This window comes from Silurus meridionalis, chromosome 25 (genome assembly GCF_014805685.1).
Source record: "Silurus meridionalis isolate SWU-2019-XX chromosome 25, ASM1480568v1, whole genome shotgun sequence".
Lineage (NCBI taxonomy): Eukaryota > Metazoa > Chordata > Actinopteri > Siluriformes > Siluridae > Silurus > Silurus meridionalis.
In genome coordinates, this window is record NC_060908.1 from 15892501 (window position 1) to 16000000 (window position 107500).

At 40.7% G+C, this 107500-nt stretch overlaps 8 protein-coding genes and 1 long non-coding RNA gene across 19 annotated transcripts; 3 read left to right on the top strand and 6 right to left on the bottom strand.

The window, feature by feature from the left end:
* The first annotated feature begins 15780 nt into the window (after window positions 1-15780).
* Window positions 15781-19116, top strand: h3f3c (H3 histone, family 3C). 2 transcript variants are annotated; one of them, XM_046839541.1, is made up of 4 exons: window positions 15781-15930; window positions 17081-17222; window positions 17331-17484; window positions 17717-19116. In XM_046839541.1, the coding sequence occupies exons 2-4, from the start codon at window positions 17095-17097 to the stop codon at window positions 17843-17845; spliced, it is 411 nt and encodes a 136-aa protein (XP_046695497.1). In that variant the 5' UTR covers window positions 15781-15930; window positions 17081-17094; the 3' UTR covers window positions 17846-19116. The 2 variants fall into 2 exon arrangements, with proteins under 2 accessions (XP_046695497.1, XP_046695498.1); XM_046839542.1 differs by having other exon boundaries at window positions 15801-15930; window positions 17084-17222.
* Window positions 19117-20959: 1843 nt separating this feature from the next.
* LOC124379288 lies at window positions 20960-22339 on the bottom strand. The gene is made up of 2 exons (XR_006924395.1): window positions 21804-22339; window positions 20960-21264 (listed from the first exon to the last, which is right to left on the bottom strand). It is a non-coding gene; the product is annotated as an uncharacterized LOC124379288 (long non-coding RNA).
* Window positions 22340-29695: 7356 nt separating this feature from the next.
* Window positions 29696-33479, bottom strand: crx (cone-rod homeobox). The gene is made up of 3 exons (XM_046839506.1): window positions 33172-33479; window positions 31211-31362; window positions 29696-30671 (listed from the first exon to the last, which is right to left on the bottom strand). Exons 1-3 carry the CDS (start codon window positions 33257-33259, stop codon window positions 30117-30119), a joined length of 795 nt encoding a protein of 264 aa, XP_046695462.1. The 5' UTR covers window positions 33260-33479; the 3' UTR covers window positions 29696-30116.
* A 4767-nt stretch (window positions 33480-38246) lies between these two features.
* kptn (kaptin (actin binding protein)) lies at window positions 38247-43556 on the top strand. 2 transcript variants are annotated; one of them, XM_046839482.1, is made up of 12 exons: window positions 38247-38900; window positions 39630-39712; window positions 40435-40519; window positions 40878-40932; window positions 41069-41147; window positions 41409-41482; window positions 41737-41843; window positions 42006-42101; window positions 42235-42304; window positions 42405-42540; window positions 42629-42802; window positions 42928-43556. In XM_046839482.1, the coding sequence occupies exons 1-12, from the start codon at window positions 38687-38689 to the stop codon at window positions 43036-43038; spliced, it is 1284 nt and encodes a 427-aa protein (XP_046695438.1). In that variant the 5' UTR covers window positions 38247-38686; the 3' UTR covers window positions 43039-43556. The 2 variants fall into 2 exon arrangements, with proteins under 2 accessions (XP_046695438.1, XP_046695437.1); XM_046839481.1 differs by having other exon boundaries at window positions 38254-38900; window positions 42923-43556.
* Window positions 43557-45023: 1467 nt separating this feature from the next.
* On the top strand, window positions 45024-53807 carry hnrnpl (heterogeneous nuclear ribonucleoprotein L). Of its 4 annotated transcripts, none has more exons than XM_046839462.1 (14): window positions 45024-45188; window positions 45934-46052; window positions 46134-46371; window positions 46456-46541; window positions 46938-47034; window positions 47120-47192; window positions 50401-50436; window positions 50740-50808; window positions 51816-52078; window positions 52169-52290; window positions 52612-52813; window positions 52923-52980; window positions 53319-53414; window positions 53525-53807. In XM_046839462.1, the coding sequence occupies exons 1-14, from the start codon at window positions 45105-45107 to the stop codon at window positions 53581-53583; spliced, it is 1602 nt and encodes a 533-aa protein (XP_046695418.1). In that variant the 5' UTR covers window positions 45024-45104; the 3' UTR covers window positions 53584-53807. The 4 variants fall into 4 exon arrangements, with proteins under 4 accessions (XP_046695418.1, XP_046695420.1, XP_046695417.1 ...); XM_046839461.1 differs by having other exon boundaries at window positions 45025-45188; window positions 53310-53414; XM_046839464.1 differs by lacking the exon at window positions 50401-50436.
* A 3302-nt stretch (window positions 53808-57109) lies between these two features.
* On the bottom strand, window positions 57110-62537 carry srsf7a (serine and arginine rich splicing factor 7a). 2 transcript variants are annotated; one of them, XM_046839507.1, is made up of 8 exons: window positions 62396-62537; window positions 60006-60230; window positions 59722-59901; window positions 59575-59637; window positions 59445-59483; window positions 59254-59367; window positions 58425-58523; window positions 57110-58125 (listed from the first exon to the last, which is right to left on the bottom strand). In XM_046839507.1, exons 2-8 carry the CDS (start codon window positions 60212-60214, stop codon window positions 58074-58076), a joined length of 756 nt encoding a protein of 251 aa, XP_046695463.1. In that variant the 5' UTR covers window positions 60215-60230; window positions 62396-62537; the 3' UTR covers window positions 57110-58073. The 2 variants fall into 2 exon arrangements, with proteins under 2 accessions (XP_046695463.1, XP_046695464.1); XM_046839508.1 differs by having other exon boundaries at window positions 60006-60283; window positions 62396-62527.
* A 1473-nt stretch (window positions 62538-64010) lies between these two features.
* slc8a2a (solute carrier family 8 member 2a) lies at window positions 64011-89163 on the bottom strand. 2 transcript variants are annotated; one of them, XM_046839423.1, is made up of 14 exons: window positions 88917-89163; window positions 74811-75118; window positions 74404-74541; window positions 73020-73247; window positions 71618-71899; window positions 70797-71243; window positions 70088-70434; window positions 67777-67880; window positions 67502-67519; window positions 67091-67203; window positions 66811-66909; window positions 66269-66368; window positions 65848-66120; window positions 64011-65511 (listed from the first exon to the last, which is right to left on the bottom strand). In XM_046839423.1, exons 2-14 carry the CDS (start codon window positions 75084-75086, stop codon window positions 65135-65137), a joined length of 2802 nt encoding a protein of 933 aa, XP_046695379.1. In that variant the 5' UTR covers window positions 75087-75118; window positions 88917-89163; the 3' UTR covers window positions 64011-65134. The 2 variants fall into 2 exon arrangements, with proteins under 2 accessions (XP_046695379.1, XP_046695380.1); XM_046839424.1 differs by lacking the exon at window positions 67502-67519.
* Window positions 89164-89930: 767 nt separating this feature from the next.
* Window positions 89931-93454, bottom strand: nccrp1 (P1, F-box associated domain containing). Its single transcript, XM_046839505.1, has 6 exons — window positions 93165-93454; window positions 92573-92659; window positions 91894-91990; window positions 91219-91314; window positions 90890-91028; window positions 89931-90712 (listed from the first exon to the last, which is right to left on the bottom strand). The coding sequence occupies exons 1-6, from the start codon at window positions 93406-93408 to the stop codon at window positions 90566-90568; spliced, it is 810 nt and encodes a 269-aa protein (XP_046695461.1). The 5' UTR covers window positions 93409-93454; the 3' UTR covers window positions 89931-90565.
* A 4054-nt stretch (window positions 93455-97508) lies between these two features.
* Window positions 97509-104717, bottom strand: LOC124379258 (immunoglobulin lambda-1 light chain-like). 4 transcript variants are annotated; one of them, XM_046839500.1, is made up of 5 exons: window positions 104692-104717; window positions 104466-104590; window positions 104048-104373; window positions 98428-98461; window positions 97509-98012 (listed from the first exon to the last, which is right to left on the bottom strand). In XM_046839500.1, the coding sequence occupies exons 1-5, from the start codon at window positions 104712-104714 to the stop codon at window positions 97690-97692; spliced, it is 831 nt and encodes a 276-aa protein (XP_046695456.1). In that variant the 5' UTR covers window positions 104715-104717; the 3' UTR covers window positions 97509-97689. The 4 variants fall into 4 exon arrangements, with proteins under 4 accessions (XP_046695456.1, XP_046695459.1, XP_046695455.1 ...); XM_046839503.1 differs by lacking the exons at window positions 104466-104590; window positions 104692-104717 and adding exons at window positions 101939-102264; window positions 102357-102481 and having other exon boundaries at window positions 104131-104245; XM_046839499.1 differs by lacking the exons at window positions 104048-104373; window positions 104466-104590; window positions 104692-104717 and adding exons at window positions 101939-102264; window positions 102357-102481; window positions 102583-102608.
* Window positions 104718-107500: the final 2783 nt, after the last annotated feature.

The window sequence follows — 107500 nt, forward strand, 5'->3', positions numbered from 1 at the left end:
ACAAGAAAACTTTATTTTTAAACCCAGATAACTGGCATCTTTGTCTCCACAGCCCACACACGTCCTACCAGAAAGTTCCAAACCAACTCCCGCAAACATCTGGATCCGGTGATTTTCTTGTATTTTCTACAATTAAATTGTTAACAATTTAAAAACTCCTGTTGACATACACTACACATAGATTGTGAACACCTGACTATAATATTGTTATACTCCTTTTGGACATAACATTCCACATTTCACCCGTATTTGCTCTTCTGGGAAGAGGTTCCACTAGCTTTTTGAGTGTGCTTGTGGAGATTTGTGGAGCTTCATTCAGCCACAAGGGTGTAGGTAAAGTCAGGAACTGATGTAGGTGGGGAAATGTGGAGGGTGCAATCAGCATTCATATTCATCTCAGTGTTGTTCAGTAGGGTTGAGGTCAGTGCTCTATAACAGGCCACTTAAGATCTTCCACACACTTCCAACCCATGTAATGCAGATCTTCATGTAGCTGGCTTTGTGCACAGGGGCATCATCATGCTGGAATAGGTTTGGGTCTTCTACTTCAAGTTTGATTCATCACAATCTAAACAATTGTTGCTTGTGGTGGTTTAGTGCTAAAGGCTTTGAGTTACGAATGAAAGTCATGTCATCAAATCTCAGCACTGAAAAACTTTGATGGTTGAGCAAATCCTTGAGTACAACCCTCAACCTTCAGCTCAGCTCATATCATTATTAAGCAACATCAATTCTTTAAATCAAAGCGATAACGAGGTCAGAAATGACTCACATGTTTACATTCATAAGCTGCTTACAAGAGGAAAGATCACATTTCATAGTTCAAAGGATTCTAATGAAATTCTGGTATTTTCCATCAAGAAATTATTTAAACTGAAACCTAACCTACTAGTTTACCTGTGAACTGTCTAAATAAGCAAAATACCCATTTTTCCTTCGTGGAAATACTTCGGCCAAATTTATTAATTTTTTTAATCTAATAATATTTTATATAATATATATTTCATTAAATTCATATTTTATTTTATTTGTAATTCTTTTATTTTATATACATTTTTACATTTAAAATGATTTATTTTCTATTGCATTACTATTCCTTTGCACTCGTCCTGCCAGTACACATCCACAATTACATGTCGTACCAATAAATATCACATATGTGAAACTTCATCAAATTCTGTAAACTGCTGAATATTTTATTTACATTTAAATTTCCCACGTCAGCGTTATTTGGGAAACTCAGTTCGAACATCCATTAAGCTGAAATTAAATTCACTGTCTTATAACACAGATCACAGATTTCTAAAGGACTCTCAATGGGTTTGTGGGAATTTATCACAGACCACAAGGTAACCAACTTCTCTGCGAAAGTTCTAAATAAAGAACACGCTAATTTCCTTGATGGATTTGCTGGAAAGTGTCTCCATATCTGAATTGAGATCACGCTATCAATGAGGAAATGATGGTGATCTTTTTCTCACTTCATTCAGCACCAGAATTTACACAGACAACTGACAAGGATCAGAAATACATCATTCGTTCTTTCAGGGTTTTTCTTTCAAGCCTGGTGTTAAGCAAGAAATAAAAGAGTAACAAATAAAGTGCATTTCTAATATTTAGAATTTTACTGATGATCGTTATGGAATTTGGGAATATTTTATAGAAATGAAGGCGAAATTATGGAAAATTTCTTTTGATAGAAAGAAATTGCTTTTGATAGAAATTATTAGGAAGAACCTATGAAGAGGAAGTGCCTTCCACTCAAGTTTAACTCTTGTAACCAAAACAAAGAATCTTAATACATCAGTCGAAACCTTTGTTAAAATGTGCATATATTGAGAGGCAAAATGGTTCCTGAAAGTAGCTGAACATGCTGGAAATTTCTGGAGGTTTAGTACTTTGACTTTTAGAGGGCACTCAGTGTTTAGTGAAAATGTTTTTTTGTGGAAAAAAAGTGAGTAAGAAAGTGGGCAATGTAAAGTTACTGACAGAAATCAAAAGAGAATTAAAAATTCCAAACAACACAGAGGCATAGCAATCAATCCACACCTTGTAAAAAAAAAAAATTTACAAAGTGCATGCTTGGTTTACTTTCTCTTTCTCTGTGTAATAGAAATAAAATACAAATTAAAAAAAAACGTCTGCACTGACTGGAGGACAACAGAATATTTAATCTAAGGTGAAATATTGTCCAAATGTGTGTACCTTGTTCTGGAATTGTAGAAGACCCCATTCATCCCTCGCACAAACAACTCACCCTGCTGCTGATTGGTCTAAAAGGAACCAAAGCTTCCAAGCATTCAAAACCAGACTGTGCAACAAACCCACAACTTCTCAAGACCCTCAAACACCAACACACACTCTTAATGAACACCACATCAACTTCTTTTAAACCTTTTGCATGTTCCATCGAAAACTGCTACTAAAGACTAACAAAAGCCTGTCAGGTTTTACACGGACAGCATTAACTCTAAAAATTTTACTAGTTTGGAGTAAAGAATTTACAGGAACAGTGCATTACTGTAAGCTTTAGTAAATTTATTACCCTTTTTATAGCAAATTTATAGATTAACTTTATGGGTCTGAATGAAACAATGCTATAAAGTGTTTGAAATGTATTCCGATTAATACGTAACCTACTTTACCTGCCACATGTCTAAATAAACAAGGTGTTTGTTTTCCTGCTGGACTGGCTTTCACATATCTGTTTGATATTTTTTGTTTCATTTCATTTTATTTCTCCTGGTTTTGCATTTCCCTTTCTTTCTGCTTGCTTCTGAAATTATATTAATATCATATAATAATATTCTAATAATAAATTATTAATAATAATAATAATGTTTTCACCCTTGGAAAATATGAGCAAAGAAGGCTGTGACAAAATTATCATTTTTGTTGAATCTTTTGGTTTTTTTGTACCAAAAATTCACAAAAAAATTCTCTTCTCTTGTGGATATCAAACAGCTCAAAATCTTCTCCTGTTATGAGCCTGATAAGGTTAAAGGATACAAAGCAAAGGATCAATACAATTTACTACCTAATTTAAATACTTTACATTAAAGCTACAATGAATGAATTTGAATACTCATATTTCCATTGTTATAGCTGCTCAACAGATCACAAGTTCTTGTTTGCACAACCGTTTGGTCTCAGTACGAGTCTATTTGGATGTTGCTGCCATAATTAGAGCAAAAATCAATTACATTTCATAGTTCTGAATGATCCTGATGAATGGTGTTTGCGGTTAAAAAATTATTGAGAGTAATATGTAACCTACTCGTTCACTTCACCTGTGAAATTTTTTTATAAATGCTATGTTAGTTTTCTGGACTCACTGGAACGCTTTTACATATCTGGCTATTTTTATGTCATTTTATTTTATTCTGTTTTTGCATTAATCTTTATTGCACTTCCTTTGGCAATACACATGTATCATAACTAATCATTAATTCAATTTGATTCAAATGAATTGAAATAAAAACTCAAATGAATTTAGAAATGAATTCCCACCAAAGTGGATGTAAGTAAGTATAAAACAGATTTTAATGAACAAAGAACCCACCAGGCATTTCTTTATACAGGCAAGTCTGGTGTTAAAGAGGTCTGTGCAGGATATTTGAGGATCTTCTAGTCCAACCTACAACCATGTGTTCATGGATCTGGCTTTGTACACAGTAGCATTGTCTTGCTGGAACGGTGATTGGGTTTCTTAGTTCCAGTGAATGGAATTAAAGTTTATGGGCTAATCATACACTGAATAGACAGAAATATCAGGTCTGCTTTCCATGAGTTGGACTGGAAGATACTGAGTGGCCTGCTGTAGAGCTCCAACTCTATTGAACACCTTTGGGATGAATCTAAATGCTGACTGCACCCCAGGCCCCCTCACCTCACCTTCATCAGGACCTGACTTTACTAACACCCTTCTTTATGGCTGAATGAATAGCCACAAATTTCCACAAAAATCCACAAAAAAAAAAAGAGTTACAAAAGTTATTATAAGAGTAAATGGGAACTAAATGTGGAATGGGGTGTTCAAAAGAAGCGCATACTAATCTTACGATCAGGTGTCCACTAACGTTCATCCATATCATGTAGCCAACAAATACAGTCTACCCCAAATACCTACAGTAGACCAAATACAAATCAGAAATCGCAGCACGAGCAGGAACGTGGAGCGTTCTGTCAGGTGGTCCGTTAAATACCAGAACACGGAAGGTATCACAGGTCATCTGCAGATTTCTGTATAGATAGCGCATAAGGAATCCAAAAAATGAAGAAAAGCATATAACCTCCAGGCACAGAATGCACACCAAGAATGCGGATACATAGAAATAGCATAAATCACAAGGTGTGAAGCCTAACAATAAAACTGTTGCGGTTTTGAATTAAAAGGAATCGATTTGGGACAGGTCCAGGTACAAAAAAAAAAAGTAGGTCTGTGGATTTGGGACAGTTTTAGTCATAAAGGAAAAAGAATTAGGTCTGTAGATTTGGGGCAGGTTCAGTCCTGGCAGTGCCTTTGTACTATTTCATTTTTTTTTTCTATCTGATTCTGATTCTGTTTAAAAAAAATTACATAAAAAAAATCGCATTACATAAGAGGAGGAAATCTAAAGACAAGGACATGCATTCTAGAAAAAACAAGTCCCCCCCAACCCTGCACAAACCCGTGTAAATTCCTGTGTCCTGTGGGTTGTATATAAAAAGCTACATCACCAAAACTGCGTTCATTCACGTTCATTCGTTAGCTGATGACCAAAAGGCTGAATTCAACTTGTTAAAGATGTGCCTCAAAGTTCAGGTGTTATCCTTGTTCTTGGTGGTGTTGGTAACGATGACCAGCTCGGTTAGTCCACTCTCATTTTGTCCTTTCGTCACGTGTCCAGAGCAGGACTGTCAGGGCGGTAAAGTTCTCGGTCAGTACGGTTGCTGCTACTTGTGCGCTAAGCAACAGGGGGAGCTCTGTGGAGGTCTGTACGGTTTAATTGGAACGTGCGACGAGGGGCTCCGGTGCGTCCTGCCACCTCAGGAGGTCAATGAGACAGTTACAATTATTCATCATGTAGGAGTTTGTCAAGGTGTGTATTTAAGAGAATCTTTTTTAGCAAAAGAATGTTTTCGGTATAGTTTCCAACGTTTGCTGTCTTTTGCTTTATTAATTATTAATGTACATGTTTTATAGATCATGTTCGTTTTTCTAATCCAACGTTTGTGGCTCACTATATATAATATTAGAGCTAAAGTAAACTCGAGCATTCAGACAGATCATAATGAAATTATTTTACAATGTTCAATATCTTTAGAATTAAGTTGCATAATAATATGCAGGGTTTGGACGAATTCCAACATACACACATATTTGTTACGATATTAACATGAGATTAAAGTGTGATTTAAACGTATATTTAGTTCATTATGCAATTCCTAAAAATGATTTATTAACAAATATATTAAACGATTACAGTGAAACCCACGGAAAGTGCAGATTCGACGACACTACGAGGTGAGGATTTATTATTACTACATCATATACTATTTATACATTTAGGTGGGAAGTGGTAGCACAGTGGGTAAGATGTTGGATTTATGATTGGAAGGTCATGAGTTCAAATCCCAGCACCACCTCCTGGACCCTTCAGCAAGGCCCTCAAACCCATAAAAATGAGATAATTGTAAGTTTTTCTGGATAAGGGCATGTGCTAAATGCCGTAAATGTATTGTAATTATTGCCTAACAACCGTTTACATGTAAAGAAATAGTGCATGTGGATTGTTCAATCTATTTTTACTGTGTTTACTGGACAGATAATGGCTATGTAGACATTGCAGCAGCAGCAGCAACAACATCAGCACAAGGAAACCAAGTAGAAGTGGGTAAGTTTTGAGTTTTGAGTCAGTCCAAATGTATTCAGAGAAGTCCTGCATTCAGAAAAGTAAACTAATGCGGATTTAATACTGAAATCGCTTCAGGCATCCAGTAGCTTTGGTCACTTTTTTGGGCAAAATTAAAGTTTGAGAAAAATCAACAGTCCTGCACACATGATTTCTGCAATTTTCATTAAGTTTCTTTAGGTTTCATTGGGTTGTAACAGTATGGGCTGTGCAGGATCAAGTGCTATTTTGCGAAAAAATGAGTGTTACTCCGAATACAAGGAATTTTCCCTGTGAATTGAACAAATAGGGATTATGCAAGAATATAATGAATAAACAACACACAAATATTTATGGCAAGGTGGTGTTAATGTAGGGAATGAGCATCTATTGCTTCCTCGATCATTATGAAACCTGTTACATTTGAACATTAAATCTTTTTGGCTCATAGTTTCATGTGGGTAATTTATAGGATATGTACATTTTGTAAATGTTTATTAATAACGCTTTTTTACTGCACTTTATAGCTCAAGTTCTGCACGAATCTTTCTATGATGAAATCCTTTTACACTTGAGTCATTCAATCATGTTTACCCACTTTTATTATTACAGCAACAACCACGGCAGGAAAAGAATCAGCGCCACAATCAGGTAACAACTGCATTATGTCCCAGAGTTGTAAAATACACTATATACTATAAAATAGTATATATAAAATATATACCACATATAAATATGTATATTCTTTTTTATTTTTTTGTAATTATTATAGAAAATCCAACCCAGAGAAATCCCACACCAGCACAACAAGGTAAAATGTTTTAGAGTTTTATTCAATAATCTTCTAGTGATCAGTTACGCAATACAATTATATCAGTTATGCAAATCAGAGATAATCCATGACTAGGTGTTCCATACATTTTTAATAATTTAATAATTATTAATAATAATAATAATAACCACTCTGCATGAAGAAAAATGTATAAAATAAAGGTTCTGTTTAGCTGTTCAACATATATATGGGTAGTTAAATCTTAAATTCTGCCCTGATTTGTACTGGAAGTTCTGTATTTTATTGTAGCTCTGTACTTCCTTACAGACAAAACCTCATTGAGAAACAACGACTTACCAGCACAACCAGGTAAAGTTTTGTCAAATTTAGTTAAAAAATGTCAAACTGCTTATTTGACTCAACATCTAAATAAATACACATTTTTTATAAGATTCTTTTTGCTTGAGTTGTTATGAAATGCAGCTGCGTTTTCACTTTACAGCAGAAGCCACGGCAAGACATAATCCCACAGCAGCACCAGGTGAGGTTTTTATTATGTTTCAGCATTGTTCCGTAATCTAGCCGTGATGTTTCAAATGTTCAGGAATTTCACTAGATTTATCAAGCTGTATATGTTTTTGTTCTGTGCAGGTGGTGCTCTAATATCCAATACCACACTGAGTTCTAACACTGCAGCAGTACCACAAGGTAAAGCTTTATTCAAACCTCTCTTCTGAATGTAATGCAACACAAAAAGGTTTCTAACTCTGGATTTTTGAAGGATTTATCTAATCAAAAACATATAAGCAGTTTGTTGTTAAACTATTGATAGGTTGTCAGTTCACAGCTCCTGGTTTTACTGTATGTGCAGACTTCTATGTGATTTCTCATGTAGGGTCCATACAGTTTCTAAGATTTGCACCGACCTTCCTTAAAAAACTCCTGAAAATGTAGAGGCTGCTCACCAAAATAGTTCATTCATTGATTTGTTCAGCACCTCATCAGTACAAGATGGTTTTGAAAAACAGAGGTCATGAACAAGGACACAAATGTAATTAAAAAATGCATTTGTACGACGGTGCTTTTTAGCTTTTAACCTTCAGTATATTCACAGTAAGTGATTCCTGAGGGAATTAGTGAGGGAATGGGGGGAGCTTAGTGGTTAGATTTAGATGTTAGACTTCTGATCAGAAGATTGTAAGTTTCATTATCTGTATTAAATAAATATTAAGCCGCACTGGGTAATGGTGTCCCCCAAATGCTGTAAATGTACATTAATGTGGGATTAGAACCAGCACAAGCATTAATAAGAACAAAAGATCTTGCTCTTGATGGGTGATTTGTCAGGAGTCATAAATGTGTCAAAAGAACAGATAGCATGAATTGAAATGGTTCCTGGGACAGAGGGTCCCAGGATCATGATGAATAGGTTCCACTATTGTTTTATTTAAGTGCACTTTATGTGACTCAGACAACTTATTTTAGTCCTTAGCTCTGTGTTCTGTAGCTGTGTTTTGTTTTATGTAGCACCAACTGTATTAATCTTGTGTGTGTGTGTGTGTGTGTGTGTGTGTGTGTGTGTGTGTGTGTGTGTGTGTGTGTGTGTGTGTATTTTCTGTTTGTACAGTTTCTTCTTTTTCCAACACCAGCACAACCCAAGATACAAAGCTAGAAAATGGTGTTTCTTCGTTCCTCCGAACAAAAGGAATTGATGTTTTGTGCCTCGTTGTGGTACTTTGTGTTTCGTCACATTTGAAAGGTTTCGTGATTTAAGAGACCAAGTAATAGGAAACCACTAACAGTGGTCTGTATGTGTGTGTTTGTGTGTGTGTATGTGTGTGTGTGTGTGTGTGTGTGTGTGTGTGTGTGTGTGTGTGTGTGTGTGTGTGTGTGTGTGTGTGTGATATAAGCCTGTATATATTCTTGTTGCTGATTGCCATTAGGTGTGTTTCATTATAATTAAACATTATAGTGTTTAATGTTTAATTCTATAAAATATAATGTTAAAATCGTTAACTATAATGGCTATTTTTCCAAAAAACTAATTTTGTATATATTTTTCTTAAGTGCTTCTAGTGTTGTTTAAAGGCTCTGGCATGGAGAAGCTGGTGTTGGATCTGTGATGATCGCAAATGTTGAGCTATTTTATGATATGCTTAGTAGCTTCTAGTTTTATAACCATATAGACTGTATAAGACTGTAGAAAGAACATCACTCATAATCACACACTCCAGTAATCATGTTAGTTCTCACTCTCCAGTGTTCTGTATTGTATAAAGACTATAATCAAACTCTTGATGTCACCCAAATGAGGATGAGGTTCCCCTTTTGAGTCTGGTTCCTCTCATGGTTTCTTCCTCATAACATCTAAGGAAGTTTTTGCTTGCCACAGTCACCACGGCTGCTCATCAGGGACAAACACACACCATTCACCTTCACTGTTGATTTCTGTAAAGCTGCTTTGAGACAATGTCTGTTGTGAAAAGCGCAATAGAAATAAACTTGACTTGACTTGTTGTTTATGTGCGTTTCTGCATGTGTTTGTATGTGTGCGTTTCCAAATTATACCTTACAATACTCTTATTGAGTTCCTAAAATCAGATTACTGCAATATATTTCTCCTTCTTGACTCAGTTTCAGTGAAATAAATGTTCAGGACTACCTAAAACTATCACATGGCTATGCAAGCTAACACCCGGTTTGCTACAAACAAACACAACATTTTGAAACCAAATCATTATAATAGCCTCCATTTTTCTGGGATTGATGTTCCACAAGATTTTTCTGGAGATTTGTGTGGAGATTTATTTAGCCACAAGTTTGTTACTAAAGTCAGACGATGTGAGAAGGCTTGGGTGAAAAAGTCATACCACAGTTGTTCATCAGGGTTGGAGCTTTATAGCAGGAGATCTTTCACACACTTCCAAACCATGGAAAGCAGTTCTCAATGGAGCTGGCTTTGTGCACAGGGGCAGTGTCATGCTGGTGCAGGTTTGGGTATCCAAGTTGAAGTGAGAGGAACATTTCATGCTAGCACATCCAAAGACAACAATACAGTTATGTGCCTCCAAGTTCGTGCTAGCACTGGGGAAGAACCATATATGAACCACAGAGAAAAGTCATTACTTTTGTCCATACAGCGTATCGTTAGCACCAGCGATGCAAACAGTGACTCGTGGATCTCATGCTGCGATACATTTTTCCGTTCTTCCCTCCATCTGTGGCCACAAAATACAAATTAAAAATAAAACAGGGTGTGGCACGAAATAAATAATTCAAGCTGTCACTCTGTGGCTAGGGGCCTATTTGCTACCTCGTGGTGACACCTGGCTGACCTTTAGCACTGGCACTGGATCTGAGGAAGACACAGGAGCACAATCTATCAAGCACAGGTAGAAATATCTCCAAAAATAAAACACATTGGAGGTCTGTGCGTGCGCTAACACCTGTTTCTTTGCATATCAATGTCAGGTCTGTGATGTTTCCTACAAAACAGTCACATTTGTGTACAATTCTAGCTGAGAGTAAGTGAAATATTTGATTGTTTACTGAAAACCACAGGTAAATTGGTGATTGAATTCAAACTCACTCTGAATACAGAATTGTGTTAAAAGAAATTACATTGGTTGGTTGGTAACTGTGGATTTGATTGATTCTAGACCTGTGATTGGTCGAGGCGTTTTTGAGGAATTGCCTGATTATCGTACGTCTGCCGTAAAAATCAAAGAGCAACTGCTTACTGCTAGCATTTAATACAAACTTTATATCCCTAAATATTTTTTTTATTTACTATAAAACTGTGAAATGGATTTCTGATCATGATGGGTTCTTTTTCGTAAGTCAGGCTATTTTTGTATTGCTAACATCCAATTTGAAATCAAGCCTCGTGGATGAAATGCAGAAACTTTTCTCGCTGGATGAACACCAAGCCTGTGATTGGCCGTTGAAATAAGGCGTGTCCAGACTGATTAATTCCGAAATTGCAGACTTTAAAGAGTTGCAAGCTTTTTCAAGTCGTGGATATTTTCAAAGTGCCTCCTGCACAAATCACTCTAAATGTTTTGTACACAGTATGTAGCACAATATGTACCTTGAATCCCATACGCTAACCAACCACTTACCCCAATCCTTCCCCTATGAACATCTAATCCTTACCTCAGTCTTAAACCCTAAACCCTAGTTAGATTTACAAACCACAAATGCAACATTTTCCTACATTCTGATTACTTCTCAAATTTTCTTCTATTCCTATAAAGAAAATAAAAACGTCTAGGTTTCACTTTTCATACTGAGAAATATCCAATGAAGATAAAGCGATTTCTCCTGCAGTGACTGAAAGGATAAGAGGCATTATCAAGTAAAACAAAGGTCCTAAGGTTAAAGCCTTTCGACTTTGATTATCCATTACAGGCTTTGAAAGCCCGAAGGTCACGCACTGCATAAATAAATCTATAGCGTTGACCTGTTCATGCTAATAGGGTGATTTTTCAGGGTTGAGGTAGAAACTGCATTGGTTTGACTAAAAATATACACACAATGCATTTTATTATTATAAATTTTTTTTTTTTTTTTTTAAGTTACTGCTTATAGAGGCATGAACACGGATTATAACACGGAATTGCTACTGCTCTGAATCCGAGTCGTGATTTGCTGAAAAACAGATTGACCTTTTTGAACGTTACATCTCACAGAATATATAGATGTATAGACGGAAGGTTAGCAAGGGTGATCCTTATAACAGTGAATCATGTCTCCACCTTGTGAAAATAAAGACACAAGACTGATCGACAAATGAAAAACTTGTAAGCACACAGTCTGAGAAAGAAAGAGGGAGCGAGAGAGAGAGAGAGAGAGAGAGATAGAGAGAGAGAGAGGAGAGAGAGAGAGAGAGATTCAGTCACTTACTACCGATATATTACTTTTTGCAAAAGAACACAGTGCCCCCTGTATTACTTAGTTATGTACTGCACTTAAATTTGAAGCATGTGGTGAAGGTGTGGAGAAATTGATGAAGGTCAAACACACAATATGCTCAATAATATTCTGTCGGCACAAAACCAGGTGAACTCTGAGCTGAATCTCTATGAAAACAAGGCAGTCATGTAGAAAGTTGGAGTCGGGTGATGTCCAGTTAAATGTCCAGAGAGCCAACCAACTAGTGGTTAGATTTGATCCCAAATGTATGTATGTTATCCTAAATGTAAATTTTATTCCTTCTGCTTCCTCCTACATAATTTACGATGTCCCCTGCCTGGCTACTGTCCCCAGGTCAAGGACTGAAGGCCTTGCAATAAACCCATTACACAAAAAAAAATGTTTGTGCCTATACATATATTGCACATCTTTCACACAGCAAAATCATCAGGGAGCTCCTTATGCTAAAATATCCTTATAGGTTCAGTTTCCACTGATTGAATTGGACCAGAATCCGCATTTATGTTTACATAAAAAGATATTTACGTAAATTATATTATATTATATTATAACCCGGGTCTGATCTGGAGAAAAAAAGACTTGGTTTGTCCTTTTTCCCCTGCAGCAGATTGAGGAAGCATGGCCCATAAGTCTACAGGAGGCAAAGCTCCTGGTAAGCCAGCTGGCATGTAAGAGTGCGCCCTCTACTGGAAGAGTGAAGAAACGTCACCGATACAGGTGCCACACCGACTTTACCTGGAGATTCAATTCGAAATTTTCTTCATTGATCCCAAAGCATTTATAATTTAAGTGTATGACATTTTTGCCTTTACGACTACATGTTTGAAAAAAATTCTTCACAGAAAGAATCTGATCTGTGTGCCAGCAATCTGCTGAGCACAGAACTTCCCTGAGGTTGAAAGAACGCTGCCCAGAGCACTTTTTTGTGCTGATATGGATCGGTTGTTTCTGATTGTGTTCGATCGTACTGGATAGATTTTTCATCAACACACATTAACCATGGCGTGACGAAAAATGCTCTTTTTAATACTTGGTATTTGATGTGCATTCTTTCTAACAACCAACTCACTACAGAAACCTGTCAGGTGTCTGAGCAGCGTCTGTCTATTTATTTTTTATAATTGGTCATCTAAAAAAAAAACTCATGTATGCAAGAGATTTGTCAGTACCACAAGTCTGAAATGCTGCTGATCAGTAAGCTGTCATTGCGCTGGCTGGTGAGAGATCACTCAGGACTTCAGAATGGATATGCACTTTCAGATTGCTGCCATCAGAGATATGCGTATCAGTATGGTCTCTATAGTTTCCAAAGTTTTCTAACCATCAGAAGAAAAAAACATGGACCACCACAATCCAAGCAACTACATAAAAAGATGTGTCTTTATATCGGCCATATTATGATAATGCCAGCATAAAGACCACTCATCAGATGCTCCGAACAGGTTCTGAAGCATTTTTACCCTGACCAGCAGAAACATCTCTGTTTTACAAGACACTTTTGAGCAAACCAACTGGCATATGTTCAAAGAAGCTGCAATTGGCAGTAACAGGTTACATCTGCAAGTACATCGATGACATCTGCAAGTAAATCAACTTCCTCAATTTACACTCCAACTACACGCCACATGTGGTAGAGCAAGCCATCATCCAAGCTAACAGTCTCAGTTTGAAAAACAGAACGCCATGGCAACAAGATAGACCACCCCTCCTCCTAATGACTTGGTGCTGTGTTTTACCATGAGAAAAACTCAACCCTTTGCAAAGTCAATCCATGGAAAGCTGCCAAATAAGGTAAAATTCCTGACAGAGTGCTCAGAGGGAGTGCAGAACAGCTGGACATTGTTCTCCCCAATCACCATGAAGTGTTTCAAAAGCCTACCTGAATGGGAGACATCTGTCTGGATCAGGAAAAGCATCTTCAACACTACCACACTGAGAACTTTGGCCCCCAGGACTCTGTTCAAATCTGTACAGCAATACACAGCTCAAAACAAAGGATATGTTTGCTAATGGGATGACCATGGTGGGTCTCATCAGCAAGAATGATGAGTCGGCATACTGAGAGGAAGTGCAGAGTTAACAAACTGATGGAGAGCCAACAACCTTTATAGCTGCTACAATGCAAGTTATACAGTAGGTACTTGGTCCAAGAGGACAGTCTTCAAAATCACTGACTGCAGAGTGGATCTTTTTTATTCAGTGCATTTATTACAAAATAAGAGATATTGCAACATATTGTGTTCTAATACATGGGTGTGTATGAATGCTGGAGGCCAGCTAAATGGATCCAGTGGGTATTTTTGAGGACTCCATCCTGTGTTACATCCATGCATACCATAATGCACAAAGACATCCAGCTGGCACGGCGTTTCCAGAGAACACTTCACCCTACTCCTTCCATTCTTTCTGTCTTTATACTATGTCTCTCCATTCATCATCCATTCTTTCTTGGTAGAGATTAGAATATCTGTGACGTGGAGGCCAATGTGTTTCCGTCTACTAGTGCTGTCTCACTGAAGTATAGGGTACCTGTATTTGCACAGATGCTCGAGACCACCTTCACCTACACCCTTATCCACCCCAAAAACAACTCACAACTAAAGTGATTTAGAAACTTACATTTATATGTAATGTTTATGATAAATTTACATAGTAATGGTGAGTTCTTTGGGATCTAAATACTGACGTAGATATTGATATAATATGAATGAAACAAAAAAGTTTGTAAAAAAAAAAAAAAAAAAAGTAATATATACTGTATATGTACATAACTACAAAGGAATACAAAGTTTGATATCTCATTATTTACTAAATCAAATTAAACACTTTGCTGCTGTATAAATGCTGTTTATATTAAGTGATAAACTTCAACTTTTGCATTAGCCTTATCTATCGAAGTTTTTTTAAATAAATGGTTAAGTGCTACACAAAGCTATACAGCAAATAATATAGATCCTTATATATGCAGTCGTATTTGCCTCGAAAATAAATTCTGACATTAATTATCATACAAGAATTGTTTTTATATACACGAATGACAAAAGAAAGTCAACGACAACCTTTGTTAACATTTTATGGAAGGAGTCTCCAGTGTCAGTGCTTGGGAATGGTCAAAGGGAAAGCTGTAAATTTAAGTTTATAGAATAGAAATGTCAGTTTATGTACTACAAGCAAAAAGAAAAGCATTTTGTGAGGAAAACCAAGGAAAAGAAAAGAGGTTTGTAGGGGAAACCAAAAGAAAGAAAAAGAAGTTTGTAAAGAAAAACCAAGAAAACGGTTTGTGGTGAAAACAAAGAAAAAAAGAAAAAGGTTTGTGGTAAATACAAAGAAAAAAAGAAAAAGGTTTGTGGTAAATACAAAGAAAAAGAAAAAAAGGTTTGTGGTGAAAACAAAGAAAAAGAATAATAGTTTTTGAGGGAAAATAAGAAAACGAAAAGAGGATCGTGAGGAAACTACTGTTGATAGCTACTATAACATGGGTGATCATGGGCACGAAATTATTTAATGAACATTTGCAACACAAACATAGTGGATTACGAAAAAACTTATATTGTTTAATTAGTCAAAAATTAATAATTGTCTCACGTTTTGATAAAAGATAAATAAAACACAGAAAATGAGCAACTTCGCCTGTACGTCAGGCCGTCGTTACACATCGCCGTCGACGATTAGCTTCCTATTTTGAATATTTTATTCATTATTAAAGAGTAAATTTGGATTATATTATTGGATTTTGGATCATTATTTATTATTATATTATAAATATTGAATATTTAGTACTTTGAATATAAAAAAAAAACCACAGTATATTGGGAAGAACAAAATGACTTTAATGATGAATTTAGACACTTTTACTAGCGACTTCGTGTTGGAACACTAAAAAATCACTTCTTTAGATTTGTGTGATAAATTACGATAAACATTGTGCTCAAAAATAGTTTTAACATTTTATACACAATTGAAGTCGATCAGAAAGCGGGAAAGAAGATTAGCTTAGCATTATTACATATTGTGCTGACAGGAAATGTAAAAGAAAAGTAATGGCGAGGTTTTTAAAGCGTTAAAATATGTGACACCAAACGTTATAGATATGTTTTAGGTCTGATTCATGTGGAAGTAAAAGTGGATATTTTGGATATTTGTTGTTAAAATGTGGTAAAAATGTCGGCTAGCTCGGCTAAGCTCGGCAGTGGAATGAGGTGCATTGTGGGAAAGTGAGGTGTGATTGACGTGGCGGCCATTTTGCCGCTGGCCGCTCGGTTCCCATTGTGTGCGATAGTAAACAGTGCGAGTGCCAGGCAAAGCTCTGTACACATTTTCACTGCGCCGAATTCAACACGTTCGCCCGAGGTAAGTGCTCGGACTGCTCACTAAACTGCTCCCGAAGCACTTTTTCACGGTTTCGTCGAACTTTTGGGCGAAATTGTTTTGATTTTGAGCGAGAAAAAAGAGCGAAAAGAGAAGAAGGAAAAGCGCTGAGAGGAAACCAGGTCTCTCTCTCTCCTTTTCCGTGTCGTCGGAGGGAAGAAGAAAAAAAAAAACCCGCTTTTCTAAAACGCGCCCGTCTTTACTTCGCTTATTCGCCCCGAAATAGTGCCGGGAAGCTCGGTTTAACCGGCCACCGTGCTGCGCGGGGGTGTCTAGTCACCGTCCGCGAGGTGTTTGAGTCGGTTCGCGGCGCAGATTCGGTGTTTTTCCCTGCCGAAAGTTGCGCGCGGTGCTCGGCTGCGCTTCGACTCGGGCTCCCCGCTTACAGCTGCTATTCGAATCGCGGCCATAATCTTGCGGTAGTGGGCGGGGACCAGCAGACGACGAACTGCCCCCGCAACATCCCAGCGCGCACGCTGATTGGTTGGATCACCGAGCTCGTAAGGTTTCATTGGCTCGGAGGACCCTGATAGAATGCACAGCTTTCCGATTGGCTTACGGGCGCGTCCGGGCCGCGCTGATTGGTTCGTTCTGGTTTGTTGCTTTTTTTTGTTTGGTTTGGTTTTGTTTTGTTTTTCTGCAGTCGTAAACTTCTGCGCTTGCGACAGGAAGTTGCCTAAAAATAGAGGATGGGACCGGAAACCGTGCGCACGTGAACTTACATATTGAATAATTTAAATAATATGATAATATTGTTTAATTGTTTATAATTCTATCATCTACATTATAGAATATTAGTTAATTTATTTGTAGTAGTATAAATTATATATATATATAAAACTAATATAATAACGATTTTTTTTATTATTATCATTATATGTAGTGTATAAACTAATCTAAATATATTCTGTAACAATAATTTTTGTTTTATTATATTATTATATATAATTTACAATAAAACAATACTCTATATATTTTCGTATATGTTTATCGTATATCGATATTTGAATCATTTTTATTAGTATTTATTATTGATTTTATTGCTTTGTAAATGCTCAGGTGTTTTAATGGAGTATTTATTCACACTTTGTTCTGCTCGGTATCGACTCGGCTTGTTCTTTTTTCCCTGCAGCAGATTGAGGAAGCATGGCCCGTACCAAGCAAACCGCCCGTAAGTCTACAGGAGGCAAAGCTCCTCGCAAGCAGCTGGCCACTAAAGCAGCTCGAAAGAGTGCGCCCTCTACTGGAGGAGTGAAGAAACCTCACCGATACAGGTGTCACACCGACTTTCCCTCGGGATTCAATTAAATAATGTTCTTCTTAATTGATCTTAAAGCACTGTGTTTAAAAAAAATTATAAATAAAACCCTGTGTGTGTCCAGGCCCGGTACTGTGGCTCTGCGTGAGATCCGTCGGTACCAGAAGTCCACCGAGCTGCTGATCCGTAAGCTGCCCTTCCAGCGTCTGGTGAGAGAGATCGCTCAGGACTTCAAAACGGATCTGCGCTTCCAGAGTGCCGCCATCGGAGCCCTGCAGGTGTGTGTGTGTGTTTAGGAAATATAAGATGATTTTAGTCAATGTGTCTCTTTCAGTATTAAATGAATAAATATTTATTTACTCATGGTTCTGGAAATCTTTCTGGGGTTTTTGGGGGTATTTTGAAGAGAAGGATGAAGATAAAGGAACCATATATACAATTGGAATATCGGCGATGTCACCACATTATGTTCTGATCCACGTGTGTGTGTGTGTGTGTGTGTGAATGCAGGAGGCCAGCGAGGCGTACCTGGTGGGTCTTTTCGAGGACACCAACCTGTGTGCCATCCACGCCAAGCGTGTCACCATCATGCCCAAAGACATCCAGCTGGCGCGCCGTATCCGCGGAGAGCGCGCCTAGACACCCGTTGTCCTGCTCCTTCCATCCTTTCTGTCTTTTTTCCTCTCTCTCTCTCTCTTTGTCTATCTCTCTGTTTCTCCACTCGTCTCTCCCCTTCTTTCTTGGTAGAGTTTAGAATATCTGCGACGGGGAGGCCAATGTGTTTCAGTCTGCTAGTGCTGTCTCACTGACGCGTAGGGTACCTGTATGTGCATGTAACAGACGCTTCTGATCACACACACACACACACACACACACACACACACACGCATGCACACTTCCACAGCGTATAAGAGTCGGAGCGTAAACGAGGTCCACCCTTGCCAAGCTTGGGGATTGAACACACATACATAGGCGAAGGTGGATTCTGGGGTTAGTCTGCTTAAGGGGAGCGGCAACTTCCACAGCAGGGTGCTACTAAAACTGCCCCAGACCACCTTCACTTACCCCCTTTTCCACCTCTTTAAATTACCCCCCCCCCCCTTAAAATTACTAATTACCTTCACATACCTACCCTGTAGCCCTGTTAATTGCGTGTGCACCCACATGTTTATCTTGGTGTGTCTGATTAAGTGTGTGTGTGTGTTGAGGATCAGCAAAGCAGAAATCGTATTCAACTGCAAACCAGCATCTATTGGTTCTAAAGTTGTTACTTATAATATTGATGATTACTATTATTGTTGGTGGGTTTTTTTTTTTCTTCTTTTTTTTTCTATGATGCATAGTCATGAGTTGTTTTACCACTGTTATGGGATTTAAAAAAAACAAAACGACAAAAAATTTGAACGAGAAATATTAGTTTGTTTGTTCATTATAATTATGATTTTTTATTTTATTTTTTCGTCCTCGGTGATCGCCGATCCTGCTCCTCCTGTTCTAACTTTTCAGGCAGCCACAGGGGGGCGCTCTAAACCAGCCTCTCATTTTCACTTTCATGTTCTTCACATGTCCCTCAATCTCCTCTGAAGTCCCTGCCTCCTACACCCCCCCCCCCTCCAAACCCCGCACCCCAAACCCACCCGTGTGTTTTTTCTTTTCTTTTCTTACACAAATCGCCAATTGTTAAAGGAAAACTGTAGCAAAAAGAAAAATCGTCACGTTTAGTTTTATGGAGTGTGTTCTCTCTCTCTCTCTCTCTCTCTCTCTTCGTGTAGATTCTCTGGCTCTGTCGTGATACAAGTGTATAACCTCATGTTCCTGTTTATTTTTTCTTATTCAGAAATTTAAATAAGCTGATCTTTGTATTTTCCAAATTTCTCATACTATGGTGGTAATAAATAGATGTTACACAACGTCCTTTTTTTCTTTGTTTCCAGTGATCGTGTCACGTGTCACGTCTCAATGCTGTGTACAGAGTTCAGCGGATTTATTTATTTATTTATTTTCTTCTGGTGTAACTAACAATGTCATGGAGAAGATCCAAAAAGTTGAAATCCCTAGAAAAGTTATGTCCAAAGTTTGGGGTTGTGATTCATATATATGTAGGTGTTAATGTAGGTTTCGGTAATTATCTTAGTTTTATGTCACGGTTCAGTTTAATTTAATTAATTTTATGATTATATATTTTACACATTTTGAAAAAAAATGATATATAAAGTAATATTTTAGAATATCTTATACAAATAAAACAGAACAAATAAACACTACACTTTTCATTATATTGATTAAATTGGCACTAATTAAATTGTTTAATGGTTCACATTTGTTAGTCGACGTTTGGGGAATACAAATGTAATATAAGTGCAAGTGTGTTTGTGTGTGTTTTGATATTTAATATTGAATTTGCTAAAGATATGTTCTACTTGACTTTCAGCAGACTTTAAAAAATGTCTTCATTCACTCCCTCTATATGAAGAATGTTTCTTTTAAGAGAAATTCTTGAAGCTGGACATAAAAAGCTAAAGAACTTATAATGCTGGACTGTTGTGAAGACTGAAATTGCAGAGCAGAACAGATGGTATTTCGGGTACAGAGTGAGTATCCACAGTGACACTGCGCTAACTCTAGTTTCTTCTGTCCCCCGGTATTGTTGAGTCTGTTTCCAGGTTTAATAACAATAAAAAAGGAAAGCTGACACTGCGTTTAAAGTGTGAGGTGGAGACTAAACAAACCTGCAGTCCACCACTTAATATATGTTCTTGAAAGAATTCAGATTTGAACAATGTTCCATACACAAAAAGGATTGCATTCGGTACACATCTGCATCGAGCCGAAACTACTGAAAATGCTCGGTACGAAATATATCTATAAATATATATCATTTCTTGTTATCACAACTCCAAATTCCATGGGAAAAAGGAAAAGTCAGTCTATGCATAACAGGTTTTCCTGTTTATTTCCTTATTTTTCATTACGAAGGTGGTAGAAGTGGTGGCTCAATTTTTTTAATGTCAAATATTGATGATTCCAGCACCAAGCTGTCTTGACTTTGACTGCTTGTAACCCTGTGCACATGTGCAGAAAATCCAAATAACAAAATAAACAAAGAACCACACATTTCTGCTCCTTAAAAAGAAAGCAAGAAATCCAGAGTTGATGCTTCAGAGATTTTTTTATTGCAAATAAATCATCAGGAACGTACAAAACGTCCCTAAAAATGTCATGGATAAGATCCAAAAAGTTGAAATCCCTCGAAAAGCTATGTCCAAGAAGCTTGAGCATTAAGTAGCACCTCATCGGTTTTGTTTGATTGTGTGTTTGTTTAGTTTTTTTGTGGACCCTTTTTTTTATATAGAAATGTCTGTAAAAAACGTGTAGGTTATATATTAAGAGGAGACAATAATTTATACAGCAGCTTTTTAAAATTCATGACAAACACACCCCGGTCCCTGAGATCACTTCTTTTTCTTCTCCACTTTGATGTTTGAGGTTGGTATAAACTGCTGTTCTAATGCTGTCGACTATGTGCAGGTATTTCTAATAAAATGGCCAGTGAAAGGGATGTGCTACACTTTAATTTCTCCAACTAACACTGTTCCCGCAACCATATTTCAAACGATCTTCATGCGCTCGTGTTCCGAATAGATCGATTTGATTGACTAGCATGTCATCTGAAGAAAAGATCAGATGAATATTGATGAATCATTCCAGGTTTAATGAACCGTAAATTTCTGCTCCTCGAAAGAAATCCAAAGATTTGATGCTTTAGAAAACATTTTATTGCAAATAAATCATCAGGAACAACTCGTACATTCACCTTCAGAGTGTAACAGGAATTCAGTAGATCTGAAGGGTTCCAATAAAAAGCGATTTTAGCAGTAATGACAATGCAGGACTGTTTACTCACACTTACAACCTGCTGTGTGTTTTACAGTGAAAACGTGTCTCCTTCTGTAGATGTTCTGGTCAGGCCTGGTTGGGATGGTGCCAGGAGGACAACCCGGAGCCTTCGTCGTCATCTTGAGGTAGTTCGTTTGTCTCAAGTTCTTTACGAACCGCTTCTGAAAGCACAAATATTCATAAAGGTGAGTTAAGCAGTGATGTGGCTGGAACATACAGATAGTAGTACTTAGCAAGACTTGCTAACATTAGCTCGTATGTTAAATTGTAATTGTGCTAAAACAGAGTTCGGTCTAATACACAGCTGTGGTATTTCCTGATCTTCAGAGTCATTACGGCATCATTCTAGAGTAAATAGGACAGTTTGAGATGCTTGCATGGTCTTGGCTGATCTAAGGAAGCTTGCGAACAAACTGATGAAATTGATTTAAAAAAGGGAAATAGCGCTTCCTGTTTTTTTAAAGTACCTTCCACAATTTGTTGGTCTCTCAACCAACAAATATATTTTAGCATGATTTTATCATTTTAATCCATTATTTTCCATCTATATATGAAACTCCAGGTGGAGTTTGGCTCTAAACATTACTGCTCAGGACAAACTCCACTGATTAGCTTCTTAATCCTGAATCTCCATCCTTACAAGGAACATAGCCTACATTTTACATTTAAGGTCGAATGATCTTTCAGGTTATATACCAACCTTGACATACTCCTCCTTCATACAACTTCCGTCCTTTGACCTCACACACAAGACCCTCGTCACATCTCCCCAAAAGCCCCCACAGACCACCGCAGACCTCGTTCTTCTGTTTGGCGCACACCAAGCAGCAGTGACATGCACCAAACACCTTTCCTCCAGGACACTTGAGATCTGTTCGGCATTTGATCTCAGAGCAGGAAGAGCAGGACAACGTCAGGGTGTTCTTCACCAGCAGGATGATCAGAAGATGGCAGATCAGCAGACACTTCAGATACATCGTAAAGCAGAAACAAAAAAACCTCCAGCAGAGTTGCCTTTTTATACAGTAAAATCTCGCAAAATCAGCATTTTTTTGTTCATTGTTTTTGCAGGAAAAGGGTGCAACCTCAACTGTCACCCAGAAACCCATGTTTCACAATCCTGCTTCTTTAATCTTTTCATGCCTGCAGTATTTTACATTAAGATGTCAGTCTTTACATGACTTACTACTTACTTTGACTTTTCTTGACTTTTTTGCCTGCAAAACATTTATGAACTTTTTTTGTCACTGAAATTGTAAATTTTCTCAGATTGAACCTTTGATATGATTTGTTTTGTTGTGAATAAATGTTGGGTTTATGAGATTTGCAGTGTATTTTTATCTACATTATACACAGTGTCCCAACTTTTTTGGAAAAGATTTGATTTTGATGGAAAAAGTCCAACAGAGTCCCTGTATTATACAATTACACACATCCTACATTACAAAAACTCATTTCAGGGAGGGAAACCCCCATTACCCTGATCACCTCAACCCCCATTACCCTGATCACCTCCACCCCATCATACTGATCACCTCCACCCCATCACCCTGATCACCTCCACCCCATCACCCTGATCACCTCCCCATCACCCTGATCACCTCCTCCCCATCACCCTGATCACCTCCACCCCATCACCCTAATCACCTCCACCCCATCACCCTGATCACCTTCACCCCATCACCCTGATCACCTCCACCCCATCACACTGATCACCTCCACCCCATCACTGATCACCTCACCCCATCACCCTGATCACCTCCACCCCATCACCCTGATCACCTCCACCCCATCACCTGATCACCTCCACCCCATTACCCTGATCACCTCCACCCCATCATACTGATCACCTCCACCCCATCACCCTGATCACCTCCACCCCATCACCCTGATCACCTCCACCCCATCACCCTGATCACCTCCTCCCCATCACCCTGATCACCTTCACCCCATCACCCTAATCACCTCCACCCCATCACCCTGATCACCTTCACCCCATCACCCTGATCACCTCACCCCATCACCCCGATCACCTCCACCCCATCACCCTGATCACCTCACCCCATCACCCTGATCACCTTCACCCCATCACCCTGATCACCTTCACCCCATCACCCTGATCACCTCCACCCCATCACACTGATCACCTCCAGACCATCACCCTGATCACCTCCACCCCATCACCCTGATCACCTCCACCCCATCACCCTGATCACCTCCTCCCCATCACCCTGATCACCTCCACCCCATCACCCTGATCACCTCCACCCCATCACCCTGATCACCTCCACCCCATCACCCTGATCACCTCCTCCCCATCACCCTGATCACCTCCACCCCATCACCCTAATCACCTCCACCCCATCACCCTGATCACCTTCACCCCATCACCCTGATCACCTCCACCCCATCACCCTGATCACCTCCACCCCGATCACAATGATCACCTCCACCCCATCACCCTGATCACCTCCACCCCATCACCCTGATCACCTCCACCCCATCACCCTGATCACCTTCACCTCATCACCATGATCACCTCCACCCCATCACACTGATCACCTCCAGACCATCACCCTGATCACCTTCACCCCATCACCCTGATCACCTTCACCCCATCACCCTGATCACCTCCACCCCATCACCCTGATCACCTCCACCCCATCATACTGATCACCTCCACCCCATCACCCTGATCACCCACCCCATCACCCTGATCACCTCCACCCCATCACCCCGATCACCTCCACCCCATCACCCTGATCACCTCCACCCCATCAAACTGATCACCTCCAGACCATCACCCTGATCACCTTCACCCCATCACCCTGATCACCTTCACCCCATCACCCTGATCACCTCCACCCCATCACCCTGATCACCTCCACCCCGATCACAATGATCACCTCCACCCCATCACCCTGATCACCCACCCCATCACCCTGATCACCTCCACCCCATCACCCTGATCACCTTCACCTCATCACCATGATCACCTCCACCCCATCACCCTGATCACCTCACCCCATCACCCTGATCACCTCCACCCCATCACCCTGATCACCTCCACCCCATCACCCTGATCACCTCCACCTCCATCACCCTGATCACCTCCACCCCATTACCCTGATCACCTCCTCCCCATCACCCTGATCACCTCCACCCCATCACCCCGATCACCTCCACCCCATCACCCTGATCACCTTCACCCCATCACCCTGATCACCTCCACCCCATCACACTGATCACCTCCAGACCATCACCCTGATCACCTCACCCCATCACCCTGATCACCTTCACCCCATCACCCTGATCACCTCACCCCATCACCCTGATCACCTCCACCCCATCACTGATCACCTCCACCCCATCACCCTGATCACCTCACCCCATCACCCTGATCACCTCCACCCCATCACCCTGATCACCTCCACCCCATCACCCTGATCACCTCCACCCCATCACCCTGATCACCTCCACCCCATCACCCTGATCACCTCCACCCCATCACCCTGATCACCTCCTCCCCATCACCCTGATCACCTCCACCCCATCACCCTAATCACCTCCACCCCATCACCCTGATCACCTTCACCCCATCACCCTGATCACCTCCACCCCATCACCCTGATCACCTCCACCCCGATCACAATGATCACCTCCACCCCATCACCCTGATCACCTCCACCCCATCACCCTGATCACCTCCACCCCATCACCCTGATCACCTTCACCTCATCACCATGATCACCTCCACCCCATCACACTGATCACCTCCAGACCATCACCCTGATCACCTTCACCCCATCACCCTGATCACCTTCACCCCATCACCCTGATCACCTCCACCCCATCACCCTGATCACCTCCACCCCATCATACTGATCACCTCCACCCCATCACCCTGATCACCTCCACCCCATCACCCTGATCACCTCCACCCCATCACCCCGATCACCTCCACCCCATCACCCTGATCACCTCCACCCCATCAAACTGATCACCTCCAGACCATCACCCTGATCACCTTCACCCCATCACCCTGATCACCTTCACCCCATCACCCTGATCACCTCCACCCCATCACCCTGATCACCTCCACCCCGATCACAATGATCACCTCCACCCCATCACCCTGATCACCTCCACCCCCATCACCCTGATCACCTCCACCCCATCACCCTGATCACCTTCACCTCATCACCATGATCACCTCCACCCCATCACCCTGATCACCTCCACCCCATCACCCTGATCACCTCCACCCCATCACCCAGATACCTCCACCCCATCACCCTGATCACCTCCACCTCCATCACCCTGATCATTACCCTGATCACCTCCACCCCATCACCCTGATCATCACCCTGATCACCTCCACCCCATCACCCTGATCACCTCCACCCAATCACCCTGATCACCTCCACCCCATCACCCTGATCATCACCCTGATCACCTCCACCCCATCACCCTGATCACCTCCACCCCATCACCCTGATCACCTCCAACCCCATCACCCTGATCATCATCATGATCACCTCCACCCCGTCACACTGATCACCTCCACCCCATCACCATGATCATCATCATGATCACCTCCACCCCCGTCACACTGATCACCTCCACCCCATCACCATGATCACCTCCACCCCCATCACACTGATCACCTTCACCCAATCACCCTCTGGACATAGTCAAGAACTTCACCCTTCCAGCTGGTTAGCAAGACACTTGGTTGTCAGAAGAACTAGTTACTGTGTCCCTGGAACATTCTGAGAAAGGTTGGTTTCAGTTCCTAAAGCTTTCTGAGGAGATTCACTTGAATACTGCGCAACAATTCAAATGCACATAAAAACGTCAGTTTGATCTTTTCTTGGTATAATTTGGATTTTTCAGATGAGAAACAGATGAAGTTTAGCAGAGTTGCTTTTTTATACATGATCTTCTTCACATTGTTCTGTTTTTTGCAGGAAATGGGTGCAACCCTAGCTGTCTCTCAGATCTCCATGTTTCACAATTTGCAGTATTTTACAAAACAAGTCATTCTTTAGGTGTTTTTTGTTATGATTGCCAAATTGTTTGCAAGACATCGTGTTATCCAGCAAACAACATTCGGTTCCTGAGACATTCTAGTCATGAACATTCAAATGTAAACATTGTTATAGCAGAGGTTAATCAGTTTAGATCTCCAAACATGTCTGATTCTGTTTCTCAGGTAGTTGTTTTGGTCACCGTCCAGTTCATGCACAGTTCCATCACTACAGTAACGAGGTGTAGTGTTTTCTTTAACTACGTTTGTACATGTGTAAGTACTCGGGTTATCTAGCTAGAAATTAAAGTGTTTTTTCAAACATTATATAATGGGATGGACTGGAAAAAAGTGTAATATTTGACTTTTTACTCCAGATTCTTCAATACACTAACGACTCTGACTGTACACGAGACGAGAACTCGGATCTCGGAAGGTTTGATTTTGCCTCATATGTTTTATGTTTGGTTTTGGTTCCAAAAACATTCTTGAATTGTTTGGTTTTAGTTCCCACACCATTTTGGGAACGATTGGCTTTGGTTCCTAAAATATTTGGAAACATTCGGGTTTTTTTTGGTTCTTGAAAAATTCTGTGAACATTTGTTTTTGGTTCTTAAAGCATTCGGGAAGCCTTTGTTTTTGGTTTCTGGAACATTCTGGAGACTTTTGTTTTTGGTTATCGAAGGATTCTTGGAATGTTTGATTTTTTTTGTTGGTGGAACTTTGCAACATCTATCTATCAGAAAAACAACCTCTGAGCTCCAGCCCTCCAATCCTGATCCATTATTCACTGTGTGTATATGTACACTCCTTGTTTACCTTCAGGGAGCTGAATTCGGGGCTTGCCAGTGCCATATTCAGGGGCAGGAGTTCAGGGTTTGATAGGCAATCCTGCACTGATACACACTGTTACTTCACTACTTTAGAAAATAATCTGCAGTCACAAGGTCGTGTTTGATCCCAGCCATGGTCTAAAATGATTTTTTACTTAATTATTGAAATCAACTCTGTTACTGCTGACCACTAGTACAACATAAGGTTGCTTTTCTTCTGTGAACTGAGGCTTATAAATTCCTTCCAGGCCTTAATAACAGCTTAGAAGCATTTCAGAATCAAGTCTGAGCATGAAGGAGCATCTCCTAGGGAGAGAAAAAAGATGTTATGTGAACAATAATTGGATCAGAACTCTGCAATACCCATGTTGACCACCAGAGGGTGGAATTTACTGTCTATAACTATCATTAGTTGCATTAGTGTTTCTTCTGAACACAAGTACATGGAGGTTCGGATCATTTTTCTGACTTGGATCTTTGAAAATCTTGTTCAGACAAAATCTTTATTAAAATCATTTGGTTAATTTGAGCTGAATAAAATGAAAATGTTCTACTTTCAATATCCAAAGCAGCAACAATTAGTTAATGCTTGTTAGCTAACTTTCTAGTTAACCTGGTTAAATTCTCAGTTAGCCAGTGAACTTTACTGATAAAGAAAGAAATGTACCTTTGTGAATTAAGTAAAAGTTATATACAAGTCAGAAAGAACAGAAAGATAAAAACTTTCTGCAGTTGAATGTTTTTACCTATTGCAAAATCTAACCAGCAGATGTCGCCATAACACCGCGTTTTTTTAATAACCCTGAGGATGGATGGATGGATGGATGGATGGATGGATGGATGGATGGATGGATGGATAGATAGATAGATAGATAGATAGATAGATAGATAGATAGATAGATAGATAGATAGATAGATAGATAGATAGATAGATAGATAGATAGAGTGCTATAAAAATGGATAAATGTTCTTAGTCCAATTAGCACACCGAAAGCCGTATCAAAATGAGATTTAATTTACATAAAGTATTCTGGATGATTTTGCATCCATCCGGATCCGCCATGTTGTTGTGTTTCTCCATCTTTCTCTGAGAAAATGACAAGACTGGATTATAAAAAACAATAAATTTCCACATTACCACACATATTCTCCAACTATTGCACAAGTTGAACTCATTAACTGCTAAACGTGCCTCTGATCTGTTTTTGTAACAACTCTTCATTCTGTGCATTCAACTTTGCATCAAACATTTTCAGGATTAATACAATCCAAGACCATTCGAAAACATAATCGTTAGACACATAATATGTGCACACCGGCCCTGGTCTGATTGCGTGGCATTATTCAGGTCAGAACGGGATTAGAAAACTCTCGTACAGGATTGGGGGGTGGAGGAATGGAAAAAAGAGAGAGGCCATGAGTTTCTGGGAGCTACATGTCCACCATGGAGGTGGAGTGATAAAAAGCATGGCAACGGTAATAAAAGAAGAAAAGAAACCTAAAGTTGGAGTTGATCACCTTTAGGATAAACTGGAATGCTGACTGCACCCCAGGCTTCCTCATTTAAATCACCACAAATCTCCACAAGAACATCTAGTGGAACATCTTCCCAGAAGACTGGAGGGAATTAGAACAGAAAATGGGGAATCAATGTCGAATGGGATGTTCAACAATCGACATACGATGCTCAGGAGTCCACAAATGTTTGTCCCTTATACATAGCAGGGTATTGTGCAAGATACACAGGTAACCCTTTAATACAAATTCTAAAACACTCAGCGTTGCCAAACAGACACAAGTCAGAAGAAAAGCTCATTATCAAAATTCCAGCAAATAATTATATATATTTATTATTTCCAAAGACAAAATGTTAGAAGAAGAACAGAAGGTTGGGTCGAGGGGTCTTTGCTAATCCTGCTGCCTAATTGCTTTAGGCTCGTGTCCATTTGACGTTAAGGAGATTGAGGTTCTCTCCAGGTCATGGACTAAAATAACCCCCTTCCCAACCACCACACACACGTTGTGACAAACTAGTAACCATACTGGTAACCATATGACATCAAGGCACCAGCTGCTTGTAAAATCTGATCCTTGTATCTCTGAATAAACACCAACATGTAAAAAAAAAATACACAGTTTGATAGTTTGAAAGTGTGCTTTTAATCAGTCAAGTGAACCCAAAATATTTTTGGGAGGAAAGTTCTGATCTTTTAGACGTTTCATTGGCTAATGATCATGCTAACCATAGTGAACTAAAGACCCCAAACACATAACCCCAAAAATGTTTGATTGGTTACGATCTCTTTAAATAACCTAGAAAATTCCTGTGCATGAGTTTCGTGCAAGTTTACAATGTTTATGATTTCCAGGAAGCTGGGATCAGAGCACATGGTCATCCATGATACAGAATCTCTGGAGCACAGACGGTTAATGCCCATGTTTAAGAGTGGCAGCAAGATTGGCAGCATGGCAATACCAAGGCTTGAACCCTCAAACTTCTGATCAGTAACCCAGAGCCCTAATTGTCTGCCTGGTCTACTTGAAAAACTTCAAGCCGCAGAAACTTGCATTCAAACCTGCATGGGTCTGATTCAATCATAGCACTCACAGTACACATGTAGTCAAATAAATATACTGTGAACGAACTGGTATACGAACTGGGATTGTAACTTTCAGGCAAACACAATGAAGTGGCAACACCAAGACAAATGAAAAGATCCACAGGCACCATTTTAGCAACAACTCAGTTTTAATGACAACTACATCAAATTCCATCACTTTTTTTTAATAATTCAGCAGTTGATCACTATTAGCAAACTAAAAGCACAAGACGATCATTTGTAAAGCTTTCTAGAAGAGTGAACTCAAACAAGTCGAGAGAAACTAGAAGTACGTAAGAACAGCTAGGCAGAGACTTGACTAAGACTTCATGCGTATATAAATATAAACCAGTGAATGTGTGTGAGGTAAGTTCTTGAGCAAGAATGTCAACCAATCATCAAAATGCAGCCACCATCTTTTTAAAAAATAGATGATCTCTTGAATCAGTCCATAAAACCGCTCTGGATTATGAATTTGCAGCCGAGGTGGTATCTTCTTCTCTGCTGTGAATCGTTTCTTTTTCTCTTTCATTCCTTTTATCCGCATGCTCCTACAACACCTGGAACTTGTGATCGAGGCAGTCGACGGTGCTGAAGCCGAGCTTCCAGGCCTGCTGGTCTTTGTAGTCAAGGCAGTCGAAGCCGAGCGAAGCCGAGATGCCGTAACCCTGTGAGGCAAGCGAGGGTGACTGGCTTAGTGAGGTGCCTACAGAGGGCACTGCAAGGGGTGAGAGAGCCTCCTGAGAGGTAACGGGCGATAGGTAAGGGCCACAGTCGAAGTATGGAGACGAGCCAAATCCTGTGCTGTAGGAGGACATTGGCCCATAGCTCATGGCATATGGACGCTGCATGCATGCAGTACCTGAACCACACAGAGGGTCAGAAAGAGGCGACAAAGAGGCGGGGCTCCAAACAGACACGGGGGTGGACCCTAGGGTTGAAGGTGGAAGAGGAGGTGGTGGGGCCACTGAAATGTTTCCCAGATCTGAGGGCATCTCTGGGGGAGGAGACGAAGTCTTTTTCTTGGGAGGGCGGGGCTTGGGTTGCCCGCTAGACTGTTGTTGCTGCTGCTGACGGCATTTGGCACGCCGGTTCTTGAACCAGACCTAAGAGAGAGACCAAGAAAGCCGGGGAGGGGGGGGGGGTATATTTAGTTGTGGGGTGGCTCTTCATTAGTGAAGTCGAATATATTTATGGTACAGGCACAAAAAAGGAAGACCTTCAATCACATCATTCAGGAAATTGCGACATCAACAGGAAACAGTAACATTTGCACACCTTTCATTATCAAAGAACTGTTAGAACCTCCAACGGTGCCACTGGGAGGTGGGAGATTAGTGGTTAAGGCAGTGGCCATAACCACTTAACCACTCTCTTTCTCACCTGTGTCTTACACGCATCTGATCTGTATGTCCCTGTATCTCTCCAGCACTCAGTTCTTCTGCATTGTTCTTGTTCTATCTCTACTCAACACCCCCCCCTGCAGTGTCCTACACGTTCTTGTGCTTCACCTGCACTGTGAGGAGGATCAGCATTGTTTTATTCACACTGAATTTATATCATTTCCCAACATGCATCATCAGTCGTGCCTTACAGAGTTCACCTGCACATCTGCATCACATCTGCACACTAACAGCAGTCTCACCTGAACTCTGGACTCGGGCAGGTTGATTTTCAGGGCCACCTCCTCCCTCATGAAGATGTCTGGGTAGCGAGTCTTCGTGAACAGTGCTTCCAAAATGTCCAGCTGAGTTCTGGTGAAGGTGGTGCGCTCTCTACGCTGCTTTCTCGGAGTCGCTGAAGACCAACACAATCACAATCACAATAAAGATCTGCATGAGTAATTGCTTGAATTATAAATGTAATAAGCAAAGTTGGACAGTTGGACAGATTTCTTCATATGTTGGACAAGTTTTCAGTCTCCACCGCCATCAGAGACAAACTTACAGTTTTATAGAACATCTAATTCATTTTTATCACCACTTTATATTATTATTTATCTTCACATCAATCACAATCTCTCTCTCTCTCTCTCTCTCTCTCTCTCTCTCTCTTTCTCTTTTTCTCTGTCTCTTTCTATTTCTCTCTCTCTCTCTCTCTCTCTCTCTCTCTCTCTCTCTCTCTCTCTCTCTCTCTCTCTCTCGCTCTCTCTCTCTCTCTGTCTCTTTCTTTCTCTCTCTCTCTCTTTCTCTTTCTCTCTCTCTCTCTCTCTCTCTCTCTCTCTCTCTCTCTCTCTCTCTCTCTCTCTCTCTCTCTCTCTCTCTCTCTCTCTCTCTCTCTCTCTCTCTCTCTCTCTCTCTCTCTCTCTCTCTCTCTCTCTCTCTCTCTCTCTCTCTCTCTCTCTCTCTCCCTCTCTCTCTGAATATATTTGTTATATTAAACAAACTTGATGTTCCGTCTCAAAAAAATCCACAAAAATATCTGAGAAATGTTTTTTTTTTCCCAACATGAAAAATCATGAAATAAATAGAATTAGAATATAAAGTACACGAGTAGCATGTTATCAGTGTAAACACACGTGACTCAAAATTAACAAAATTAATCCTTGAAAAAAAATGCGTATTTTTGTTTGTTTTTGTTTCTTCGCTTTTACCTTTTGTTTCTTTGTAAATATGATGTTTTTTTTTAAGTTTCACAAATAAATAAAACTCTTTTTTTCGTTTGTCTTTCCGTATTTTTCTACCTGTTTATTTCTTTATAATTGCGTTTTGTAAATAAATCATATTCGGAACAATCAAAACTCCCAGAATTAATCATAAAATATTTAGAGATTATCATCCGGTGTTTCATTTTAACAGATAAAAAAACACACCAACAAAAACTGCTTTTTATACATTTTATTTTATATTTCAGTTATTGATTTGTTCAGTGTGTGTCAGAGCTCATTTCTCTACTGTTCTGTAACTGTATCATGATGCACTTTTCATATTTTCATTAATAAATTCTGTAGAAACAAAACAGTGAACCGAATTGAGCTGCAACGCGTTTATAAATCTGTACCGTAAAAATACCGGATTATTAAAAAAAACAGATTTTACTCTCAGACTCAATATTCACTACAAATATTTTACATTTTTAGCTATTATTACTATTATTATTATTATTATTATTATTATTATTATTATTATTATTATTATTATTATTATTACTACTACATTCCTAAATACCGACCCCGGTAGCAGGAAATAGAAATTATTTACCGTCCTGTTTGTTATGAATTATTGAGTTATTTCCTATTATTATAGTCATAGAAATAACTATTATTATTATTATTATTATTATTATTATTATTATTATCATCATCATTATTATCATCATTATTATTATTATTATTATTATTATTATTATTATTATTATTATCATCATCATTATTATCATCATTATTATTATTATTATTATTATTATTATTATTATTATTATTATTATTATTATTATTATTACTATTATTATTATGTACAGTAAAAAGAAGGAGCAGAAGAAATGTATAATCAAATAAATGTAGTTATGAAAGGAACTAGTTTTGAATAGATATTATAATAAACTATGTTAAAGTAAACACCACTGAAGTGTTCTTCTCTGTACCACACTCTGGAGCGGTGTACTGACCGGGGAAAGAGGCGGCGGGGTGCAGAAGCTCCATCCCGGGAGCCGGCAGCGTTAACCCGAACTGAGGCTGCTTCATATAGGACATCATGCTGATCTGCCCGAGTTCCTCACTCTAGTGCACCAGAAGAACCAAAGAACCTCTGTTATCATCCACACATCCACACACATCCAAACACACACACACACCACTTCTACAACTCACTACAACTGACCAGGGTGTGTTTCATTAAAAAAAAACTAAGGAGAGCTAATCATTGAGCAGATTCTCTCTCTCTCTCTCTCTCTCTCTCTCTCTCTCTCTCTCTCTCTCTCTCTCTCTCTCTCTCTCTCTGTCTCGCTCTCTCTCTCTCTCTCTCTCTCTCTCTCTCTGTCTCTCTCTCTCTCTCTCTCTCTCTCTCTCGCTCTCTCTCTCTCTCTCTGTCTCTCTCTCTCTCTGTCTCGCTCTCTCTCTCTCTCTCTCTGTCCTCTCTCTCTCTCTCTCTCTCTCTCTCTCTCTCTCTCTGTCCCGCTCTCTCTCTCTCTCTCTCTCTCTCTCTCTCTCTCTCTCTGTCCCGCTCTCTCTCTTATATCTCTTTTTGTCTCCGTCTCTCTCTTCTCCCTCCCTTCTCCTCATTCGGTTTCCTCTTCTTGAACTGCAATTTTTAGTATCTGTTTTGTTTGTTTCTTCTTTAAGTCCCTCATGATCTTTACCTCATATAGTTTTATTATGGTCTAACCATTATTACGTCACTGATGGACCCCTGAGCAAGGCCCTTAACCCTCCCCCAGCTTCCTAATATACTGGGAACATGTGAAGAAAGAATTTTACTGTGCTGTAATGCACACGTGACAAATAACTGCATATGTTCTCTTCTCTTCTCTTCTCTTCTCTTCTCTTCTCTTCTCTTCTCTTCTCTTACAATCTTCTCTTCTCTTCTATTTTCTTCTCTTCTCTTCTCTTCTCTTTCTTCTCTTCTCTTCTCTTCTCTTCTCTTCTCTTCTCTTTTACAATCTTCTCTTCTCTTCTCTTTTCTTCTCTTCTCTTCTCTTCTCTCTCTTCTCTTTTACAATCTTCTCTTCTCTTCTATTTTCTTCTCTTCTCTTCTTCTCTTCTCTTCTCTTCTCTTCTCTCTTCTCTTTTACAATCTTCTCTTCTCTTCTATTTTCTTCTCTTCTCTTCTCTTCTCTTCTCTTCTCTTCTCTTCTCTTCTCTTTTACAATCTTCTCTTCTCTTCTGTTTTCTTCTCTTCTTCTCTTCTCTTCTCTTTTACAATCTTCTCTTCTCTTCTCTTTCTTCTCTTCTCTCTCTTCTCTCTCTTCTCTCTTCTCTTCTTCTTCTTCTCTTTTCTTCTCTTTTCTTCTCTTTTCTTTTCTTTTCTTTTCTTTTCTTTTCTTTTCTTTTCTTCTCTTCTTTTCTGGCACAGATATATGTACCTGCCTTATTGTCTAATAGATAGATGGAAGAATTTATTCTTTCTTCTGTAGCATAAAAATGGAATAATATGTTGGTCTTATAGGTGATTATTTATGGTGCGAGAAACTGGTCTATGATTTCACTCTACTGTAGTGTTCATGTGACTCGCCTGCAGAGATGTTAGAACACAAATCTCTTCACTTCAGCATGAGAACGATTCATCCACGAAACCTAAAAAGCTCTTTTTTTGAATCACACTTGTTGCTTCCATGATCGACTCGAAAGCTGCATGAAACTGATCACTGATATTTTATTTTTTATATATTTATACATTTATATTTACAATATTCCAATAATGTGTAATAATTATTTGAGTCTTTATGTATTATCTTATAAAAAACTAACTAATTTTCTCATGCTGCATTTACATATTTTATTTAATCACACACATGGAGAGAATGATAGAGAGATGGATAGAGAGAGAGAGAGAGAGAGAGAGAGAGAGAGAGAGAGAGAGAGAGAGTTGGGCTGACTTATTATGATGTGCTTTATCTCAAATAAATCTCAATAAGTCTCTTAGTACAGGATAAAGGGGGAAAATAGTCATTTCTCATCAGTGGGACAGAAAGAGGAGAAGAGGATGGACAGAGCGCACTGAAAGAGAAGGTAAGTTTCAGAGGACCATGTCAGTGAAGTGTTAATTCTTCTGTACCTTTTTAATTACTTTGGAAAGTGAATTTGTCTTAAAAAAAAGTCATTCAGGTAAATGTTTCTTCTGTCAAAACGTGAAGATGTGTCTCACATGACAGAATGCAGCTGAATTCAGTTTAAAGAAACATGATGGACAGAGATCTCAAAAAGACAGAGAGAGGCCTTACTGTGGAAAGTGGGATGGATGGATGGATGGATGGATGGATAGATAGATAGATAGATAGATAGATAGATAGATAGATAGATAGATAGATAGATAGATAGATAGATAGGTAGATAGATAGATAGATAGATAGATAGATAGATAGATAGATAGATAGATAGATAGATAGATAGATAGATAGATAGATAGATAGATAGATAGATAGATAGATAGATAGATAGATAGATAGATAGATGGATGACTGGGACAGTGGATGTATAAATGAAGTAATGGATAAATGTAATGATGGCTGGAAATATGAATTGATGTGTGGATGGACCTAGAAATTAATGGATAAATTCATAGAAAAGCAGGATTTATTGGATGGATGGATTAATGAATGGATGGATGAGTGGATGGATAAGTGGATGGATAGATGGATAGATGGATGGATGGATGGATGGATGGATGGATGGATGGATGGATGGATGGATGGGTATATGTGATAATGAATGAATTGGCCTAATGGTGCCTAGATGGATGTCTGTATGGATGGATGAATGGACAGATGAATGTATAGATGGATAGATGGATGGATGGATGGATGGATGGATGGATGGATGGATGGATGGATGGATGGATGGAGGACTGGGTCAATTAATGCATAAATAAATTTGGACAGTAAAATTACTGCATATTTGAAGTCTAAATTAGCTCATCTCTCTGAATTATACAAATATTTATAACATTTTCCTGCGTGAATCATTCCAATGCATTAATTTATATATAAAGATCTATCTGTCCATCCATCCATCCATCCATCCATCCATCCATCCATCCATCCAATGTATTCTTCCATTGCTTGATCCATTCACACATCCATTCTTCGATACATGATAATATTGCACAGAACACAGAACTCCTTTGAAGATTCGACAGTAACCTTTAAAGCATTTTCAAATCTTTGGACATTTGAGTCTTTTTCAGAAGATTTGACTCTAAAATTTGACTTCTGTTTTGAATATTGCACAATGACACTAGAACTGTTACAGAACACTGAACAGTAACGTTTGAGCATTGGACAGTAACTGTGGAGCATTTTAAAAGACTGGGCACCAATATTAAAGCATCTACAAAAGATTATAAAACAATATCGGAGGATTTTTAGATGATTGGTCACAAAATGTTTGGAAAAATGTATCTTAGATTATTGATTAGGACATTAGACAGATGCAGTTTTCTTTTTTCCAGCATGTTGAAACAACCAAACCATGGCTATAGCTGAATAGTTTAACAATGTTTAATAGATTAGCACACTATTTGTTTTTGCTAGCTTGTAAATGTGATGTTAGCTAACAGGCAAAATGCTAAACCCTTATAAACAATAACTTATTTATTGTAATGTAGTTCAGACCATCAGTAATGTAAGAAAGTCCATTTAGCATTACCAAGCTTTTATTTATGGTGGATTTATGCTATTTATGTAAATATATTTAAAATATTACAGAGTAAACATAATTCTTTTCTTGTTTTTATGCTCAGTTTGTGAACTGGGAAGTTTTCAGGAGGATGATGTGGGTGGACGGGGCGTCCATCTGGCCACCAGCAGCTAGACAGCCATACAAGCAATTATGGAAGTGGACTATCCTTTAATCCACACGTGCATGCACACACACACACACACACACACACACACACACACACACACACATTGCAAAGGGATTGCTCCTAGTACGGAGTACGGAGATGACTACTGTAAGCAAAACAGAGAGAGACATGATGAAGTTTGGAAAAATGGACAATGTGATGAAACGTAAGGTCGACAGAGTCAGATAGAAAGAGAGAACTAGAGGAAATGAGAAAGAGAGACAGAACGATAGAAAGGTGGAGAAAGAGTGTGAGACACGTCATTGCTGGCACACGGCATCTGATAATCCAGATTAGGAAGCCTAAAAAGAACGGGTTTAATCTCCTGGCCAGCCAGTAATACACACACTGCTGTCAGCACCAATCACTCACACACTCCTAATCCCTGAAGAAGTGCACACACAGCCCACATGCAAAACACACTCTCCAGTCCCCCTCTTACACACTTTATTTGTGTACACACACACACACACACATACACACACATGCATATAGATATATAGATAGATAGATAGATAGATAGATAGATAGATAGATAGATAGATAGATAGATAGATAGATAGATAGATATACAAACATTCCGTATCAGTCACAATTCTGGACACACCTTTCTTATTACTTTAAAAATAAATTGTAATGTATCTTCAATATCTCCAAACCCTGTCATGAAACAGACTCTAATGAAAACCGACACAGAGGGCTACCTCTGCTGCAGCGGATAATTTTATGACAATCACAAGCCTCATACATTTTTCATGTTTACGTAAATGCTTCTTGGAGTTCAAGTGGCAGACATATTTCAACAAGTTTAGACTTCTTATTTGTCCACAACAATATTTTATTACGCTTTTCACAGAGTTGGTATACAATTTGAACACCACTTTGAGATGACACCAAGTTCTTTATTGCCATTTTAGGAGTTAAAATATGATTTGACTTCCCCGGGACAGTTTCCAGGCTTTTCTGTGTAGAACTAACAGTTTGCATCATGAACGGTGGATGGAGAATTTCACTACAGTGTGTTCCTGGTACGACAGCATGACTGTCCTCTAGTGGTAATGCGCTCTCTTATATATCAACTTTTCTTCACACACACACACACACACACACACACACACACACACACACACACACACACACACACATTATAAAATAATCTAATATCATTTATTGGTGGTGATTAATAAGCATTAATTAGTTGTTAATTAGTTAGTAATGTGATTGAAATCGTTAGATATATTTATTGTTATAACTAACATCAGTTAAGTTAATGATTTATTACTTACATTTTAAATGTTGTTTAAAATAACCAATCCGATAAAAAAAATAATTTGTTCAATTATTATGTAATTCTATATAATTTGCATAATAATTAAAAAGCACACCGCATCATACCGTTTAAGAGAAACTTCATATAGAAAATATGTGCTGTTTTCGGTATTCTTCGTGCATCTTCGTGCATGATCGGCTTTACATAGCGCGTCACGGTATATAACTGAATCTGATTGGTCGCCTGACGGACCTTGCGTCTGATTGGCAGAATTCACTTAGCAACCGCCTCCAACCCGGAAGTTTTGTTTCTGGGGAACTTGAAGTGAAGTTGAATGAAGTAGGGCTTTGGGATGATGATGGCTGACGCTGAAGATTTGTGTCCGTTTGCAGAGGACAGTTTCAGTCGCTTCCCGTCACAGAGTAATATTTACGGCCTGTGCCAAGCGGGAGAAGACGAGCTGCTGGCCGCCACGCTGAAGGGAAAAGTGGTTTGTTTCCGATATCAGGACCTGCAGCAAAAAATCCGACCTGTGGCTAAAGAGGTGCAGTTCACTTACATACCAGGTACCAACATCACCATCACCACCATCACCACCACCACCACCATCATCATCATCATCATTATCATCAGCATCATCACCACATAATGCATTGATCAGCTCTAGTGAAATGTTAATAAATAGTAGGGGTGTAACGGTACACGTGTCCGTACCGAACTGTTTCGGTACCGGACTTTCGGTATGGTGCACATGTTTACCAAATGCAATTCTTGGTTTATATGTGGAACATGTTAAAATCTGAGTTCCCTCACGAACATATTAAGTTTGTTCTTTAAGCCCTGCTTCATTCTTCCAGAGGTTAGCAGCCTTAAAAAGCCCTACAGTAAATAATCATTATATGTAAAACATTTATTTTTTCTAATACTGAGGACATTTTCTGCCAAATCCCAAATAAACACATTGTCATTCACAGCATTTATTTGTAGAAAGTGACAGGTCACTTTGTAGGTCACTTGGTGGTCATCCTGCTCAGTGGAGGGTTGATCAGTATATCATTAAATGAATGAGGTGTTTCTGTCTTGGAATTCAGTAGACACTGGAATTCAATGGCTGCCATTTATGTAGAGATTCAGGTTTAAGAAAAACTAGATTTTTTTTTCCAGAGCTGTGGAACTGTTCATGATGTTCATCTTAAATCAAATCTAGTCCATCAGTTTCGGACTGGGATCCACCAGACTGTTTTACTTCTGCGTTTTTTCCGAACTGTTCAGTTATTTTGTATTATCTCTCCCAGTCGATGCTGAGATCGTGTCCATCGATGCCTTCAACAAATCTGCTCCTCACAGAGGCCTGGTGGTGGGAATCACATTCATCAAGGTGCACTTAAACCTCTCCTGGTTTTCATTCAACCTTCAGATTAACTTTAGATTTTTCAGTCCTGATCTAATCATGTGCTCTAAATATACACTATATTGACAAAGGTATTGGGACACCTAGTGTTTTTAGCCGTATGTGGATCCAACTCTACCACTCCACCACTGATCGAGGATGGAGGGATCAGTGGTGGAATGGTGGAGGATGGAGGGACCAGTGGGGCAGTGGTAGAGGATGGAGGAATCAGTGGTAGAGGATGGAGGGATCAGTGGTGGAATGGTTAAGGATGGAGGGATCAGTTGTGGAGTGGTAGAGGATGGAGGGATCAGTGGGAGAGGATGGAAGGATTAGTAATGGAATGGTAGAAAATGGAGGGATCAGTGGTGCAGTGGTAGAGGATGGAGGGATCAGTGGTGGAATGGTAAAGGATGGGAGGAACAGTGGTGGAGTAGTAGAGGATGGAGGGATCAGTGGGAGAGGATGGAAGGATTAGTGGTGGAATGGTAGCGGATGGAGGGATCAGTAAGGAGTGGTAGAGGATGGAGGGATCAGTGGTGGAGTGGTAGAGGATGGAGGGATCAGTGGTGGAGTAGTAGAGGATGGAGGGATCAGTGGGAGAGGATGGAAGGATTAGTGATGGAATGGTAAAGGATGGAGGGATCAGTGGTGCAGTGGTAGAGGATGGAGGGATCAGTGTAAAATGGTTATGGTTTTCTCTCTCCCAGGACTCGGGTGATAAGGCGACGCCGTTCTTGAACATCTACTGCGAGTACGAGCCGGGATCAGAGTTCAACCTGGAGTCCATCGCTCGTAAGTCACACGTGTTTATTCAGTAGTACTGATGGATTGATTGGAGTTGAAGATGCTGAGGTTTTGATGGGGAGGAACTGGACATGGACATGAGGACGTTTTAGGGACATAGGGAGAGGTGGTTTGGTCATGTGCAGATGAAGGACATGGGGAAATTCTGTAGGGGATATCAAGCTGAGGGTTGAGCCTCCAGGCAGGAGGAAAAGAGGTGGAGGAGGAGGTGGATGGATGGATGGATGGATGGATGGATGGATCGGTGGATAATTGAATGGAGGCAAGACATGCAGGTGGTTGGTTTGACAGAGGCAGATGTAGAGGACAGAGTGATATAAAGACGGATGGTTTGTGTTCCTCACAGAAAGCTGCCTGAACCTGGAGCTGCAGTTCACTCCTTTTCAGCTGTATCACACCGAGTGAGTGTACATGTTCCTTCAGTGCACCTTCTGCCAGATTAACTCGTTCTTTCACATTCAAACACTTGTGAAATTTTTTTACCTGACGAAAATAGAGGTGTGTGTGTGTGTGTGTGTGTGTGTGTTTATACTGCAGGCTGCAGTATGAAGAAGGTCAGCGAGAGACCGTATTTCTGCTTAGTGGCCACGATCAGCGCATACATCTCTATAAAGAGGTAGGTTGTGTGTGTGTGTGTGTGTGTGTGTGTGTGTGTGTGTGTGTGTGTGTGTGTGTATTCGGCATAAGAGCATGTTCTAAAAGCAGCATCATGGATAATAATTAGAAGCATCGAGTCTTTGACTATTCGGGGTCGCCCCTAGTGCGTTGTGTTTTGTTCTTTTGTTTTGTTTTTGTTTTTTTTGTTAGTTTTTTTGTAGAATGATCTGTCTGAAATTTGATTGGCTGATTCATCTCTCTCCTGCTCTCTGATTGGCAGAACGCTTCACTGCACCAGTTTGAGGAGCAGCCAGTAGAGCGTTTCTTCCCCGAGCTGAACGATCTGCCCAGCAAGTGAGTCTTTGATTCCTTTGCTACTTTTATTTCCCCTCAGCTCTGAAGTGACGTGACGTGACGTGACGTGACATGGCATGACGTGATATCTGATGACTTCATTCCTTTCCACTTGAAAGAGTTGTCGAATATTTTTGCTCACTTCTAACGCAAACAAATTAATGTAGTAGTAGACTAACGTGTGTGTGTGTGTGTGTGTGTGTGTGTGTGTGTGTGTGTGTGTGTGTGTGTGTGTGTGTGCGTGCGTGCTGCAGTGTGTTGTGGATGAACGTTCTGAGCATCGAAGGAAGTCGTCGGCTCACGGCCTTCGGCTGTCAGAACGGCTGCGTGGGGCTCGCGCTCGTCAACCAGAGAGGACCTGGTAACGCGCACACACACACACACACACACACACACACACACACACACACGTAATGCAACAGCACGTATTTATGAACAGGATTTAATACACTATGTGAAGGTTTACACATCATGGTGTGTGTGTGTGTGTGTGTGTGTGTGTGTGTGTGTGTGTGTGTTTCAGAGATCCTCCAGAGTTGGCGGTTGCAGCAGGACAGTCCCATATCCACAGTGTTACTTTTCCCTCTGAAGGTGGCGGCTGAGATCAGCAGCACATGCGGTGTGTGTGTGTGTGTGTGTGTGTGTGTGTGTGTGTGTAATGTCCTGTATTGGACCACAAAAAACTGCAAGTGTTTGTGGTGTATATGTAAGTGTGTGTGTGTGTGTGTGTGTGTGTGTGTGTGTGTGTGTAGATCAGGGGAATCAGGTGATGGAGTATAACCTGTTGGTCAGCAGCACTCTAGAGATGGCGGTGGTTTACAGGTGCACCTCAGATGCCTTTTTAACTATACGTATATATTTATGTTCTTTTTTAAATTGTATGAATTTGAGTGTGTGTGTGTGTGTGTGTGTGTGTGGTCAGAGATGTCGAGCGTTGTGGTGTCAGCAGGCCGGTGTGTTTGGCAGGAAGTGATCAGAGTGATGCAGCGCTGTGTGCCCTCATTATTGACCTGGACTTTGATGGACAGTTGGAGGTGCTGCTGGGAACCTATGGACAGGTACAAGTCATATTTATGTACACACACACACACACACACACACACACACGAGGTACTCACTAAACACATTTGCGTCCCCCCTCTACAGGATCTGCTCTGCTACAAATTCCAGCAGCCGACAGGCAGCATGGACGGGCAGTTCCAGCTGATATGGAGGCGGAGCTTTAAGAGCCCCCTGCTGTCAATCATCTACCTGGACCTGACTGGGGACGGACTGAAGGAGCTGGCCATCCTGACCATAAAGGGACTGCATATATTACAGGTCACTGTTAGTTCACAGCTATTTCATAAAAAATTTATTTTATGGAAAGAGTGTGTGATGATGAAACATGAAAAGTGTGTTTTGATTTGTTTATTTATTCTTGGTATATTATCCTCACAGCACAGTCTCAGCAGCACGGCCGATCTCGTCCTGCAGCGGCTCGCCCACAGAGCGGGAACGATCTCCACCGCCGCACAAATCCAGCCAATCGCAGCGCAGGATACCGAACAAACTAAAGATTGATCGAACCACGAGCACGTCATCCTACCACGCTACAGGGGGTGCAGGCGGCCATGTTGGATTCATCACGATCTCTCCAGGTTTTGGGCGGACGTTGTGTGTCGGGACGTCGACCGTTTTACAAAACGTCCCAAGCTTCAGGACATGGTACTGCGCATTACCCACAATGCACTGCACAAGGACATCGCGACGCTGAACATTGGCTGCACCAGCAGTGAGATGAAGATGAAGATGAGGCTGTTCGCTGAAGTATGTTCTTCATAATCTCATGTCTCTTTAAAATTGTGAAAAGACCTCGCCAGGACGTGTGTGAACCGGACACGTTTTCTTTTAAATGTATTTGCATTTCAAAATGTAATAATAATAATAATAATAATAATAATAATAATAATAAGTATGCAAGATTATAATGTTGATGCTTTTTAAGCACCACTAACATGCACAAATAAATACGTGAACATTAATCAGTGTATATTTTATTTGCAATTAAAAAAGCTTTCAAATTGGTATTTAATTCTTGGTGTTTTATTTATGTCTTTGAAAATGTTTATTAAATATTTGTTTACTGTTTTTATATGGTATTTATTATTGCTGACATTTTTACAACAGAAATTATTACAGTTAAAAAAAAGAGAGAGAGAGAGAGAAATGGGTGTGGTCTCTATGCCAAGTCTAAGCTAATGAAAGAAGGGAGGAGGAGTTAACATGGCAGACCTCGTCACGGGCTTTTTGAAAAAGAGAAAAAAAAAATCCTTGATATGACACCAGGTGTCAGGTGTGTCAGAGAAGTATGTGAGGGTGGTGCAGGACATGTATGAGGACAGTGTGACAGCAGTGAAGTGTGCAATAGGAACAATAGACTGGTTTAAGGTGGAGGTTGGATCAAGGATCGGCTCTGAGCCCTTTCCTGTTTGCAGTGGTGATGGACAGGTTGACGGACGAGGTCAGACAGGAGTCTCCGTGGACTATGATGTTTGTGGATGATATTGTGATTTGTGGTGAGAGTAGAGAGCAGTTTGAGTAGAGCCTGGAGAGGTGGAGGTACATGCTGGAGAGAAGGGGAATGAAAGTCAGTAGGAGTAAGACAGAGTACATGTGTGTGAATGAGAGGGAGGGCAGTGGAGGGGTGCGGTTGCAGGGTGAAGAGGTGGAGAAGGTTTAGGAGTTCAGGTACCTGAGGTCAACAGTGCAGAGTAATGGAGAGTGTGTTAGAGAAGTGAAGAAAAGAGTGCAGGCAGGGTGGAGTGGGTGGAGAAAAGTGATAGCAGGAGTGATTTGTGATAGAAGAGTATCTGTGAGTGAAAGGGAAAGTTTATAGGACTGCGGTGAGACCTGAGATGTTGTATGGTTTAGAGACAGTGGCATTGAGTAAAAGACAGGAGGTGGAGCTGGAGGTAGCAGAGCTGAAGATCTTGAGATGTTCGTTGGGAGTGGCGAAGATGAACAGGATTAGAAATGAGTTTATTAGAGGGACAGTGCATGAAGGACGTTTTGGAGACAAGGTGAGGGAGGTGAGATTGAGATGGTTTGGACATGTGCAGAGGAGGGACATGGGGTATATCAGTAGGAGAATGCTGAGGATGGAGACACCAGGAAGGAGGAAAAGAGGAAGAACAAGGAGGAGGTTTATGGATGTGGTGAGGGAAAACATGCAGGTAGATGGTTTGAAAGGGGCAGATGTAAAGGACAGGGGGTATGGAGACGGATGATCTGCTGTGGCGCCCCCTAATGGGAGCAGCCGAAAGATAGCTTTTTCCCTTTGGTTGTATTTCCGTCGCGATTTGTTGCATTATCGAATACACATGTCTATTTGTAATCAATCGGATCAAGAAAGTGCATGAAAACAATCCAGAAACTAGCGTGGTCAATATTCCGAGTGCTTTATCAGCAAATGAGAAACGGGAATGGGAGGAGTTAGAACGTGTCAGGCTCCGCCCCTTTGGGTTTTTTGTCCTTCTGCAGAGCTCCGCTTTCGCCATTTCGTTTTTCCGCTTCGCTGTTTGTCCTCATCCGAGCCGCCGTTCTTCCGCTCCCATTTTAAAAAAGCTGTACTCGGAACAAGATGGCCGCCGCAACGAGCCGCTACTACAGCGAGGGAGGAAGAGCCACGAAAAGGCAAAAAACTGACAGCGAAGGAATGACCACGGTATGCGGGTTTTCTCCGGTCTCCGAATCCGCGTTTAATGCGATATAAACCGGAAGAAATGTGTTTAGTGTAACCGGAGAAAGAGTCCGCTCCGGGGTTGTGGGGATGCTAACATGCTAACACGCTAGCCTTTTTTTTGTTTGAGGCGCGTTGTTGCGGTAATCGTGAGGAATTGTGTGTTTACATTTTATAGAGTTTTTCCACGTATTTCTTTTTTTCTCGTGTTTCTATTTTGCATCTAATTGCCGTTGTATTTTGGGGGGTTATTTGTTTTATATATTTCGCTCAGCTCTTATTGTTCTAATGTTAGCAAGCTAGTCTGCATTAGCGCGTGCGCCCGCATATGTATAAATATTACACCGTACAAAATCCACGGTTCGGTTCGTACCGCGGTTTTGGTTCAGTTTCAGGGGGAAGAAAAGCAAAACAAAACTGCTGGTTGTTGTAAAATGTAAAATTGTAATTTGGTGCAAACGTTGATTTTTAAAAAGGGAGATTTTAATAAATGTTTTGTTAAACCCTATTTGACTTATAGAAGCGTTTGAGTTTGTGTTTTGTGCATAATTTAATTATTGTAATTAATGTAAATAAATTGTAGTAATAGTAGTAATGTAAATAAGTAGAAACGTGTTCTTATTTCAGCATAATTTAACGTGTGAAAGGTCAAATTTTTCCCTTTTTAAGAAGTGTTTTATTGTTTGCCACTTATTCTATTTCATACTGACCTTTTGACCTGTGTGTTTAGGAAGTTTATGAGGACCCCCATAAGCCCCTCCCATCACTCGTGGTGCACATCAGGGGTCTGGTGGACGGTATTACTGAGTCTGACCTGGTGGAGGCGCTGAGAGAGTTCGGCACCATCAGGTAAACCCCGGACTCATTTCTCGTACATCGTGAGAGCGACTTTCTGTTCATGCTGATTGATGTTGTTTTGTGTGTTTGTAGTTACGTGGTGTTGATGCCGAACAAGCGCCAGGCTCTGGTGGAGTACGAGGACATGGGCGGGTCGTGCAACGCGGTGACGTACGCTAACGACAACCAAGTGTACATCGCTGGCCGTCCCTGCTACATCAACTATTCCACCAGTCAGAAGATCTCACGTCCCGGAGACTCGGGCGACGCCCCCAGCGTCAATAACATCCTGCTGTTCACCATCATGAACCCGATCTACCCTATCACCACGGTAACACACCTCGGTCCGCTCGGGAGTGTATAAGATGGTGCGTGTGCATGGTTTGGTAAGAAACGTGTCGTTTGTGTTCCGCAGGACGTCTTGTACACCATCTGTAATAACTGCGGCCCCGTGCAGAGGATCGTGATCTTCAGGAAGAACGGCGTCCAGGCCATGGTGGAATATCCTTTCCCGAAACTCACGTTTTCTCAAAACTTTTCTAGAATGAGCGGTGCAATGAATGCAAAACCCGCGGGTTTTTAAATCACGGTTCGGATAAATTTTCGGCTCGGCGACAAAAGAGGCAAATCTAGGGGGTGGTCAAACACGCACGATTTAAACGATGCGGGAGACGTTTTAAATTCTTCTGCTCCTCCGCTAGCCGTTGTTTTGATTAACACGCCCTGTTTACGTGAAACAACAGGAAAAAACTTGCATAAAAAAATAAGATCCACTTATTAAGAAAATGCTCAGTGACTGCGATCTGTTGCACCCTCTAGTGGTTCTATTTTGTATTGCATGTTCAGGATTTTTGTTTATTGTGAGCATGCGTGTGAAATCCTTAACTCGCTGCTCACGTTTGATTCGGTCCAAAGTGCTCAGAGAGCGAAAGCATCGCTCAACGGGGCCGATATCTACTCCGGCTGCTGCACCCTCAAAATCGAATACGCCAAGGTCAGTCATGAATATTGTGATCTAATCTCTAACTGGGCGTCCACTCTGGGCATCAATACTAAAATAAAATTATTTTCTCCCCCAGCCAACACGTCTTAATGTCTTTAAGAACGACCAGGACACTTGGGATTACACCAACCCTAGTCTGAGCGGCCAAGGTAATCCGCACACACACACCTTATATGTACACACTTCCTGGGACTAGTTTTGTGGTTACTCTTCCTGTAGTGACATCACTGTGGACTTCACGAAATATCACTTCACAGTCGTGTCACTTCAGCTCATTTGTTCACACGTACACGGCCGTTCGGTTCTATCTGTATGGTCCGCGCAAGCTGACGCGCACACACTCACTTTAGCCTCTAGTATGTGTTTTCACCACCAGTCCGCATGTCACCCGTGTCGTGTCGAACACACACAAGCATGCGTCACACTCGGTAAGAGGAAGCCACCCTTTCCCTTCGCTCACCGCCGGTTTCTCCGCATGACGCTGCACCCAGAGCACACAACATGGTGGAGATGGTTCTTCTACTGTTAGATCTTTCTAAAAACCACTTGGCTTTGATTTGGTCTTTTATTCTACCGGCTTTAAAAGCAAATTGTGGCGATAAGCTGAACGTTTGAGTCTAGTGATGGGTTTAACCAGGTGCCTGCTGAAGGTCCATGAGGAAACTGTATGCTAAGATCTGGAATAAAGATGTAACACTTAGCTTGTGTGTTGATATACAGTGGTCTACACACGCTCCTGAGTGAGGGATTTCATCTGCTCAGGTCACAGTAGATAAAGTGGGATTGCTTTCCGTTCATCTGAGGGGCTTCATCAGTTCCCCTAACTGGTATCAATGAAACTTCATGGGACCCCAATCCTAAAGCAAACAACCCCCCATTTAAACTTGAGGGCAATTGATGGCCATTGACCTCCATCCTGGAGGTGTGAATTGGTGGTGAGGTGAATAACGAATGGTCTGGCCCATGCCCCATTCACACCTCTCTCAAACCCCATTTGAAGGGGAGTGTCTGATACTTTGTGTGTGTGTTAGTGAAACTTGCTGAAGCCCCTTTGGATGAGGAGTTTTGATTGTTTTTATTTAGTGTTTCATTGCTCTAAACGACGGCATTGTAACCGATTTTAAGAATTCCTGTTTTTAATAACAAAAAGGAAGCATTTACCATTTAGTTTCTACCGAACATTGTGTCTACAACACAAGAAAAAACCCACACAGGACATTTTTTTTCAAGCGGCATTCATATACTACGTCCCTCCAGAAAACCAACACACCGAAACTTCAAACACTGTGGAACAATCACATGGAGGCACATCTTCAAACGTCAAACATCACATGGAAAAACACCACATGGAAACACCTCAAAATGATGTCGATGGCAAATTTACATGGAACAGAAACACCTCACGTGAAACACTCCTGGTCAAGACGACCCTCTCTGGTTTAGCACCTTATCTGGGGGATGGTCTTTTATTGACTCGTACATTACAGCCAATCAGAGAAGACTTCTTTTTTTTTTTTCCTTTCCTTCCTCCTCCGCACACTTCACCACAAGTCAACCAGGAGCAAACATGACACGCAGACACCGAGCCAGATTGAGTGGAAGGATCATACCTTGTGTTTATTCCCTGTCTTAATGTCTCGTTTCTTTGGTGTGCGGGCTTTTGTTTGTTTGGTCGTTTTGTTTTGTTTTTGCCACCGTCGCTCCACATTTTGAGTTCCGACCAGACATTTGCCATTCCACTTCCAAGAGTTTCTCGACACAAGCAGCTTCGCGCGGGGGGCGCCGCCGAGCTCACATTACCGCAGCAGCACACAGAGTCCAGGACGACACACCACGCCAGGATCATCGTCAGCGCACATCACGTCAGGATCACTCCACACCACCCATGTCCAGAGTCCAGATCGTCATTGCTCACCACACCATCCCTTATAGACGCGGCAAACAGCATGTCACTTCTCCACACCCGTAGTCCAATCCGTCACCGCACAAACACAGTGCACACCGAGCTCCAACATGGTCATGAGCATCACAGTACCCCCTTCGCCGGACACCACTGCGGCCAACAGCACATTTTCAGCACACGGAAAGGATCACTGAAGTGTACACGAAGACACGAGCACCGAACATGTAGCTAGAGCCCCGTCATCCCTCCTTAAGCCCTCTCTCTCTCTCTCTCTCTCTCTCTCTCTCACTCTAAGGAATCAGGTCCTCCTCTGTCTCTCTCTTCTCCTTTCTCTCACTTGCTCCTCCCTCTCTTTGCTAACTCTTTCACCCCCTCGAGAGCGGCGAATGGTGTTCTGACTGCTGTTACGCCTTCCGTGTGACACAGGTTCGGATTAGCTCGGCCGCGACAGTGGCGTCCGTCCTCAAAACCCCCTGCCGCTGTGTCTGCAGCCCCTCCTTCTGAACGGTAAGCACTGTGTGTGTGTGCGCGTGCCTGGGAAACCCCGCCGCGGAAACCCCTCTCAAAGCGCTCGGACGCCTTAAGTAAAGCGCAAAAGACGGAACAAAAGACGACGCCCCCTGGAATCTTCAGGTTGTGTGTCGGTGTTTTTGTGGCGAGGAATCTCAACCCGCTGTAAGTACGTACCGCCGTCAAAAACACCCTGCCTCGCTGAGTCGCGCCAGTTGTTTGGCCTTTTCAGCCCTGGCAGCTTTGCATACAGCATGAGTCGCCCCCCTGTTGCTAGTCATGCTTGGTGTGTTTGTTGAATAAAGACTATTTCCGCTCTACACGTAAAAAAAAAACAAAAAAGTGCCGTGGTGGTTTTTATTAACTCACTTCTTTTAGGATTTAAAGGAACAAGTGGGACCTTGTGAACAAACTAGAGATTCAAATGCGTTCCTCTAACGATGCCCAGGAAAGAAGACCTTCTCCGAGCCCTTGCGCTTCGTTGTTTTTGGTGCACCAGACCATTAAGAAGGTCGTAGCTGTGACACAATAGTGCTCAATCTATTGTTGGGACATCGCAGGTTATATTCACTAGTGAGCTTGTGTATGTGGAAGAGGGCAGATAGCGCTCTCCTCAAAGGGTGTTATGTCGCCCTGTGACACGGTACAAGCAGCAAACCCGAGTGTTGGACAGATGCCCTCTGAGGTCACATTTTTAAAATGCTACGTGCCAATTAGTAGGCAGCTTGATGGCTAAATGCTAAGACGTATGTGTATATATTTCAGGTAGTTGCCTTGCTAGCAGTTCAAGTGCTTACAATGAAGTAGTGTGAGAAACGTGTCCCACTTGATTTGAGATCATTTGTTTTTGCTGCAGAAGTCAACTCTAATGTTTTGGTTTTTTTCCCCTGTTTTATTTATTTTTTTGCTGCATGTCTGATGTGTGTATACCTGTGTCTGTACAGATGCTGATTCAGACGGCACTTGGAACAGTACTCAAGGTGTGTTGTATTTTTGAGTGAGATCTTAAGCAAATGTGTTGGGACGGGTAATCGGCTTGATCGATAAACCTCGAATTTTCTAATCTGATCTCGACGTTGCCCCACCATGTGGTGTTTAACGCATTGGTAGGCTCCCCTGCATGATCACAACTGCACTGCCCCACCCCCTAGCCTGTTGTTCCCCCACATGTAATCTGATTGGTTCTTGTGTGCTGCCCCTCAAGCTGATTGGCTCGTGTGTGTGTGTGTGTGTGTGTGTGTGTGTGTGTGTGTGTGTGTGTGTGTGTGTGTTCTTTCTGTCAGACCCCACTACAAACCCAAACAAGCGCCAAAGGCAGCCAGCTCTGCTTGGAGACCACCCACCTGAATATGGTTAGTCACATCACACTCACTCTCACGTCTCACAGTGGCCTGGCCTGCTCACTTTGATGGACGCCAGCTTTAACGCTGCACCTGCTGCGCATGGCCAAGTTCCTCACCAAATGACCCGGGATTTAACACCACTCGTACTAATTACGCACCTAGGCATGATTAGGGTTGCAAAGAGACAGAAAATTTATGTGGGGATTTTGGAAATTATTTTAATTTATGGGAATTAATTAGAAATTTCGGGAAATTTATACAAACCGTATCATATGAACATGCATGTATAAACATACCGATTTTGTTGCACAGTAGCTTACACACATCACAAGAAAACTAAAAATATTAAACATAATATTTATGGAATTTACATGGATACTCAACAAGATGGGCTTTTTTTTTCAACTACGTTTGATTTTCCTGTCAGGTTTCTGCAGTTGCTGAAATCTAAGTGTGAATTTTAGGCTTTTAAAAGTTTTAAATTTGCTGTTAAATATTAAACAGGTCTTAATTTTCCAACGTCCATGTCGCGCTGCCTCTAATCCTCCCTGAAACACTCCAGCAGGACCTTTTTAGAATGGTTTTAGTTTCCGTGATGTTGTAGTTCTTTCTTTCGCTACTCATAATGTAATTCTCTGTATTACGATTACAAATGAGACAAACATACAACAGCCAATCAGATTTCTGCTGCGGGAAAGTGCCAGTTTAACGATACTTGGCTGAAAAAAAGTGTTTCGGGTTTAAGACCAGTTGCTACCAACGTATGTGTTTGTGCTAAAGGTATATCGTAATAAATTTCATTCTTAATGATTTTAAAAAGGTCTGAGTTTAAAATTTGACCCTGTTACTGGCTAAACTGCAATTCTGTACATTCCCAGTTTATTCCATTAAGTCCACTGTACCATCGTACACAGACTCGCAAACCACTAGCATGTGATTCAAATAAATAAAGACGCAGTAATAAAATGGGTCCAGTGGCATTTCCAGTGTTTCATCAGTTTTTCTTTTTACTGCAGGTGGGCCTCAGAGTGCTTACGGTCACTATGATGAGACCTATGGTCCTCCTCCACCACACTACGAGGGCCGCCGGATAGGGCCCCCTCTAGGCCGGGCCCGTGGAGGCCCTCGTTACGGAGGCCCCCAGTACGGTCACGGCCCTCCACCCGAATACGCCGCCCAGGCCGACTCTCCGGTCATCATGCTGTACGGCCTCGACCCGTTCAAGATCAACGCCGACCGCATTTTCAACGTCTTCTGCCTTTACGGCAACGTCGAGAGGGTGGGTTTATCTTTTTACCTGTTCCGTTCTCATGACGTCTGCAGCTGAAGTTTCGGCGCCGAAATGACCCAGGCGTGTTTGTATGCGCAGGTGAAGTTCATGAAGAGTAAACCTGGTGCTGCCATGGTGGAGATGGGCGATTGTTATGCAGTGGAGCGAGCCATTTCACATCTTAACCACACCATGCTCTTCGGTCAGAAGCTCAACATTTGGTACGTCTTCACTGCTTTCCTTTACACTACGGACCGAGGCGTGTCCTGAGAGTCCCATAGAATACAGAATAACATGGCAGAGGTAGAGCTGCATCTTCCGTGAGAAGAGAAAAATAAATAAATAAATTATACGCTGTCCAAAGCAATAAGTGATCGTATTTTTCCATCGATTCGTACGTGTTGAATTGAAATCGGATCGCTGTGAATGGTGCCACACGTTACAGTCCTTTATGTATCGTATTACATCCGCCTCCTGGTCCATATTTATTCTGTTACTCTGCCGCATAATAAGATTGTAACACAGCGTTTCCTGTGCTGCAGCGTATCTAAGCAGCAGGCTATAATCCCCGGGCAGTCGTATCAGTTGGAGGACGGCAGCACCAGCTTTAAGGATTTCCACGGCAGCAGGAACAATCGCTTCAGCACCGCCGAGCAAGCGGCCAAGAACCGCATCCAGAGGCCCAGCAACGTCCTGCACTTCTTTAACGGTCAGCCGGACAGCTCGACCGAGATCTTCGCCCAGGTACGTCACGCTCACCTGTGGGCTTTAATACACTAGTGTAGGAAATGGCTTTATTATTTATTGAATGACATCATTAAATATAGTACCAACGTTTTCCTATTTTACGCAGATCTGCGAAGAGCTCGCCATAAAGCCCCCGAACAGCGTCAAACTCTTCACCGGGAAAAGTAAGTCAGCACTTGAGTAAAACGGCGCAAGTGCCGGGTTTTTTCATCGGAAGCAGCGGAGTTACTCAACTGTGTCTTACATACAGTGCTGTGAAAAAGTATTTACCCCCCTTGATTATATTCCAAACCGTTCCCACATCCGACCAAAACCGCACCCTCGTTTCTAAAGCCTCCATTTTCACAGTCTAAGGACTACGTTCTCGTTGACCGAAAAACGCCGTCTCTGTGGACGAAACACAATGCGAACGTTTCCGTAGCTTCCCGGTGCGCCGACGTCGCGTTCTTTTACCGTGGACGTGGTAATTATGTGTCTCTGTTTCGTTGTGTTGGTGCTGCAGGCGAAAGGAGCGCGTCGGGTCTGCTGGAGTGGGAGACGATCAACGACGCCATGGAAGCGCTCTCTGTGATGAACCACTACCAAATGAAGAACCCTAGTACGTATACAGCGACCAGTCTGTGCACTTTTTCTTTCTTCTCATGCGTAAGAAAATGTTTGTGTATTTTATATTTGACTGATCTCTCTCTCTCTCTCTCTCTCTCTCAGCCGGACCGTACCCGTTCACTCTAAAGCTGTGTTTCTCTACGGCCCAGAACGCAAACTGAACCCTGGATGACCCCCGACTCCCGTCACAGTTCCCAACATGGCTGTTTTTCTTTGATGGCTATTTTTCATTTTGTACAAATGTAGTGTTTGTTTTGATCTTTGATCATTTTTTTTTATTATTGTTTAAGCTCTTTTCTTATCTGCCGTGTGTTTCGTGGCAAATTATACATTTAAAAAGCAATGTTTTTGTTCTCTAAATAAAAGCCGTTACAAAACCCTTTTATCTACTGCTGAGCTTCTGCTTATTTCTTTCAGACGACTTCAGACAAACATCCTGGTTCTGGTTTCATGCCATTAAAAGTCTGATCTATTATTTCTTTTCTTCCTAACATCCTCCTCACAGCCCACTTTGTAAACCTCTGTGGTGTTAGGAAGAGATTTGGTGAGTTTTCTGATGAGCACTTTGATGCCTTCAGTTCTGTCTGAACCTCCTGCTCTTTCAGGCATTGAGCTACACAATAAATAATCTTGTGGGAAAACTCTCAGGCACTAAAGTGTAACAAAAAATATCAGATGATTGTGATGGGAAGTTAAATCATGTTTCACTACTACGTCTTCAGTCTGAGGGAAGTAACTGATTTTGAGTTTTCTTTTTCCGGATAACAGGATGAGATGTTGGGATGCAGGTTTGCATGAGGTTCAGCACACTGCAGACTCGTGATGTTTTAACTACTGATTTATTGAACTACGTCTAGATTATAATATCTTGTATAGTGTTAACTTTTGGCCAGTAGAGGGCACTGGAGTTTGTTGCATTACCTCAGTCAACGGTCCTTTCCGAGATGCTTTGCGAGCTCAATCTGTGGACACACAACTCGTGTTTCATTCATACACGTTACATACAACATAATACATCTATCTTGATCCTCCATGACAAGTACCATGTGTTCAAGAACTGTGAAAAACTTTTTTTCCTCCTATCAATTGTTCCTATATTTTGTTTGAGTTATACCGAAGTTCAAACATGCCAACATCTTGGTAATTCAAAAAGTTTTAATCTTTCAAAACAGTTCGCCAATATTAACCAACCAAGCTGCCAAACAGGACGCGAGGCTGTACCTCCTCAGAAAACTTTGGAAGTATCTTCAGGACCATGGCCTGAGGTTATGCAACGAATTCTAGCGCCATCTACTGGTCTAAAGTTACAACTACCAGCAAATTTACATCCTAATCATCTAGACCGGAGGGTGGGGTCCCATCATTCACAAAGGGCCAATTAACCGAGGGTCACACCTGGTTTCATTTTCATTGCAAATTAAAATCTTTTAAATGTAAACAATTAGAATTAGGTGTGGACTTGATTGGTCGGAATTAAAACCTGCACCCACACCGGCCCTTTGTGGAAAATATTGGACACCCCCTGATCTAGAGGTCCAGTCAGATAAATCCTTGGTGGAAACATAGTGAAACCACAGCTGGCACAAATTGTGTAAACAAAGATTTTAAAATGGTTTTGTACGCTTCAGGTATGAACCTCGGCTTCACCACTAAACCATAATGATCTCCCCTGTGGGGACCAAGTTTGTGTCTAAGTGTGTGAGTTAGTGTCTAAGTTTGAGACTCAGAGCCCACTCAAGTCCAATCTCTCAATGATTTTTTCAAGCATAGTCAGTGTAAAAAAAAAAAATAGAAAGTGAGCATGTTCACAGTGACACACACACACACACACACACACACGATCAAGATCAACGTCAACGCCCAGTCCACTGGACTTTAGACTTTACACTTTGCCTCCACACACACTTTTACCAACACATCCGGCATTAAAAAGCCACATGATACAATAATGTGCACTTTACATCTTAGACACATTTATTTATAGATATAATTATTATATATAATGAAAGTGAAACCAAAAAAAACTTACTTAAGAAACTTAATGTATTGATTTGTAGATCATAAAAAAACTGCAACTGAAACAAGTGCAGGAAACTGGGCAAAGGTGGAAATGATTTAAAAAAAAAATAATCCTGCCGACCGCAAAAGTCAATCAAATCAACCTGAAAGTGTTTCTAGTGTCTGTGCGCCCTGGAACAGGTCTGTTGCTCGGTGCTTCGGGTCACGGCACTAAATTATAACAATAAACCAAATCAAATCTGTAAAACGCATTTTCTCTATAAACTCGGCACGTGCCATGTTAAATGACATGATTTGCATTAATACCACTGTATTTTTTGTAAATTTGAAGATCACCAGAATCTCCACACTTCATCTGGGTGTAGCCACAGGATAAGTCTCAAAGTTCACATGATCCTGATTCATGTTCCACAACTGCTGAGCAGAAGTTTGGTATGTGATTTCTGAACCTCCTATTCCATATTTGGTCCTAATTCGCTGTTATAATAAACTCCACACTCCTGGGAAGATGTTCCACTAGATTTTATAGAGATTCATCCGGCCACAAGAGTGTTAGTAAAGTCAGGTCCCGAACAGGTGAGGAAGCTTGAGGTGCAGTCAGCATTCTGATTAATCCCAAAAGTGTTCAATAGGGCTAACAGCTCCATAGCAGGAGATCTTCCACTCCAAACCGTGTAGGGAATATCTTCATGGACCTGGCTTTGTGCACAGGGGCAGTGCCACTCTGGACCAGGTTCAGGTCTCCTAGTTTAAGTGAGGGGAAAATATCATGCTGCAAGTAGTGTAAATCCAAGTTCAGCCTTGGTGCAGGTCATGTGTGTAGAAACAGCTCACTGACAAGAGACTCGAGTCTGAGACACCACAGGAGTTACTTTAACATGCTCCTGAGGTACCACTGCTCCTGTCCATCTCATCGGATCTGCCCGGGTTCATCCCGACGCCCTACCTCTGGATGGCGCTCTCTTCAATTGGAGACTGACATCTACAGCATAAGAGTCTTAAAGTTCTTAAGTTGCTCAACGATGTTAAAGATGGATTTGGACTGTAAGATCACGTCTTCTACAGGGGCTCAGGACCACAGGCTGCATGAGCTGTTCAGCATCTCAGCACCTACTACTACACACCTTAACAGAACTGGAACGATTGAACATTCGGTGATGATGAGGAAACCCTCCAAGGTTTCTTCCTCATGCCATTATTGAGTTTTTCTCTTCACCACAGTCGCCATTGGCTCAGACATCAGGGATAAATAATAATAAGGAACAAACTTCTATTATACAACTGTAAACAAGTTCTGTGTAAAACTGCTTTGAAACCATGTCTATTGTAAAAAGAACGATATCAATAAAAATAGAATATAAAAAAATAATATTCAATAAATAAAAAACCAAAGTGTTGACTTGCTAGTTTTTGCTAAGGAAGAGTTAATTTAAGGGAAGGAGTCTCCAGTACCAGCAGTCCAACAGTAATTCAGTAAACAGTTTCCAGCTACTATATTACCAGTGAGAAACAGTTTTACAACCTGAGAAACAGTGATCGAGCGAGAGAAATACCTGGGCTGCGTATGGAAAATTATCACGAGGGCGGTGATGGTAAAAAAAATAAAAATCCAGAATATTAAGGGATAAACATGGAAATGTGAGATTTGACAAGCCATAGCATAAGATGTTAAAATATTCAATTCCTTTTTATTAGTAAAGCACTTTTAACAATAGACACTCAAATATCCGCAATACGTTTCTCTCTTCTATATTTCCACAATATTTCATCCTGCATTCACATTTGTTCCAATATGGTATTAGAGCTAAAACATTTATACCTTAAACACTACATTATGGACATTTTCCGGCAAATAAATCACGGGAAGAAAAGGGGGAGAAAAAAAAATTATAATTTTTATATAATATTTACAAAAATCTTTATATATAAAATGATCAAACTCGGCTCCTAGGATCTACAGCTCACTCGAAACAACGTCATTTGCGTATTTGGAAAATGTTGCGAAGCAGCTTCACAAAAAAACAGATTAAGAAACGTATAAATGTAAAATTGAGAAACGTTTATACCTGCAGGTTGCACCTCAATCCGACGAAAAATTAATCAGACGGTGAAGAAACGCTGATGTGTAAAGACTCACTTTATTTAAAAAGATCACTGGCAATTTAGCAGGGGAAGAAAAAAAAAAAAACCAAAAATTAAAAAAAACCAAACAACCAACCAAACACACTTGAAGCCCTGACCCAATCATAGCTCATTCTTTTTTTTCCCCCCTTCAACCCCGACACTGCTGACCGACCCGCTCACTACAGACCACAGTCTCGGGCCTGAAACTAAAAACAAATGGCTTAAAACCATTAATTATACATTTTAAAATGGAAGAGAAACTTTCTGCGTCAAAAAAAAGATGAAAGAAAAAAAAAAAAGAGGCAAAAAGAGGTAGGCAGGAGAGAAGAGAAATACAGGTGTGGACACAGATGTCTGAAACCGAAAGAGGTGTCTGAGATGGAACAGAAGTCATAACGACTGTGTGATGAAAGTTCAGCAGTTGACTGAGGTACAGCAGAAAAGCACTGAAGAAAGAGGGGATGGAGAGAGAGAGGGAAGAGAGAGGGGTGGTGGTGGACATTCCAAATCAGTCGGCATCAGGGGTCAGGCTCTTTCTCGGGCTGACAGACCTGGAACGGCTAAAAAACAAAAACAAAACAAAAAAGCCACACAGGCATAAGTTCAGATCATCACCATATCACACCAGCTCTATTATACAGTGTTTATTTCCACTTGAACGCCAACTGGCTTCACAATTAAAAGCTAAAAGTTACTGCAATTCCATTATTCCCGACCCAACAAGGGTAATTTCCAGATTTACTAAATGCTAAAGTGTGTACTCAAAAGCCCCCCCAATAATTCTTAAATAAGTTGTAATCTGAAACACTGTTCACATCACTGAAAAAGCCTCGGGCTGTGAAGGCCAGGACGGTCTCACCTGTCTCTTTTCTTGCTTACGGAGCGAGATCTGGATCTTGATCTGGAAGCGCTGCGTGCTCTCTGTCTGGAGCCGGAGCGGGAACGTGAATGAGAACGACTGAACAACAACAAAAAAAAGGAGGGAAAAAAAGTGAGTAAAGAAAAACCGACATGAAATTCAACATGTTTTTTTAGGGTCTACACAATGTTTGGGCTGAAAAATTCTCACTGAAGCCAAGAAGGAGCAGCAGAGCTTGCACTTCCTGAGACGGCTGAGAAGAGCTAACCACCTTCCCCCCTGACCAGAAGACCTAACGGAGCTCATTGTTATGGTACATCTGCACATTGGAGCATTTGGAGAAACACGACTTGGCTCTGCTTTACATCTCGCTGCCTGGCTGAATGACAAAGTTCATAAAATTTTCTGTAAAAATGACACAATGGCCACTGGAGACCAAAACCGTTCCAGCTTTACACAGGGTGGAAGTGTCTGATAAAGTTTCAACCCTACTGAACACCATTGGGATGAAGTTTCCATGCTGACTGCAACCCAGGCCTCCTTCACCTCACCTCCATCAGCACCTGACATTACTAACCACGCTTGGCTAAATTAATCTCTATGAATCTCCACACAAGGAGCATCTTCACAGAAGATTGGAGCATATTATAAGAGCAAATAAGGAAGTGTGCATTGAGATGTAAAAAAAGTTCACACAATGAGCATTAAATATTTCATATGAATTATTTTTGAAAGCCGAATTAAGACCAATTCTACACTGAATATAAATCTGCTGCCCAGTTCTCCATCCGAAAAACATCCTCCACACCGTGTGTATGCAGGGTCATACCTGGCCCTGCGAACAGGTGTTCTAGACCTCCGGGCAGGACTTCTGGATCGGCGTGCCGGGGAACGAGAGCGTCGAACTGGGGTTCGGGATCTGGAGCGGCCTGCGGACGCCGACCTGAAAACACACTCATTTAGGTGAACGGCAGAAACGAATCTACGAACCGGAAAAGTACGATGTGCAGCAGAACTCACCTGCTCCGCTTTCTGGAGTAAGATGGAGAGCGATACCTCCTGCAACACACACACACACACACACACCATTAGCATGCCGAAAAACTTCAAATACACAGTGAACGAGTAACAGTGTGTACAGCGTCCTTACCGCTCGTTGCTACGGCTGCGAGAGTGGTAGCGACGGCCACGGGATCTGGACCGAGAGCGAGACCTGCAAAATAAAGAAATAAATACCGCCATCTTGTGGGCACCATCAATTCTCTGTTTTTATTGGTTGATTGGGGCATCAGTGTACCTGCTGCGTCTGCCGCCTCTCTTGTTGTAGCGGTAGCAGTCGTAGGCGTAGTGGCCGGTCTCCCCGCACTGATAGCAGCGGTCGTTCGGATCGAACTGTCTGCGGCTCGGTCGACCGAAACGCGACTTCCGAGACATCCCGTTCGACATCTCGACGCGGATGCGCGCCCCGCAGAGCATCCTGCGGGTAAAGAGTGTTCGTCAAAACTACGCTCCTACAGAGCAAGGAGAAACGGCCTCAAATAAAAACAATGCCAGGAAAACGGTCAACTCCGGCCGACTCACTTTCCGTCCATGCCCTTCACGGCATCCTCGGCGTCTCTGGAGTCTTCGTATTCCACGAAAGCGAAGCCGGGAGGGTTCCTCGCCACCCAGACGCTCCGTAGAGGACCGTAGTAGCTGAAAGCTCGCTCCAGCTCGCCCTTTGCCGCGCCATTGCCCAAGTCGCCCACGTAGACTTTACAGTCCAGGGAACTCCGCGACGAGTAAGACATCTCTCAATCCTGCAACCTGGACGAGTTACAGAGAGTTGAAAACCAGATTCTGAGAGCTATCATCTTTCCCTGCCCAAAAACGTAATAGAATTTATGGGTTAATAAATTAATTAATATGAAAACCCTGATAAAGCCAAATATTCTAGTGACAGGACCATGTAATGACATTTTATATCAAAAATGAAACAGAGACACTCTCAAAACTCGAATGTAGAACTCGAAGCGAATACAAGTCAAACACTTGAGTTTAATTTACTTCACAAATGAGGACCACAGCAACTTTGATTTGTCCCCAGTCAATTGTGCAGCAAATAACCATAGAAGAGAAATATAAACATCTACACCTCTTAAGAAAGTCACAGGTTTGGAGCGCCGCAAAATCACAACAACGACAATTATGTTTAAAAACCGATCACATCCTTGTATCCGTTTCTTTCCCATGATGCACTGCTCCTATCGAACCACCGACCTTCGCTGTTCGCCTCGTTACACCGCAAACAATCAGTACGATTTTGAGTCTGTAATAGAAACAAGTGCTCTGTACGTGTTCCATATATGTTACTGCTCACAAGGAAACTGACCATACGAAGCAGAAATCCAGGACTAAACGTAACACATATACATCTTGCATACGATATCGCAAATGTCTTCCTGTACCATGTGGAGATGTTCAGCCCTAAAGCAGGCATGGATACGAGTCAAGAGTTAGCATTAAATACTTTACTCAATATAGAAATATGGCTCAAAATCTAAGGTTTGTCTCCAGACCCTGAGAGCAGAATCATTAACAAACACCTGTTCCTTTAGGGTTCTTCACATCCATCACCTGATCGTGAGGTAACGTTAAGAAAAACTTATGTGGAGTTGAAAATCATGAAATCCCAAAGACACTGATTTTAATATTGACCTCAATTCAGGATGTAAAACCAACACCGTCCAAACACTGACCAGTGCAGTGTGTGTGTGTGTGTGTCAGACTTTCATTAAACAGGTGTGAATGAATAAACACACAAATTAAATTCAAGTGATTAGCTTTAATTATTAAAGATATAAATATAAAACATTTCTATTTAATAGGATTTAATGCCCCCCCCCCGCGCTGTGTGTCAGGTTCTGGACCACACCGGCTTTGTGTGATATTTTCACATCTTCTAAAAAAATACCAGCGTTCAGTCAAACACTGTTTCTCTGTAAATTAAATGCGGATTTTATCATTAATTTGTAAATAAAAATAAAGCCGGGTGTTTCTCAGGTTAGCATGATGCTAACGAACAACGCCACTGAAAGTGCGCTAATCAGCCGCACCATGCTAGCCTCTTTGTTCATCCATTGGCCGCAAAATCCAACATTTTATGCTGTTTCTGATGCTGATTCTCTCATTTCATGTGATAAATCTGATTTATTAGAATTCGCATTGTATTATGTGGAATTCATGTGTTTGTAGGATCATTTAACGCAATTTCCTGACTTACCCCAGACACCGCATGAATAATTTAATTGTCTTTAAAAAAAAAATATTACTCCATACACAAATTGAAGGTCGAAAATCTAATTAATACGAGTAAAAAATAAACATGGGCGATGTGTGTGTGTGTGTGTTGATAATTCAAGTTAATCTGTAGGTTTCGGTTTATTTTTAATAGCGAACGTCCAATCAAATCCCACTGGGGGCCTGGCTCCAAACGGCGGCGTGCTCCCTACACGAGGGGACTTGATCGCGGCGGGAGAAAACGGCGCTCGCGCAGGGGGGAGTGCACCCGAGTAGTAAAGAAGGGGGCGGTTTGAAACGCGGCCGCACGAAAGAAGGGGGGCACTGTTCGTGCGTTCAATCAAACAGAAACGAAATAAGGACCAAAAATAAAACCCGGGCTGAAAATAAAGATTCGAGCTGAAACAAATGTTCACAAAACAAACCGCATTATTTAAAAAAAATCCGACTCGATAAAATAAAAACAGGAAGGCGTGTAATCGGCGCGTGCTTAGCGCGTTAGCTTAGCATAGCATAGGGACAGACATGTCGGCCTCGGCGACGCAGCGCGCGCGTGGACGTGTGTTTCCGGTTGAGCGCGCGAACGCTTCGTGAGACCGCGATAAAGCGTTGAATGCGCGCGGGGATCCGTGTTTTAAAAAAAGACACACAACACGCCAATAACGACGTGCACACTCTTATTTTGATCTTACCTTCTTCTGCTTCTTCTCCGTCTCGTCTCAAGCGTCACATTCACTCACACTTACACGCACGCGCACTCGCGCTCCCTCGCTCGCTTTTTTTTTCCCGGAAGCGCAGGCACGGGTTCCCCAAAAAAAAAAAAAAACTGAGCGCGCGCAGCTTTCTCGACCGGACCAAGAGGCGGGGCCTTTATAGAGACCAACGTTCTGATTGGTCCGCCGTGAGACGTCATATAAATGCGCGTTTTTTTTTTTCCCCCCGGCCTGGTTCGCTCCAAAGCCGCTTTTCTATCCCACCTGTAAGTGCACTACAGAGGCTGCAGCCGCCATGATGGCGAGCTTTAAATGTGTCCGAGAAATGATCCTCAGATGTTAAATGTGTTCTGAGATGTGAGCTGTGTCCTGAGATGTGTCCTCAAATGTGACATGTCCTGAGATGTGTCCTTAAATGTGTCAAATTGTCAAGATTAAACATCTCAGATGTCTTATTTCACTTTTCGTTTTTTTTTTGCTTTATATTAAAGCTGTATAGAAAATAAGAACAATGCATTTAATGATGGAATGATGGATCTCTAAACTTTCTATCAAAGTGCACTAAACAACGTGAAATCTAATATGAATAGGCCATGATCATGGAGTTTAAACTGTATTTCAAATTGTGCATGGCTGAGAAATCCTATCTGTAAGAACAACTTCCGGTCCACAAGTTTGTTTGGGGATCAATTATACCTGGGAACATTCAGCATGTCTGAAAATCCATGTCTGTGTGAGCAACCTTTCTCTGTAATGAAGACAAACTAAAGCACACCAGGAATCGTCTCCCAGATGTGCACCTTCAGTCTATCCTGAAGGTTTCCTCAGCACAGAACCAAACCTCAAACAGAACGTACTGCATTTACTTACAGTTTTATTTCCACACTTTATCCTGTATCACTCTGTTTTGCTGTTTATGAAATGTTGACACTTTTTGTCTCTATACTGAGACCCGATATTAATTTTGGCCGCCTCTATGAGTCTGACCACTGCACTGGACTCTCTAGTCTGCGGGAGTCTGGAGATCCTGGGGGGGCAGAGCTTTGTGAAAATTGGAGAGTTTATTGGCTACAAAAGAAATGATTGAAATGTCTACTAACTTATTAAAGAGAGATCTTTGTGGTGTGTGTGTGGGGGTTAATACTAGTCATAACTTATGCAGTTGTAGATATGGAATGGATATATAAATATATATATATATATATATATATAGTGATATTGTGCTTTAGGAGATCAAGATCAGTAAAATACACCAATTTGTTGCAAGAGGTACTCCATACGGGTTATAATTGTTTTGAAGATTCAGAGCAGTGGTCCCATTGTAGGTACAAAAATGTTGCATATCATATCACTAGTATACATATTATTTAATTATTTAACAAATATATTATAAATATGTAACTCAACTCAATATAATTCAGAATTAGTGGAAAAAAAACTGCGACTGAAGCAAGTGCAGGAAATTGGAATATGCAGAAGAGGTCATTTTTTATAAATGAAACATACTGCAGACTGTGAAAGTAAAAAAGAATTGAAAAGAAATAAGATCAACAGTCTGGTCCTGGTCCACGGCCCAGTGGTAAACTTTATTGATTTTAGCAGTCAAACTCAAGGCCTTTATGTCTGCAGGCCATCAAACGCTACTGTAATCTGAAGATGATAAAAACACAGTGTTCCAAATAATAATATGTAAATTTATTTACATATAAACCAAACAATAAATCTGCGTCAAGGTCCATACAGAGCAATCAAACCAGGATAAAACCTTAAAAAGTTATTTTGTTTGAATTTATACTAATTTATGCATCTTCTGTAAATCTGTACTGATCGATATGTATGTTTGTAAATGCTGACATTTTTGAGGTCTTGAAAAAAAAAAAAAAAAAGGGCCTGAAATTGAACCTTGAAGAATACGGTGTTACTTCTAAAAATTAACTTCTACATTAACTCTGAATCTGGATTTGAATCTGAAAGATCTAATGAGGAAACATAGAAAAGGCAGAACAAGGGAACTGGAAAAGAGATGATCAAGAACGGGAAAAATGAATACGTGATGGAAGAAGAAGGAGCTTGATAGAAAAGGAGGTTGAATAAGAACTGGCGACCATTTGCCGAATTGTGATTTGAATCAAAGATCTAACAATGGTAAGCGAGAACGGGGGAAAGGGAAAGGTGGAAAATAGAAAACATGGTATGACAGACCCTTGAAGAGAACCTTGGAGAGAACCGTTAGGGACACCATATCAGGGACATCAGTCGAATCTTTAATAAATACTAATTAATCTATAACGATATTCCGAGATCTTTTAGCTTTAAATGTGCTACAAAATCTGATATCATTCTCTGGAACAGGAGACTGTGCACGATTTGTACTATTAGTTTACTGTTAATGCTGACGTGTGTTTAGTGCGACATCCGTTCAATGTGAGTAAATATTACAATCATATAATATTCACAACAAGCGGGGGAAAAGAGCTGTGTTCATTCGTTTCACTCGTTCAGTCTGTTGCTTCACAGTCACCAGTCATGTGGAATATTCTGGTTTCCTCCTACAGGATGACATTGTCCTGTTAAAACATTTTATAAATAAAAAGAGTCAGAGTAGATCCACACCTGTAGATGAAGCTGGTGATGATGATGATGATAATAATGATGAAGACAAAGGCCTCTCGCTTTGTGGAAAAAAAAGTTCTTTCCTGTACAAAAATGTGTGTGTTCTCAGAAGCCCGTGATGTGACAGTATGCCTCCAGGCTGGAGAAGGTGATGTAGAGGAGCCACAGGCCAATGAACAACAGGGACGTGAGGATCTTGAGGGTTTTGGGCCCGCCCAGCTCACCGCCCACGGAGGGGCGTCGTCGCAGCATGAGCACGCCCATGCTGATGAAGGCACAGATGGTGAAGAGTGTGACGGAGAAGGCGAGCGAACCCGGCTCCACGTGGAACTCCTGACCTTTGACCTTCCAGTAGATGGCCGAGATGGACCAGGCCACGCCGATCCCCAGGAAGACGTTCACGGCGTTGCTCCCTGTCACGTTTCCCACCGAGGCGTCGGCGTACTGATCCTGAACTGCCGCCACTTTACTCGCGAACGTGTCTTAGAGAGAGACGGATGGACAGAGGAGTAAAAAAACAGGTAGAAAAGTAGAAAAAATGAAAGAAGGCAAAAAATGAGGCAATGAATAAAAGTGAAAAAGTGGAAAGTGGAAAAATATGAGGGAAAATAAAAAAGAAAGGAAGAAAGAAAGAAAGAAAGAAAGAAAGAAAGAAAGAAAGAAAGAAAGAAAGAAAGAAAGAAAGAAAGAACAGACAATAAAAGAAGGAATAAAGCATGAGAAGGGGGAGAGAAAATGAACAGAATGTGCAGTATAATGAATTGTTTAAAATATTATTCTACACACACACACACACACACACACACACACACACACACCCGGGATGGAGGTGCCGAGGGCGACGAACACCAGGGCTGTGACAGTGTCCCGCAGTCCCACAGTGCAGCCGAAATGAGACGCCAGGTCTCCGATGATGGCTGTGAGGAAGCCGATGACGAAGATGGAGACGATGAAGCAGGCCCAGCCGTTCCAGTACTCGGTGGGTGGGATGAAGGCGAACGCCAGCTTCCAGAACACGGTCATCACGTGCATGAAGTAATCACAGCAGGACGGCCGGCGGGGCTCGGCTCCTTCACCCTCATCACCTTCACCTGAGGGACACGCATTCGGCTTATTACGCAACCTACATCACGTTCTCTTTCCTCTAATTATAACCCCAACGTTTTTAACAATTATATACACACACACACACACACACACACACACACACACACACACACAAACACACACGCAGCATACCTGCACTGACAGTGACAGCTTCAGTGAACTGTTCTTTCCATGAATGGGTTCCAATAACTTCAGCCAGGTTAGTGTCCTTTAACAGACGATCAACTGTGTTCTACACACACACACACACACACACACACACACACACACACACACACATATTAGCATTATATGCTTACTGTAAGATTTATAATCTAAAAGGCAAATCAAAATCTTTTTGCTCCAACACATATGCATGTGCGCACACACACACACACACACACACACACACACACACACACACACACACACACATCAATTAAAAAAATATGAAATTTTAAACAAATAATTACAATGGAAATAAATAAATAAATAAAAAGTCAGAAAGCACTAAAGAATAAAAAAAAAGTGAAAGAAAAAGCAAAAAAAGGAAGAAAGAAAGAATCACTGGTCAATCACGGCAAGCGGAATACACCCGGGTGACTCTGATTGGTCGGTGCTCTAATTTCACAGCCCAATCGCCGAAACATCCCAAAGAGAGCCGAGAGTCGAAGGTTTCCAATCAGAGTCCTGACCAGGAAACTATCTACCAATCCTTGAACACATCTCATGCAGAGGGGTGGAAGCTTCTCTACCGCGTCTATCGTGCCATTGGGGGCCATTCCCTGACGGATCTATGGGTGGGATTGGAAGTGGGTGGAGTTTGCACAAAACACACACACACACACACACACACACACAAATTAATATTACAGTAATATTACAGTAACATCCATCTACCAAAATCATATCACAACACTCAGCCCTAAAATGTGAAAGTATAAATATTGGCACCCCCATTCAGTGCATTTGTACCTTAAAGGCCATGCTCTCCTCGATAATGACCTCCAGCCTGCTGTGTTCCCCCAGCACCGGCCGACCCTTCTCAGCAATCTTTCTGGCCTCGTCCTGCTCAGCACTGGGAGATCCTAGAAAGAATGGATGAGAAAAAGAGAGAGAGAGAGGAAGAAGGAAGGGAAAATATATAGCACTAACACCTAACACCACATATGGCTGGAAAGGTCAGATGTCCAGATACTTTTGTTTATAACATTAACAATACCACTTTATCAGGCAAAAAAAAACCACTTTATCAGGCCATGCTGATGGTGATTAGTTTCTGTATCTAGCATGATGCAGTGTGTTATTTCTTATTTAAGACTGTAAAAATGTGGAAAATCATGTAGTAAACACTCAGACTGTATGTAGTGATGATGTAAATCTTACCCTGATTTAACAACAAATCTGCAGCAAAACAGTCAATCAATCAGATAATTAATTAACCAATCAAGTGATCAAGCAATTATTCAATCAATCAATAAACCAATCAATGAATAAATAAATCAATCGATAACGACACGTTTGTAGAATAATTAGTTTATAATTCATTTAAATGTATTATATTGAATCAGTACAGATTGGATAGATGAGGATATTCGATAAAGTAGACAAACATAATACAACACACACACACACACACACACACACACACACACACACACCTGAAATTCCTCTCTTGAGCCACCGAGGTTCTTCAAGGACAATGTAAAAGTTTTCCCGCTTATCATATTCCTGGACATTGATGACGGGCACCTGTAATGTCTTACTACACACACACACACACACACACACACACACACACACACACACACACACACACACACACACACACAAGGAGAGAGAGAAAAACAAGTGCTTATTTCCTTTGGCTTAACCCTAAAATATTAACAGGGACCCTGACGCTTAAGTCACATCAACGCTGAACTGGCATCAATACTTAACAACAGACTAAATAATTTAAACACACACACACACACACACACACACACACACACACACACACACACACACACACACACACACACACACACTTCGGGCATTTAAGTTAAATAGAAACTAGAGAAGAAATGCTACAAATGCCACAACACCATTGAAACGCTTTACAACAACTACAATACCTATACACAGTTTTACTACGAAAATGTCCACATAACATTATTATGTAACGTCTATATAATAACTACACTATATAACTATAACAACAGCGTACAATTCAACAATCTTTACAAAGCGTCTCATCCATTAAGTTACAATACAACTGCAAACCTACGGCAACATTACTACAAAATTGGAACAGTAGATTTGGTTATGACACAAATAAACACAGTAACTGAACAACAGCGTTTATTACAGAACTATCATCTAAAAACACTACTACAGAACTACAACCACCATAAAGCACCAAACCATCGACAAAAATAAAATAAAAATAGAAATACAGACAGACAGAAATACACTAAAATACAAATATCGTATGAGTTTTACATCAACCATAAAACAACAGAATTACTACACAGCATGCAGGCATACATTCATCACAAATCTGTCATCGAACAACTACCAAACTAGAGAACAATCAGAAATACTAAAAAAAAAATACCACACAACTACCTTCACCACAACCGCAATTCTACTACAAACTACTGCAAATGATCATGTGAAATTGCTATAAAACTACAACAAATTACAACAACCAACAACCACTGGACTAAAAACTACAATCATACAGTTCATTCAAAACTACAGCATTGCCAACCGCAGGACCAAAACACACAGCAATCATACAAACAAAACTACAACATCTTCAATCACTAGAGTAAAACACAACAATTCCAAGCAGTACTCTAAAACACAAAACAATCATACAGTTCACCCAAAACTAAAACAACCACAAAACTCCAACCAGTGGACTAAAACACAGAGTACACAAATGTAACATACATTTAATACAAAATTATATGATTGTTGTGTGTTTTAGGCGAGTGGTTAGAGCTCTGTAGTTAATATTAAATATCAACAACCTCAGAACTCCAATCACTAAAACCAGGTGTCTGCAACCTTTGTGAATAAAAGAACCATTCTGACGATTTTCCCACCCAATGAAATTTGCCTGGAGCTGCAAAACAAATTTGACCTTCATATTAATATAACACAATTTGTTGTTTTATGCGGATGTAAGTTAGTCGCCGGTTTGCACCACTAGGTGGCACTAGTGTAAATTTCTATTGTTTTTGGATGTTAGCAATTGGGAGTGTTGCCTGGAAATGGGAGAGCGGAATCACAGAAAATAGACTCGGATATTTTAATGATCGATTCTTTCATATATGCCTTTTCTTCGTTCATCTCTAGCTGGGAAGTTCTCAGCAAATGCTGTGTGCTTTATTTGGAAATGTGGTCAGACCTTACTTTAGTGTGTTGCTTGCCATTGTATCACTACATATCACACATGCTGTGGCAGGTCCGCATTGTTGGCAGTGAAAGGAAATAAATCTGTCCACACAGAATTAAACTCTGGACCTCAATATCAGCTACTCCCGGGTCAAGGTCCGGCAAAGTAGACCGTAAGTGACGTATGGATTTATTAGGAAAATATTAAAACGTTATTTTCAATGTCGCATCTGTTACCTCGAACGCCAATATATCTTCTTCCCTTTGAAACACTGTCCACTGTGTAACAAGAAATAAATTAATACATACAAACATACAAAAATATTTTGTCAAGGCTGCAGAAAGTCACAGCAGGTGGGCTGAAGAGCCGCATAAACACACTAACAAATGTCTGTTTCTGAGCGTTCAACCGCTTACATCTTTAATGGGAAGAAGATCTGTTGCGCACTAGACACTACGTCATCAATAAAACACGCTGTCCCCCGCAACACACACACATACACACAGAACAAATCGATCACTTTCTCTCATTGTGTACAACACCCTCATGTGTGTGTGTGTGTGTGTGTGTGTGTGTGTGTGTACCAGCTCTCCTCATTGCTGAATTCCAGTTCACCGTGTACTTGTTGGTAGTCGACTCCACTGTGCGCCGTTCCGTCCTCTGTGTGAAAAGGGATGACCACGGTGCCTCGGGTGCCCGACTCCCGAGTAACAGTTACTTCAGCGACACCAGCGCACTCGGCTACAAGGAGCTCACGTCGGCCGAACGAGAAAACGCCTGCATGGTCATCATCGAGAATCGTTACTGTGGCAACCAGCGGTTCCACCAATCTGCCGGCCTCTGTGGATTCAACCCCTGGCTCGCGCAGGTTCGAGAGATGGACAAAGAAATGCTCGTCTTCCTCGAAAACATCGTCGTCGATGATTCTAATCTAAAAAGCACATAAGCATACGTCACTATGGGGTTAGCAACACATTTATGTTTATGGCATTTAGCAGAAGCCCTTATTGAGGGCGACATACAAAAGTCTTGTTTAATGATTGCATCGACACCCATAAAAGGACTTTCAAGGACTTTCATACAAGGACCTGCACAAATGGACTACCCAGACTACCAAGTGCTTGGTTCAAGTACTGACTTGTGTTTGATGTGAATTCTCCACCATAAAGCTATAGCTTGGATCTCATCTTATTTTCTACCAGTCTACCTGCATTTCAAGAGCCTCCAAGACTAGCTTGCTAACTATTCCTCTATCTTTCAACATCTCAACCCACACACATTCCAGCTCTCTACCTTTATCTCCTTGCGTGTGTCTCCAGGTTGAAACTCCAGCGTTCCCTCACAACGATCGTAATCCACTCCGGCTTTGGCCGAGCCGTTTTCAGTCCGATAGTCCACTTGGAATGTTCCAGAACCGGTACCCCCTGATAGTGTAACCCATATGCTTAGCTGGCCACAGTTCTCGCTGCAGCAATAACGATCCTGCTCAAAGGCCACATGTGCGCAAGTCGCCTGATCGTCCTCGAGGCCGGTGTTCAGGCATGCTCGCTTGGCTTGTTCTGCTGCAGCATGCTTCTTTAACACATTTCCAGCTCCGATAATCATGCGTGTGGCCTGTACACGGTAAAACGCACGACTCTTAGGTTGCTTCTGCAGGTTCGAGTAGTTGGCCATCTCAATCAACTGGTCCAAATCTTTATCAGGGTGTTTCTGGCGCAGTTCACGCAGCAAGCGGATCACCTGCAATGACAAATCTTATTAGCAGTAGCTTGGCAACAACAAAACAACTTTTCATTTTGGAAACTAAAACGTTTGAAAGTATTCAAGATTCAGCAGTTCAGCAATATCATCTTAGCAGTATCTTAGCAATTACTGCTAGTTCTGGGACAATTCTGTAAATATCTTTGCAGCAACTTAGCAAATGTTCAGCTACATTTTAGCCAAGCTAAATCAGAAATTCTAAACCAATCAAAAATTGTGTTGGCGGGCTGTTTGAGAGTTTCGTTAACAAGTGTTAAATAAACCTCAAAGCAACTTTAAAGCCATCATTTCCCTCAATGTTTTCCTTTCTATGTCTATCTCTGTCTGTTTTTCCTCTCCCATTCCTTCTGTACCTCCTCACGCTCCTGCTCAGGGTCTTTCCCTGCCTCTATGTTGCTGATGTTGCTGGCGGCATTGCTAGGACCACCATTGGCGTTGCCATGTAATTTCCCCTCCATGATGATGTCAATGCCGTTGGGTGCCATATCGCACTCCGTCTGAACAATGATGCCATGGCGCTTGTCAGCACGATAACGTCGATGAAGATATTTGTAAAAGAGGAGCCGCCGGTCTGCAATCCATGCCATCAAGACACAAATGGGGAAGAAGAAGAGGGTCAGCAGGGCTTCCCACACCTGACATGCAAAGAAAAACACACATTTTAAAACACAATACACAAACACACAGAAGTAACAGCAACACATAGATGCTTTTATTCTAAAACAGATATATTGCAGATGTCCTCTGTAACTGCCCTACAACTATGGAAGGAATTTACAGTGGCACTGTTGTTGCAAGAAGAATACCTGGGCTGTTTCAGCAACACTGGTGTCACTCTAAATAAAAACAGTTAAAATGTATTAAAAAAAGACACTTTAAATAAACAGCATGTGGCATCAGGGATTTGCCTCTAAAGGCCGCTCGGGTACTGAATAACGCAACCCGGAAAAACTATCGGCATAAATAGAGATAATAATAGAGAAAGCCAACAGTTCCAGCAATCAACTACCTTTGCAGACTCATCGGTTTTGCTTTAACTGTAGAGATAAGGAAGGATTTCCAGTTTTAATAAAAAGATACTAACAGTAGCTTCGACCAGTAGTTCTGGCCAGTAACATCCATGCTTTGTGGTAATCAATCTCTTCTTGCAGAAGTCATCCATTACAGTCTGTTTCCACTCAAACATTCTTCTTATTGTTCTTTGGGAATTGATATCAAATATTTGATTAAATCTACGTAACCTAAATAAAAGTTTGTGGTATATGGGAAAGTCGATGATCCCCAGAAGCTGGACATCCTAATAGTTCCACTAGATAGTGGCTACTGTGAAGTTCAATTAAAGGAAATTCAACAGTTTTGTCCTGACAAATCCCCCAAAAGATGATTTGGCAGCAACCAGCACAATTGAGACACTTGTTCTTGTTGATGTCCTCACCTTATAAAAACCTTTAATGGCCCTGCAAAGAAGTGGTTGGAGACGTTTCAGGTCCATCAGTGTAACAGTAAACAATATTAAAACCCAAATTACACTACACAGGTAGGGATGAGAGGATACAACTTGGCTATATGCACTACCGGTATCAAAAATAATATCTGATACTTATACTGATACCATTTAAATGGCCTTGCTGTGGTCCCTGATTTGGCATTTGGCAAATCAGTTGTAGCTTTGAAAAAAATGAAATTTACAATAAAACATGCCAAAAACTGTTAAACATTAATCACACGCACACACACACACACACACACACACACCTCAACGATTCCTGGGGACAGGACGGAAAGGATGAGAAAGAGCCAAATGTAGGCGAAGATGCTCCAGAAACTGGTGATGAAGAACACGCGTAGGTGTTTAATTTTTCTCACTTCACCATCCGGGATTACGGACACACAGATTGCGATGATCACGAGCATGTTAAAGGCAGCGCTGCCCACGATTGTTCCAGGGCCGAGCTCACCTGATTCGAAGCCGTGTCCACACACCTGCATACACACAAACACACATCATTACAGTAATAGTTACACATTACACAGTTGTGCAGTTTGCTAATGTGCTGATTTGTAAGATTTCTATTGATTCTACTTTCTTTATTGATTAAACATTGTGACAAATTTTTTTTCTTGAATGACAAAAGTGAATGAAAAAAATACTTTTTTTTACTCAATCTCGCCTCCCTCACCTTGTCTCCAAAACGTCCTACATGCGCTGTCCCTTTAATAAACAACTGATAAACACTGTAAATTCCCAGTTCCACTTTATTAATCACTTTATTTTCTACCACCCAAGTGATCGTGTTGACAAAAGTCCCTCAACTCTAATGAGTTCAGGTGGACTGATTTTGTTAACGTGATCCTTTAGACCTCGAACATCTCAGGAAACAAACGTCATTAGAGCTACTAATGTATCACTGTGACTCTTATGAAATGACAAGAATAAAAAATCCAGAAAGAGAGAGACTGAGTGAAAGAGAGTGTAAGGTCAAGAGAGGGCGCTAGAAGACTAGCGAGGACAGGAGGGCCAATAAGTGGACAAGGTGAAGACAATTTTAATCTCTTCTGCAAAACAGGAAAAAAAGAGTTGCGTAAATTTCCGACAGACAATAAAGACAAGCGGCTGCGGTTAATGAGAATCCACAGGTACGGGGAAGGCAACATCTTTTTCCGAACGCATGAAGAGTTAATGTTTGTTGGGAAGGGTTTGTATGTGAGGATGAGCTGTGTGTGTGTGTGTGTGTGTGTGTGTGTGTGTGTGTGTGTGTGTGTGTGTGTGTGTGTAAGATATTGTGTGAATTAGTTGCTTATTGCAACAGGAGACTACTGTGTTAACTGTTCATCTTGTGTTAATGAATATGTAGTGTGTGTTATTACACTGGGGTCTAGAAGGAAATGGAAAGTAGTGTGTGTGTGTGTGTGTGTGTGTGTGTGTGTGTGTGTATGTGTGTGTCTGTGGTTATTTATCCTACTGAAGTTTCTGTACGGGGTCCTATTTTCCCACAAGGTTGCCAAATAGAGATGAATTCAGAATAAAGTTATAGTCAAATCTGTGAAATATTCGACAGAGCCAAAGGGTGGGTTTTATGTGTGTGTTTGTGTGTGTGTGTGTGTGTGTGTGTGTGTGTGTGTGTGTGTGTGTGTATACCTCTATAACTGACAACAGGATCTCTGGAGCGGACGAGCCGAGGGCCATCAAAGTGAGATTGGATACAGTTTCGTTCCATATTCGCACAGTCGTCACTGTCTGTTCCCCGTTCGCGCCTGTAATGGTCACCTTTCTCTCCTACAGGAGCACACACACACACACACACACACACACACACACACACACACACACACAAACAAACACATATAAATATATATGTATTATATATATATTATATTCTTTCAAGAATAGTTTGTGATTACAGTTAAAAGTACATTTTAGAGACTGACTATAAAAGAGACAAAATATATATAGAGCCAGCCAGCCAGCCAGACAGACAGCCAGACAGACAGACAGACAGACAGACAGACAGATAGATAGACACGAATGTGAGGGTATACGTCTACCTGCGAGGTGATGACCTCGATGGAGGCCATAAAGCGGTCAGCGATGATGGACACGCCGAGAAACATATAGAGCAGACACAGGAAGTAGATGATTGCACGGATCACCTGCTGGGGCAGCGGCGGGTTGTGAGGGAGCCAAACAGGAAGTAGAATCCCACTGGCACATTTGACCTTATCCATACAGCTCCGCTTAGAGCTGCTGTTGACCTCGGCACTGCCGCACACACACACGGAAAGGACAAGGAGGTGCAGGAGGACAGAAGATGCCATGACCATGGAGGAGCAGGCAGGAGAGAAAAAGTCTCCTCCTGTGCAGGAACAGAGAGAATCAGAAATATTGGGTTATTTATTTATTTAAAAAATGTATTTATAGAAGTCAGATGTTCCTATAGGTGGCAGTATCAGAGGGAAAAATAAGTTAGATCTTCACCCATCGTTTGAAGAACGTGACTCAGCTGTTCAGACATCTACAGAAAGTTCTTGATGTATAACTGATGTATATTATTCACTCTCACCCCTGAACATATGAACCACATACATATATTTATCACAGTTATTTATTCTAAATAGGCCACTTATGCACTTCTGGTTTAGGTACTAACTGCTAAATGCTAAATGCTAACTGCCTCTTCCCCTTAGAGATGGTGGGACCAGTCGAGCCATGCTAGAAGATCTTAAAGAGCATAATGAAGTGTGAGTAGTGATCAGAGCTTTGAGGTAAGAGGTTCATTTTTGGCTTCGTAGGCAAGCATCAGTGTTTGCTACGACATTTGCAAAGGGATGACTTGCGTTGAGAGGTAGACCTGCCAGCAGAGAGCTGCAGTAGTCCAGTCTGGAAATGTTAAGAGACTGAACATGCACCTGAGGATCAAAAATAGCTAAATCCTTCTGTAGAGAAGAATCTGACAAGTGTTTCCTATTAGCAGCATAAGAGGAAAAGGACAGTTGATTGTCCATGGTTACTCCAAAGGTTTGAGCAGTGGCTGAAGGGCAGATCACAGTTTTCTAGGGATATCATAAGGGGGATGAATCAACTGGGAATTTTGTGTCATTTTTGCACCATCTTTGCAACACTAGAAACACCAACCCCCCCAAAAAATAATCCAAGGCCCGTTAATAATTTATAGGTAGTAAATAACGTCATATGCAGATTGTGAGAGCTTATACTTTAAATCCCTGCAGCGCAACACAGCAGCTTTGCAGAGCAGGAAGCCATAAACTGTAAAACCCAGAAGCCACACTGGTTCACAATGAATTTCTGGAAAAGTTTTGGACATGTTTTGCCTTAGGCAATGATTTCATAGTAATAAAAACGAAAAACGTTTTCATGTCTTTGTTATCACAACAAAAAATCTTGAGCTGGATTTGGCCGGAGGGCCGCTGCCTGCTGACCGCTAGTGTAAAACAAATAATCAGGGTCAATGGTGTGCATTTGACCTGTAGGGTGATTTTGCAGTAAGTATCAGTAGCTGAGACATTTTTGGAAAGATTTTCATGTTACAAACGTCCGAGAGAAAAGAGAAAAGTTATAAATAGTTTATAACATGTATATGCATGCACATGGGAGTACCATTTATTGATATTTTTTAATCGAATAACTACACAGCTGGTGCCTTGACTGAAGAGATACAAAAGCACATTGAAAATCCAGTACATAATCATATTTTCTCACCGTAAAAAAAAATCCATTATCCCTAAACCTTTCAACTTTTCTTATTTACTTTTGAACAGAATTAACAAACAGGGCGCAGCGTAATGACAGTCAGAAGAAGCTCTAAACAAGTGCACAAGATTCCATGCAAGAGTGAGTCACATTATTCGTTTTTATGTCTATTAAGAATGTACGAGCTCATTTTAATGTGTGTTTGATGTGTGAGTGTGTGTGTGTGTGTGTGTGTGTGTGTGTGTGTGTGTGTGTGTGTACGGTTGAGATTGACACAAGAAGCATGCGCCTCATACTGGGGTCACGTTTCACTTTCCAAGCTGTGCTATGGTTACCTGCACTCTCTGCAACCCTACACCTGCAGCAAAAATAACCCCCACACACACACTCATATCAATTCACATATTCACACAAAATACACACTCCGTCAACATCAGCATAAAAAACACTCCTGCTTCAGCTGAAAGACTACAGTAAATTTCTTCGCCCCATTTCCGTCCTGCTATCAGCTTCCGTTACTTTGTCAGGAAAAATATTTTGTGTTGTTGTCCAGTGTGTATGTTGCGTCTGCAATCAAAGAGCAAAACAAGCAACAAAATCAAAATGGCCGACCTGACCCACACAGATTGATGAGTAGTGAAAATAGTATTGTCTCAAACCATACTACATACTATTTACATACAGTACCAGTCAAAATTCTAGAAACATCTTCTCCTTCAATGTTTTTTACTTTATTTCAATTTTCTTCAACATTGTGCATTAATACTAACAATATCCTAAATATGAAAGAAGGCATATGAAATTATGTAGTAAACAAAAACGTGTTAAACAACCCAGAATATGTTTATATTTTTTTGATTCTTCAAAGTATCCATTTGTTGCTTTAATGACAGCTGGAATGGTTTTCCAACAATCAGTTACATAACAGCTCTTACATAACCTAAAGGTGACGGTCCCACTAAGTGTAAACCAGACGGGATGGCATGTCAGTGCGAAATGCTGTGGTAGTCATGCTGGTTAAATGTTTCTTCTTTTTTTCAATAAATCACCAACAGTGTCACCAGCAAAGCACCTCCACACCATCACACCTCCTTCTTCATTCTTCACAGTGAGAAAAACACATTCATTCAGAAACCGCAACATGGCGATTCGAACCAAAAATCTCTTATTTCGACTCAACAGACAAAAGGATAGATTTCCATCTATTCCATTAATTCCATCTAATATTCATTCCTTGTGTTTTTTTGCCCAAGCAAATCTCTTCTGCTGGTTGTTGCTGAGAATTAATGGTTTCCTTGCAGCAGTTCAAAGAGAAGGCCTGACTCGGAAATGATTTCGAGAAGCATTTATGTAAATCAGGGGTTCCTGAGGCTGATTAATCTAATAAATGTATCCTCTGCAGCAGAGGTAGCTCTTGGTATTCGTTTTTCTGGGTCAGTCATGTGTCAAGTGTTGGCTGGTTTTGGAGACTGCACTTGGGGATATATTTAAAGTTCTTGAGATTTTTCAGACTGTCTTTTCATTTTACTTAACTTTCGTTGCATAATAAGGATTTGTACAGTAGTTGTAGTAGCACTATTAGGACTATTAACTTTGTACTCACCCTTTCCTCTGCACAAGACAAATGATGGTCTAAAGCTCATTAAGAAGGTGAGAAATGTCCCAAATGAACACTTGACAAGACACACCTGTGACCTGAAAACCATTCCAGGTGAGTACCTCATGAATCTGAGTTTGCCAAGGTGTCATCAAAGCTTTGGAGAATCTTAAATATAAAACATATTCTGGGTATTTAACACTTTTTGTTCACTACATAATTGCATACGCGTTCCTTCCTAGTTCAGATGTCTTCAGGATTTATGTACAATGTTAAAAATTGAACCACTGAAGATGGTGTCCAAACTTTTGACTGATACCCTAAGTTCCCGAATGTATGTAATAAATATAAATAATAAATAATGTATAGAGAGATGTTGTGGGATTATGGCGTGTGCTGGTGGAGATTTGTGTGAGATTCATTTAGCCACAAGGATGTTAGTGGAGTCAGCGACGGATGTAGGTGAGGTGAGGAGGCCTTTACAGTTCGTGTTTCCATTCATCCCAAATGTTCAATATCGTTGAACTCTATAGCAGGAGATCTTCCACTCCAACCCATGTAATGCAGATCTTCATGGAGCTGGCTTGGTGCACAGGGGCATCATCATGCTGGAACAGGATTGGGCCTCCTAGTTTTATTCAGGTTTTGGAATAAATCATACAGTGAATATGTACGTGTATAGTGTTATGTGTATATCTGTTGTGTACACGTGTGTGTACATGTGTGTGTGTGTGTGTGTGTGTGTGTGTGTGTGTGTGTGTGTGTGTGTGTGTGCGAGATCTCAGGTTACCGCTGTGACACTGTCTTCCAGTGTTGGGTATAAGTGATTGGTCAGATTGGTTTACACGTGTGGCTCTGACAACTTAGGGGGAGTTAGCACCTTTTAGCGGTTAATATTACACACACACACACACACACACACACACACACACACACACACAAATCACTAGGAGATACACACAGAAGTAATAGAGAACGGGGTTGAATGGGGGAAAGAGGAAGCGAATTGAAAGGTGAAGGGAGAGAAAGTAGGAGAGAAACAGAGAGAGGGATCTAATAGTGAAAATAATGAGGGTAATTAGTGAGAAGGTAGGAAAGGTGATGAGAAGGCCAAGAGAGGGAGAAGGAAAGAAAGAAAGACAGAAAAAAAGAGAAAGGAGATGGTCAGGGATGGTCCTTAGAAGGCTCACAAACACCTCAAGTGCGTTGTGTAAATAAGATAATTGCAAGGCGTACTGGATGATGATATTGATAATGATGATGATGACGAAGACCAGAATAAACATGGTTTAGCCATAATTCCAGTCAACAACCCCCCAAGAAACATTGTCATTATGATGTCATTCCAAATCCCAAATTATACTACACCTGCCCTATTAACCAATCAGCATTGAGGTGTCCCACATCACTAACCAATCAACAGCTTTCACTTGAAACAAGAATAAAGTCTGTTAACCATCACAGTACGACAATAGTGTTTATATTATCATCATGCCTCTCATGGTCAGGTTGAGACAGCACAGATCTCTCTCTCTCTCTCTCTCTCTCTCTCACACACACACACACACACACACACACACACACACACACACACACACAATTACTAGCCAGCTGTAACTGAGCCATAGGACCCGGTGTCCTGACTGTCTCCGGTTAGCAGCCATCACTCTAACACACACACACACACACACACACACACACACACACACACACATCTGATATCAGTATCACTGCTCTATAAACTCACCTCATCTCTGTCTTTCATGCTTTGTAGCCCGACCTCACACTGCGTTTCTAATTTATATTCTGTTTTCAATATTTGACTTTGTGTTATGTATATTTTTTTAAGTCCAACACCATGTAGGAATATAATTACTACACACACACACACACACACACACACACACACACACACACACAAGTTAACCCGTGCACCACAGGACCACTGCTGAAGACATAAACCACAAAGCTGTTGAATTCTCATTTCTGATTGGTCAACAGGTGCTGACTCTTTTCTATAGCAGCAGCTCCGGCGTTAATGCGACTGCTTGCATAATAACGTGTCGCGATTTAACTAAAAATACGTGCGATCGTTCTACACATTTATGAAAGGAGTCTCCAGTGCCAGCGCTCTGTAACAGTCAGCCGTATAGCTGAGTGTCTAACCGTTATCTTTGTGTTATTATTTTCAGGGAACGTCTGTTTATCGTTGCTATAACTGACCTGAGAACAGGAAATGGCCAGTTTTGTGGATATTCCATGTGTTTTGTGGACAATGTCCTGTTTTTGGCGTTCAGGTCAGCGAGGCGATTTCTCACCGGCGAATTAAGCTATTGTTACTTAAAGCGTGTGGATAATTGGAGACGGCTCACATGAGACACACTTGGCTCGGGATCAGGGGTGTCAGACTGCAGCGTTTTATCCCGCTCCAAAACACAAGTGTTTCGATTCACCGGCTGAGTGTCGTGTATTCCACGTATTCCAGCAGGTGTGTTAGAGATCAGAATTCAGTCTAAATGTGTAGAGAGTAGCAAGAGGAATTTTGTTTTTGCTTAATAACAATGTTAAAACCTACTACACCCTTTATCTGTCTTTTCTTGCGAGGGGGCGTGGCCTCTGGGTGTCAGTCTCATTAAAGGGGGCGTGGCCTCTGGTTGTGTGTCAATTTCACTGAGTCGTGGCTTGTGGTTGTGTCAGATTCACTGAAGGAGCGTGGCCTCCTTGTCAATTACACTGGAGGAGGCGTGGCCTGTGTGTGTGTGTGTGTGTGTGTGTGTGTGTGTGTGTGTGTGTCAACCTCAGTGAAGTGGTATGGCTTATGTTTGTGTGTCTCTCTTAGTGAAGGGTGTGGCTTCTGTGTCAGTATCAGTTAAGGAGGCAAAACCAATGGGTGTCAGTCTCACTAAAGTAGGCGTGGCCTGTGTCCATTTCAGTGAAGTAGGCATGGCCTCTGTGTCAGTTTCAGTAAAGTAGGCATGGCCTCTGTGTGTCAGTCTTACTGAAGTGGGCGTGGCCTCTGTGTCAGTCTCATTGAAGTAGGTGTGACCTTTTATTTTCAGTCTCACTGAAGGAGGCGTGGCCTCTGTGCGTGTCAGTCTAACTAAAGTAGGTTTGGCCACTGTGTTATTCTTACTGATGTGGGCGTGGTCCATGTGCGTGACAGTCACACTAAAGTAGGTGTGGCCTCTGTGTGTCAGTCTTACTAAAGGAGGCGTGGTCTGTGGGTCAGTCTTACTGAAGTAGGCGTGGCCTCTTTGCTTTCACAATGAAAAAGTGAAAAGGCCTATTGTAATCTCTCTGTCTATCCATTTCTGTTTTTCTTTCGTCTGTCTGATGCAAACACACATGATACATGCAGTTAACCTGACAGTCAACGCGACCTTCACAGATAAATGTCACACACACACACACACACACACACACACACACACACACACACACACACACACAATTACTAGCCAGCTGTAACTGAGCCATAGGACCCGGTGTCCTGACTGTCTCCGGTTAGCAGCCATCACTCTAACACACACACACACACACACACACACACACACACACACACACACATCTGATATCAGTATCACTGCTCTATAAACTCACCTCATCTCTGTCTTTCATGCTTTGTAGCCCGACCTCACACTGCGTTTCTAATTTATATTCTGTTTTCAATATTTGACTTTGTGTTATGTATATTTTTTTAAGTCCAACACCATGTAGGAATATAATTACTACACACACACACACACACACACACACACACACACACACACAAGTTAACCCGTGCACCACAGGACCACTGCTGAAGACATAAACCACAAAGCTGTTGAATTCTCATTTCTGATTGGTCAACAGGTGCTGACTCTTTTTCTATAGCAGCAGCTCCGACGTTAATGCGACTGCTTGCATAATAACGTGTCGCGATTTAACTAAAAATACGTGCGATCGTTCTACACATTTATGAAAGGAGTCTCCAGTGCCAGCGCTCTGTAACAGTCAGCCGTATAGCTGAGTGTCTAACCGTTATCTTTGTGTTATTATTTTCAGGGAACGTCTGTTTATCGTTGCTATAACTGACCTGAGAACAGGAAATGGCCAGTTTTGTGGATATTCCATGTGTTTTGTGGACAATGTCCTGTTTTTGGCGTTCAGGTCAGCGAGGCGATTTCTCACCGCGAATTAAGCTATTGTTACTTAAAGCGTGTGGATAATTGGAGACGGCTCACATGAGACACACTTGGCTCGGGATCAGGGGTGTCAGACTGCAGCGTTTTATCCCGCTCCAAAACACAAGTGTTTCGATTCACCGGCTGAGTGTCGTGTATTCCACGTATTCCAGCAGGTGTGTTAGAGATCAGAATTCAGTCTAAATGTGTAGAGAGTAGCAAGAGGAATTTTGTTTTTGCTTAATAACAATGTTAAAACCTACTACACCCTTTATCTGTCTTTTCTTGCGAGGCGTGGCCTCTGGGTGTCAGTCTCATTAAAGGGGGCGTGGCCTCTGGTTGTGTGTCAATTTCACTGAGTCGTGGCTTGTGGTTGTGTCAGATTCACTGAAGGAGCGTGGCCTCCTTGTCAATTACACTGGAGGAGGCGTGGCCTGTGTGTGTGTGTGTGTGTGTGTGTGTGTGTGTGTGTGTGTCAACCTCAGTGAAGTGGTATGGCTTATGTTTGTGTGTCTCTCTTAGTGAAGGGGTGTGGCTTCTGTGTCAGTATCAGTTAAGGAGGCAAAACCAATGGGTGTCAGTCTCACTAAAGTAGGCGTGGCCTGTGTCCATTTCAGTGAAGTAGGCATGGCCTCTGTGTCAGTTTCAGTAAAGTAGGCATGGCCTCTGTGTGTCAGTCTTACTGAAGTGGGCGTGGCCTCTGTGTCAGTCTCATTGAAGTAGGTGTGACCTTTTATTTTCAGTCTCACTGAAGGAGGCGTGGCCTCTGTGCGTGTCAGTCTAACTAAAGTAGGTTTGGCCACTGTGTTATTCTTACTGATGTGGGCGTGGTCCATGTGCGTGACAGTCACACTAAAGTAGGTGTGGCCTCTGTGTGTCAGTCTTACTAAAGGAGGCGTGGTCTGTGGGTCAGTCTTACTGAAGTAGGCGTGGCCTCTTTGCTTTCACAATGAAAAAGTGAAAAGGCCTATTGTAATCTCTCTGTCTATCCATTTCTGTTTTTCTTTCGTCTGTCTGATGCAAACACACATGATACATGCAGTTAACCTGACAGTCAACGCGACCTTCACAGATAAATGTCACACACACACACACACACACACACACACACACACACACACACACACACACACACACACTTAGACAGACTGATTAAGTCAGCAGACGTTGAGGAATACGCAGATGAATGCTTGGATGCGCACACACACACACACACACACACACACACACACACACACACACACACACACCGTGTCAGAAGGAGAGAGCTCAGGTCCTGTGGTGTGTGTTACACCTGCCACTTTCACCTGAACATGGAGATACGGTCACTCTAGAAGGAGCCGCTGTCTCAACTTCAACTGCCTTTCGCCACAACGCGGACATTATGCAATATTTAACACAAGGGCAGCACAATGAAGCTGCCACCCCCCACACACTCACCCACAAACTCTCTCTCTCTCACACACACACACACACACACACACACACACACACACACACACACAAACACACACACACACAGACACACACTTTGGCAAACTCCAATAATCTGACAGATGCGCATTTATATTTTATGCATGCCGCTCATCAGAAGGCGACACCTGAAAAACTCGGTAAATGACATAACCGGATTGGGGACTCGATAAACAGGGGCAACGTGGCTGCACGCAAACGTCTACCGTTTCAGCGAGAGACGCAAAATGTTTAAGGTTACGCTTTATACGACGTCTTTCACATGCAGAAGTAACAGAATACATGTAACAGGATTAGGTATTTAACAAATAAAAACATGGTAAGCAATATTCCCGGATCAGATGCGGTTAGTGCTTACAGAGCTCGATAACGCTGCTGGAGAACTTTCTACGTGAGATTTTATTTTTTAGATTGAATATGAGATTTTATTTCATTATACTGCATTTTTATTTTATTTCATTTTTAAAATTCTCTATCATTAAACACTTTATGGTCAAAAGACTGTAAACATTATCCAAAGCGATTTACATTTACATACAATGGTGTGGTTAAAAGCATTGCTGGGATTCGAACTCATGACCTTCTGAGCCAAAAGACGTGAGTTCTGTTTTTGAACATCCAATTCAACATTTAGTCTCCATTTGCTCTTACAATAACCTCCACTCTTCTTGGAAGATGTTCCACTAGCTTTTGTGGAGATTTGCGGAAAGTCATTCAGCTACGAGGGTGTTAGTAAAGTCAGGTACTGATGTAGGTGATATGTAAAGCAGTTTGAGTAGATTAAGAGTAGCTCAAGAAAATGACAGACTGCTGCATCCAAAGTCGTCTTATACAGTTGTCTCCAACTTTGTGTTAACAATTTGGGAAAGAACAACATATTTTTGGGAAAGTCGGGTGTCCCAAAACCTTGAACCTTTTGACCTTATCATGTATTTATATCTCTAAAACTCTAAAGACATTTAATGTAGTAAAATGACATTTTATTTACTGATAGTCTTGTTGATGCTACTGTATATAATGAACCCAAGGTCCTGGTCGGTGGTTACGTGTTATGAACTTTGGTCAATCGTGGAATTATGGGACAGGGTCTAACCTTCCTGTGTGCACTGAACTTTAACCGGTTGAGGTACGCTGGCCCTTTTTTAACTGCTCAAATTACACCTCACACGCACCGACGCCTAGTGCACCAAGTTCGTGTCATTACAGAACAAATTTTGGAAGATAAGTTACATGGTTACAGAATAAAAACCTTTTCCAAGCAGTTTTATTCCACTTGTCTTGCATTTGTAAGTGCTAACAGCAGCATTTCGAACAGATCAGCTCTCCACAACACCATAACAAATGGACTATATTACACCCTTAAAGAAACTCATGGCTGTGAAATGACCACACTTTTTTGATCTCAGGGGTGAAGGAAGTGGGACATTTCTGTGCTTCTTATACTTTATAGACCCAATTCCATCCTTTACATGGGGCTGCTTACAATTCAATCACAGTATTCAGTCAGTCAATATTGTACACACTTTTTACCAGCTACATCTAAATATTTTTATTTAGATAAAAAGTCACAAATTTGGCTCTTTTCACTTAAATATATATATATTTTATATATATTTTTTAACATGAATCAATCTGCTCATAACTTTGAAGTTTGAGAACATTTTACTGGAGAATATTGCTGTCAGGCAGAAACTTGATGTGGCTTTATGCTGCACCGGGTCAGCCATGATACAGCACCCCTGGAGCACAGAGGGTTAAGGGCCTTTATCAAGGGCCAAAAAGTGGCAGCTTGACAATACTCAGGCTTGAACCATTGACATTTTTTTAGTAACACAGAACCTTCATCACTGACTCACCATTGCTCTCTCTATCCATCTCACGTCCATCCATCTCAAGATCTCTCCAACCAGAACACTAACAAACGTCAAATTCACTGCGATTGGATCATTTTCCTCATCCTAATGTTTGTTCAGATCATTAACTGATGCTTGTTTTCTGTAGCTTAATGATTTTATGTATAAATCAGCACATATTTATCCCATAATTGGTGTCCATTATTACCCTATAAAAAAACACACACACTCCAGCATTCATCACTTCATCATTCAGACTCGAGTCATTTACTGTCTAATAATGCTAGCAAAGTGCTCATGGGCTATGCTAGCTTTGTGAAGTGATAAGTGCTCTCTGTGTGTGCTTGTGTGTGTGTGTGTGTGTGTGTGTGTGTGTGTGTGTGTGGTATACATGTGCCCCCCCACTGGTGCGTTGTGTCTATGCAGGTCTGAACACATGCTGAGTTTTATATTCCTGCATTGATACCTGACTGTCCTAGGATGGCATAGAAAGGATAGCTTTCTATCCTGTGTGTGTGTGTGTGTGTGTGTGTGTGTGTGTGTGTGTGCCTCACACGTCTGTCTATTTGAGTAATCAATTACTATAGTACATAATAATTTATAGAGTATGTGTAATAGTATTAAAAAAGAGATGATTTAATACCTGTCTACTTTTTTTAACTTTTCCACTTGTTAGCTATTAGCCTGACGTAGCACACATAAGACTATACCTACAAGTTTAGCACAATGCTAAAAGTGATTAAACGTTATTCTTTTTATCAAAAAACATCAGCAAATCTGTAATAAGTGGAGGCTCATTGGACTTCTGGTCAAAAGACTTTAAGTTTAAATCCAAGTGTTGCTCCATTCTGTGTCCTTGAGCAAGGTCACTAACCCTCACCTGAACTGTAAGACATTCTGGGTAAAGGTGTTGTAGGAAAAACATGCCGTAGATGAAAATGTTAGAGAAACTGTCATGTAGATCGTACAATGCTAGAACGCTAAACTAGAAACTATACGCTTAGCTAATTTGCTAGCAGCATTAGCCTTCGAAAGAAAGCTAAATAAACAAAATGACTGCCATCATGATCCGATCCATGCTAATCACACACTGTTTAAAGAACACCAGAATATTCTTTACGTGATGCTAGGCTGTAAATAAATATTCAATTTCTGCTTTTTTTTCCATTTTGAAAGACAATCGGACTAAATGAGGTGGATTACTGTTTAATCACTTCCACTTCGGACCGACCCGAGACTTTGACCTCATGCATCACCACTTTAATGTAACTCCAGAATCTAAATAGAGTGAGGAATAAATCACTTAGTGCAGTGATGTTATAGGAAAATAATCAGTGACAGGGTGGTGTAATAAATCAGGGTTACCACCCTGAAGTTTGGAGTCCTTAAGTGATTTATTCGACTTATTCGGTGGTCTTTAATGGTTTTTGAGAGACACGTCCATGTTCTGCAATGCATGCAATGTGCATTTCCTTTGACCAAACAAATATCTAAAAGTCCAGAGGTTCCACTTTATTTTCATTGAAAAATCCTCCTTTAGCATGAAGAACAGCTGTATATACTCTCAGCATCTGGACAGTTAATTTCTCTAAACAATCAGCTGAAATACTGGAGATTTTTTTCTTGTGATCCAGTTCATCCAAGAGCAGTTCAACAGTATTCAGGTGTGGTGACTGGGCAGCCCAGTCCATGCGAGATAACACTCCAGCGAACTGACATTTACAGAGCTCAGTTTTTCTTTCACCTGGAATAAGTCCCCAAAACAACCCCAAACAATTAAGCTTCGACCTCCATGTTTGACTGTGGGTGTGAGGAGGTCTGCTAACATCTTTCTCCTGGTTTCTGCCTGACATTATTCCTTCTGTTAGAGCAAAACATTTTCCACACTTTTTGCTAATAACACTATGGATCATCTGTGTTCATTTTTGTTTAAATATGACATGATTCATATTTTCCCTTCTTTCTTGTAGCAAATGAAAGAAAATCACACAGCTTGTCGTATTATAGCTAGAGACAATAAACTTCCACCACAATTCATCTTCACATGTTACCTCACAGACTTTAAAGAATAAATACTGAATCTTTCAACATCGCTAGCTATATATAATGCACATGTGAAGCTTCATCACACAAGCTAGCATCTTTCAACCTGTAGTCATTGATAAGTAGGTATGCTATCACTTACACTCATTACACACGGCTTTCCCAATGCTGAACAGTGAATAAAATGCAGCTGATACCATGAGAATAAGTTTCTGCTCATTTATTTAGTCATATTAGCATTTTATTACCTGAAATTGTTCACAAATATGTTTAAATCTATGAAGAGAAACGCTATGGTGAAAACTGATGATATATATATTTTTATTTTGTGTCAAATATGTTGTTATACTAAATACTTTTTTAAAAATTACTTTAAAGGGAGTTTAAAGTGAGGTATATGCTAGCGTTAGGCTAGCTATAGGTTAGCTGCATTGTTAAGAAAAGTAACACAAACAACCCAAAATGTGAATTCTTGTTAAATAAATTACTGAGGAAACAACAGTGTAAATCGAGACTCTGAAGACTGAAATCTAACTCGTTTTGACCTGTGACAGGTGAAGCTGCTTTACTAGCAGGTGTATGGCGGCTAATTTGACGCAAACGGCGGGAAGTTCATACTTATGCATACTTATGAATATTCATATATATATTTTTTACTAATAATATAGATAATACTAATGACATTTTAACTTTTTCTATTTCTATAAATGTCTATTTTATTCTATTGTCATGATCTATTTATTGTACATAATGACATGCAGAAGGATATGTACGTAAAGACAGCTCATGAATATTCATAAGTCGTCATTTAATTCAAAGGGAGATATTTTGACCCTAGAGATAATCTTTATAGTAATTACTTGGATAGTAAGAACAGAAAAGTACTCCTTATTTATTGAATCTCAACAGTAATCAGTTTAATATTGATTTAAAAAAATATATATATATATATTTAACAATGAAATGTATGGGGACACGTTGGGTATAAAGACATGCTCATGAATATGAAAAAAAACCCGTTTAAAAATGTTAAATATGATATATATTTTTATGCATATATACAAATATATTATATGTAGATTTGTACAGTTTTTCAAAAGGAGGACAAAACACACCTGCATGCATCAGGTGTGCTGAAGAAGAGCTTTGGCTCGTGCGTTCAGAGCACTGAGCGCGCGAAACTCGCTTTCAGGCTTAAGAATGAACGCACACACGCACACACGCACGCACACACACACACACACACACACACACACACACACACACACACAATGCAGGTTTATATTTTATATAAACATTTATTTCAGATCTTACCTCTAGGTTCTATTGCAATGGCACGTGCATCACTGGTGTAAAGCAGAGATACTTTTCTCCTTCTCTTGTTGAAGGTCAAACCTCCTCCAGCAACTTCTTAGATGTTGTCCTGGATGCTTACTGTCTGTGCATGCGCGCGTGTGTGTGTGTGTGTGTGTGTGTACGTGTGTGCTCGTGCGCTGTCGTCCGAAAGCATCCCCAAAGTCAACACACAACCGTGGCGCGCGACAACGTCACCCGACCCGAAGAGCGCTGCTTCAAGCGGTCCATTATAACCAGGATGATGAAGCGGGTTGGACAGAAGCCAGTGGTTATCGACCACCCAGATTCATTTGCATGCAGCACTCCACATGGAGCTTAGGTTACCTTTTACAGCCAGGTGGAGAATTATTGGCACCCTTCAGAAGATCCTCCTTCGTCATTATAGATCACAGGTTCCTGTGCATGATCCTGAAGAACCTCCACACACTTCAACACATAATTAAAAACCCAACAGTGAAATGAGGGTTGTGGACCAGGGCTGGGAACATCTGGCATAGTGGGTTGCATACAAACAGGTGTTTATTCAGTAAATGGTTCCACATTTGCAGGAAATTGAACAGATTCTTGGGTTTGCCAACATTTAAAATAACTACACATGTTCAGGTCTGGTAATAGATGTATTACCTGTGGAGGAGGTGATATTGGATAGGATCTAAGCATAAATGTCATATCATCATACATAATGTGCAAATAATTAAAAAGATACTTCTCATGGATCTTCACGTTTTCACCAAAATGCAAACGATCTCAGAAATTAAGCTGTTCCTTGTTATGGGGTTGATTCGTGCCATCAAGGGGTTACATTTTGCACCATTATTAAGTTCCTATTATTATTAATTTTCATAATTCCAAACAGTAATGACTTTCACCAGTGAGGATTAAAAGTTGAGCATTTACATGAGAAATGAAACTCAACAGGTTTGACTGGTATAAGAAAATAAGCAAAAACAGGATGGTGTGATGAAGTCACTATTTGCACATGTTGAAGTGTTTTATTGCTCTTATACCACAACAATTTGCCATTTGATTGCCATTTTGTATTTATTTATCGATAACATGTCTGTTTACGGTTACATTTAATGTGGAAAGCCTGTGAGGAAAGTTGTTTACTGTCACTTAAGTTTTAAGCATCCGTTCCCTCATCATGTTATTGAGAAAGCATAAACTTGCTAAACAAAGCCAAAGCAACAGAAAATGTTAAATTTTTCCTATGAATGTAAAATAAACATTAAAACAGAAATCTACAGGTTTTCCAGGTCTTGGAGGTAATTCGAGGCTTACTTTATTGTTCCTGTCTTTTGTCTCCCTCTGCCGGTGGAACCGAGGTATAACACCCACAACAATTGACTTCATGAAGGAAAATAATGGCCATAAACCATAACTAGCAACAATATTAGTCCTTTGTGTTGAGAATACTTTGGTTAACGGAAGAGTGCAATTCATTTAGAAGAGCTGAGCTGAACCTCTGCAGAAAAAGTCCAGCCTCATGCATTAGTACAGTGTTACAGAACAGGAAGGTGCGTGGCATTTGCGGCGTCTCTTAATAGTGCATTATAGCTTTCATACAGGAGGAAGGTGTTCAGTAGACCTTCAGCTGTCTTGTAGTATCACGGGTTGGACTTGTTCGCCTTGATGACAACGGAGCTACCAGTGACCATGGTACCAAAGAATTCCACCATGAATTTGGTTTTCACTTTGTGATTGAAGTGAACGTATCTCACACCGGGCCCGTAGCCTGAGAACACGTGTGAAACCTGCACACACACACACACACACACACACACACACACACACACATACACACACACAATTATGTATAATCGCAATAATGCAATTCTATTCTGGTTAGAAAAAAGGAAACTCTGTGCTCTGTGTAGTGTGTGTGTGTGTGTGTGTGTGTGTGTGTGTGTGTGTGTGTGTGTAAGAGAGACCTGTTTCCAGTTGTGTGAATAGACCTCCAGGTCCTCAGTGGGAGCACATTTGTACTCCTTAATCATGGTTTTGCCATCAGCAGCTAAGAGTTTCACATGAAGCTCATAGATGGAGGCATGGAGTTGACTCTCCTCATACCTACACACACACACACACACACACACACACACACACACACACACTCGGTAGTCAAATATCAACTGTATGACAACACAGCACATAAATAACTTTTGACAAACCAAATCTAACAAATTAACGTGCCTGTAATAAATGTTTGTTCCTCTCCATCCCTTCCTATCTACGGCTGTAATAAGCGTTTATTACATACCAGTCCTCGATGGCTATGTCCGGCTGGAACTTATCGAGCAGTTCGTCCCACAGTCCTTCAGCCTTCAGATCAACCCTCTGCTCCATGGAGAACCAGCTGAGAGAAAATGCCAAGGCCACGTCACAAATAACATCATGGCCAGAAGATCATCCCGTATCAGATGTTCATCAATAATGTTCTATTTATTATCCTCCATCCTCTACTCTAATTATATTATATAGCATAAATTATACAAAGTCTTCGGATACATATCTTTGGGAAAATATTAGCAGGTTGCAAGACAGGTTTGGGGTGAAACTAAAGTCTTCGCCTGATAAATATAAAACACATCAGTTGTATGAAAGTTGAAGAATTTTTACAAATAAAGTACAATGACTGCAGGACCATTAACAATGTAAATTGTGCAGAACAGGAAGTCAGAAGTTTTAGTCTTTCTCCACACTTTAAACTGTGGTCAGTGGTTTCAGAAGCAAAACAACCTTCAGTGCAGTGTGCAAGAGCAGAATGTGTCATCAATCCTCTTGCAAGACTGCATTCGAGATGTTTAACAGGCTAATGTGGATTATGATTGTATGCTTTTTTGGTACTATTTTGATCTTTTTGGTGCACATGTGATGGCCATGATCACAGTATATTGATTTTTCTGTTGTCTCCTGACTGGAGAACTTCACCCACCTGTAGTTTGGCCAATAGCACACCACGACACCTGGTGGAATTCCACTGGTGTCCATTGGCAGCCGCTCGTTACTCGTGCTCCACCCTGTGAAATCACCTGAAACAAAATATGTCATGCAGAACGAATTAAAAAGTCCTTTCCCATTAAAATGTTTTCCTCCACAGAACGTTCAAGAAGAAACACTTTAATCTGGGACAGTGTTTATCCCAAGGAATGAATTTTCTCTCAATTAATTAGTGCCACAGTGCCAAATGTGGACACTGGCCTTTACTGATGAGCTCATCAAATGTAATCACTGGCGTGATATATGAAGTAACGATTCCATAACTTTGACACTTCCATAGTGGAGACGTTCACACAGACGATTGAGGATCTTGGAAAGTACGACATAAGTAACCTGTCTGTGAATATATATAATTACTTTCACTGTCTAAATATGAACATAACCTTTGGGAATGATCATTGAATCAAACAATAGACTGGTATTAGTGCATTCAATATTATATACTTAGCATTTTACAAATCTAGAAGTAAAATTCATGGATGCAATGAAGATGAAGGATGTCTTCCGTGACGGCAGGAAATATTTCTATACAATGCCATATGCAGAAATGTTATTATATTATTAAATATTATTATTATTCAATGTAATATTATTTACATAAAGCAGATTTTTACCCGTTGGTTCATGCTGCTGTGGCAGATTGGGGTCCGGAGGTATTCCTGTGACCTCGCGTTCAGGAGGCGGAATGTCAGGAGTCAAACCTGTTAAAGAATAAAGGAAAAATAAATGAGAGGACTGTGGGAAAATGAACACTCAGAGTACACTCATTTTCTCCATGTGAACTTGGCAATCACGCCCTTATTGCGCAATCCCAAAGGAACGCCCAAATTAGTAATCCCGTTAATCCCACTGCAGATTACATCCAAAGTGGGAATGAAGTTTTGAATTTGACAACTACGCAATTATTACTATTACACATTTCACTACGTCGTGTAAATGTAGTAGTGAATGTACAATCATGTTTAACACAAACAAACCGATTTTGAGGATCTCATAAACCGAAATCTAATCTGGTTTATTTATTTAAACCGGTCTCCACTTTGCACAATGAACAGAATGGTAGAAAATAAACGCGTACACTTTGGAAAATTGTTAACAGATGCTGTGGTTTTACACTCCGGATAACTGAACTCCTCAAAACGCAATCGAATTATTGCTACAATGTGAACGCAGATTGTATAAGTATTTGTGACGTCACTACTATACCGTGCGGCGACGGGTTCTTCAGTAAATTTCGCTCCAGCGGTTTCTTTTCGTACACGGTTTTCCAGTCCACGTTCTCTGGTAAAGGAACTCCTTTAGCCGCCAGCTGCCACTCGGAATTGCATTTCTGCTTCCAGTCGGCCATTTGAAAATGTTTCTGGTTTTCTCCTTCTGCCTTTGGTGCGCTTTGGCAGAAAGCAGGAAGAAGCCGAGGCCGTATATCAGGCGCTACCACACCCCCCACCATCAGGGCTGTGTCCCAATCCGCATCGAGCCCACTTTCTGCTGTTTATTCAGTGGCCATGGAGATTATAAGGGTACCAAAGTCATGAGTTCATGCATAATGCTTAGAATATTGTAATGCATGATGCTATACTATATATTTATATATATTTATTTATATAATATAAGAGCCTATCTATCTATCTATCTATCTATCTATCTATCTATCTATCTATCTATCTATCTATCTATCTATCTATCTATCTATCTCTCTCTCTCTCTCTCTCTCTCTCTCTCTCTTTCTCTATCGATATAAATCCTGATTAGAAATGATAGTTTTTTTTGCCTTTCTTGTTTTCTCGTAATCTCGACATAACAAACATTGTTTTTTTGTGCATATGCTCTAGAAGATCATGTTCATGTTCTCCTCATGTACTGGGCATAAGATCGTGCACAAACTGCCACAAATGCTTATGGATATTATCCAGGATGCTGCATCTAAAACATTCTTCGTGATCAGTAATGAATTTTTCTGTGCATCCTGCATAAGAGCATGTTCTGGAGGCAGCATCATCACAGCATCTGGTGCATGGACGTTGTGAAACAGAAGAAACAGAAGAACTTCTCAGTGTTTTATTCCACTGACATCACCTCAGTTTGGAAACGATTCCACATTTCGACTTCATAGAAACAAATTGTTCCTCTCTAAAAACTCGTTTCATCACCAGCCTTTCTTTTCTCTGGGAATTGAATAGAATTAAAAAATACTGATGAAAGAGTAAACTCATCAGCTCTGAAGATCTGAACACCAGGAGTCTTTATCTCTGCTACAAACCGCTGACACTGGAGACTCCTTCTGTAAATGTTAAATAAAGATGTTACTCAAAATCTCACCATATTGATGACGTGTCATTGTGTTTCTGTTTATTATTAACCTCAGGGTAAATGATGTGTTTACCATAAAACCCCCTGTAGATCAGATGTTACTATGGAAACGATGAGCTTACAGAAAGAAATTCTAGTCCAGGGTTCATTCAAGTCTTTACATCACCCTGAAACTTATAATACCAGATGCAATCAGATAGATTTTATATTTTATAGATGTTATAGACTGTTCACGTTGTTGTAAATGTTTTATTTGCTGTAAATAAATTATGGATAAAGAATTAATTTCCATTTTTGGGTCCAACTGTGAAGGTAATGTGGAAAAAAAGTGAGAGAAATCATCATATCTGTTTTTGTAGAATGCATAAACGTTTCTACTGATAGTATTATTATTATTATTAATTATTGATTGATTATTATAATTAATTATATTCGTCTGAACTCGACTTGTCACATATCTGACCTTTTTTACGTGAAGCCTGAAAGTAAATACAGTAGGATACTTTAATGCTAAAAGTCAGAACGGATTATTTTCTCACGCAGTCTTCGTGTCTCTTGTTTAGATAAGAGGAAGGGTGTGGCGTGTGCTAATAAACCTGCTGCCAAGGTATGAGGTCAAAGTTCAGCTATTTTTAAAGGATTTACATTACAGTTGTGGCTCAAGTGAGAGTATATATTACGAGCTCATTTCTAAATTACATAAACAAAAACGAACAAACAAGAGAAAAATGTCCTTATCATTGTGCTAGTCAAAGAAAATATTAAATATATAATAATGAATAATAATAATAATTAAATATTATAGTTAATTAATAAAATAAGAATATTGACGATGATAATTTATATATATATACTGTATATATATTCAAGTAAGTATACATAAGTAAATATTTAACACCATAACAGATTTTTGACATGCAAATACAATGGAATTGAACGAATTCAACTGTGTGACTGTAATTATGCATTAGAGACGTGTATTGTTTCTAAGCGAATGCAGCTCTCCCACACGTACTGAACATTAATCATACATAGTCTTTATTGCTGTATGAGTGGGAAGGGTCTGAAATCTGTACTATATCTACAAAACTATATAAATACGCTGTGTCTTGTGTGTGTTTTAGATTTGTAAGACAATCTGCAACACACCCAGGTAACTAATAAAACACACCTACAGTGAGCCTACTGTCAGCTGCTCTGTCTGTATAATCATGAGCTTAAAAAAGAGAAATACACTGGTGCTTTTAAAGCCCTGAGGTTCTTGCTTTATCTCACAGTTGCGTAATAGGTTGATAAATTGGAGGTTTTGTTGCCTTTAAATGTAAAGCAATGAAAATAGTTAAGTATAGGATGTGAATAATATAAATAGAAGATACAATGTGGAGATAAAATGTGTAAAATATAAAGGTAAAAAAAAAAAACAGGATCAGGATAGGGCAGGATTAGTCTACATTCATTTAATAATTACTGCAACTTTAATAAGATCATAGAAAAATTGGTATCTGCTGCCTTCACGGGTTTACTCAGAGAAAACCCAGGAAACATCATCATGTTCATGTCCATGGTGCATACAATTCATCATACAGATCTATGAGCTTGTATGGACTGGTCAAACCTTCCTTATGTAGTTTAAGTCAAATATCTGTTAAAGGCTGGATAAGCAGGTTCATTAAGGACGTCTGTTCTTGTTGATCTCAGCCACGCTGTTTCAACACATCCAACATGTTCAAAAAGGTTCTGAAACAATTGCATAATAATTTCCTGTACACACAGGCAGAAAAATGTCCCACTCATCAGGCAATAATTGCTTTCTGAGTTACAGCACAAGTTATGATGAATAACCACAAGGTGGCAGCAGAGTTTGCCCGGCCAAAACCATATACAGTCGTCCCTCGAAATTTCGCGGTTTTCAGTTTGGCAGTTTTTTTTCTCGAATCCTCCCAATTTATGTCGTAAAATCTAAACTTATAGTGAATTGTTTTATTGGAGTTTTATGTTGAAATTAATAAAAATATAATTATTAATTAGAAAATGAAGTAAAAGAATACCTAAAATACCGTACAGTGTGTATCATACATTTACACGAGACAGAGAACATGTAGCGTTGTGTACGAAATCGCGGTGCTGGGAGGCTGAAAATCCTCTTTATGCGTCTGGAGGAACAAATCTGGCCAATCAGAATGGCCCTTTTATTTAACCTGGGTTGTGATTGGCTGCTGGCTACGATGCGCACAGTTGTGGAAATAGAAAGCATCATTTGCGCATCCATCTGCCAGACACCTTCCCAGTTCATCGCGAGTCGCTGTCCTGAGTCTTTCGTTTGCTTTCGCTTTAAACTTCGTTCGATTTTTTTGGCAAGCCCTACGATGTCACCCAAAAGATTGATTTGTGGCTTTAACAATAAACAAAAAGCATTTTTTTGGGTGGCGTCCATTTCTCACGAAAATTCATTTCTCGCGGTCGGTTTTGGCACGTAACTTCCACGGTAAACGGGGGGCTGTACCACCAACTAAAGAAATGCTTTCTAGGATTCAATACATTAATTTATTCACTACGTTTATAGTTTCTTGTATAACGTCAAATCCATTGTAATATCTTTTCTAAAAAGAAAAAATTTAAAGGTAAAAATGAGTTTACCTGAGTTTTAATTGAGTTCAAAAAAGGTTTCTTTCAGCTCTAATCCTCAATCACCTTCAATCCTTTTAAATCCACAACAAATGCGAGATTGACTGGTATGAAGTCACACAGCAGAAGACACCAGGCCATTGCCTGAACCATCAAAAGCTAGGTATTACTCACTGTGTGAAATCCTGCATGACATGCACTATTACTACTATTACTACAACGAAATGTTTTTCTCTTCTGAGTAAACTTGTACATGTAGTCCCTTAACAAAAATTCATTTCATGCATTAATGAGTTCTTCCACTCAGAGAGAAGTGAAAGAGAGAAACCACATCATTTACATGAAGATGAAATTATAGATCTGGGGCCAGCAGGTGTATCCTGAGTGAGAGACGACGTCCACACACTGATTAGAACTACAAGTTGGTTCTGGAGGACAATTTCCACACCATATTTGTACTAGTTATTCAGTCTATAACGCTTCAGCAGGTTCCACTTTTGTGTTAGCATGAACAATGAATGTGATCAAATCCTGCTGTAATTCTCTGTTTTTTTTTTTTTTTTGATTGAATGTGTGAGATGATCATTGAGTTTGAATAATCATGAACAAACTGAATACTTTTTTCTGTAATGCACTTTATTAACCTTCAACTGATTCCTCAAACACAAAAGCAAAGCGATTGCAGCATCGGGACTTTTTATTCTCAATAAAACTGAATTCTTTTCTACACATTAAACTACAGATTTTAAATCATTTCTACAGCTAAACAATAAACAGGTCAAAGCTGTGATCAGGTTCATTCACTGCATTCAGACTTCTTGATCTTCACCGATGCGGCTTTTCCTCCAGCAGACACTTCACACATTATGACTTTGTCGTTTTCCCACTCGGAGCTGTCGATGGTCAAATAGCTGCTCAGGGAGAATTTCTTATTGGCTTGCTGCTGTGCAGAGCCGGTGATGACTCCACTGGTGACCGGGTTCCCGTTCACGAGCCAACGCACATCAGCAAAACCACCAGCCACGTCGTTGGCCAAACACACCAGAGTGGCTTTTGTAGACTTCAGCTCTTCACTGGACGGAGGGAGAAGGTTCAGAACAGGAGCCGGGAGAGCAGCGTCTGATTCCACACACAGCAGGAGATATTCATTAACCAGAAGAACATAAATCTCATGTACAGAGAGGAATGAAGAACATTTTTATATCAATGATGGAACTTTTCCATTCAGACTGAAACCATAAATCTGTCTGTATGACAGAAAACCAGAAATCCTGCATCTAGAATAGATTTCTACTTTGGGTTTGGAGAAACTCTGTATAAAAGCTCTAAATTAACATTTGACAATTTGAAATACATTTCAGACAAAAATGTGTCTTATATTGTAGGATCAATAAAACCCAAAAACATATGAAGTGTGAAAATAAACTTCTCAAACTGAATAAAGGAATAAAAGTTGATGTTAAAACATGCAGTGTGAAAGTGAAGCAGTGTAGAAGTCTAGTTTATGAAAAAAGAGCTGAGAAGTTTTACTTACCGCTGACGATTAGCTTTGTTCCTTGGCCGAATACCACAGTGATTCATTCAGCGTCCTCACCCGTACAAAAACCTCCTCAGATACAGAAGTGAAAGCAGAAGAACTGAAACATCCTCCAGACATCAGCTCTTTCTTCTCCTGTCTACAATCAGCACACATTCCTGCACCCTTAAGATCCCATTCCATGTCCTTTTGGACATTATTACTTGACATCATTGTTAAAAGGATGATGTATGCAACTTTTAGGATTCTTCTTAGAGCTGGTGTCTCACCAAACTCAGTAATAAGGTTTGAAGAGCACTTGACAGTGAGGTGATTTCAATGTTGACTCTAAATAGCAATTTAGAATTCCTTCACAGAGAGGACAGAACCTGCTGGAGTTAATCTCATTTCAAAAATACTCCAACAATCAGGATTTATAAGGTTCACTGGCTGGACAGAAACCACTCCTGAGTCAAAGCTATGTGGCAGGAACATATAGAACTCTGCAGCATGAGAAAAAAAACATTCTCTGAACTGAGAAGCAAAAATGTAATCTCTCAACGCTGAACTCTGATGAACCATGTCTACCATAATCCAGGTCCTGTTTATTAACTGGCTAATCGTGATGAAGAGTGATGAAGCATGATGGTGGGATCATCAAGCTATGGAAGTGCTTCTCATTAGCAGTGACTGGAAGAGTGTGTTTGAATACAAGCAAATGTAGAGAGGTCTTTAATGAAGACCTGCTCCTGAGAGGAAACTTCCTCAGACTGTGGCAGTGTTTCACCTTTTAGCAAGACAACAACCTGAAAACATACAGACAAGACAATGCATGAGTTTCTGACAAAGTTCAGTCTTCACCGAATAGAACAACTGAGAATGTGAATGGAATCATGAACATCTGGATCTGATTTCATAAATGTGGAATAAAAGCTTGTGCCATATCTGATCTTCTACTGTGACGAATTTAAAATGTCTTTAGTGAAGTTTCCACTGCAGTTTAAATTATTTAAGGTTTTTGTTGTTTCTCATGTTGTGTGAAAGCAGAAGTGAGTGTGAGCAGTGAGGAGGTTTTTGTCATGGTGAACATCACTGTGATACGTGCTCTTTAGCAGAGCTGTCCCATGTGTTACAGTAATACACTGCTGAATCTCCCACCTCTACATTACTGATTATTAACTTATAATCTGATTTAGAGGAGTGTGATGATGTGAATTTAGGAGGCGAGAAACCAGACCCATAGGAAGGAGAGCTCCATTCATGATGGTGTTTTAAAACATACTGCAGACCTGCTCCTGGAACCTGTTTGTACCAGGTTGCAATATTAGTGGAAGTTCCCAGATTACAGTCCATGGTGGCCATCTGTCCCTGAGTCAGTGTGAGAACAGGAGGCTTCTGCATCACCACAGTCACACCACTGACACCTGGAATAAAAACAGCACACATGTTACATGGCTTCATGCTCACATTAGATGGAGCCCAAATGCTGATGATCTCCAGAGTTGTGAAATCTTACATGAGAGAGCAGTGAAGAGAGAGCAGAGCGCTGGCAGCATGGTGTCCATGTGTGATGGGACTCTGGTGCTGAGTGAAGAGATGATCAGCGTGAGGAGCAGATAAAGGAGAGACTGCAGGGACGTGCTATAAGAGAGACAGGAGGAGGGGCAGAGGGAGGAGACGCTCAACAACACACACCACAGCTGAGCATCTCCACAGTGGTGTACTACATACTGAACCCTCACCTTCCTGTCATTATTAACACCATCAACACTCTGATACACATCCTTTTCTTACAAAGACTCTTTTTAATCAGCTGATCTCAAAGTCATTTCTGATACAATTTCTGTAGATGAAATAAATCAGTAACATGCAGAACATCTCCCTCTACATTTCCCAGAAGAACATCATCATTTACATAAAGTTAAAATGGCAGCGTGAGGACCAGCAGGTGTATCCGGAGTGTGTTTCTCCATGCCTGATGTATGATGAGTCAGTGTGAGTTAAACTGTAGAGACCGACAGCACCATAGAGTTCAGTAGATCATCTGGTCGCTGGATGGAAGCTGTTCTGAAGTCCTTTAGTTTGTCTGATGAATAAACAAGATCTGTCTGCATTTTTTTCATTCAATAAGCTGAGTAAAGGTTTTTATGGTGCAGAGGTAATTTTCACTTAGGCACATTTCACAGAACTGAACCTGGTGAGTAGCTTCTCACACTGCCCCAAGGTACCTACAAAATATTTGTCCATGCCCTCGAGTGGCGTTCTGTAGTGTCTGAGAGCTTGAACGCAACGGTACTGAAGGTCACATGTTTGACTTTGCTGATTGACTCGGAAGCTTTTAGGAATTTCATCAACCAGGAAAGAGACCCACCTCATTCTCCCCATTTAACTGCTGTGGACACCATGTGGAATGAAAACCATTATTAGACTCCCCACTTTGGGAAAAGACCATCACTTATTGCACTCAGCGTCTCAACCTCCGGGTCAGTGCCGTCCACAATGAGCTAATCACATTCTTCCCCAAAGCTCCCAGTGATCCTTATCCTACAAAAATTTGATGTTATAAACTCACTTAAATTCTGTTTAGTTCATGTTTCTGCCATTTCTTTTTTTCTATTAAAAGCAGTAGCTCTGCATTTACAGATGTTTTACAGATGGATTTTTACATGAGCACCCAAAACCAGCTTTTCTACACCATAAGGTACAATTATTATATTTGAAAGGAAATGCTGATGGATTTTCTGTACTGAGGACAAACTGCAGTGTTGATTCTGACTCTGAAGATATTTTAGGGAAGAGTGGATTATTGAATGAGTGAGTGCTATGACTCAGCGTTGGACACAGATTGTACTGAACATCTAGATTCAGCAGCAGTTTTGTGTCTCCAAAGATCATGGAGAAAGTCTTATGAAGTTCTGAAGAGAGATTTCAGCAGGAATCACACTGAAGGTCCAGTCATAGCTACAGTCCAGTGTGTAGAACTCAATCCTCTGCTATTTTAAAAGCAATGATGGAAACAGGAACAGACAAAGATTAAATACACATCTTCATTTTATTCCATAAACTTCTCACTTTAAATTCTAAAGAGAAAATACAGAGAAAAATAATGAACCAGGTCCAGAATTGCTTCAGATCTTAACATTCCCTGAAACACTCTAAAGATCTTCTCATGACCTTGTGTTTACCAACTTAAATCATCCCTAATCAGCAACTTTTAGAGTAAATCTTTATTCATCTATCAAATGGAGATCACCTGATCATCCTTTGTTCATCAAAGCCAAAAGACTGATCTGAAAATGTTGCTGGAATCATGAACCATCTGGATCTTATTTCATTAATATGGAATAAAAGCTTGTACCGTATCTGTGATATTCTACTGTAAAAGTGTCTTCAGTAAACATCAAGTGAGTTTCCACTTCAGTTCCAGTGATTTGAAGTTCAGGTTTTTGTTATTTCTCGTGTTGTGTGAAAGCAGAAGTGAGTGTGAGCAGTGAGGAGGTTTTTGTCATGGTGAACATCACTGTGATACCCACTCGTTAACAGAGCCGTCCCATGTCTTACAGTAATACACTGCTGAATCTCCCACCTCTACATTACTGATTATTACTTTACAGTCTGATTTAGATGAACATGTAGATGTAAATTTAGGAGATGAGAAACCAGACCCATATTCAGGTTTGCTCCAGGTCTGATGGTGTCTAATGACATGCTGAGGAACTCCTCCTGGAACCTGTTTATAAAAGCGTGCTGCACTACCAGTAACAGTCCCCAGATTACAGTCCATGGTGGCCGTCTGTCCCTGAGTCAGTGTGAGAACAGGAGGCTTCTGCGTCACCACAGTCACACCACTGACACCTGGAATAAAAACAGCACACATGTTACATGGCTTCATGCTCACATTAGATGGAGCCCAAATGCTGATGATCTCCAGAGTTCTGAAATCTTACATGAGAGAGCAGTGAAGAGAGAGCAGAGCGCTGGCAGCATGGTGTCCGTGTGTGATGGGACTCTGGTGCTGAGTGAAGAGATGATCAGCGTGAGGAGCAGATAAAGGAGAGACTGCAGGGACGTGCTATAAGAGAGACAGGAGGAGGGGCAGAGGGAGGAGACGCTCAACAACACACACCACAGCTGAGCATCTCCACAGTGGTGTACTACATACTGAACCCTCACCTTCCTGTCATTATTAACACCATCAACACTCTGATACACATCCTTTTCTTACAAAGACTCTTTTTAATCAGCTGATCTCAAAGTCATTTCTGATACAATTTCTGTAGATGAAATAAATCAGTAACATGCAGAACATCTCCCTCTACAATTCCCAGAAGAACATCATCATTTACATAAAGTTAAAATGGCAGTGTGAGGACCAGCAGGTGTATCCTGAGTGTGTTTCTCCATGCGTGATGTATGATGAGTCAGTGTGAGTTAAACTTTAGAGACTGACAGCACCATAGAGTTCAGTAGATCATCTGGAGAGGACAGATGCACATTGTTCTGGATGTCCACTTAAGAATCTCTGATTCGATTCAGAGACATTTTTTGATAAACACACTGAAACTCTCTTTCCATGTACTGCAGTCATTAAAGAAGTGTTTCAGTATGTTAGCCAAGAGGACATGTCTGACGTTATCCAATCTTTGACAACTCACTAAATGAAAAATAGAGAGCAGCTTTTGACTTGTCCCAAGGTGCTGACAAAATAGGTGATTCTCACCCCAATTTCCATACCAAATTTGTTAATTTTTATCAGGGGTTTATCAGGGAATACAGTTCCTTACATCCTGCTTTGCTGCTAATCCAAAGTCCTAGCCTCTCAGATTGCAGAAGATCGCTTTTAAGACATGTGTTCTGTTTCTGTGTATGTTTCTGTGATAAAAAGGAAAGAGACAAGAACTAAAATTGGGTTTTGAAACAACAAAAAACAGAGAAGAAAAACCCCACTGAGACAACTGAACTTTGTTGTCCACTGGTGGGAGTAAGGCATCTCACATGGCAGAAGATACATACATCCTGGTGAAAATTACCAAAATTTAAAAACAAACACTTATGAAAGCATTTTATCTTCTTTGAACTTTTTTCCCTCATTCCACAGAATTCACTTTAACAGAACCCCGTCCCCCAAAATGGTTTCCCCACTAGCACTCAACATGAAGGGGCAGGACTTCTACATACATGCACCATGATTGGATGGCCACTGAAATGTCAATCAACTAGTTATACATGGTTACATAAGCACTATGTAGAGTCTCTCATTCACAATAAACACTGTGAGCTACACGCTGATTTCAACTCTGTTCAACTAAAGTTTACCAAAACTCTGATTTATCGAACTCTTTCCATTCATATTAATCTGTTTAGCTCATTTTTCTTTTGATCCGTTTTTTCAAGATTGTGAAGGAAGCCTTATGATAGTGTTTATACTTTTTATAATGTCATGAATGTGTAATAAAAGCTTATACTGCATATGTGATCTTTCACTATGAAGAATTTGAAATGTCTTTAGTGAACATCGAGTGAGTTTCCACTTCAGTTCAACTTTTTAGATGTTTTTGTTGTTTCTCGTGTTGTGGGAAAGCAGAGGTGAGTGTGAGCAGTGAGGAGGTTTTTGTCATGGTGAATATCACTGTGATACCTCCTCTTTAGCAGAGCTGTCCCATGTGTGACAGTAATAAACTGCTGAATCTCCCACCTCTACATTACTGATCACTAACTTACAGTCTGATGGAGATGAACATGTTGATGTGAATTTAGGAGACGAGAAACCAGAGCCATATTCAGGATTGCTCCAGGCCTGACGATGTCTTATCACATACTGAGGAACTCCTCCTGGAACCTGTTTATAAAAGCGTGCAGCACTTTCAGTAACAGTCCCCAGATTACAGTCCATGGTGGCCGTCTGTCCCTGAGTCAGTGTGAGAACAGGAGGCTTCTGCGTCACCACAGTCACACCACTGACACCTGGAATAAAAACAGCACACATGTTACATGGCTTCATGCTCACATTAGATGGAGCCCAAATGCTGATGATCTCCAGAGTTGTGAAATCTTACATGAGAGAGCAGTGAAGAGAGAGCAGAGCGCTGGCAGCATGGTGTCCGTGTGTGATGGGACTCTGGTGCTGAGTGAAGAGATGATCAGCGTGAGGAGCAGATAAAGGAGAGACTGCAGGGACGTGCTATAAGAGAGACAGGAGGAGGGGCAGAGGGAGGAGACGCTCAACAACACACACCACAGCTGAGCATCTCCACAGTGGTGTACTACATACTGAACCCTCACCTTCCTGTCATTATTAACACCATCAACACTCTGATACACATCCTTTTCTCACAAAGACTCTGTTTATTCAGCTGATCTCAAAGTCATTTCTGATACAATTTCTGTAGATGAAATAAATCAGTAACATGCAGAACATCTCCCTCTACATTTCCCAGAAGAACATCATCATTTACATAAAGTTAAAATGGCAGCGTGAGGACCAGCAGGTGTATCCTGAGTGTGTTTCTCCATGCGTGATGTATGATGAGTCAATGTGAGTTAAACTGTAGAGGCCGACAGCACCATAGAGTTCAGTAGATCATCTGGACTGAGGGACGGATGGACGCTGTTCTGAATGTCCACTTCACTGCCTCTTATTCAGGAACATGTTAGGAATCAATTTTAAATCCACACACACACACCTCAAACGTTGTATACGGAAACTGTTAATCACAAAAACTTTGCAAACGATGTGCTCACTTTATCTTTACTCAGTTGATTTTTCCATTCCTTTGATTAATCTGCATCTCTTGGTTTCATATTGACAGTGTTGTCTTGTCCACTGAAGTCTTTTTGTTAATTCCATGACCTTTCTTGCAGCAGAGCAATTTTCACTTATGCACATTTCACAGAACTGGTGTTTCTTAGACCACTTGTTACATTGGAAAGAACCTGTAGAGAAGCTCCTCACACTGTCCCAAGGTGCCTACTATTCATGCCCTCAAGTTCTGTTCTCTATCGGCAAACAATACAAAACTCTAGAATTATGAGTAATGTCCTTTCTACAGTCTTATACACTCAGTTGACTTTGTGGACCAAAGTGCAACTAATAGAATAGCTCAACATTTGAGATCATCATAGATCCAACACAAACACCTCCATGCCAAAACATTTAAACATTTGAAAAGGTCCAATGTCCAAACTCTACATGAAGTGGGATCCAAAAGGTGCTGGTATGTCTCCAGATGGGTAATTTTTATTTTCACCAGAAATGATCAATTCACTGATTCCAGATATGATGTGGAATCCTAATGTTCACTGAGTTAAACATTAAACACTCAGAACTAAAACACTACGGTTTTTGAAGGTGGAAACATACAGAGTGAAAGAGAGAAACCTGATCATTTTCATGTAGCTGAAAATACAGATTTTAGACCAACAGGTGTATCCTGAGTGAGAGAGGACGTCCACACATTGATTAGGACTCTGTCATCTCTGAGGGGAAAATGGCCACATCAGGGCTTCTCTCTCTCTCTCTCTCTCTCTCTCTCTCTCTCTCTCAAAAAAGATGTTTATTCTAAATGCATTTCCATTCAGTTTCCAGTATATACAGGGAGTCGTTGCTGAATCCTAAATATAACTGGTGGTGTTCACCATGTATATAAGTACTGTATGGTTGCTGGCATAACTACCAAACATGAATAAGGATAATTAGCATAAGATTAGAATTAGAATAAGAATAATTAATTAATAATAATTAATTAGAATTAGAATAAGCATAATTACCAAACATAAATAAGGACATTAATTAGCACCTAGGCCCTTTAGCTAACACTGGCTAATTAGCTTTAAAAAATAACCTAGTTAAACAATAGCTTGTATATTTTTCCCTGCTAGCCCAGTCTGGCTTATTTTTAGGAGCTATAACCTGCGTACTATGAAAGTTCATTCATATGAATTTATGTTACATCACATACCACCAAGCACAGATTTAAACCCCAAATGGAGGTTGTCCAAATTTGTGTCCTTGCTGCATTAATGTTGTTAGCATTGCACTTTAGAGTCATTATTCAATAAATATCCCAGCTTGATATGGTTCAGTTATATACAGTGAACCTTATTGACTCCAAGATTTGTAAAATGTCTATTTTGTTGGGCTGAGAAGCTAGCTAGCTCTGATTTAGCCATGATGATCATGTTGTACTGTAAAAGTTCCTTCAGTGCATTATTTTATAGCTTTTAGTCCGGGACATTGAAAAGAAGGTTTAGGGTTTAACCATGAAATCAAGAAAAATCACTTCTGTCTATGCAAAAAACAATAATAATTTGATTTGTAATACAGCAGGACTGTGTTAGGACACTAGTGCACTTAATCCTTCTTACCACTAGGTGTCAGCAAATGCATATAAATACACGTTGAATACAGAACATATCTGTGTAATAATATGTCGTGTTCACAGCAAATTTTTTTTTTTTTATTAACTTATCCATGTAAAAAATATCCCAGATATATATCGATGTTCGAGTCGGCGTTTAAGTTAACAGTGATATGTAATTTTTTTTTTTTTTTGTTATGTCATATATATTTAATATAACTGGACAAGCGATTTGTAGAGCTAAAACACACACACACACACACACACACACACACACACACACACACACACACACACACACACACTCATCTTCATTTCCAGGTGAGAGTTACTTCCAAAAGCCGCGATAGTTATGTAACTTTTAGTGAGTCGGATCATTTTGTTTGACTCACCAATAAGAGTCGACTCTTTCGATTTCCAAAAGCTGATGCTTTAATTATTCAGTGGATTTTGTTGCGAGATATAATAATTATAATATTATAATAATGATGATATTAAGAGGTGGATTGATGCCCACCGGTGGAGAACATGAAAATGATGGAATGTTGGATATACAGAGCAGTAAGACAGGTGAGGATTATGGGATACAGAGCAGTGAGACAGGTGAGGATTGTGGGAGATACAGCAGTGAGACAGGTGAGGATTGTGGGAGATACAGCAGTGAGACAGGTGAGGATTGTGGGAGAGACAGAGCAGTGAGACAGGTGATGATTGTGGAATACAGAGCAGTGAGA

Bases quoted from the DNA above. Each gene is read 5' to 3' on its own strand.
- h3f3c (XM_046839541.1), top strand. From the start codon at position 17,095: ATGGCCCGTACCAAGCAAACCGCCCGTAAGTCTACAGGAGGCAAAGCT. The intron at 17,223-17,330 runs GTGTCACACCGA...GTGTGTGTCCAG, and splicing joins AAGAAACCTCACCGATACAG to GCCCGGTACTGTGGCTCTGC. The intron at 17,485-17,716 runs GTGTGTGTGTGT...GTGTGAATGCAG, and splicing joins CCGCCATCGGAGCCCTGCAG to GAGGCCAGCGAGGCGTACCT.
- crx (XM_046839506.1), bottom strand. From the start codon at position 33,259: ATGATGTCCTATATGAAGCAGCCTCAGTTCGGGTTAACGCTGCCGGCT. The intron at 31,363-33,171 runs GTCAGTACACCG...GTTGGTCTTCAG, and splicing joins CCCCGCCGCCTCTTTCCCCG to CGACTCCGAGAAAGCAGCGT. The intron at 30,672-31,210 runs GTGAGACTGCTG...TCTCTCTCTTAG, and splicing joins TGCCCGAGTCCAGAGTTCAG to GTCTGGTTCAAGAACCGGCG.
- kptn (XM_046839481.1), top strand. From the start codon at position 38,687: ATGATGATGGCTGACGCTGAAGATTTGTGTCCGTTTGCAGAGGACAGT. The intron at 41,844-42,005 runs GTAACGCGCACA...TGTGTGTTTCAG, and splicing joins CGTCAACCAGAGAGGACCTG to AGATCCTCCAGAGTTGGCGG. The intron at 42,541-42,628 runs GTACAAGTCATA...CCCCCTCTACAG, and splicing joins TGCTGGGAACCTATGGACAG to GATCTGCTCTGCTACAAATT.
- hnrnpl (XM_046839461.1), top strand. From the start codon at position 45,105: ATGGCCGCCGCAACGAGCCGCTACTACAGCGAGGGAGGAAGAGCCACG. The intron at 47,193-50,400 runs GTAATCCGCACA...GTGTCTGTACAG, and splicing joins CCCTAGTCTGAGCGGCCAAG to ATGCTGATTCAGACGGCACT. The intron at 52,981-53,309 runs GTAAGTCAGCAC...TTCGTTGTGTTG, and splicing joins CAAACTCTTCACCGGGAAAA to GTGCTGCAGGCGAAAGGAGC.
- srsf7a (XM_046839507.1), bottom strand. From the start codon at position 60,214: ATGTCTTACTCGTCGCGGAGTTCCCTGGACTGTAAAGTCTACGTGGGC. The intron at 59,638-59,721 runs GTACACTGATGC...TTTATTTTGCAG, and splicing joins AGAGGCGGCAGACGCAGCAG to GTCTCGCTCTCGGTCCAGAT. The intron at 59,484-59,574 runs GTAAGGACGCTG...TGTGTGTTGCAG, and splicing joins CGCAGCCGTAGCAACGAGCG to GAGGTATCGCTCTCCATCTT.
- slc8a2a (XM_046839423.1), bottom strand. From the start codon at position 75,086: ATGGTCATGGCATCTTCTGTCCTCCTGCACCTCCTTGTCCTTTCCGTG. The intron at 74,542-74,810 runs GTAGACGTATAC...GTGCTCCTGTAG, and splicing joins TCGAGGTCATCACCTCGCAG to GAGAGAAAGGTGACCATTAC. The intron at 70,435-70,796 runs GTAGAGAGCTGG...TGTGCTTTTTAG, and splicing joins ACACACGCAAGGAGATAAAG to ATTAGAATCATCGACGACGA.
- nccrp1 (XM_046839505.1), bottom strand. From the start codon at position 93,408: ATGGTGGGGGGTGTGGTAGCGCCTGATATACGGCCTCGGCTTCTTCCT. The intron at 91,991-92,572 runs GTAAAAATCTGC...ATTTTGTTTCAG, and splicing joins ACAGCAGCATGAACCAACGG to GTGATTTCACAGGGTGGAGC. The intron at 90,713-90,889 runs GTCTCTCTTACA...GTGTGTGTGCAG, and splicing joins ATTCACACAACTGGAAACAG to GTTTCACACGTGTTCTCAGG.
- LOC124379258 (XM_046839500.1), bottom strand. From the start codon at position 104,714: ATGGTGTTAATAATGACAGGAAG. The intron at 98,462-104,047 runs GTATCACAGTGA...TGAATCACTGTG, and splicing joins ACAGCTCTGCTAAAGAGGAG to GTATTCGGCCAAGGAACAAA. The intron at 98,013-98,427 runs GTAAGTAAAACT...GTGTGGAATCAG, and splicing joins AACAAAGCTAATCGTCAGCG to ACGCTGCTCTCCCGGCTCCT.